We start from the raw sequence: 144,179 nt of genomic DNA, 5'->3' as shown, positions 1-144,179 counted from the left end.
CAGCAGTCCCCACAGTAGATTTGCCCACTCCAAATTGATTCCCAACTGACCGGTAGCAGTCAGGCATTGCAAGCTTCCACAGGGTTATCGCCACTCACTTCTCAACTGTCAGGGCAGCTCTCATCTTGGTATTCCTGCGCTTCAGGGAGGGGGAAAGCAACTTACAGAGTTCCAGGAAAGTGGCCTTATGCATGCGAAAGTTTCGCAGCCACTGGGAATCATCCCATACCTGCAAGACTATGCGATCCCAGCAGTCTGTGCTTGTTTGCTGGGCCCAGAATTGGTGTTCCACTGTATCAACCAGCCCCACTTCTGCCATGATGTCCCAATTGCCACAGCCCGTGCTTTCAGGAATGTGTGTGTCCATGTCCTCATCACAATTGTCCTCGAGCTGCCGTCTCTTAGCCAGGTTCTGCACATACTCCAGTATAATGTGCGAGGTGTTTACAATGCTCGCAACAGCAGCGGTGAGCTGAGCAGGCTCCATGCTTGCCGTGCTATGGCGTCTGCACAGGTAACCCAGGAAAAAAGACGCGAAATGATTGTCTGCAGTTGCTTTCACGGAGGGAGTGGAGACTGACGACATGTACCCAAAACCACCCGCGACAATGTTTTTGCCCCATCAGGCATTGGGATCTTAACCCAATGGGCAGCGGAGACTGCAGGAACTGTGGGATAGCTTCCCACAGTGCACCGCTCCTTGAGTCGGTACTAGCCACGGTAGTGAGGATGTACTCCACCAACTTAATGCGCTTAGTGGGGACACACACAATCAACTGTGTAAAATCGATTTCTAAAAATCAACTTCTATAAAATTGACCTAATTTCGTAGTGTAGACATACCCTCAGGTTGACACCCTAGCCCCACTGTAGTTAATGGCAAAACTCCCATTTAACTTCTATGGAGCCAGGTTTTGCTCCTAGAACTCACAGGGTGTATCTACGTCATCATTTTAGCATTTTCCAGGAAAATACAGATCAGCATTTTAGTCTTCCATCCCATTTAAGACTGGAACAAGGTATTGAAACTTCTGTAAGAATCCAGCTACACAGTTAACTGCTGAGGTGTTTGCAAGGAGCTCAAACGGTTTCTATCAGACCACCCTCACCAGAGCTGTGTGCTGGTGACCTTTCCACAGAGTTCTGGATTTTAACGAGACAATAGTGGAAATATAGCCCTAGTGTTCTAACCAGTTCTGTGTGAAAGCCATATTACTCTTCATGCACGTTGTTGTATTTACACTACCAGGATACGTTATTTCTGAGCACTGCAATTGCACTATCACTGCAGTAGCAGCTCCATGCAATGACTTTAGGAAGGAAAATGAGAAGATGAAAAGCAGAAAGAGTGAGAGGAACATACAAAAAGAAAGAAGAAATGAACCAAATAAACTTAAAAAAAAAAATCTATGTTTCCATCCTGAAATTAAAACCAGACTAGCAACTGAGAAAAAAGGAAAACAATCTTGTTTCTAAAAAACAGTAATTCTTAAAAGGCTACCCGGGAGTGCCAGAAAATCTTGTTCTCCTGAGCTCTTGTTAACACCACACAGTGCTCTGGTGAAATTAAAACCTTCCGACATAAAAGTGCTTTGGTAAAGAACAAACCAGCTGAGAAGCCTCTGAGCTTCTTGTTTTACGAGTCAAATGGTTTTGTTGTTATTTTATAAAGCATTTATGGACATTTTCACACTGCTCCATTTGCTGAACATTCAAACGGCTCTTTTTTTTAATGATAGTGCTGCATGTAGCCATGATAATGAGGTTGTTTCAGTTTAAAGGTTTTAATTAAAGATTAAAACATCTGTGGATGGTTCACATGTTCTCACAGATTATTCATTCCTACAGCCTTTACTCAGGTGAGCAGCTCCATTGGCTTCACTAGGACCACTCAGATGAATAAGGATTGAAGATGCAAGTCCATACTCTGTACCTTGTGAGTGCTGTTTAGTATACCAATCATAATTAGCTCACTGTTACCTTGTGTTCCCCCATCTGTTTGCTGTATCCATTTGTCTCTTGCCTTGTATGTAGATTCTAAACTCATTGAGACAAAGACTATCTTTTGGTAATGTATGTGTACAGTCGTAGGGATGATGCCTTCAGTACAAGGGTGGTGCTCCAGTGGTATAATGCCATTGTAGAGACTAATAGGCCATTCTGGCCCAATCCCCTGCAAACACAATAGGGAAAAATAAGGCGAGGACAGAGGACAGGAGACGTTGCTGGGATGCCTCTATTTGCACATTATCCGAGGCTGCATTTTTGGCCCCCTCTGGCTATTGTATTTGGGTAAGTTAGAGCAGCCCTCTGCCTTCAACCTCCTTTAACTCTGTGCAGGCAGATCAGACCTGTGAAGAACTGCACCAGAATCGGGCAATTGTAACAATGAGCTATAAGCAACTTTTGCACATCCACTCCTGATGTTGCATGCTGTGCAGTTTCTTTACACCACTGGATTTAGCCCAATATCTCTTGTCATAAAATAATAATACTTCGCACTAAAATAGTGCCTTTCTTCCGATGATCTCAACACCCCTTACAAAGGCAGCACCCCCATTTTACAGGAAAGGGGGGGCTAAGGAACAGAGAGATTGAGTGATTTGCTTAATGTCACATGGTCACTGGCAGAGTGAGGAATAAATCCCATGTCTCCTAACTCACTGTTTCTTGCCTCAACCACTAGATTATTTCCCTCATTAGACATATGGGAATCAAGTCTACTCTTGCATTGGTTTTGTAAAACTGGGGCTCTATTTACTTCTCTGGAGTTTCTTCACATTTACACTGGATTCTGAAAATAGAATCAGACCTTTAATACTCATGTAATTGAGAGCACACTTGGACACACACTGTATTAGAGTGTCCTCATATGGCAAGGAAAAGATAAATTGAAAATCAATCCTCCCCTCCGTCCACAAGCATCAGTTTGAGGGAGGTTCAGAGTAAATTCCTTCAGTCCCTAGACCTTTCTGTGTCTCCTTCACTGCCTGTTCTGCACAGATTATTGCAACTCAAAGGTGGTCCCTGAGACAGAGGGGCCTGACCCACGGAAGTCTGCTGCAGGGGTCAGGGAGCTGGGTTCCCTGGGTCTAGACTGTACAGTGGCTGAAGAGCTACTTTGTATCACCTCTACATTGGCACTCCCCTGCGTGGGAGTAAGAGGCCTGTACTCCCCCCTTGGGATTTAACCATTGAACAGCCCAGTGAAGAGCAAAATAAATAAATACATGTCAGCGTTTTTTTTTAAATTCTTTCAGTTTTAAAATTAGTAACACGTGGAGGAAATTTGTTTCTTAAAAATATATATAGCTTGTAACCTGACAGAGTCCCTTGAAAGAGGAACAAACACATGGGTTTTAGAAGAGAGCTGGGCCAGAGAAAAATGCTCCAGCTCGGAGTCTAGTCCCTCGTTCTTTGTGCACTCAAATTCCCCACTGGTACATCCATGACAGCTGAAACCATCTACTCAATGTGCAGCGACAGTCAAAAAAGCTAACAAAATGTTAGGAACCATTAGAAAAGGGATAGATAATATGACAGGAAATATCATAATACCACTACATACATCCATTGTACGCCCACACCTTGAATACTGTGTGTAGATGTGGTCACCCCATCTCAAAAAAATATACATTAGAATTGGAAAATGTACAGAAAAGGGCAACAAAAATTATTAGTGATGTGGAACAGCTTCCGTATCAGAAGAGATTAAAAAGACTGGGACTTTTCCAGCTTGGAAAAGAGACGACTAAGGAGGGATATGATACAGGTCTATAAAATCATGACTGGTGTGGAGAAAGTGAATAAGGAAGTGTTATTTACCCCTTCACATAACACAAGAACCAGGGGTCACCCAAGGAAATTAATAGGCAGCAGGTTTAAAACAAACAAAAGGAAATACTTCACACAATGCACGGTCAACCTGTGGAACTTGTTGCCAGGGGATGTTGTGAAGGCCAAAACTATAACAGGGTTCAAAAAAGAATTAGATGAGTTCATGAAGGCTAGATTCATCAATGGCTATTAGCCAACATTATAAGGGATGCAACCCCATGCTCTGGGAGTCCCTAGCCCCTGGTTGCCAGAAGCTGGGAGTAGACAACAGGGGATGGATCACTCTATGATTTCCTGTTCTGTTCATTCCCTCTGAAGCACCTGGCATTGGCCACTGTCAGAAGACAGGATACTGGGCTAGATGGACCATTGGTCAGATGTTTTTATGTTCAGAAGACTTTGCAGAGTGCATGGAATGGCTGCATCAGACCATTGGTTTAGTGCATTTAACAACTATGCAATAATTAGCACTGCCATGCAGTAGTAGATTTTAATCTCGTGTGTATCATAAAATACATAAACCAGTGAGGCAAAATAATTTAAGTCAGTGAGGAAAAAAATACATTTTAACTTCTTCTCTGGTGTTTTCCCCACAGGGTATGGAGGGAAGACAGGGTTGGCCTCACAAAACCTGAAAGAATCTTCCATAACTCAATTTAAAATATTATAATTGTAATTTTTATGAATGCATTCCTTAAGGACTATATTGTGCAAGATACTTAACAGAAGAACAATTTTGAAAATTAAAAATATATACCATTATCTGCTTTGATGTCCATTTTCTAATCATAATGAGTCACTCCAGATGGTGCTCCTCTATAGTGCAGAATAATGAACTTCACGGTGGCACTGACTCTGAGATTATAGGATTTTGCTATGCACCCGAGGCATGCATTAATCAGCAGTGCTGTGCCGTATGTTATATCTTACTCTTTAATTAACAAATTCAGTGAGGGGAAATAGCATTCATCAGCTGATATTGTGATGAAGTAACTATACACTTTTTTTAAAATTTGAAAGTTAATGATTATAGTTACATACCATGGCCCTGATCCCGCAAGTACTTAAGCTCATGGTTAACTTTACACAGGTGAGTAGTTCCATTGGTGCCAATGGGACAGCTCGCCTGCATAAAGTGAAGCACATGCTTCAGAGTCACAGGATTGTGGCCCAAAGGCTCAATCTATCCAGTTCCCATGAAGCCAAAGGCAAAACTCCCATTGGTTTCAAAGAGAGCAGAATCAGACACCAAGGTAAGGATAGGTAATACTAATTAGGTCATACAGAAAATACAGAACGAAAGCTGAGTGAAGGAAATAAACTAAGTTTTAGTGGATGACAGAGCAAACATTCAAATATATATATCTCGTAAAGTTTGGTAAGCCCAAATTATACCTACCAAAGTTTCTGGACCTTATCACCCCCTCTCATGGGAAAAACAAAACCTCATAGGAAAGGGCCAGGAAAATTCAGTGAGATTCCTCTTGTGCAGTTTTCCCCCAGATTGTTCAATGGGGGGCAGGGATGAGATTTCCTGCTTCCTCCCCCAGAATGGGAACACGCGAGGGGTTCAGAATTCATGGATCCATAGAGATCTGGACGAATCTTGGTGAGAGCTGCATTCCCACTGGTTCTATTGCAGCTGTATAGCTAGGGAATCTTCACTAACCTACTGTCCCAGAAACCCTCTGACAGAGGTGCCTCTAGCAAAGGGGCAGCTCCATGGAAAGAGTAACACAGCCTCTGGCCATATTAACTGTTCTGCAGATTCCCTGCATGGTTGCTGAAAGGAAATGAATATGCTTCTTAGTACATCAATTCCAGTCCATTCTGGATAGTTCCAGTAGGCTGGAGAGAGCTGTCCTTTCCTATCGTGGGGAAAGAAAGGACAGTGCCATGAGGTGACTGATCCAGTTCCTTTTTCCCATGTGGATAGAGAGATCCACACTTGGAGGGTCCTCTTTTTGCATGTCAGGGGAACGATCAGGCCCTCATGTACTCCTTACATGGTTTTTTTCCCCCCAAACAAATTATTCATTGCTATCACTAGCCTCTCTGAGTAACCCTGCATCATACCAGTGAGTTCACACAATGGACGTTGATGAAAGCAATAAAGAAAAGAAAATTCAGTTTCATATTTCCAAGGACTTACAGCAGTGAGTAAAAACAAACAAACAAATAGAAAACTTGGCACTCGTTCAAACACTTCAGTGTAAAAACCACAGGGCATAGCTCAAGGAGCGCAGTTTGAATTAATAATCAAATAAACATTTTCTTCTTAACACAGTTGCCCCACAACTGAGACCCACAAGGGGCTCCCTATCCACAGGTTGGATACCTGTGCTCTGCTGGGAGCTGGTCATGCACTGGTTTTCACGTCTAGTTTGTAGACTCACTATTTTAAAACAAGCAGCAATGTATATGTACAAGTGACTCTGTAGAAAACTGGGTATGCCTCAGCAAGGCTATGAGAACTGGATATTCAGCAGTGAGTCTATGGAGAAGTCATGGATAAGTATAAGCAAGTGTGTACATAGAAGAACTGGATATGTGTAAGCAAGTGTGTGGGAGAACTGGGCATGCATCAGTGAATCTGTGAAGGAGCAAATCTATGGAGGGATAGGCATCAAAAAATACATGTGCGGGAGAATGAATAAGCTTCCATCTAGCTAATGTCTTTTTGCATTGTGCCCATCACCACTATGTCTCAATACCTGTGAGAGAGAAATGAAGGGTGTGTACGTCAATGTAGACAAGAACAGATACTTTAAGCAGTAGCATGCATATATGGGGAGAAAGGAATATACATCATCATGTATGTATGCACATCAGTGAGTAGATGTGGAGAACTGGATGCATAAGAGTGAGGGTGCATGGGAGACATTAAATTGCATTAGTGAGCATGTTTGGGAGAACTGGACATGGATCAGGTTGTGTGCGGAGGAGAGCTTGAACCTGTGACATCATATGTTGCACCATTGTATCCTTTATGGAATACACCTGCTTAATAGAGAACTCTTCTTTTTATATACCGTTCCCTTTCTTGGCAGCTGCAGCACCAAATAACTCTCCCACTGATTTCCCTCTTGCATGTGCCTAGTTAACAAGATAAGTCTAGGCTCCATTTGCAGCAGCTTGGGGAAGGAAAGGATGAGTGAAGCCTGACAAAGAGCAATGCTGGTGGGGTAAAGTAATTCTCCAAGCAATGGACTATTAGCCATTAAGAGGCAGGTTCTCTGCTGCATTTAGAATCAGTTAGGGCAGTATTTTAGCACCTGGCCTGGCTTACAGTTCAGCATCCATTTTAATTTCTATAAAGGTTGCCCTCTTTGGGCCCAATTCTGACATGAGGCGAGTACCTCTTGAAAAGTTCTAAGCACCCTCAGTCATTGCCTACTGAAGTCAAAGGGAGTTGAGGTCATTCTTCACCTTGTGAGGAACCTTTATGTAAATTATAGTCCAATCTTCTGATTAACCAGCTCACCATGAAACAAAAGCCACATTTGTTGGCATTGGCATTTTGGAGGCAGACATTTTTTGTTGTAGAGCTTCATCCAGCCTTCTCAGACCCACCATACATTGTTCCATTTCTTTGAAAACCAGCTCCCATGTTGGTACACACACACACTCTAACTGGAATTACAAGAGACATGGTAGAATACATACCACTTCTCAATGGGCAAAAGTGAACTGGTAATCAGGAGTCTGGGTGATTTTCAGCAAAGGTTTTGCAATGAGAGGCTAAGGGAAATCTGAGCCCTCTCCTGGTGAATTACTCTGGAGGTCTGTAGTTGTTTGGGAGCTTCAGGAATTTATTTTTCCAGTTTAAAAATGTTGGTTTTTAAATTTCTGAGTGGGTGCAATGAAGAAACAGGAAAGAATGTAAATAAGCGCTCAAGTAAAAGAAATAGGAGTGTCAGGGAAAGGAATTAGGTTGAAGAACGGCATACAAAAGGACAAAAGATACCTTGTGATTCTAGAGAGAGATGGGTTTCAGGGCCAGGAACTCTTGAGTTCTAATCTCTGCTCTGACCTTGACTTTGCCAAATCACTAATTAATCTGGCTGCCTCAACTTCCCCATCTACAAGAGAGATGATAATACTTACTATTTCACAGTAGCCTTGTGATGATTAAATAGTTAAAGTACTCTGAAGATGAAAAGTGCAAAGTAGCATTATTATGGTGACATCCCAATCCTCTTGAGGTTTATAATGTCACCAGAGGCCACTATGAGGTATATATTTATTCCTCAGCCACAGTTGCTTATCATTTGTTATCTACAATTTGCATATAAATCTATATGTACGTGACTTAACTTTTTTTTCTAAAACTGGTTGATTGAAGCTAAAACTGAAATTGATTTGCCCAGTTTGTGGGTTGTTACTCTGGGGAATCATTGCACATGATCCTCAGCCTGAGTCTGTGCATCAGTTAATCATTATTGGTCCTTATGGAATTAAAGTAAGAGTGAACTCGGCTAAAGTGCTTGTTTTGTGGATTAGGTAACTTGAAGAATCTTTGTTTTTTAAATCCCTTTTAATAATATGGCAAGACTCGTGATTTGGCACTCTGTATATTTTTTTTAAAAGGGCTAATTTAAACACAATACATATTTTATAATTTTGTTGAATACTCACATGAATTTTAATAGAAAAGATTTCAGATTAAATGGAATATGAAAACGAATAAAAAAAAGAAATTAAGTAATGTGTTTTTCATTTCTTGCCTGTTGATGGTGCCTAGCTAGTGCACTGGTGGGAGAGTATTAGCAATAGATTAGGGGCCTCATTCTGCATGAATAATACAATACTTCAGGCCTTATTCTGGTACCCTTACTCATGCTGAGGAGTACATTACTCCATGAGTAGTCTTCTTGATTTCAATTAATTCATTCTCATTTCTCACAATTCCTTCTATTTCTATTCTTTTCTTTTCAGGACAATTGTGGTGGGATTTTTACTTTTTAAATTCAATTAATAGATTTGGATGCAGTTTCCATTGTGAAATGGGATTTGAAGATCTCACTCCGTATGTCTATTCAATTTTATGTCAATGTTCAAAATAGTTGACCATAACCATGTCTTGGATAAAGCCATAGGGATGCATTCACTGTCGGCATACCACATTGTATTTTCACTGAATTTAACAGAGCTGCATCCACCTGTACTAGCAATGAATAGTGTGAAGTCTGTAAATTACAGACCTTGTGAACAGCAAGCTGATTGGGCCAAAATCATCCTCGCTCTAAATTCACAGATATAGACTAGGACTCAGTTTTTGTTATCTGTTTATGTTCAAGCTCAGTTCTGTCACCATCACTCATGTTGAGCAGTATCTTATTACATGGGGAGTCCTAATGAATATGGACTAGATTCAGTGCGAGTGTAAGTAGCTGTAGCTCCATTAAATTCAATGCAATTACACTGGGCTACACCAGGATTTAACATAAAAACACAAGAACAGCCACACTGGGTCAGACCAAAGGTCCATCTTGCCCAGTATCCTGTCTTCCGACAGTTGCCAATGCCAGGTGCCCCAGAGGGAATGAACAGAACAGGTAACTATCAAGTGATCCATGCCCTGTCGTCCATTCCCACCATCCCTGCCCATCCTGGCTAATAAGCCATTGATGGATGACCTATCCTCCATGGATTTATCTAGTTCTTTTTTGAACCCTGTTATAGTCTTGGCCTTCACAACATCCTCTGGCAAAGAGTTCCACAGGTTGACTGTGTGCTGTGTGAAGAAATACTTCCTTTTGTTTGTCTTAAACCTGTTGCCTATTCATTTCATTTAGTGACACCTAGTTCTTGTGTTATAAGAAGGAGTAAATAACACTTCCTTATTTGCTTTCTCCATACCAGTCATGAATTTATCAATCATATCCCCCCTTAATTGAATATTTCCCTATGGCTTTATCCAAGATGAGATTAAAGTCCACAATAGTGGATGGTGAAGAAGAATTGAATGGGTGTGAATGGTCTTGGAGAGTGAGCAGTAAGAATAGGAAAGGGGATCCTGATATATATGACTGAATTAATTTATCATTTCAGATTCACACTACAAAGCTTGCAGAACTAAAGATTTTGAGGATTAAGTGTTAGATTTTATAAGAAGGATGGTTCTGTTAACACGGAGCTGTAGTGAGAGATGGGCTTAAGGCTTTGCCGATGCTTTCATGGTGTGGAAATCGTCCGTTTTTGTATAGAATTTAGCCATCCTAGGTGGGGATAAGATACATAGTTATTGAGGACCTACATACTCCGTGGCTGATTTGACCTACATTCTGTGGCAACGTTTCTATGGCATATAGGCTCAGAGCCTCAAAAGGAGTTAGGATTTAAATAGGAGATAGACACCCAAATGCCTTTAAGGATCTAGGCCTCCAGGCCAACCAAACAGAAATTCTACAGCAGTTCCAAGCAAATTAAAAAATGGAGGTTTCTATTCAATTAAGTGTGAAAATACTAATAGTATCAATGCAGTAATTCTTTGTGTTATTTAATTTGATAGCGAATTCAGTTTATTTTACATCACCACTATATCTTCAGTTTTCAGGATGGTGAAGAATTTTGTGTTGAAAGCTCCTGACTGAACTGCAGAAATTATGAAGTGAGAAGGTGGAAGTTTTGCCAGCTGGGTTAGGGCCGGCTGGGGTGTTGGGAAGATGTGGGAAGCAGTTTGGGATTGTGTGGGAAGCACATCAGCTGGATATTTCTACTGAAAGGTTCAGCAGTGAAATAAGTAGTAATTCTGACATCTAAGCTGTCATCATTAAGCTTCAGAGTTAATGCTACATTGATATGAACAGGAGGGACTGCCACTTCTTACAGCTACTGTTTCAGAGTGTCCACAGACTTAGCCAGACACCACTGAAGTGGTTTACATGATTTCTTGTGGGTTTTTTTAATTAAAGCTTGCATTCTAGAGCAGAATTGCAGAACGCATGGCCTTAGGCCATAATATTTTCTTATTAGAATAAACAGGAAAGAAGAATAACGGTTAAATATGGCAGTATAAGAAAACTTGTGCAGGCTTTGGGATAACATGCCGGAAAAGCATATTTCTATAGCTAGATCAGCCAAGACAAGGTATTGACATTAAAGTTCTAATTGAAGAACTGAACTGGTGCCAAGCAGTAAAAAATGACAGGACAATTTATAAACCTGGTTAAAGGGCTTCCATTGATTGCACTATCCAGAATGGATAAATGAAACTTGAGCACCGTCTAATAGGATCAAGTGGCCACGACGCTGGAGTTTATTGGAAAACTAAATCAATGTTTACAGCAGACCGTTAAAGTCTAATATTTAAATAATAGGCTTTATTTTTAAAGCACATTCATTTTATGATTGTTTCATTCTCAGCGTACTGAGGACACATGTACTCATCCTCAGTGTTCTGCAGTCAGCTCCTGAAGATGAATCTACTCCTCGGTAAATGAGCAGCAAGCGGTCTGAGAGCCTCAAGACAGCTGCCTGTATGCCAGAGCCCTGCCTCCCAGCATGGAGCTGCTGAGGGCTCCATGTTAGCTGCTGTCCTCTGTAATGCATTGTGCACAAGTCAGCATCACCAAAAGGAAGAAATGGAGGTGACAGTAGATTCAGCAGGCAAATTTCTTTACCAGACATACTTGACTAAACCGGCAAACAGCTGCCAAATTTTGTCAAGCATCCTCATTAACCAGGTTACACATAAGAACTGGGCAAAGCTTCCATTATCCTAGTTAGAGTGACTCAGGGAGGAAGGATGGTTTTGTGAGTATGGCACAAGATTAGGCATCATGAAATCTGTGTTCTGTTCCTAGCTGTGAACTTGAACAAGTCTTCTGTCCTCTTTGTGCCAGTTGCCTCATCGAATAAATGGGGATATCTACTTACTTCACCAGGATATTGTGGGGACTAATACATTAGTGTGTGTAAAACCCTTTGTGTGGGAGATGCTATAGAAGTGTACAATATTAATAGAGTTGGAAGTTGTTTTCACTGAGTGGTGGCAGAGTTTCAGATTGTTACAGGTCTAGTTGCAGGGGAGGAATGAACATTCCTTCTCTTTCCTGCGTGGCATCTGTCAGAACTTGTAATTGTCACTTTGCGGCCTCGAAACAAATCATTTGAATCATTCTTAACAGATGCTACCTCTCTGTAATTCCACAACCTTGTTGGCATCCATGTACACGTGTGCTGCATAGAGGGGGAGGAGAGAGCTCAGTGAGCTAAAATAATCTTCCACTCATACTTGACAAAAGGGGGTTAAATCAGATCAGTAGCTCATCCTGGCTTCCCAAAGGCATATGGCTACCCACTTCAGTCCTGCTGCTGGAGGGAAGAGATTGGATGAAGAGTTACTGAGTCTACTGTGGGAGCCTGAAGTCCTGAATGGTCTTTCTTTTGATTAAGGCCAGTCCTGGCAGCAGGAGCAGCAGAGAGAAAGAGGGTCATTGAGCTAAACTGGGGTGAAATCATGACCAGTCTGAAAAACAAGAAAGCAATATCGAATGGGATCCTGAAATAAATATGGAGCCAGTGGAGTAGGATGATGGAGGTGATCTGATAATATTTTAATGTAATTTCCTTGTGGGAATGATGCTTACACATCAGAAAATTGTTGGGGTAAACGGTGAGAAGGGGCAATACTCTTTCACAGTATTTGTAAGCAACAGCAATGGTACTGATAATAGGGTCTGTTACTGCTATGCACTGTACAGGGCTGCTAAGACCATTTGGTGCAGCTTATGAAGTTTGTACCTAGTGGAGGATGAGGTCCTGTGCATTTACAAGTCTGAGATGTCCACTAGAGTTAATGAGAACTACACATGAAAATTCCTTGGAGATGAGGGGAATTAATAGATTCTCCAATGTACACAAGGGACACTAAAATGCCCATCTTGCCACTGTCCCTCTTAGTGCAGTAAGGTGGAATAACACAGTAATAGAATAATTACCATAATATTCTCTAACAATGGAAGTCTTGTTGATGGCTGAATATATTTAAATTAAGGAATTCAGTTTCTCAAAACACAAAGAAAGGGCAGTATTGTGAACTGCCGGTGCCCATAACTTAATAGGTAATTGTAGCTATGCATGAGCCATGTTCACGCCTGATTAAACTGATTTATCCAGTAATAGCAGGCTTACTGCAATATCTATATGATGCTATTTCCAAACAATAGAAAGTGTAAGGGCTGGCTAGCCAGTGAAACTACCTCCCTGTGTGCAAATAAATTATTCTAGTCTCTATTATAAAACAAAAAGCATTGTGTCCTGGCAGACTTGCAACAAAGAAATCATTATCTGTCTGGCCTATGCACTGGAGAACAATCATCTGTATTTACAAAATTAAAAATCTAATTAAAACATTATTATGGGTTCACAAAACAAAGTGTCAGTCCTTCTACTGCCATGATTTAGCGCTGTACCTCAGGGCCCAATCCTGTACCCACTAAATCAATAGTCCACACTTTCCCCTGTGTTAAGGTTGCTTTGCACAGCTCCACTGGCCAGGGGAATATCACCCAGTGTAGTGAGTGATATGAAGCCTTTGTAATAGTTCTTGCATCACCCTCTTCCCATGTAAGAGGCATGGCTGGGGGAGAGGGAACATACTTGGGACTCCTCTCAATCACAATGGTCCTCAGTTGCCTTGTTGGTGCTATTGGCAGTTAGGGTATTTTAAAGCAGCCTTCAGCCCAGTGCACAGTGGTCCCAGGTTTTGGGGGCTCATAAAAATGGTTTAAAGCCAACTGTGCACTCTTCTCCGGAGTTGCACTGAGCACCCCTTGGCCACAGCTGAAAATCTGAGCCATTGCATCTTCAGTAGGAGCAGGGTCTAGCCCTTATTTATGTAATGACAGAACAAGATGCTTAATGTTTTCAAGATATATTAGCCATCTTGCAGATAGATTGTGCCTTGAGGTGAGAAAAAAATGCTTTTGGGGTGGGCTGAGCTCTGTTTCATCGACTATTAGGGGGCATGTCTACTGTTTTCACTTCCATTTGCTCTTTGCCTTTTATTTTGTCCCTTCAGGTTCAATCATAGAATCATAGAATGTCAGGGTTGGAAGGGACCTCAGGGGGTCATCTAGTCCAATTCCCTGCTCAAAGCAGGACCAACCCCAACTAAATCATCCCAGCCAGGGCTTTGTCAAGCTGGGCCTTAAAAACCTCGAAGGAAGGAGATTCCACCACCTCCCTAGGTAACCCATTCCACTGCTTCACCACCCTCCTAGTGAAAAAGTTTTTCCTTTCCTTTCCTCTGTACCTGTTGAGAAAAGATGGGCCAAGTTGCCAATGATATTATTGAGCGTACAGGAAGTCAATGAAGCACAACAGGAATTTTGTGTGCTAGCCTATTGTGGTGGGTTGTACTCACCTCTTGAGCACCCCTGGCCCTTGACTCATGGTGCTGCCATTCTCTTCAGTTAGCGGCAGTCCCTGAGGGCTGTCATCTGGCCTTCTGCGACTTGGCCCTCCAGCCGGGTCATACAGTCCAAACCCCTTCCGGGGGAAAACAAACTAAAAAAATAGAAACAGGTTCTTGCCCTTCAGGGCCAATTATAAACAAAATAGTTTCTTATCCTTTCTGGATTAACTTCTCTCTCTAGGACTGAATGAGCAGGGTTCTTTCTTAGTCCCTGCCACTGATTGGGGCCAATAATATGCTTGGCCCCTCCTCACGCCTGTGGCTCCAGTTAGGAACTGACTTGCTGCAACCAGGCAGCTGCTTCCATTTCAGCATACTGGGCCTTGAGTCACTATTGCTGGTCTGCAGCCCTTCTGGCTGCTAAAAGACCAGATCTCAAAGGTTTCCAAAATGGTTTCCATTTTCTTTACAGACAACTGTTTCCTGAGGCAGGGTGCAGCAGGGCATCCAATAGGGGGTCACAAAGGTCTGGTACAACCCATTACACCTACAAAAATTGGCTTACACTCGAGAGAAAATGTGTTTGTTGACTGGACCTTTACCCACACATGAATTTGCTATTATTGGCATTCTGTGCTTCAGGGTTTCATCCTATGAGGGGCTGAGTTCTTTTCTTGCTGATTGCAATGAGATTTGAGAATAATCAGCACTTGGCAGGAAGAGATCACCTGGAAGATTTGGGCCTTTCGTAAGGCTCAGGACAGAAGTACTTCAGGCTGGGATTGAGCTGTATGGGGAAACTTGCATAAAGCTTTCCCTAGTGATACTAGTTTCTCACTTTCACAAGTATTAAAAGTCACCTCCCTAACAGAAAAAGTCAACAATACTGCTAAATTCAAGTAATAAGCGGTAGGTTGTATTACCATTTCCACAGAATCCCTCCATGCTAGGAATCCCATTCCCCTTTAAGGGGGATTCCTGAGATAGTGGAAAGTAGGAAAGCCTGTCAATACTTTTCCACTGGAGCTGTAGTGATAGGGTAGTGGGAGAAAGTGAAGGAATACTAGGCCTACATAAGGATGGCCCTGATCTATGTCAGATCCACCCATATCCATAGTGATCTCAGGGGATTTCAGATTCTGGGGCCTGCTCATACCATTGAATGGGCAGGGAACCCCCACCCCATAATGGAATAGTTTGATGGGAACTCATGAGAGGAATTTCATGGAGTCTTCTTCCTCCTCCTCATCAACTGCATTTTTTCCCCATGGGGGTAGTGATCTACCTTGAGTTTTTCCTCAGTCCTCACTAAGGCATTAATTCCATTAGGACTCTGCCTGGTAAGAAGCTCAAGATTTGACCTGCGAATATAGTTGTGTATTGCTGATTGTAGTTGTGTGTATGCATATTCAGTAATTTTCGCTTTTTTGATAATTAAATATCCATCTCCAATTTGATATATTTGACATATTATATAAGGTTTTTGTATATTATTTGTATTGTCACATGATGTGATGGGGTGTATCTACCCCGAACTGGCCCCACAGGGGTTAACGGTGCATTACAGGTGGAGGAAGCCATGCCCATCCATCCTTGCTGGGCATGCTCAGCCTGGAGACAAGTATAAAGGGAAGCAGCCCAGCTCAGTTGGGGTGGACTGATGAGGAGAGTGGATGTGTATTGTGAGCTCCCTCCACAGAGCTGCGGGAGCCCCAGTTCAGAGGCCAGTCACGCTGAACCCCACATGAACACCGGCCGTTGGAGACCTGGGAAGGGACTAAGCCACAGTGGACTTCGTCACCAGAGGACCCGAGAGACCCCATGGACTGCTGTACTGGGAGACTGGGTAGGAAGTAGCCCAGGGAAAGGGGAAATAGATACTAGTCCGGTTGTAGGACCAGGAGACTCATCAGCACGTTTCGGTGGGATCCCTGCTGACCCAGTGGTGGGACCCCCCTGCCACTGTTAAGGCCCTGGGCTAGGGCCTGGTGGAGTGGGTGGGCCTGGGTCCCCCTTCTCCTGCTGCCAGCTCCACACCAGCATGGCAGCTTCTCCCTACCTTAGGCCTAGAGGCGTGCGGTTTTTTACCATTCACCCAAGTCAGAACGCTAGACTATTGAGACTGTGAGTTTGCTGCTCCGCCCTATTTGCGGGCCTGAGCAACCCAGATTGTTTGCTGCTTCTCTGCCCTGTTTGAAGGCTGGAGCACCACAGACTGTTGATTTATTGCTCTACTCTGCTTGAGGGCCTGAGATCCTGAGTGGCAGCCCAATCTACCCTGACTGCTAGGTCACACTGCTCTGGGAGCAAGGGTAGCCCAAAGGATTCTGACTGCTAGGCCTCGCTCTCCTGTTTTGTGGGTTAGCCATCAGAGAGACTGTAGCAATTGGGGTGTAAGCTCCCTGCTGACTGTATGTGACTGGACATCCCTTGACAGAGTTATCTACCCTGCCACAAATGGATCAAAATTTGATTAATCCAATCCTTACAAATATCAAAAGTTTACAGCCTTCATTTTCTATATGACATGATTCTGTCATGAAATTGGAAGATAAGGCATTTTTAGGATGACTTGGGTTCCACAAATTTTTCAGAAGCTAGGTGGAAGTCCTGTGATGAGACTTTAGCATCTTTTGAACTGCTTCAATAGACGACCCCAGGGAAAAAAAATCTGAGAGAAATATATGTATCTGAGAAATTCAGTGTCACAAACTAACATGTCTGACCACTAAAGAAAAAGCCAAAACCAACCAACCAATAAAAGCCCACTAGTTTTGTAATATACAGCTACATTGTGTCAGGAAAAAAATTTATAACAACCATAATTTATAATTACTTGCTCAGATACCAGCCCTGGATTTAACCCTAAGGCCAAAATCATAGCAGGGTGTTGGGGGTTAGAGTCAAGCATGATGATTAGGATTTTCTTTTTGTAATAGAAAATTTCAGAAAAAAAATACCATGAGCCATGTTAAATATTAATAAAATTCCACATCAAAAAAATTGTCTCATCTGTGTTGCTCACACCAAATTTTCTATCCCACCTGTGGCATGTACTTCTTCCTGATCCTCCATTCCTCCTGATCAGGTCCTTATGCACTGACCCGGCTGTGAGGAGAGGCAGAGGCAAACCAAGACAAAAGGAATCATTTTAAATTTTTTAAATTTTATAAGGAAAAACCTCAATTGGACCAGGTGCATAAATATTATAATAGTTACCAAGTAAGGAAAAACCTCAATTGGACCAGGTGCATAAATACTATAATACGTTACCAAGTGCTTATTACTTATAATAATAAACTATAGGTTACCAATACATTAACCTTTACAAACTTGTACACGCTACTCTTCCTCACTCTGTGCAGTTAATACCAAATGCATTGTTATAAACAAGAACAAAAGAGATTACTCAACAATATACTGTGTCACTTCAGAGAAGAATCAACATTTCCTTTCCTTGGCTGTAAGTCCTGCTCCATTCTTGGTGTCCTGTTCTTTGCTTCTCTTTGGTTTGAGGTGCTCCTTAGCTTCCATGTTCCTGTGGCTGTACGTCTTTGCATCGAGTTTATCCCCAAGTGGGGTTTCTTCACCTAGTGGGCCCTCACTTGTCTATTAGATACCTTTGAATTGTATTCCTTCAATAGATGTTCAAACAGTCATTCTCTCGGTCCATGTACTTTAGGTCCTTTGTGGGGGGGTATCTTGTTACTGTTTTCAGGACCTGTTTTCATCTAACACAGCTTTTTGATCAATTGCCTTTCTCACTGATTATATTTCCTTTTATTTTTTCCCCTTGATACTCTCTCTCCGGCACATCTGTACATTTTATTTCTCATTACTACTTCTCTTCTTTAATAGTGCCTGCTCACATAACCAGGCCTGTTTTTTTTCTACTTCTGACCTGAAACCTTTCTTATTTTCCTTCTTTTCTCCTCCTCACTTCCCAGTCCCCTACTTTCATTCTCCTGTTCTTCTTTTATTTTAATCCCTCACCTCTTACCCCAGCTTTGGTTCATCCATTAGCTCAACATCCAGCCTCTTCTCCTTCCCTCCTTCTTCTCTCACAGCTTTCTCCAACTGCCCCCTTCGGGCAGATTCTATGCCTCCCTTCCCAGCTCAAGCTGCCCTTTTACTGGCTGCATCTCTCCCCTGGGCATCATTCTATGCCACTGCACCACGTACCACAGCCAGGGTTACTGAACTTATTCATCCCTCCTTTCCAACTGAGGAGCAAGGAGACCAGAATAGTGGTGATTCTTCACCCCATTCCTTGCAGGACGCATCCAGGGCTACTGACAGTTCTTCACTGTATTCTATCATCTCCCCATATTACTGGTAGTGCAGTGGCTGTGTGAACAGACATGGTTAGGCATTGTATGTACAACCACAATTAAAACACATTCAGCCTTAGACATTAGATTCTGTTTAATCAATGGGCCGAAATGTTGACTACTAGAGTACTACTATGTTGTTCTAGGGTAAAATTTTTAACTGTGTCAAAGTGACTTGGGGGCCTCAGTCTCATTTTCAGAAGTGACTTAGACACTTAGGCCTGGTCTACACTACAAGTTTATGTCAGATTTAGCAGCATTAAATTGAATTAACTCTGCACCCGTCCACACAACGAAGCCATTTTTTTTACATACATGGCGATTAAAACCGATTTCTGTACTCCTTCCCAACAAGGGGATTAGCGCTGAAATCAATATTGCCTTTTCGAATTAGGGTTTGTGTGGACGCAATTCAAAGGTATTGGCCTCTAGGAGCTATCCCACAGTGCACCATTGTGACCGCTCTGGACAGCACTCTGAACTCGGATGCACTGGCCAGGTTTACAGGAAAAACCCCGGGAACTTTTGAATCTCATTTCCTGTTTGGCCAGGTGAGCTCATCAGCACAGGTGCCCATGCAGTCCCAGAATCGAAAAAGAGCTCCAGCATGGACCGAACGGGAGGTACTGGATCTGATCGCTGTATGGGGAGAGGAATCCGTGCTATCAGAACTACATTCCAAAAGATAAAATGCCAAAACATTTCAAAAATTCTCCGAGGCCATGAGGGACAGAGGCTGCAGCCGGGATGCAACACAGTGCTGCGTGAAACTTAAGGAGCTCAGACAAGCGTACCAGAAAACCAAAGAATCAAAAGGATGCTCCGGGACAGAGCCCCAGACATGCTGCTTCGACGCTGAGCTGCATGCAATTCTAAGGGGGGCCACCACTACCCCACCCCTGTCCGTGGACTCCGATGATGGGGTACTCTCCGCCATGACTGAGGATTTTGCGGAAGGGGAAGATGATGATGAGGAGGATGAGCTTGAGGAGAGCACACTGCACACCGTTCTCCCCGACAGCCAGGATCTTTTTATCTCCCTGACTGAAATACCCTCCCAACCCAACGAAGCCGGAGAAAGGACCTCTGGTGAGTGTACCTTTTTAAATATAATACATGTTATAAAAGCAAGTTTTTTTAAATGATTAAGTAGCGCTGAGGACTTGGGATGCATTCGTGGCCAGTGCAGCTACTGGAAAAGTCTGTTAACGTGTCTGGGGATGGAGTGGAAATCCTCCAGGGACATCTCCATGAAGCTCTCCTGGAGGTACTCTAAAAGCCTCTGCAGAAGGTTTCTGGGGAGAGCAGCCTTATTCCGTCCTCCAAGGTAGGACACTTTACCACGCCATGCTAGTAGCAAGTAATCTGGTATCATTGCATGACAAAGCCTGGCAGCGTATGGTACTGGTGTTTGCTGGCATTCAAGCAACATCCGTTCTTTATCTCTCTGTGTTATCCTCAGGAGAGTGATATCGTTCATGGCAACCTGGTTGAAATAGGGGAATTTAATTTAAATTAAGGGGATATGCAGAGGTGGCCGTTCCTACTGGGTTGTTTGCCTGTGGCTGAAAAGAAATCCTCCCCGCAGGAGGCGGGGTCGGGCCATTGGCGCTGAGCTGTTCGCGTTTGGCTAGCAGGGATCTTCCCTGATACCAGCCACACAGTGGGGTGAGGGGTAAAGCGATCATCCCAGAGAATTGGATGGGGGTGGGGGAGTTAGTTTGGTTTCTGCTGCTGCTCATTAACAGGAAAAACTGCAGCACGAAATGGCCAACTCAAAGTGCTTTGCTTGGTATGGGAGAGGAAGGCGCTGCTCTTATGAAGGTTGCAGAAGCTGAAAGACTATGGCTTACCATGGCTGCCTGCAAGCCAAATTCTGTAGCCCAGCACTGTGTGTGTGATCTCTAACACCAAAGCCGCAGGCACTCAAAATAAGATGCAAAATGCGACCTTGTACCAAAATCACATGTGATATGTAATGTGAATAGTGTTATTCACCGTGAAAGAGTATAGCCATTGTTCTGTAAAATGTATCTTTTTAAATACTTCACTCCCTTTTTTTCCTCCAGCAGCTGCAAATGTTTCAAGCCTCCCTCCTCGGTCCCAAAGGCTATCTCAAATAAGGCGGTGAAAAAAACGCACGCGCAATGAAATGTTCTCTGAGCTCATGCAGTCGTCCAGCACTGACAGAGCTCAGCAGAACGTGTGGAGGGACACAATAGCAGAGTACAGGAAAGTGGACGATGAACGTGAGGAGAGGTGGCGGCAAGAAGATCAGAGGAGGCATGATGCAACGCTGGGGCTACTGTGGGATCAAATGGACATGCTCTGGCGTCTGGTGGAGGTTCATGAACAGCAGCAGGATCACAGACTGCCACTGCAGCCCCCGTTTAACTGCTCTCCCTCCTCCCCAAGTTCCATGGTCTCCTCACCCAGATGCCCAAGAATGCGGGTGGGGGGGCCTCTGGGCACCCAACCACTCCACCCCACCCCAGGGGACAGCCCAAGCAACTGAAGGCTGGCATTCCACAAGTTTTGAAGTGGCCTTTTCCTTCCCTCCTACCCTCCTCCCACACCCCATCCAGGCTACCTTGTGAGTTATTTCCCTATTTTTATAATCAATTAATAAAGAATACATGTTTTTTAAATGATAGTGACTTTATTTCCTTTGCAAGCAATCTGTGATCGAAGGGGGGAGGGTGGGTGGCTTACAGGGAATTTAGAGGCAACCAAGGGGGTGGGTTTTCATCAAGGAGAAACGAAGAGAAGTACCCTGGCCAGTCATGAAACTGGTTTTCAAAGCTTCTCTGATGTGCAGCGCTTCCTGCTGTGCTCTTCTAACTGCCCTGGTGTCTGGCTGCGCGAATTCAGCGGCCAGGTGATTTGCCTCAACCTCCCACCCTGCCATAAACGTCTCCCCTTTACTCTCAGATTGTGGAGCACACAGCAAGCAGCAATAACAATGGGAATATTGGTTTTGCTGAGGTCTGAGCAAGTCAGTAAACTGCACCAGCGACCCTTTAAACATCCAAATGCACACTGTACCACCATTCTGCACTTGCTCAGCCTATAGTTGAAAAGTTCCTTACTACTGTCCAGGGTGCCTGTATACGGCTTCATGAGCCAGGGCATTAAGGGGTAGGCTGGGTCCCCAAGGATAACTATAGGCATTTCAACATCCCCAACAGTTATTTTATGGTCTGGGAAGTAAATCCCTTCCTGCAGACGTTTAAACAGACCAGAGTTCCTGAAGACGCGAGCGTCATGAACCTTTCCCGGCCATCCCACGTTGATGTTGATGAAACGTCCCTTGTGATCCACCAGTGCTTGCAGCACCATAGGGATAGCTACCCACAGTGCACCGCTCGGAATGTCGACGCTTGCCACGGTACTGTGGATGCACACCGCCGAATTAATGTGCTTAGTGTGGACACATGCACTCAACTTTATACAATCTGTTCCCCAAAATCGACTTCTGTAAAATCGGAGTACTTTCGTAGTGTAGACATGGCCTTAGAGATTTAACTTCCATTGACTTTCAGTGAGACTTTGGCTCCTAAGTGCTTATGTCACTTCTGAAAATGGGATTTAGGCTCCAAAATTAAGTAGGTGGTCTTTTAAAATTTTACCTATCATCTCTTTTTCAAAACACCCATGGGATCTTTAACTTCCACTGGGGTAACCACTTGATAAGACATATGGGGCACTTGGTTTAACATCTCAACTGAATGAGAACCCTCTAACAGTGAAGTTCTCCTTTAAATATTAGATGGGAAATGGGTTTCCCATCATGTGAGAATGTTTTGAGGTTTCAAAAAAAATTCCTTTCCTGAATCAGAACAAAAAAGTCAAAAACTTTTCACAAACCAATAATCTGGAAAACCATTCAGATCAGTCAATTGAAACATTTCATTTTGATCATTTCAAAACATTTAATTTAAATTTCAGCCTTTTTTTAAAAAATTACCCTTTTTAGTATAAATTAACTAAAATTTTTAAATACAAGTAGCTTCAAATGAAAAACGACACTTTTCATTTAGAAACTGTCAAAATGGGACATATTGATTTTTTTTTAAAATCAGGATTGTCACTGAAACTGACCCTTTCCTGTGAATAGTTTCGGTTGCAACAAATTAGCATTTTTGGACAGAAAAAATGACTTCACTGGAAAATTCCTGACCAACTCTATTTAATACTGCACTAAAGTATGCTTTCCAACCAGACATGTATTAAATGACTAGGGTATGGTATGATCTCTTCTACAATTCATATTCTAAGGTCATATTTCAAGAGGCCCATGCTTTAGCAGAGGGTGTATCATCTGGGACTTAGTGCTTATAGAGGCGTTTGGATATTTTAGCTTGCCAAGGTGAAACCATGCTATGGCAGGTCAGCTATTGCTCAAAGGTATAAATCTATCAGTTCCCTCATCCCTGAGTGACTCATGAAAGCATGGTAGCACACTGTACCCTGATCAAATTAAGCTAGTGTTTTGAAAACAATACAGCTTTGAAACCAAAGTTTTGACTGATCTTGTGAAAAAAAAATCCAATTGTTTTCTTAATTTTTCAATTATTATTGTTTAAAGGGGCATTGTCAACAGATTTAGGCTCAAAATTTGACCTGCCTTCCCAAAATGGAAAATACTCAGGCTTCTCAATATCTCTGCTGTTTAAAATCTCTCATTCCATCATTGAGAAATACGCAAATAAAATGAACTAACTTTTGGGAAAACTGCTTAAGCATGTTTTGTGCTCCCTCTGCTGGCTCAATAGAAGCTGTTACCTGATAACCATTGATGCTGTGTCTGATTGAATATACTTCAGCACACAGATATGTTTTTAGATGTTTTGACATAGTGCTGTGGTGCACATCATATCCCCCAAACTAAACAATGTTGTCATGGATCAATTCTTTGGTGAATAACCACCAAGAGGAACATAGGTGCAGCAGAAAACAGCATTGTTGATCCAATGGCTAGCTTTCCGCAGAGTCAGTAATGAACCCCAGCAAAGCAACAGGAAGTTCTCTACTACTGGTGATGTCTTTCAGATGAGAAATAAAACCGAAGCCCTGACTACAAGTTGCCATTTCAAATCCCATGGGATTTTTTATACAAGGAGACAATTCTGGCAGCCCCAAGCATTCAAAAATCATGAGCCAGGGCCTCCCAAAATCAAAATATTAGCTTAAAAATTATGCAGTTAAAAAAACTGTAGAGTTTTTTATTTGCAGCATGAATTTTGAGACTTTAGGGTTTACCTGAATCAACTTTCGATGACTATGACTAAAACCCTTTTAAAATATTAAATCTGAGATTCTCATATAAACGCATGAATCTGGGAGCTAGGGATTTAAGAAAAGCATCAAATATTGTGAGACTCATGATAAAATTGAGAGAGCTAGCAACACTGAGAAGGGGAGCGAAATGTGATGCCAATGGCAAATTCTAAGTTGGATGCCAAAGATTAATTTTGCCTGCCTAGATTTTTCATAACATTTAAATTGCTTATTAGTTTCTTCTTCACTTCCTGACCTAAACTAGTGCTGTTTTGCATTATTACACAGAGACAAGAGGCGGATGAAATGATTGATGAATAGATTTGAAGACAAGAGGAGATCGTTATGATCATCTAATCCTATTATCTGCCTAACTGAGGCCATATATTTCCACCAAGTGGCTTCTGCATCAAGCCCATAATTCCTGGTTGAGCCTATCTTTTAGAACAACATCCACTCTTCATTTAAAGATCGTGAATACACCACACCACAGTGTTGCTATCTCACTCTCACAGGTGCTGTCAGGTTTGTGAGAAGCTGAATTACAGGTGTTCATGGTGAGCCTTCTTATCCCCTGTCCAGGTCCCAATACCTATCACAGTTTTTGTGCTCACCAGAACATAAAGACTGTGCATGCTACCAACACTAGCCATTGCAAAGTGGGTGTGGAGGAAGTGAGGTCATATCCTTGACCTCTTTCCATGCCCAACAGCAAAGCAGGCTAACCACGGAGGGGAGCGCATGTTGTGTTCAGCCGTCAGGTGAAATTGTAAATTATATAATTATTTCTTAAGCAAAAACTGGTAAGTAAAGGAATTTTTACTACAAGGCTTCTGAGAAGCCAATGCCAAAAAATGGCATGTTAAAAAAAAATGAAAAGCTATATAAAGAGAGAAGCATTTGACTGTGGGGTTTTTTTGTGTTGTTTTTTTTTTTTTTTTTTTTGAAAAGTGCAATGCTCTCTCAAAGACCTCTTTATCTGAATACTTTGCACTGTCTGTTGCCATTTAACATGCAGAGAATGTGTACTTTTCCAAATGAATATTGAAATTCCACGTTACTCTCAGCTGTATTTCAAAATGTGGCAGTTATTGAACACCCCACGATTGGTATGAGTTAGCTGAGCGATTATGATCCAACTCTGTGTATTAAATTATAGATACATTGCATGGTGCTAGTCAAGTTATTTTTATTAAGTAACATTTCAGTAAAAATTGGTAACCAGGCACACTAAGTAGGTTGTATAGGCCTGAAAGCATGATTCCCATAATTCCGCACCAATGACTTGTTTTATGCTTGTAATCAGAAAACAAAGCTTTCTATATTGAAAAATATCTGATACATCTTTAATCACATCTTGGATACAATGAAGACATTGTGCACTATAACCTCCTACTGAAGTAACTGAAGTTCAGTGCTAACTTCATAGTACACCCAAATTTTCTAGAGTATGAAATTGCTCCTAGGGTTCCTTAGCACACATAAGAAAATTGCAAAGAATACTCTCTCATCCCTTGAACAAGTGTTTCTTCACTGAATAAAATCTCTAGCATTTTTTAAAGCCACATAGTATTCAATATCTTAATTTAAGGTGACCCCTTAACAATGAACTATGGCAGGGGTCAGCAACCTTTGGCATGCCGCCCATCAGGGTAATCTGCTGGCAGGCTGCGAGACATTTTGTTTACGTTGACCATCCGCAGGCATGGCCCCCAACAGCTCTCAGTGGCTGTGGTTCGCCGTTCCCGGCCAATGGGAGCTGAGGGAAGTGGTGCAGGCCGCAGGAACTTGCTGGCCGATGCTTCCCGCAACTCCCATTGGCGAGGAATGGCAAACCACAGCCACTGGGACCTGCGGGGGGCCATGCCTGCGGACGTCAATGTAAACAAAATGTCTCGCGACCCGCCAGCGGATTACCCTGATGGGCTGCATGCTGAAGGTTGCCGACCCCTGAACTATGGTCTTGGCTTATGGGGCCCACCTGACTTTTTTTAACTCTTTCTTTTAAAATGGTGTTCTTTTCTTAATTGCTTAATTGTCAGCTCATAAGTCTCCAGAGAACATGGCTTACTTGGTAATTTCCCTCTTTAAACAAAACAAAACATTGATTCTTTTGTTGAGTAGAATTTCTAATAGGAGGAAATTCTAATAGGAGGAATGTCTCTTTCCATCTAAGCAGCAAATGTAATATGTCTAGCAAATGCATTAGACACAGCAAATGTTTAGCAAAGCATTAGACACAGCAACTGTAAAATTCATGAGAGAGAGAATGAGAACAAACCACATATGATAGATGTTGGTCTTGACGTTTAATGCACTCCTGGAAGGAGTTCAGATACAATGGTGATGAGCATGGTATAAAAACTCACAAAGTAGAATATTAGCGTGGGTGAAAATTATCTGAAGGGCTGTGAATGAAACATACTGTAAAGGGGATGTGTCAAGACAGGGGGAGGTGCTAGGTATGGAGTCACAAGGAATGATAAGTGGCTCAGCCTTAGTTAACATTGTCATTAGTATTTTGGAAGAAAGGCTAAACCACATGTTTATTCCAGTCACCATTATAGTAGGAAGCGAGCCAAATACCAATGGAGACAGAGAATAATACAGAGGGCCCTATGGTCAAATGTCAGAACGATTATGCTGCCTAACTAGTCAGGCTGTTATCTGGGGATCTCCACAGTGACTGGGTGTGGGGGAAGGAATCCTCCCTCCCAAGCCCCAGAGCTCGCCTCTGTGTTTTGTGTGCTTCCCTTTCTAGGAGAGAATGGCTGGCAGAGACACATACATCCCACATGTGCTTTTCAAATCCTGACTCCCATTCTGCACTGGCTACGGAGGAATGGGCAGAATTTGGCACCCACAGTGGTTAGAAATGTCTAACAGAAATGACAGGATTAGCCTGGATCTGAAAAATGGAAGCTAGCATACTTGGGGAATAATATGAAATAGATATTTGATGAAAGGGAGACACTGGGACAGCAGTAGTACCAAGATAGCCCTTGGAATGTAAGTGAATAGTAAGGTAAGTAGGGGCTTGACATCTGATACAGAGGCAACAATACCCAATAGGTTAACTTGTGCCTCGTTAGCCACTGCTCAAGGTAGGGGTTTATGGAGGTCACTGCTCCAGTGGGATCTCTTGAGGCATTGTGCCTTACTCAGGCTGAATATCAGAGAACATTTCCTAACAAAGAACTCTATAATCTGTGTAATAATCTCCCAAATTAATGGCGGAAGTGCTAGCAGCTGGGACATTTGAAGAACTGGACAAAGCACGGGAGAATATTATTATTAAATATATGCATTGCATTAGCACCTACAGGCCCCAGTCAGGAATCACAGCCCCTTTGGGGTAGGGACTCTTCATGAATTAAAAGGGTGGTCTCTGCCCCAAAGGGTAAGTAAAATGTAGGAAATAATCCTGCATTACCAAGGTCCTTATCCAAATGCCACTGAAATCTTTCTATTAACTTCAATGTGCTTTTGGGTTGGACTCTCAGGGCAAAATTTGGTTCCACTGAAATCAAGGAAAGTTCTGTCATTGACTTTGATGGGGTAAGGATTTCACTCATATCCTGTTAGGTATTTTCCATCTTTATGTTATTCTATAAAGATAAAATCCATCCCTGAGCAGAGAGCCAGCACAAAGCCTACCCACCACTTAAGCATCACTGTAGCCTTCAAACTAGAGTGTAAGCAGGACACAAGTGGTGCATGGGCCTTTTCTGGCCTTCTGACAAGTGGTGAATTTCACTTTGGCTGTGCCAGAGCGAATAAGTGGGGCATCTGTAGCATGATTTTCAAGCAAACAAAAATGGACCAAACTTTATCCACTCAATCCACAAATATATTTATTGTAGTGGCTTCTCTTTCACTAGATATACATTGTTAAAGATGTAGTATCCCTTTCTCTCCATGACGTTCATAAAGCTGATTATAAAGTAGTAGATTCTTCCAGTAAAAAAGAAGAAGAAAACCCCCACGACTGTGAAAGACACATATTTCCGTGGTCTATTTTCTGTTCTTTATTAACTCAGCATTGTCTCCTACAAATACAATTTGTCAGTCACTGGAAGATTTGAAATGTAGATTTAAGTTACACATAGTTATAAAAAGCATAGAACAGCATGCACTGTACCACTGTTTAGACCAGAAAACATTGTGTTGTCCCATAGCCAAGAGTGCTATACGAGCAAAGCGCCACCACTTCTCCTTTAGGAACTTCAGTCTCTGAAGCTGCAGTTGCTTCCACTTCTTTTCCTTCTTTAACTTTCAACACCCTGCAGGTATTCCCCCTGGTATTTCTCACGAGTCTGGAACAAGTACCGGGGAACCCCAGGGTAATTCAGTTCAGATCCACCACAAGGTGCAAAACCTTAGATTCATACTGGCTCTTGAAAAATGGGTTCCCTCCTGCCCCTCTCTGAATATTTATGTACAATATACAACGGGATACTTTGTCTTTGATTTAGACATCTCTCTTGTCTCATGCTTTGCTTAAACAATACCTTGAAAAATATTTTACAGAGGAAGCAGGTTTTCATCCAGATGTCATTCATTATATTGCTATATTTTATACCCTATTAATAAGTATATACAAATTTTCTTAATTGCCTTTTGCAGATGCATGGCAGCATATAATGTAACAGTTTTAAAGTATCCCTTTTTTAGTTTTTTTTTTTTTTTTTTTAATTCTTGGCTCATATCAGTCTTTTTAATAAACTATGATTGCCTGGAGAATATAGGAACTATTTGGAATGTTGTTTAAGGTTTAACAATAACTGATAGCATTGTCCATTTGTGGTTTGAATGGCTTGAGCATCTGTCATGGGGATCTGGTTGAGATAGCAGCATCATAAATCTAAAACAATCAGGTAAGGCCATTAGTGTACAGTGCTGATGGGTACTGGGTTCTGTTGTTTATCTTGGGCTTTTCTTTTCTTCGGCTGCATTTTGTTTTTGTTTTCCCGCTGTTCTCGGTTTTGTCTTCGGGATTCTCGGCCTTTGTTTTCCTGCCTTGTCTCCCTACTTTCTTCTTTGTTTGGCCTTTTCCCTTTCTCATCTCTATTTTTTTTCCCTGAAATAAAAATACATGGCACATTATAAGCAATACTCAGACCGTCCCAGTCTTTGAATCTCGTCTGTTTGCCAACAGCCTGAAAAATCGCCCTTTGATTACAAGCTCATGATGCTGAGGGTTAAAACCAAACATTAACCCAGTTGTCTGGAGAGCAATCATAGGTATCCATCTGTGAATCAGGTCATCAGGTAAAGTCCTGACCTAGGGCGAGTTTCTCTACCCCCTGAGTTGAGCAAAGTGGCTGGAGTCTGGCCATAACCAGACAGTTGAAAATTCCTCTTGTGTGGGGGAAGTTCTTAGCTGGTACAAAGCCGGCATCGTTGGTTTCTATGCCAACTGCCCCACCAACAGAGGTCATTGTGAGCATGGCAGAGTGACCTGCACTCCCTCAATTCTCATTTGGTGTATGCTCCAGCTGACGCAAGTTAAAGCACTCCCTAGGATGCTATAACTTATACCTGAGCCAGGAATCTGAGCAAATGTGGCTAGTAAATCATGGAGCTGTAACTGGCTCCCTGCTTACTCCCCATCTCTGTCCCAGAGCTCTGCTCAGCACAGGAGAATATCTGGGATCCACAGTCTTAAAATTGTCCCTCTCCTGCAGAGGATTTCCTTCCCTGCAGGGAGAACTCCCTTGAATAATATTGACTCCAGCACTGGTATGTGACCATAATAAGAGAAAATATTAACGTCTTAAGTGCTGAACCTTTTACCCATTGATACAAACCTGATGAATTCAATCACTTTACTTTATTTTCTTAAATATCTCTGAGGGTAGAATTCTGAGGCTTTTGCTACCATCAAGGCTCTCTTGAGTAAAGTTTCTGTTCCCTTAAAGAATATTTAAAGATTGCTATTTCTGTGGATTATACATGCAATACATTTATTCTTCTATTTCTTAGGTTTACGTTAGAAACTGCTCCACATATGAAATACTGACAGTTAAACTTGGCTTTACAAACAAACTTAAAGCTTAGTGGGTTTTTTGTATGTGAGAATTGGTCCATATACTGAACCCAATCAGTGAAATTTACCCATATGCAGAAGAATCCCAGGTATGCTTCAAAACAGTATTTTAACTGAGGTGTAAATAGCATATGGGCCTTGTGCTAGCTCCCTACGCAAGGGATAATTTCACTGTTTGTGCAGTATTGAGAAACACCTAGTTAACTGTTTTATGGCACCATGGCAAATATTGTATGCTGAAAACAACAATCACTGCTTATTACAGCAAAAAAATACTTTAGTCCAGGTCTCATAATTGTATATCATCAGAAATACCCTGGGTTTCCTGACATATGTATCTGGAAACAGAGTCAACCAAACCTGGTTCCTAGGTAGTAGATCTCTGTGTTGTCTGCAATGGAGAGGGTGACCAATATAGGAAACCAAGTCCAGCCCAGACATGAAAATAATGGTGAGAGTCTCTGGTAACTTGTGGGGGATTGAAAGCCAGTTCAGGATGGAGGAAGGGAATAGTTTCAGTCTAAGGAAAGATGAGAGAACAAGATTGGGGTGTCAGACTAAGGGAGGAGAAGACAGAACAGCATGAAGGGTTTCTTGGAGATTGGGGAGAGAGGCAAGGAGTAAGGCTAGAGAATGAAGGGGTGGGGGTATATTGTAGCCCATGCTTGATGCATAGACTTTTAGTCAGATGTATTTTTAGTAAAAGTCATGGAGAGGTCACAGGCAATAAACAAAAAATCATGGCCCGTGACCTGTCCATGACCTTTACTATAAATACAATGACTAAATCTTATCTGGGTGGCCCTGGGACACCACTGCTCGGGGGGCCCCCAGTGGGGTGCTGCTCTAGAAGTCCTCTGGGGTGTCACTGCTATGGGGAGGCCTGGGGCCAGCACCCACCAGCCACTGCCGAGGTGGGCCGCACTGGCCACTGCTCGGGCAGTCCCCAGGGCCAGCTGCCTGGGGCCACCCAAGTAGCGGCTGGTGCAGCTGGCCATGGGCTGCTCCAGCAGCGGCTGCTGCAGCTGGCTGCGGGGCTGCTACAGAAGTCATGGAGGTCGCAGAAAGTCACACAGCCTTATGCATAGTTTCCTGGCTTGTTTCCCAACCAGTCCATTCGTGACCAGTTCTAGCTGATAATAGATTCAGATGAAAGTTAGGGTATTTACACTTCCTAAGTTAAATATGGATGAATAACTGAGTCTCTCTTCTGTTACTTCAGAAACTTGAAATACTGCTTTGCTTTTAATCCAAAATTACTCCAATGATTATAGATGGCTAGACAAAACTAATAGACAACCCTATTAGCAGCAGGTGCTCCCTGAATGGCAGATCAGCACACAGTGTGAAGGGCAGCAGAAATGAAATGACGACTTGTGGAATGTGCGCCCAGTTCTCAGAGAGAGAAGTCTGAAAGTGTTGGGTTACGTACCATTTCCATGTTGAGTTCCTTTTTGGAGGTGAACATGCATCAAGCCCAGTTCTAATATTATATATCTATATATCAGTGATCATTTTGAATTCAGTTCTAAACCTCTGTGAAAACTATTGACCCCAAATGAAATATTATTTTAATGGAAATCAACCAGACGTTCAATATTTGACATTGTTCACTTGGTGATGGTCCAATATTGTACAATGGTCCAAGGGTGATGGTCCAATATTGTGACCTCCTAACCGCAATGCTTTGGACACATTGGAAAGGCACTCCCTCCCCTCCTCTTCGGTCACTGATTGATTTGGAATTTTTTTAGCTGCTCATGGCAACTCACTGATCTAGCCCTGGGACTTTTTTTTTTTTTTTTTAAAAAAAGCAAACTGATGTAATTATTACTTAAGACAGGCAGAGATATTTTTGGAAAGAACTTGAAACTCAGTAATATTCCTGTTACCCAAAGAATGAGGATTTGGTCTGAGAAGTGCTCTAAAGTAACAGCATGAGTTTACTGTGCAACATATTGGTCTTGCAGAACACTGAATTAAACAAAAATCGAGGGGGGAAGGGGTTTGGCTGGCCCTGTAGGATGCACAAGAGGAGTAAGGGGCACATGGAGTGTCTTCCCTCTTGTGCTGCTGCGGAAGGGCTGGGCATAGTCCCAGTGGAGAGTTCTTGACTAGCTACCCTATGGGCTGGTCTACACTAGACCGTTAGCTTGACCCAGCTGTGTTGCTCAGGAGTGTTAAAAAAGATCACATGCCTGGGAACTGTAGTTAAACTGCCCTAAGCCCTAGTGTAGACAGTGCTAGGTTAATGGAAGAATTCTTCCCTTGACCTAGCTATCTCCTCTCAAGGAGATGGATTTACTACAGCAGCTGTAGCGTTTCTAATGGAGACAGCACCTAAAGCTGGCTGGAGGTGGAGGGGAGTCTACTGGAAGGGTGGTGGAGCTGCTGCGTCAGCATGGACTCTGCAGGAGCACTATGACAAAAATCAGGCGGAGCCAGTCAGCTACACCTGGAGGGTCCTTCTGCAGCTCAGCCACTCTGCTCACCCCTCCGGAGAGGGGAATCGCTTAAAAGCTACAGTCCCACCGTGATGAGTTACACCAAAGCCAGTGTTGGCAGTGACTGAGAACAAACTGCACTGATGCCCCTTAGCACACTGCTGGGCCCAGCCAACCTGCACTTGGTGTAGGACCCAAGGTGAGGGAGAAGGTGGATCTAAGATAACTTCCTGCTCCCCAGTTATTGGCCTGACTAGGAGCTACAGCGATTCCCAGCATAATATAAGAGTTGATCTAAATTAAGCTGGCTAGAGCAGTCCTTTAGGGACTAAGCCATCATTCCTGGGCAGAGAAATTTCAATGGAAACATAATACATCAGAATTCACAGTTCCATCAAAATCATAACACTTTGTGAAACGGAGTCAATTTCATTGGAATGTCATTTCAGAAGAAAATTTGAAAAAAAAGTTCCACCAATATTGGCATATTTGGAATAAACTGTTTTGATTTTTGCTTTAAAATGACTTTCTTTTGAATGTTTTTGTTTATTTTGCATTATAGTATATATTTTAAAATACAAAATCAAAAGTCAAAATCAAAACGAAATGATTTTGTCAAAACAAAAAACACTGAAATCAACCGAAACCAATTTTTTGGGGGGGAATTTTCATTGGTGGCGATTTTGAAGTTTTCAGGTTTCACTCCGATTCAGAACAGAGGCAAATTTGGAAATCCTTCACGAAATGGAATTTCCATCCTCCGCACAGCAAGAGATTTCTGGACTAGGACCCTTAAAACTTGTTTTGCATTGCAAATGGCTTCCTCTGCATAGTTCTGCACGTGAAGCTTTTAACACAGCCTACCACCAATGGCCACATATTGCCACCTTTTGCGAAGGAGCCTCTGCTCTAGAATGTTGCATTCTGCTGCTCTGGAAAAACAATTCAACCAAAAAGAGTAATCTTTGCAGTTTTTGTAAAGCAGGCACTAATCTGTCATCATGCAGTGCTGGTTCATTAGCTCCTTTAACTACTCTTTTTATAAACATGTATATAATGGTGTTACTTTGTTTCCATCCTCTCTGGGGTATAGATTCTTGTGGCAATTGAAGGTTAGGGGGAGAAGGGGAAAGTTACTCCTCCCTTAGTTTCCCACTAGGAACTGGGAGGAGTTTGAGTTGAATTCTACAGTGAATGCCTCTTGCTGCTTGTTGCCCTTCTCTTCACTTCCCTAACCCTTTCCCTCCCCCCTCCCCAACCCCCTCCCCCCCACTTAGTCACATGGGCAGCAGCTGGGATTGATATTTGGAGACTTATTTAGTAAAATACAAGTTGATGCCTTTTGCTGCATTCTCACACTGACAAGGAACAAGAACAATAGCTTCTCTGTTCTGTCTGAACATCCTGTGACACTTTTGGTGAAAACAAGACTTTTATGCCAGAGAAAAAAAAATTCCTCCCCAGATATTATGTAGTGTACTATGCACTGTTCTCCAGCCCAGAAATGGTGGCATTGCATTAAAGCTTTGTGTGTATAGCTGCAAAGTGCTTAAGGGATTCTATGAAATGAAAGGTGCTATATGAAATATACTGTCTTTATAGATGGCATGCACAGCTTTCTGTATTATTGCTCTAAATATGGCACCTATTTGCATCTAAAGAAAAACAGAAGGCAAGGAAAAAAGAAAAGTTAATGTTGAATAATGATGTAAATTAAAATGAATAATAAAACCCATAAGAAAATGTTCAATTTCTGGGATGCAGATTATTTCATTGTACAGAAACTCCCATGATGCATTAAGAAAGAGTGGCCTAGAGGATAGGACATTACACTAGTAATCAGTAGAATTCAGTTCTTTTCCTGGCTCTCACCTAAACTTACTGTGGGGCTCTAGATGAATCATTTAACCTTTTTTTTGTGCCTTTCTTTTCCTTTTTCTAAGATGGGGATAATAATGCTTTGTAAAGCACTTTAGATCCAGGGGTAAGTAGTATTATACGTATACTAAATAATATTATCTCTTTAAGAAATTACACTGGTTCTTGCAAGGAGATGGTGTAACATCTGACAGATTGACGGCTCCAGTAAGCCGAAATTTCCTGATGAATGGCATGCCTGTATCTGTCTATTAGCTCATTTTGCATGCGTAACTTAAATAGAAACTCTCCCTTTGAAAAAGTTTTCACAGCTCTTTCAAAATTACATATACATGTTTGCATTTATATACAAATTGTGGAAGGAAGATAGAGTGAAATAAAAGGAGCATCCACCCTAAACTGCTAGGGCTCAAATGTGTGTGTGTGTGTGTGTGTGAGAATAATAATTTGCTGTTCCATAGAGAACTGCTTTGATTAATCAAGTAGTTGTATTACATTTTCTTTGGTGAACTACAAGTAAAATTCCACTGGGGGGCACTTTTGAGCTTTCCTCGGTCATTCTTTTGGCTGCCCAAAGGAAGAGTTTTTATGTTGTAAAAAGAGGAATTTACATTGTAAAAAGGAGAATAACCCTGTTCCTCCTAGAGGGGGGTCCCTCCAGGCCAGGGTTGAAACAAGTAGGCATGGTAGTATAGAGGAAGCTTCTTTGCCTAAACTATACCTGCTCTTGGATTAAATTGAGGACTTTAGTTTCAAATGCTTCCAATCCAGAACCCTTCCCCAGCATTATATTCACTATTCTATTTCCTTTTCTATTTAGTACTGTATGTATATTGGGACAGTTTTATAACTCCAGTAAGAGGATCTGAGCGGTGGTGTATTGTGCTGGGACATACTGATATCACCACTTCCCAGCTAGTTGCAGCATTCTGCTGTAGCAAGTCGGCCTGAACACAACATAGCTTGGTATGTCTTATTGGTTAATAAATCCATGTGATGAAAACAAGGAGAATAAATCATTGTAATTAGAGCTGGTTGAAAATTTTCTAAAAACAACATTTTTCCACCTGAAAATGCCAGTTCATCAACATCTACAAAAGTTCTGCAGAGTAGCTATTCTGGACTAAAAGGAGTTTTAGTCCAGAATAGTTTATTCCAGAATAGCTGCTCTGATCCATTTCCCCATGTAGACTATTATTACTACTAATAAATGACTTTGTATAGTGAAGTAAGTCAGTCTGCAAATAAGCTACCAATTTGAGAAGTACTTCAGATTGAATTCTGATGGTGAAATTGAGCGTACACTATGTATCTGCTTACACAACAGATCTTACTGTTTGAAGGCACTGTGTTTTTGTAAATCTAATTTGTGATCCATGTTTTAAGAAATCCCTAAACATATATTTATATAATCCACATCTGAAAACATCTTTAATTATGTAGCCCATAATAGATTGTTCCAGAGAAGTGTTTACATTATTCCATCCACTGTTGTGCTTTCAGGTGGTAAATATTTTCATTTCCTGAGGGGGAAGTGAGTGGGACTGGTATTTTAAATACCATTTAACAAAATGCCCCACACCAAAAACATCAAGCCTGACACAAGCAAACTAAGCAATTCAGGTTCCAAAGATGGAAACTTGACTATCCTCTATTCCTGTCCTGTTGTACTCACCTGTAATTACGACAGGCGACTCAGAGCACTTGCCTGTTTACGTATTCCTAAAGTATGGGCTGAAATACCTAAACACAACAGGAAGCATTAGGGATAGAATTTCATCCTTTGAACTGCCTTGCTGTGGTGGTTGCGTCACAGATCTAGGTGTCCACCATCAGGGTTATTCCTCTGTAAGGGTATTGAAACTCCAGAGGCTGCACCCCCAGCTGGAGGACCTGGACCTATGAATTTCAACTGAGTTTTCATGGAATTCTTCTATGTTAGGGATAAAGTTCTCTCTCTCAATGAAGAGGCTTGGATACTATCCTCTAAGCCTGCCGATTCCCTGCAACCTGTTTAAACCTGGGGGGGATTCATCACAGGTAAGGACATCTGAGCACAGACATTACTTTTGCACTGCTGCCCCATTTCCTCCTCCCCAGCTCCCTGTAGGACTTGGTCTGTAGAGTTCCTGCGAGAACTGCTGCTAGGAGCTCCTTGACTGTGGCTGCCCCTGAAGACCTCCTCAAGGGGTATTCCATGTCACAGAGGGGGAATTCATGCAAAATACAGCAAAGCACTGTTCAATAGATAACTGAAGCACATGGGTAACTTTAAGCAAGCGAATAAATAACCTCATTTACTTCAGTGGGACTGCTCGTGGGCGTAAAGTTACACACATATCTAGGTAATTGGTTGGATCAGAGGTAGAACTGTTTCAAGGTGCTGTTGCTTGATATCTCCAAAGTTACCGGATAGTATGAGTGCAGGATTTAATTTTGTGTAACATTTGCCAATTAATCATCCGATAGCACAAACCATTCTTTTATGCTTGTCCATGAGCACAGTTGTTAAACTTGTAACTCTGTCTTAACTTATGTAGAATCCTTCTACCTTCATAGAAGGAGTTAAAAAATTAATCATGGGAAAACATCATAAGGATAGGCGAAAGAATGTGTGCTGTGAATTCAATCAGGAATTCCTAGGGGAGAAAGTTGAGACTGGAAGAGCCAACCTCTCAAAAATCTTTGCTGCCAATTATTGCTTGTTCCTGGGTCAGTTTCCAGTCACCTACAGTCCATTAATGCAATATTATGTAAATTCCTAGGTCCCGTCTCATTTCCAAGAAGCATGACCCATTTTCTGTAACAGTGAAACTATAAATTATACGCCCATTGAAATTCACAAATGTCTGCCAAAAAAACAATATTAAGGACTCCTGTCCCAATGATCCTATGCAATCCAAAAGAGATAATCCTTTCATTCACAAACCATTAACAAATGACTCATCTATTCAGCGCCTTCAAAGTTTAAACAGCTCAACTTTCTCTTCAGTGATCATTTTATTCCAAGTTATGGGTTATTCCTTATCAAATAATGGGACTGTTAATTCACCACATTCATAACTATTGATTATTGCAGGTTCTTCCCAGATTGCCTACACAGAAGTTTCTTGTTCATTGTTGGATTGATGTGATTTGTGACAGAGCTGTATGCTCTCAATAAGGCCTTTACATAAAAACCAAATAAGTCTACTTATTAATATAATCCAACAAAAAAAGTTATAAACAATTCAATTGCTCTTGAGATAGTTAGCATAATATACTCATACAAGATTAATGAGAAAGCAAAGATAGAAACAACAGTCAGTGGAGCACCTCTAAAGGCCATGAATCAGTTGACATCATTTCAGGAGCCCAATGTATCCCCAATTTAGGGAACTAAATCAGATGTTTTATACCCCCTCCTTTATGTAATTATTCAGATACATAACCATATGAGCCCCTGTTCCGTGACCATTTTTGTCAGGTTTGTACCTGCCCATTATCCATAACTGACATTCCAGATATCCATAATCATGCTTCCAATCACTAATCTAAGCGTTTGCATCCATCACCTTCTTAATACATCCTGTATGACAACAAGGTCTAACTGCCTAGTTACAATATTGCAAAAGCTCCTGCCCCCAACTGTCCCCCTATTTCAAGATAACCTTTTGCAAGCTTGTGATGTACCTGTGCAGTCACTTGCTTGTTACACAGAATGAGAAGGCACACTTCATATACTAGGGATAAGCTCTTGGGCCTTGCTTGGTTCACTTAAAATAAATCCTTAGCATGAGCATATCACACTAGGCCTCAGACTAATAAAACAGGCCTTTGTCATAGCAATGCCTAATAACACAATTAGTTGTGTTTGCCTGCTTGCCCCCAGCTAGGGTGACCAGATAGCCAGTGTGAAAAATTGGCATACTTTTTTTCGGGGGGGGAGGGCATAGTTGCGTATATAAAACAAAGCCCCTAATATCGAGACAGTCCCTATAATATTGGGACATCTGGCCACCCTACCCTCAGCATGTTTCAAGCAATTCAAACCTATTGATATTATGTCCCTATAGTGTGACATTACCAAAGGTGTGACAGGGTCAACCTAACCACTAGAAATGTTGATGGGCAGAGAACACATGAATGTCACAGTTTACGAATTACCCACATAGTAAATGGTTCAGCATGTTGTGTGTTTCTCACGCTTATTTAAATCGCTCTTAAAGCCGCACTTATTGCCGAAGTGGCTCTTGGGCAAAAATTTTAAAGTGCCTAATTGACATAGGAGCCTAAGCCATGCTGACTTTCAATGAGACTTAGGCTCCTAAGTTACTTAAGCAATTGTGAAAGTGGGACTTAGGCTCCTAAGTCACTTATGTGCCTTTGAATATTTTGCCCCTTGTCTTCTTGTCTAGCTTTTGGGCTAAATCATCCCTTCGACTTCATGGCCATGCAGGAATGTTGGAGGGAATAAGGACATTGGAACTGAGCAGGCAGGAATCATCAGACACTGCACACCAACTACTCACTACCCCAAGCAGGTGGGTAGGAAGGGGAGGAGAGTGGGAGGGAACCTTGGCTTAGCTGAGCCATTGGCTGGCGTGTCAATTTGCTGCGGCCATAAGCAAGCAGAAAGTTACTATAGTGCTCGAGTGACCGGGATGCAGGGAGGCAATTGTGTTTTTCTCAGGCATAATTCCTTCCCTGTGCTGCTTGTGGGCTGGCGCAGCTATATACCCTCTTTATAGACAGGGCTCACTGCAAAGTCACAATCTAATCCTAAAATCATACGCTCTTTGGAGTAGACTGTCTGGATATTTCTGTCTTGTGAAGTCGCACACACACACTGTCAGAATTTTAAAAATACTAAATAGTACCTTCTTGTCAAGTACTCAATTAGTGGTGGCAGATTTCTATGTCTATTTGTGTTTTCCTCTAGCTACATTTTATTGCCATATGTTGATCTGCACACTAGAGCATTCGGGGGCCTATATTATTTTGCATGTGTATGCTGAGACAAGTGAATGTCTTAGCCCCCCTTTTCTGGCTCATGACTTAATGGTATGACGACAATAGCAATTTTATATTTACATAAAAGGTGGCATAAATTAGACATAAAGTCATTTAGGGTGGATCCACTGCATAGCCGTTTTTAAGCCTAATGGAATTATATGAAAACACGACTTTTTTTTAAAAATGGAGATATGTGTTATTGACACAAAAGCCCACACCCTACTGTGGTTTCAAAGTATTAGCAGGAATCTGTAATAGCTTATTCTATTGTTTCAGGCAAGAATAATCCAAGCCTCCCATTAGCCTTGCTTGAGGTCATGGATATTGCCCTTTCCAGAGACTTAGTTCAGCGGGTGCAGGCATTTGAGCAAACCAGAAATGAAAATGTGATGCTGCATTATGTCAGAACTGCATGTTTAGTCTGCCTTTCTAGAAATAATCAGGAAAAGTTATACGTGATAAGAGACAGATGCTACTGCCTCGGCAGATATTTGAACTCTTTCTAGTACAATACTAAAAAGGAGAAACAACCAAAGAAACTTTTGTTCATTTAGATTTATCAAATTTGTAATCAAATAATTAAGTGAGGGATGAAAGGTGGCAGCTCTTTAAAAGAAACTTTTGACTTAAAATAATTGCAATAAACCAGTACGTAAATTCTTGGAATACCCATACAGCCAAAAATTTCCAATGAATTTGTAAACATGGAGTGCTGTAGCATCAACTGTATGCTATTTCCCTAATTGACTATGGGCCTGGCATGGGTATGTGTCAAGTACCGTTAGTTGGTGGAGGACCTGATCTTGAAGGCAGACCGCTAATGCAGACCCTTAAGCTTGTTCCAGTCCCAGAGAAGTCATCAGATCCTGTTGCATGAGTGGGGGCTTAATTTAGGAATTGATGGTATATATGCTTGCGATGGCTAAACTTTGATAGAATTTGTATCTCAGATCCTCAGGTGTGCCAGAGTTGGTGCAAAGGCAGGAGGGGGAGGGAGGGTGAAGGTGGCTTTCCACCAGCTTTCTGCTCCTAGTGCAAACTCAGAGCAGCTTAAAGTCTGTTCTACATTGTACCTGTTTGTAATGGCCCTTTGAGGCTTCTACAAAGTGGGGCGGAAGGACACTCCAGAATGAAAAACACTCCAGCCACCCCTCTTTCTGTTCCCAACATGCCCCTTACACCAAAGGGACTGGGAATGCATAGTGTGGAGCTGGCTACACTGGCTTTATGACACTTGGAGACTTTGGGCTCATCTACACAGGGAAATAGCCTCAGCATAACTACATTGCTTGGAGTATGAAAAATCCACACCCCAAGCAATATAGTTAAGCCGACCTAACCCTGGTGTAGACAGCACTAGGTCAACAGAAGAATTCTTCTGTCAACTAGGTACCGCCTCCTGGGGAGGTGGATTACGTACACTGATGGGAGAACGCCTCGTGTCGGCAGAGGTAGCGTCTACACTGAAGTGCTACAACGGCACAACTTCTGCCACAGCAGCGTTTCAAGTGTTCACAAGCCCTTTGTGCCATTTTCCTTATCCAAAGGGGAACCTCTGTTGCTCACGTTAGAGTGCCACAGAGCAGATTGATCAGGATAAGTCTTTGGCTGTCTCATTGTGGGTCAGTCGTTTGGTCTTCTAAGCTAATTTGTTTCCTCTCTCACATCAAATGTAGCACATGCTGATAGGTGGCTGGCTGACTTCCAGTATACCAATACAATCTGACTGATTTATCACTAGTCACCCAGTCTTCAATGCCTAATAGATTCTGGGAAAACCGTCCTCTGATGGACACCTTCATTAAAATATCAGTTCAGGACTCACCTGGGTTTTGTTAAATAGTAGACTATTTAAACCCACAAGGAGCCAAATGCTGCCCTCTGTTATACTTGTGCAAACCCAATGAAGTCACTGGTGTAAACACATGAGGAATTTTCCCGGTGGCTCTTTTCAGAAATGGGTTGAAGTGGGACAGTTTCTCTCTCTCCCTCCTCCACCAAAATGAGTAAAATATTAGACTTGGCTGGAAACAGGCATTTCTGTTCTGAGGGAGATTCTGAAATAAAACAAAAGCATTCCAAAATGGAATGAAAGTTGAAATTTCCCCTGGAACAGGAATTCTGAGATTTCATTTAAAAAGTCAAAGCAGCATTTCTACATTTTCAAAAATATTTATGAGGCTCTCTGAGCTGTCTGGAGCCCCAGCAACCCACCAAGCAGTGAGCTGAGCAGCACAGGGAACCTGGGAGCCAGGGAGCCAGAGCTCCCAGACTGCTGAGCAGCCAGGAGCCTGGAATTGCTGGATCCTTGACAGTCCACCTGGCAGGCTGGGACTTTGGGAGTCCTAGCTGATGAGGAGCTGTGACTGGGGTTCCAGACTCTTGGCTCCCCGTCCGCTCACCAGGCCAGCTGCCGAGGAACCAGGAGAGCTGGCAGGAAACCAGGTAGGCTTCTGATGGAAACTTACCTGGCAAGAAGGTTTAGAAATTTGCCTGGATTCTGCTGGAATTTAATCAAAATCAACACATTCCTGTGGAATGTTTCGATTTTGATTAATCGGCATTTTCCAGTGGAAAACTGCACCCTGGGGAAATTTCTAACCAGCTCTATAAAATAGAGAGACTAACATTTTAACAGTAAGGGTCATACACCATATTTTTTTTCTTGTCTTTGGGCAGATTTTCTGCCTTCCCTGAAACCTGGATTGACTTTTCTGAAGCCAGGGGTTTTTGTCTATGCCCTCAAAAAGGTGATATTTCTTATGTAATAAGTAGCTTTTGTCTTTCTTTTCTGAAGTCTCTAGATCGCTAGTTTTCTCTTTTCTCTTCCTCTCCTTTTTAGCTCTGGCCTCGTCTTCTTGCCGCACTCTACTCTACTTCCCCTTTCTGCTACTACCTCTCCTTTCATACTATCCTCTTTTACACATTTACTCCTCTTTTCTTCTCCCAAATGTTACTTCCTGCATTCAATATTAGTAGAAGTTCTAGGGTCAAAATTCTTCATAGACTTATGGGGTAAAATTTTCAAAAACACCTAAAAGACTTACAAGCCTAAGTGTTAGAGTCATTTTATCCACCCCCTTCTAATGGAACAGTATGCCATGCTATCCTGACGGATATTATTCATGAAACTTTGGATCTGGATTTTTTGCACTCGGATGGAAGTCTGCAACCTCAAATGAACCGAAGATACTAAGTGAATTTCCTAAATGTAGGTTTATCCAGGATTTTTCAAGTTTATTCCAAGCAGTGGGTCTAAAGCTGTTTGTAATAACAGCATTTGTACACTGAAATTAACAGCAAGCTTTTATGAACAGACCATAGTGGAATATAAAGAATGAATACTTTCATTAATCCAAATAACAACATAAAAATCCAGTCCAGTTTATTTAATATTGTCCTGGACATTTAACACCATGTCCCTAGACCTGTTCTGAGCAGACTGAGCTGAAACACGTCTGGTGGCCTATCATCACTAGCACTGCCACCAGTAGATGGTAGAATGGTGGATGGTAGTGCAAAGGTAGGAGATTCCCTCCAAAGTCTAGTATAGGTCAGGCCTAAGGGTTTGTCCACTACCTAGCAGTAGGGCACCGTGATTCTGAGTGAGGCTTCAGGGTATTAGTGCAATACAAATTAGTGCAATACAAATAGAGCTGGCTGTATTTCAAGGAATCCCTGTTGAGGTTACAGGGACAAACCATCCCGATGAGTCGAAAGAATAGTAAATATGGCAGGCGACCAGCTTGGCTTAATGGTGAAATCCTAGCGGATCTTAAACATAAAAAAGAAGCTTACAAGAAGTGGAAGGTTGGACATATGACCAGGGAAGAGTATAAAAATATTGCTCGGGCATGTAGGAAAGATATCAGGAGGGCCAAATCGCACCTGGAGCTGCAGCTAGCAAGAGATGTCAAGAGTAACAAGAAGGGTTTCTTCAGGTATGTTGGCAACAAGAAGAAAGCCAAGGAAAGTGTGGGCCCCTTACTGAATGAGGGAGGCAACCTAGTGACAGAGGATGTGGAAAAAGCTAATGTACTCAATGCTTTTTTTGCCTCTGTTTTCACTAACAAGGTCAGCTCCCAGACTGCTGCGCTGGGCATCACAAAATGGGGAAGAGATGGCCAGCCCTCTGTAGAGATAGAGGTGGTTAGGGACTACTTAGAAAAGCTGGACGTGCACAAGTCCATGGGGCCGGATGAATTGCATCCGAGAGTGCTGAAGGAATTGGCGGCTGTGATTGCAGAGCCCTTGGCCATTATCTTTGAAAACTCGTGGCGAACGGGGGAAGTCCCGGATGACTGGAAAAAGGCTAATGTAGTGCCCATCTTTAAAAAAGGGAAGAAGGAGGATCCTGGGAACTACAGGCCAGTCAGCCTCACCTCAGTCCCTGGAAAAATCATGGAGCAGGTCCTCAAAGAATCAATCCTGAAGCACTTAGAGGAGAGGAAAGTGATCAGGAACAGTCAGCATGGATTCACCAAGGGAAGGTCATGCCTGACTAATCTAATCGCCTTTTATGATGAGATTACTGGTTCTGTGGATGAAGGGAAAGCAGTGGATGTATTGTTTCTTGACTTTAGCAAAGCTTTTGACACGGTCTCCCACAGCATTCTTGTCAGCAAGTTAAGGAAGTATGGGCTGGATGAATGCACTATAAGGTGGGTAGAAAGCTGGCTAGATTGTCGGGCTCAACGGGTAGTGATCAATGGCTCCATGTCTAGTTGGCAGCCGGTGTCAAGTGGAGTGCCCCAGGGGTCGGTCCTGGGGCCGGTTTTGTTCAATATCTTCATAAATGATCTGGAGGATGGTGTGGATTGCACTCTCAGCAAATTTGCGGATGATACTAAACTGGGAGGAGTGGTAGATACGCTGGAGGGGAGGGATAGGATACAGAAGGACCTAGACAAATTGGAGGATTGGGCCAAAAGAAATCTGATGAGGTTCAATAAGGATAAGTGCAGGGTCCTGCACTTAGGACGGAAGAACCCAATGCACCGCTACAGACTAGGGACCGAATGGCTAGGCAGCAGTTCTGCGGAAAAGGACCTAGGGGTGACAGTGGACGAGAAGCTGGATATGAGTCAGCAGTGTGCCCTTGTTGCCAAGAAGGCCAACGGCATTTTGGGATGTATAAGTAGGGGCATAGCGAGCAGATCGAGGGACGTGATCGTTCCCCTCTATTCGACACTGGTGAGGCCTCATCTGGAGTACTGTGTCCAGTTTTGGGCCCCACACTACAAGAAGGATGTGGATAAATTGGAGAGAGTCCAGCGAAGGGCAACAAAAATGATTAGGGGTCTAGAGCACATGACTTATGAGGAGAGGCTGAGGGAGCTGGGATTGTTTAGTCTGCAGAAGAGAAGAATGAGGGGGGATTTGATAGCTGCTTTCAACTACCTGAAAGGGGGTTCCAAAGAGGATGGCTCTAGACTGTTCTCAATGGTAGCAGATGACAGAACGAGGAGTAATGGTCTCAAGTTGCAATGGGGGAGGTTTAGATTGGATATTAGGAAAAACTTTTTCACTAAGAGGGTGGTGAAACACTGGAATGCGTTACCTAGGGAGGTGGTAGAATCTCCTTCCTTACAGGTTTTTAAGGTCAGGCTTGACAAAGCCCTGGCTGGGATGATTTAACTGGGACTTGGTCCTGCTTTGAGCAGGGGGTTGGACTAGATGACCTTCTGGGGTCCCTTCCAACCCTGATATTCTATGATTCTATGATTCTAAGTATTGTTATTATTTTATGTCCTTATCCTTAGAAGCACAACAAAGGAGTATACAGGGCAAGAAATGGGAGAATGTTCACAGCAACATAAGAATGGCCATACTGGATCAGACCCTGGTACAGCTTGCCCATTAAATGGCTCATACCGGAGCTTCAGGGAGAGTGTACAGAACAGGGTAGTTGGAGTGATCCACCCATCTTCCACTTCTGACTTCTGGTAGTCAGGGGTATAGGGTTGCCCTGAGCATGAGATTGCATCCCTGACTATTAGCCAAGATGGATCTATCCTCCATGAATTTATCCAGTCCTTTTTTGAACCCAGTAATATTTTTGGTCACCACAACATCCCATGGCAATCAGTTCCACAAATTAGTTGTGCGTTGTATGCGTTCCCTTTTATTGTATTAAGCCTGCTACCTATTAATTTCATTGGGTCACCCATGTTTTAGTACTGCTGAATACAGGAGTTGAATTCTTCTTGCAGCTCATGTACACCAATACAAAAACTGTTACCTGAACCAGTTTAAAACCAAGCCAAGCTAACTCAATTTTAAGCAAAGTTTGCTCACTGTCCATCTATAAACAAAAGCATTTTCAATCCAGGTTTGAAACTGCTATGTGTAGCCCATAGGGCTATCTTGGCTTTATTATATTCACTGTTTTACATTATATTCAGCGGTAATGCAAGGAACCTACAGGCCTGTATCCTGTAAGACATTAGTTTCAGCAAGTTAGCGTAAGGTAGAGGCCTATGAACTTTGAACAGATAAATGGCCCAATGGGAAACCCCAAGTACCGGGAAGCTAAAAACAGAGCGTTTAAGGGGAATTTCTGACCACAAGAAAAACCAACCACAAGAGTGTCCAAGAGTCCAGCCATAAAAATGTCATAACAATAATTTGACGTACAAAACAGCTACATCTGCAGATATCTAACCACAAGAGGGCATGGCAACGAATTGACATATATGATAATAAGTTGAAATCATTGATATACTAAACTATAGGAGAAGGACACTGCAACATTAATAAGGTGAAGATATACAAATAGGGAAAAGGAAAAATACCCCTACTGAATATGCATCGAACATAGTGATGTCAATGTATCACATATAAAAGCTGCATTCCAGCCTAGGGGAAGTAGGAGAAGGAGATGTAGTCCTTGGGAGGTGCCAGAATGATAGCCACTGGTGATGAGGGGGAAGGTGATGGTGATGAGGAAGATGATGGCTAGCATATCAAGTTGTTCTGCAAGGAATGGTGTAGGTATATGGATGTGCAGACGTACATTCTGTAGTATCTCTATCTACCTAACTGAGCTGAGGTATTTGTGACTGTGCTAAATGTATTAATAAACTATTTGTAAATATAGAAGAGTTCCTATAGTGTGAGTGTTGCTACTGTGCACATCGGGGTTCCCAACTATATAATAATTTGAATAATAGTGGGCCTGATCTTTGGACAAGAACCTGTCAACCCTGGGGATTCTTAAGTAATCAATATAATATATATGTAATCTATAGACTTTGTTTCCCATCCCACTATTAAATGGGCCTTAGGCCTAGTAAAAAAGAGAAACCACTGACAATTCCCCCACATCTGAGTGTATTAGCCTGTTACCTGGTATCTTTGTTGCTACGCAGTGTACTGCACTGCCTGATCAGTTCGTGTGGCCTCAAAGTCACAAATACACACCCTGTTGTTACCCTTTCGCCACTTGTGCATTTAGTCTTTCCTTACAAAGCTTACAGCAAAAGGAGGTGTCCCCACAGCCTTCACTCCTCAGCCCAAGCTCACCCTCTGAGCTTCTCCCCTGCTTCCTGTTCCTCCCACTTATATCCTCCCAGTACTGAGCTAATTGCCCCAATAGCTCAGCAATCATCACCCGAGGGTCAGTAATCCCCAACAGCAATTGATTAATTGGCTTCAATAAAGCCTGCATTCTTCCCAATGCTACAGGAATCTCAGCTACTGCTCAGGAACTCAGAGTGCTACTAATAGTGCCCTGTCGCACACCTCCTCCTCCCCTTATTGCACCTGTGGTTTTTTCTTGCCTCTGAAAGAGGTCTTCTTTGCTGTCAGTACCCTGCCCTCGTTACAGAGTTGGGATTCTACTGGGGGTTCTTGTGCCTTTTGGGGCTGGCATTCCATGGACCATTGGTGAGGACTCCCGGATTCCACCCAAAAAAGGTACACCTAGAAGGTGGAGGTTTCTCCACATCTCCATCTCGGCCCATTGGTCATCACACCAATCATATTCCACAGGTCTTTCCTCCGGCTTATCTCTACCCTTGTGAATTGTCCCTCTAGAGCCACTGTTTAGGGATTCCTCTCTTTCCCTGACTTATCTTGGCCCTGGTTCAGGACTGTTGGGGTAGGTTCACTCACCAAGGCTTCTTTGTCAGGACCCCTCTCTCATTCTGGCTTGTTTTTGATCCTATGCCTTGTCCAAGGCTTGTTCTTCCTGGGAGTCGACCAAGCTGCTGCCTCCCTTTGCCTCTAGGTGTTCCTGATCTAGCATTCCCTGCCTCACCACCTCCTCCTTGCATTTTTCTCCTCCCCACAAGTCCTCCAATGTGTCGCATCTTTCTGGGCTTGTTACCATATATTTAGGTTATCACACACTGGACCTGGAGGACTACCTGGAGGGTCTACACTCATGAGTTTTTTATGTAGACCCATTGGTTGGGGTCCTTCCCCCATCAGCTCTCCTTTTCCCATAAGGAGGGGGTCCAGTCAGTTCCTAGAATTACTGAGGAAGGCAGCAACTTTACTATGCCTACACTCTGCTATTTAAATGTTCCTCCTACTTCCAAGAGGATGACAGCCAGGGGGCATAAATGCCCTTTTCCCCTGTATACGATAAATCATTATCATTGCTCCCTCCTGTTGCCGCTGAAGCTTAACCAGGAGGCTCCATACAAGGAAACACAGTTCCACTGAATTCACAATGTCCCTTGATGTTCTTCAGCTGACTTTTGACAGGAATTGTCCTAATCCCAGGTCCCCTCTTTTATACCTGTCCACCCACAGAACTCTGCAAACCCTCAGGCCATGCAGGGCAGTATCTCTTTATGTGCCCTTTGTCCCCACACTGGTAGTAAGCTACTGCATGGGCAATTGCGGTACCCTTGTTCATAGGTGTCGACTCCACGGGTGCTCTGGGGGTGGAGCACCCACAGGGAAAAATTAGTGGGTGTTCTGCACCAACTGGCAGCCAAGCTCCCATCCTCGCCTTTCCCCTTTTTCCCCCAGAGTGCGCTGTGTCCCCGCTCCTGCGCCTACCTCCCAGCGTTTCCTGACTGCTGCCGCCAAACAGCTGTTTGCATGCTCCGGGACAGGGGGACCGGGAACGTGGTGCGCTAGGGGAGGAGGCGGGGAAGAGGCGGGGCTGGGGCAGAGACTTTGGGGAAGGGGTTGGAACGGGGGCAGGGAAGGGGTGGGAAGAGGTGGGCCAGAGGCGGGGCCTCATGGAAGGGGTGGAGCCGGGGGGCAGGGGCAGAAGAGGAGGTCGAGCGCCCACGGAAAAGAGGGGAAGTCGGTGCCTATGCCCTTGTTCATCCTATGAATCCCCTTCCCAGGCTTCATTGCATGAGGTTCTTCAACCTTATTTCCACCCTGTCCTTGAGCGTAGAGGTACGGAGCTCTTTCTATGGAAAATCTGCCTCCACATATTCCTCTGTTAATTTTATTGCTGCCTCTAATGGTTCTGACAGATGTCTCCAGACCCAGAGCCATGTAGTCTCAGGGAGGCTCTCTGTAAACTCCAGAGTCCATTAAGGCTTCAGTGTCCTGGCTATCTGGCTGTAACCATAGAGTGTCCCAGTCCGACGATTTCTGTGCAAAGACCCAGGGATGTGTCCTGCAGTTCCTTCTTGCCACCCTGAATTTTTGGTGGTATTTCTCTGGTGACAGGCCCACCCTATGTAAAATAGCAGCCTTCAATTTATCATAATCTTTGGCATGGTGCTTACTCAAGGCCACATAGGACCCCTGAGCCTCGCTGGCCAGATAAGGGACTAGCCGAAGTTCCCATGCACCTTTGTCCCATCTGGTGGTAATATCCACCAACTCAAAAGTTAGTAAAAAGGCATCAGGGTCATCTTCTGGGGCCATTTTACATAGTCCTAGGTCTACCATTTGATTTCCAGTCCCCAAGCTGTTGCTATACCTGGGCCTATTGCTTGGTGAACTCCTGTAATGTTTGCTGCTGCTCCGCCTGTCAACCCAGAAGTGCTTGCCTCTCTACCTGCTAGGTTTTCTGCATCTCTTTTTGTTGTTCCACTAGCCAGCGCAACATATTGTCCATTGTGCGTAGATCCCCTGCCTTCGCTCAGGTCATCCCTCAAGTGTCCTTCTCTCAGCTGAGAGGGTTAATGCTCCCAGACGAGCCCCTGCATCTCGCAGGATGCCTCTGTCCGCTACCCAGTGTGCTGCACTCAAGTGTCAGTAATCCCCCAACAGAAACTGATTGATTGGCTTCAATTAAGCCTTCACTCTTCCCAGTGCTGCAGCAACCTTAGTGACCAGAGTGCCACGAATAATGCCCTGTCACAAAGCTGCTTTTCCTAGGGGAAGGCACTGTGCCTACATTATTCCCTTATTCACCAGTCTAACTCTTTTAGTCACCAGTGGCTAATAATAATGAATGATAATATTTTCCACAGGTATTTCACCCCGAAGTGTTTTGCAGGCTGTCTGCATACAGCCCTTCCGATATGCAGATACCCTGGAGCAGGAATACGCCAACCATCTAATGCTCAGCACACTTCATGATAGTGTGAGGAATGGGACATTCTGGCCAAGAATTCCATACTCTTCAGCAAGTGCTATTGAAGTCTTTAATGTACAGGCAGAGCAGACAGAGGGTAACATTTTCAAAAGCTGCTAAGTCAGTTGGAAGCCACAATCAATGGGAGTTAGGCACCTAAATACCTTCAAAAATCTGGCCTGAAGTACCTAGCTAACTTTGGAAAATGGGACTTAGGCTCCTAAGACACTTGGTTAGTCTCTAAGGTGCCACTAGTACTCCTTTTCTTTATGCACTTTTGAAATTTTACCTAGGACTTTCATTTCCTAGGTGTCTTTCTAAAGACAACCCCCTCCTTCCCCCCCCCCACCCCACCCCCCCCAGTAAACTGACAGATACTCAGTGAATCTATCCTGAAAGGGTGAAGAGTTCAGTTGAACCTAATGGGATGAGAGTGATTTTCAGGGAGAAAATTTAGGCACCCTGGAGCCCTAATCCTGCAAAGTGATTCGTGCAGGTGGGCCCCTGTACTCATATGAAGGCCCATTTAAGTCAATGGAAAGCCATATAGGCACAGGGAGACTCCACTGACACGGTGCACCTTGCAGGGTTGGGGTCTACCATCTGAGCCAATTTCAGGTTTTGCTAAGTCTTATGTTTGATGGTTTTAGTCTGGTTTAAGACCATTAGAAAGTAACAAAAATATATATTGCATTAGGGAGTATGGCCTTGGCCATGTGTGAACCATGTTAAAATACAGTATCCACGCCACCTCCCTGCCTTGGTTCCCTATCTCTAACACAGAGACAATGATACTTCCCTACCTTTGTAAAGTGCTTTGAGATCTACAGATGACAGGGTGTGATTCAAAGCCCATTGAAGTCAATGAGAAGACTCTGACTGATTTCAATTAATGTTGTATCAGGCCCCACAAGAAGACAAGTATCATTATTAAGTGGAGTAGGGAGCTCATGGTGCTCTTTTCCTGAGGGTCATTGCTTGCTCACACTTGATGGTAGCAGTGGCTGGATCACCAGCACTGGCATATTCCCCATGCACCCACGCACCCACCAAACTGTTGAAGAAATAAAGTCAGTTCCTTTGGGTTTAAACTAAATCCTTCTGGTTTAGCAATCCACATTTCTACTTAAGCAATAAACATCTGCCATTCATTAATATTAATTATAAATGGTCACTAGCGCATGGGATCCAAGTCCAGCAGCTGAGATTTTTCCAAATCTGACCTCATTAGAGTTTGTATAAAAAGTGTTCAGAAGGATCCTTCTAAGCTTGAAGCCAACAATAAGTGCAATTTGCAGTGCACAGCATTTAGATTATGCACTTAGAACAAGAGCAACCCGAAAGGGTGATGGGAAATGGGGGAAGGGAAAGGGAAAGAAAATGAAGCCTGGGAGGGTATTCCTTCAAATGTTTAAACATTTTAGACCTTTATGTAAGCTAATAACAAGGAGAGGCATTGTCCATAATGACACTGTGCCATCCCTTGAACATAACTGTAAATGAAAGGTTGCATGAATTAAAGGTTGTGTAGCTCATGTTTCAGGAATGTAGCTGTGTTTCATGTCTGAAGCCTCTTTTCCTTTTAAACAGAGTTCTTTAGATGACAAATGGGGGGGGTGTGTGTGTGTGAGAATTTCAGAAAGCAAATGGGTAAAAGTAAATACAAGCTTAAGAACAAAGTAGAGACATGAATGTAGCTGTAAATCTTCCTATTGGGGCTACTGTTTGCCATAGATATCGGCTGAAATGTCACTCATGGCTGATTTCACTCTTTACGCAAAAAAACAGTGGGCCAAAAAACCTTCTATAGTTAATAATTAAAATCCACAGAGAGGGGGAATTAAAATCATGTACTGTATGCTTCACTTGTAGACAACTGGCTCATTATTTTGCTGTCATTCTCTATTGCAAGGAACTAATGGTATGATTATTAACACTGATTTTTTGGAATATGTTATGAATCATGATTTCTGCAGTCACTGAATTTTTAATCAATAATTAGTTCTTAGGATTGTTTTTTACTAAGTTCCCGCTAGTGCAAAAAGTTATGTTAACGAACTAAAAAAAAAAAATACTGAGAAATAAACATTATTTGTTGCAATTAATTCAAAAAGTAATTACATTCTCCATGGCCGTGACATATATCAATATGCAAACACAGTGGACCAGATCCTCAACTACTGTAAACTGACAATGGAGCTACACCAATTTATCTCACCAACCTCATTGAAACTCTTTGTGAAATACTGGCACACAGCGAAGTCCTGCGTGCATCCTACCACAGCGATCCTAGGCTTCTGAAGAGCTATAGAAAACTGAGCCAGACATGATAACTTGCTTCTCCATTTACATGGACAAAGTGAAATGAGGGGGTGGGATACAAGGAGCTGATTATATGTCCCTGATTCAAGGTGGTCTGGCCCAAATGGGCAGTGGATCAGGCTCTACATTTAGTATTTGTGGCTCAAGCATGCCCTTCCGGAGAAGTCCTATAGAATTTAATAGGGATGAAAACAATGGAGTTCTATGGAAATGTAATAGGGCGCTGTAGAAATTATTATAATTTCTTATAGTATTTCATAGGAATGTGTGTATGTATAAACACACATCTATTTATTTATTTATCTATACTGATATTGACATATATTATAATCAATCTATAGCATCTAGTATGCCCCTACTGTTGTATATAATTCCATAGGTTGGCTTAACAAATCTGTAGAAAGGTTTTTCACTCTCTATTAAATTCTAAGGAACTGTAAGGGTTTAATACAAAATTCCTGATTGTCAGATGAGCTGTGCTAAACTTCTCTCTCTCTCTCTCTCACACACACACACACACACAAGCCAAATTTAAACAGCTACTCAGCTGTGACTTTCAGTAGGTTAAATACCAAGGTATGTAGTGGATTCTTCATTGTTTGGAATCTTTAAATCAAGACTGGATGTCTTTCTAAAAGGTATGCTCAGACTCAGCCACAAGTTGTTTGGCAAGCTTCAGGAATCACTGCATGACATCGATAGCCTATGTTACGAAGCAAGACAGACTAAACAACCATAATGTTTCCTTCTGGCCATAAGACCTATGAATCTATAGTAATATTTTTTGATGTTAACACCTAATGGGGAGCATGCTAAAGCTCCTCTTAGAGCTTTGTAATAAAAAACTATAGCTGAAGGTATTTTCTTTTTAAGATCTGTGGGGAAGGTTCTTGGAAGCCAGAGGCGGGGTGCTGGCCTGTGCAAAGCAGGTGGAAGTTCTGGTGATGGAGCTGGGGTGGTTCATTGAGAAGATACAAAACCAGAGCTGCAGAGAGCTGAGTAGGAGGAACTGCCTGGGTGGGAATCAATAGACAATGATTCAGCAGGATGAATAGGAACAGCAGCTGGAAAGTCTTTCTTTGTTTTCATTTTATAATAAAGGAATTTTGAAAATAACCCCGTAGAGCCTCATCCAAATCCCACTGACTTTTGTCAGCTTTGGATCAGGCCAATCACAAATATGGCAAATTATACAACAGTGAGTGAGTACTATAGCTTTCCGTGATTTACACTGCCATAACAGCATTGCTATACATGGAAGTATTCCATGGACCAGGATTTAACTCTGATTAAACAGTGTTGTATGCGTCACCATTAAACTTGAAAACATCCACTGTCTCTTTTACTCTGTGGCCAACATTTTCCAAATGTTTTGCATTCTTTGACCCCATTTGTTAGATGTACTAGTGAATTTCTTTTCTCTCTCTCATGCTTCTTTCCAAGACCCAAAGATCAAAATGGGGAAGGGCCCAGGTTCGTGCTAGTTAACCCTTCCTGCCAGCTTAGCCAGTTCCAGTCCCCTTCATCACCACTATATGGCAGTACTACCCAGGCAAGATTGACCGGTCTGCAGCACTCTGCTAGAGAGTGGAGAGCGAGTAAATTGGCAAGTTGCCCCTTTCTATTTTTGTGGCAGGGAGGAGGAGTTCAGAAGTGCTGATGATTATGGGCTGGCAGACAAGGTGAAGGCAGAGGGGTAGGGGCTTGTGGTACAGCAGGTTATTGTATTTTTCACCTTCTGTTTTCTCTTGCAGATATGAGGCATCTAGGATAAAGTCCTCCGGGAACATAAGGGGGCACAATAAAGGTTCATTAATGGTAAGAAAAACAGTTTAATTAGTTCATTTATTTGACTTAGCGATGTGGGGAGGGTGGCTAGAGCGCAGTCAGCATTTCAACATGCAAACACTAACAGCTTTCTCTGAATTGTTCCCTTCACAGGAGCAGCCGACCACACACTTCATGTTTTTAAGTTTAAAAATGGTTTATGTCCTCGTTAACCAAATATCAAGGTTGTTTACTTGCAGTGAGTCCAGCACAATTTAGAGCATGTTCCAGAAGAGCTAAGGGCAGCCGAGTGACCCCGGCAACTGCTCTCTGTCCTGCCAGAACAAGGAAGAAAGGAAGAAGGCAAAGGAGAGGAGTTGGAAGAGGAAGATGTGAGTGTCTCCAAGAGGCACAGAGGCAGCAGCCAGCCAAGCAGTCTGATAGTCTAAGGCCCTTTTGAAAATCCCAGTGTTGTATAGTCACCCTTTGGCCACAGACATTTTCAGCTTGCCTAGGTGCATAGCACATGTCATCTTGTGCATACAGAATAGCTCAGCTGCCCGTGCAAAGGGTCTTTGATAGTGTGGGCCTTTGAGTGTAACATAATTGCCAACCCTGGCCTGTCTCCCCTTTCCTCTTGGAGTTATTAGGCATAATGCGGAATTAATGCTCACATAAGTAAAGAAGAGATAGCATAAAGGTCTAGTTGTTATGAGAAATAGTTTTACTCTTTATTGGGCTCTTAGAGTCAGATTTTTAGGCACATAAAGATGCAGATAGCACCTAGTTGCAATTCTGAAAATCCTACTACGCATCTATCTGCATCTTTGGGTGCCTAAATTCCTTTAAAAACCTGGGGATGAATGAGGAAAAGGCACTGCAATCCATAAAGCTTGAGTTTGGCACCTAGGACCCATATACAATGTATGTGGGGAGATAGGTGCCTTAGACTGTGATTCTCAGACACCAGCATGTTAGGCAAGAAACTGCCTAGGCTAGCCAATGGGAGATACCAACAAGCAGGCTGTATGCTAAGACCCTCCCCTCTCTTGGAGATGGACAACTAACCTCAGACTGCAGCCTATCTCTGCATAGCAATTCACAGGTTCATGGTGGTAGGCACCTTATAACTTTTAGAGCAGTTGCATAGGATGTTGGGCACCCAGGCTCAGTTACCACTCATACAGGGGGGGAGAAAGAGCATGCACCTGCAAGGTAAGAGACTCCTGTTCAAATCCTAACTACTGAGCTATGGGATATTCTGCTACAGGGCTTCCTTAATCTCTCTTGCTAAAGCTATTCTACTGTCGCTAAATAATAAAACAAAACAATTAGAGCAGAGGGCCTGGACCCAGGGTCTCCAACTCCTTGGTGGGGCCCTTCCCACCAGGCTACCAAGTCATTCTCTCTTTTTCTTGCTCTCTTTCTCTGTCCCAATGATTATTTAGGTATTTAAGCCACAGTGGAACAGCTTCAACAGGACAGACTGAGGCAGCCCCACATCAGAAAATCCCATAGGTCAGTGACAGGAGACCTGGGTTCAAATCCTTTCTCCCTCTCTGCCTAACGGTGGAATTGAACCTGGATTTCCTACTTCCCAGGCAACTCCTGTAACCAGTGAGCTAAAATTTATAAGGCATGCTGTTGCTCCTCCTCCTCCAGCTGAGTTCTGAATGGAACCTGATCCTATAGACAGCTGCTGGGTTGGGCCATGTATGTGTCTTAAATGTCCGAGTGCCCGTCTTCCTGAATTGCTCTTGGCCTTAGGTGGGACATAGGTGTCCAAATGCTTTGGGTATGTCTACACTGCAATAAAAGACCCCTAAATGGCCCATGTCGGCTGATTTTGGCTTGCGGGGACCAGGATGCAGGGCTATAAAATTGCATATAGACGTTCAGGCTAGGGTGACCCCCCGATCCTGAAATGAGTGGGACAGTCCCGAAATGCAGAGTTCAAGTCCTGGTCTAGGCTGAATGAGTCCGGGACAGCATTTGTCCCTGATTCCCTGCAGCACCACGCTGCACCTGTCTGCACACTCAAGGGTGGTGCCAGCCTCTTCCCGGTGGAAGGGGCTGGTTGAGGTGGGCCTTAGCCCCTTTGCCATGCGGCCCTGACCCTTCTCTTTCCCTGAGGCCCAGTCCCTGCCCTTGGTCTTCCTCCAAGTCCCCAGCCCCTGCTCCTCCTTCTCCCCCGAGGCCCCACGCCCTGCTCTTCCTCTTCCCCCTGTGGCCAGGCCACAAGCTGCAGCCGGGCAGTAGTAGGAGCTCCCAGGGAGCCTCGACCACTGTGGGGAGCCCTGGACACTCCACCTGCCCTGGGTGGTGCACCACAAGGGGCGGGAACATGGGTCAGGGGCTGCTCTTGAGCACCCTGGCCCCCATCCAGGGCAGGTGAAGGTTCCAGGGCTTCCCACAGCAGCCCAGGCTCCCTGGTCAGCTCTTACCACAGCCCAGCTCTGGCTTCTGGCCTGGCTAGAGGATGGGTCCTCAGGGGGAAGAGATGGAGCAGGGGGTGAGGCCTCAGGAAAAGAGGAGGGGCAAGGGTGGGGCTCCTGCATGTGTCCTGCTTTTGCCTTTTGAAAAGGTGGTCACCTTCAGATTTTGGCTGAAGCCCAAGCTCTGGGACCTCATGAATGGGGAAGGTCTTGGGCCAGCCATGGGTGTTTTATGGCAGTGCAAACACCCTTAGAGTGAAGCAGCAGTGTGCACACCCAGAGGCAGAGGGAACCTTTACCCTGAAAATTTAGACCGTTTGGGCACCTACCAGGGTTAGGCAAGAGTTTTGTGCATCTAAGTGGAACCAAAACAGGGACTTAAACCCGTAAATTAGGATTTAGGCGCCTAACTCCTTTTCAGCATTCAACCCCGGCTTTAAGGGTCAGATTCCATACTACACCTTTCAGGTTTTGGCAGGTCACAGGTGGTTTTATGCTAGCTTTGCCTCTTTGAGATTCTGGGCTGGTCCAGGGGCCAGTGCAGCTCCGGTTGTAAGCGCCAGCCACTGCTCTAACTTACACCAGCTTCACTCAGCCATCTGTAGGCTGCTCTGCAGTCTTGAATAGCCAGAACACACGGTACTCAGGCCAATCCTTCCCTGCCTAACTTTGTATGCGCCTGGGGCTGTGAGTGGGGATGACCTAATGCAGTCTACACTAGCTCTCTGCTTGAGGAAACGGCAGGAGGCCATTTAAACTGGTTTTGCAATCCCTGAGCAGCTGTAAAAGGGACACAGAACTGGACCCTTAGTCTCAGCAATGCTACTAATGAAGGATAGAAATGTGTTAAAGTTAAAGAGTCAAAACCCCAGCCAGGAAAGGAAACAAAGGGCTCTCTTGGCAGAAACAAACAGAAAATAAACAATCAAACTCTTCACAAGACAGATTCCTCAATTATAGTAGCTTGGACACACAAGAGGCCAAAGCTATGACCCAGTGGCATATACACAACGTAAACACAAGGATGCAGTAATTAGCTTCATGTTAATTTTGAAGCTTCAGAAGCCTGGTGACTAATCATGCAGCAAGGTCATTAACCATAGCCATACTGGTTTCTTTCACACAGAATGCACTCCTTTACTGTTGCATTAGAGAAATGTATTACTGTGATGTCTCAGCTTTGAGCATTTTGGTCCTTGTTTTAAATGTCACTAGCCTATATATGTCTGGGGGACAGTGGAAGGGTTTAACAGTATCTGGGATTGGACTATCACACCTTCCCATGTACCTCTGGGTAAAACTTTGTAAGTAAAAAAGTAACCTTGCTGAGCAGTCAGTACCAAAAATGGCCAGAGTTCCTGGACTGTTCTTTTTTTAGATTAGGAGCAGTTATTAAAACATAGTACATTTGAGAATTATGGGCCTGACCCAGAATCCACTGACATCAATGAAAAGCCTCCCATTGACTTTAATAGACTTTGGATCAAGCCTGTCATTTTTAATGTGTGGAATAGACAGGGATAGCCAACCTATTTACTTTCCCATTCCTCATGGGTAAGACTACGTTTTAGTCAGGGGTATTTTTAGTAAAAGTCATGGGCAATAAACAAAAATTCATGGCCCATGAGCTGTCCATGACTTATACTAAAAATGCCTGTGATTAAATCATGGGGGAGCGGGGTCGCTGGAGGGACATAGGGGGCTGCTGCTGGGGGGGGTGCCTGGGGCCAACAGCACCAGCTGTTGGGGACCGCGGACCATGGCTGCTCCAACCGGCTGCCCGGGGACCACTGCCAGGGCCGCCAGAGCAGTGGCTAGTGTGGCTGTTCTGGGGGCCACCTGAGCAGCTGGCCCTAAAGCCAGATGCTTGGGAGGTCCTGGAATCAGCCACACTGGCCTCTGCAGAAGTCACAGAGGTCACAGAAAATCACGGAATCTGTGAGACTTCCACAACCTCCGTGACAGACACGGAGCCCTACTCATGGGTTGCTTCCACTTTGGACTAAGCAGGTGTTCCTCCACTGCAGGATGTCCATTACAATAACAAATACAATAGCACTAATACATAATAGTCATGCCTGACTAATCTAATTGCCTTCTATGACGAGATAACTGGCTCTGTGGATGAGGGAAAAGCGGTGGACGTGTTGTTCCTTGACTTTAGCAAAGCTTTTGACACGGTCTCTCACAGTATTCTTGCCAGCAAGTTAAAGAAGTATGGGCTGGATGAATGGACTATAAGGTGGATAGAAAGTTGGCTAGATCGTTGGGCTCAGCAGGTAGTGATCAATGGCTCCATGTCTAGTTGGCAGCCGGTATCAAGTGGAGTGCCCCAAGGGTTGGTCCTCGGGCCGGTTTTGTTCAATATCTTCATAAATGATCTGGAGGATGGTGTGGATTGCACCCTCAGCAAGTTTGCAGATGACACTAAACTGGGAGGAGAGGTAGATATGTTGGAGGGTAGGGATAGGATACAGAGGGTGCTAGACAAATTAGAGGATTGGGCCAAAAGAAATCTGATGAGGTTCAACAAGGACAAGTGCCAAGTCCTGCACTTAGGAAAGAAGAATCCCATGCACCGCTACAGACTAGGGACCGAATGGCTCGGCAGCAGTTCTGCAGAAAAGGACCTGGGGTTACAGTGGATGAGAAGCTGGACATGAGTCAACAGTGTGCCGTTGTTGCCAAGAAGGCCAATGGCATTTTGGGATGTATAAGTAGGGGCATTGCCAGCAGATCGAGGGACATGATCGTTCCCCTCTATTCGACATTGGTGAGGCCTCATCTGGAGTACTGTGTCCAGTGTAGTTTCCCACACTACAAGAAGGATGTGGAAAAATTGGAAAACGTCCAGCGGAGGGCAACAAAAATGATTAGGGGACTGGAACACATGACTTATGAGGAGAGGCTGAGGGAACTGGGATTGTTTAGTCTGCGGAAGAGAAGAATGAGGGGGGATTTGATAGTTGCTTTCAACTACCTGAAAGGGAGTTCCAAAGAGGATGGAACTAGACTGTTCTCAGTGGTAGCAGATGACAGAACAAGGAGTAATGGTCTCAAGTTGCAGTGGGGGAGATTTAGGTTGGATATTAGGAAAAACTTTTTTATTAGGAGGGTGGTGAAACACTGGAATGCGTTACCTAGGGAGGTGGTGGAATCTCCTTCCTTAGAAGTTTTTAAGGTCAGGCTTGACAAAGCCCTGGCTGGGATGATTTAGTTGGGGATTGGTCCTGCTTTGAGCAGGGGGTTGGACTAGATGATCTCCTGAGGTCCCTTCCAACCCTGATATTCTATGATAATACTGTTTTGTCAAGACTTAAGGAGAACATAATCTACTATTTCATTCCCTCTCCTGTCAATTTTCATTGGGCTGCCTGTGCCTCTCCTGAAAGAGGCTACAGTATTGCCAGGGAGGCCAGCCTCACACTTTAGGCAACACTGTCCTAGATACTAGCAGTAGGGTTCATTACTAGCCAGGTGCTCTTGCTAACCCTACAGAAACACCCAGGCAGAAATTCCAATATACCCATTTTATAGATTTAACTTCTCAAACAGCAAACCTCCCCTTAAAACATATTTGCATGTTTCTTTATTTTGCATTAATAAGAAAGAAGATTATGTGCAATCAGTGCAATCTGGGATATTCTGTTGACATTAAGGTCCAAAATTTCAACATCCTGTTCCACAAGTGAGGCCCTCACAATGCATGCTCAATCATTATGCAGGCCCAACATTGCATTTGTACGTGCAAACTGACACTGATGGGATCAAATGACTGTGGGGGACTCCTGTTGACCTCAGTGGATTTTGCATCAAGCCCCTCAACAGTGCTCCCTTTGGTTACTAAACAATAAGAGTGAATTCCTGGCCCCAATGATGTCAGAGAATTTGCTATTAACTCCAAGAGAGCTATATTTTCAATACACAATATAATTATTTTTTATTTCCTGTTTTGTTTATCTTTTGTTACAAACTTCATGTGATTTTTCTGTCAGTTCTGTTTGGAACAGTTTAATTGAATGCTAATGAAAGCCAGGCTTATAAACAAAAGAAAGTGATCAGAGATCAGCTACACAACTTTTTCTTCGAGAGAAATACTAAATGAGCAGCTTACTTTACTTAGCAGCCCTTTGTGTTCCACTGATGTGTGTGACTCTGTGGCGTGTGAGTGAGTGTAAGGAAGGGGAATTTATCACTTAATATTTTAAGCCTGCTGGTATTATGTTACATTGTCTTCAGCTAAAGTAACAGCTACTCTAACCTTGATGAATGGCTTTGGGAATTTTAGCTGAGTAGTGTTTTTGGAAATCTAATGAAAGCCTGATAGGACTCCAACTATATCTATGAGAGCCAACTGCATATTTATCAGATCCGGTCTGGAAATATGTTGGACACACACACACACACACTAATTAGGGATGAATGAACTAGTTTAATGAAACAACAGAACTGTCCTGAATCTTGGCCTTCCTGGCTATTCAAACCCAACTTGAACCTTTAGCTTCAGATATATGAAATGGAGAATAGGAACATTTTTCATCTATCTAGCTCCATCAACTTATTTCAATATAATCCCTTCTTCATTAAAATTGCTCCTGTCCAAATCCTTCTCTTTCCCCCCTTATTCCTTTGTCTCTTGCATTCTTCACCTAGAGATCACTCCCTGCCCAAAGAGATTGCTTCCTCCCCACTTCTAGGGTGCATTGAAGAACAACAAAGCACACAGTTGGTTTTCCTTAGCAAAGTACTAACTATCAAACCCCCTGGGCTAACCTGCTTCCAGGGAGCGCTCTCTCTTCTGCCTGTTCAAAAGCAATTCTCAGCACAGTCGTACCATGCTTCCAGGCTGCCCTGAGTTGACGATCACTAAACTCCAGTTAAAAATAATTGATCCCATCTGCTGTTGTCTATTAGTTTATATTTAATTGTAAGCATGTTGGAGCAAGGACTGTCCTTTTTTTCCTCCTGTGTTTTTACAGAAGCGAGCACAAAGGATTCCTGGTCCATGACTGGGGCTCCTAGCCACTACAGTAATACAAATAAATAATAATAATTAATACATTAATTAATGTTCCACAACAAATACCTGTATTTGATACATTTAGCCTGCATATTTTTTGGATAATAAACACTGTTTCCCATGATATATTCTTTATTCATAATTATTTGTGACTTTTAATATTTTAATCTTGGCAGATTGATGATGAAATGTTCTTTGATAGCATTCAATAGTAGTGAGGCCAAGTGTATTGTTTAGTTGTGACTGGTCAGATAAGTCACATGGTATAGTTTTTCCACATTTGGATGAGCAGTTCTGGCAGAAAAACTCATGAATGAAAACTTAAAATTCATTTTCCACAAATATTTGTGAATGCAACTTTGACGTTTGGTTTCCCGCCAATAAAAGCCAATCTCATGTACCTTTGCAGAACCACAAAAAAGGTCACGAGTATGGCCAAAAGTTCATTTATGAAAAAAATGTAAGGAAATCTTTCTGGATAATATGCAGTATTTGCTCAATTCTACCCATGGTGCTTTTTCCAGTGTGTCCCATAATGCATTTTGCACCTCTGGAAATCACAGCAGTACTTGGTATCATCATCTGTCTCATGGCAGTGATCATAGCAAACTAGTGCACCAATTGACTCTCATGCAGTGGGATTTTCATTGAAAAGTCAAAATCAAAGATGGATCTCAACATTGGCAGGGAAAAGAAGCATCTCATTAAACTGGAGGGTGCTTGTGTCTTGGAGAATGGATTATAAGACAGAAAACACAGATGAGGGAGAGAAAGGAAAGGGATCAGTTGGGAAGCAGGACCAGTTGCTGGGCAAAGGATCAAGTATATTGCAGACTGGATGAATTTGGGCATCATAGCTTGGAATGGGTAAAAAAATACCAAAAAAAACCCTCAGAAGTTTTGGGTGAGGATGGAAGTGTTAGAGTGTCCTACTTGGGACACGAGACCATAGAAATTGCTATGTTGGATGAGGCCAGTGGTCCATCTTGGCTAATGTGGGCAGCGGTAGCCTATAAATCGAGACTGGGATAACTATTTACAGTTTGATTCACCTAATTATCCCAGTTTGCTTACATCCCGCCTCAGAACCTAGCACCTTCTCCAATGAAGACCTCTCATTCTACTTCAATGAGAAGAAAACAGAAGCAGAATTCAACCCATCTTGACAGACCAAAGAACACAACAGCCAAATGAAAGAAAAGAATCTTTCCATGCGCTTTATCTGAATCTGCCTACTCACCAAAGGCAAATGCCTATGAAAGATACCAGCAATTTAGCTGACTAACACCCTGTCTCTAATCTCACCTTCCTGAGCCAAGTCACAGAGACAATTGTGGCAAACAAACTCATCATCACTTGTCCTTTGCCAATGCTCTAAATCCCTAACAGTCAGGATACAGACTTAGATTCAGCACGGAAACAGCACTTGCTGAACTAGCTAATGATCTGCTTATGACCATGGAGGAATGACTAACATCAGTGCTGATACTACTAGATCTGTCAGTGGCCTTTAACATAATAGATGTAACAACATATGCATTGCAAAATAGCTTTCTGTGTTACTTAAGTGTGGTTTTCATTTTTTTCTTAACAGTCAACCCAGTTTTGCTTTTTTTCCCTTTGCTTTTCTAGAACTTTCTTTCCCCCTGCTTCCTACTGTGTAGCTTGCTGAATGAATTTAGCCTGTGGAGCTCTCGTATATTTGAGGTGTCACTCAAGAAGGAACAAAACTTTCTTTTTGTGGAAGAGGGGGAGGTCAGAGTGAGGAGGCAGACGTGGCCTGGAGATTAAGGTGAAAAGCTTCATTTCCCTTTTTCCAGTAGAAAAGTAAGTATAGACTTTTAGCCTTAAGTCTCAGTTTCCTGGCTTGTGTCACCATAATCCCGTCCTTAATGTTATTTTAACCTAGTTGGCTTTTTCTGTGAATTTCCGTGGTTTTATTAAAGATTTTCTTTTTAAAAAATCCATCTCCTTTATGGAGGTGTACGAAAGCGGACAGGACAGAGAATCATGGCTACTGTTACGGGGGTATGCTGTAGCTGTGGATTTAAAAACTTTCAAAAGAGCAAAGGGCTCCATTTTGCCTTCAGACATACACACACACACAAATCCCACTGGGAAAGATGTTGTTGTAATTTATACTTCATCCAACCACACACTGGTTTCAAAGTGTTGAGCATAAAACAGGGCATACTATACTGGGTGTATACTATACCATACTGGGTGTAAAACAGGTCCATTACTGGTTCAAAAGAAACAACCTTATGCACTTTGCAAAAATAGATTTATTACCTTAAAGGACTTTTTGTGGCATACAATATTTTGCAAATATGGTTTGGCACAAGTCCCATAACGCACAAAGTAAGAATTGACAGTAAAATACGTGAGGAGTTTCGTTTAAAGTACTAACTACACATGAACAGCAGACATTTTTCAAAGTGAAATGTCTTGACCAATATGAAGATGCTGCCAAAATACCATATGCATGCACAACATCATCATCATCACCCAAGAAAAATGTTATTTACAATCCCAGCATTAATGTTCAGTCCTGTGTTGTTTGCTCAGGTTTTGGCAGCAAAAAACAAAACAATATCCCTGCCCCTCCTCGCAAACCCCCCCCCCTCCAAAATCAAAAAACTGGTTATTGACCCTTAGTTACTGAGGGTTGGCTAGATTGTCTCTCGAGCTGTGCAACTGCGTAGCAGCATTCAGAGGAAGTAAGAACCTATTTGTATCTGAATCCAAGTCAACTGCATGCTGCAGAACAGCTGTGGAGTGGGGGCGGGTCCAAGGGCTGAGCACCTCTCTTGGAGTTAGCGTCTGCACTGTTGCAAGAGAAGCAGGATCATCCCATCCGAGCCAGCGGGGCTGCATGTAGAATTCACACCGGGCTTTCAGATGTGCCTGCCGGTTGGCAGGGGCGGCTTTGCTCTGGCTTCTCCTGTGCTTTCTTCTGCTGCTGATTTTCACGGTTCCAGGCAGTCCAAGAGTCATGGCCGGGGCCACTGGCCCCACTAATCAACTTCACACCGCGGAACAGCTGTGATGTGGGGGCAGGTCCTGGGGCTGAGTGATCAGCAGGGCCGGCAGCCCCGGCCATGACTCGTGGACCGCCTGGAGCCGTGAAACAGAGGAAAGCACGGGAGGAGCCGGCCAGCACGTCCGAAAACACAGTGTGAATTCTGCATGCAGCCCTGCTGTTTCAGGCGGGCCGATCCTGCTCCTCTCGCAGCAGTGCAGATGCTAGCTCCAAGAGGCGCTCAGCCCCAGGACCCACCCCCACTCCACAGCTGTTCTGTGACGTGCAGTTGACTCGTGGATCCCCTGGAGTGCCCGCGCGGACCTGTTTGCGAATTGCTGGTATATAGAAATAAATGGGTGCTCTGCTCTTTCTGTTCGCTATCACCAGAGAAGATGGGTAGGGTGTGGATGGGGAGCCTTGGCTCCACCACCTTCAGTACGCTACCCAGCAAAGCTAAGCTAGTATGGGGTGGAGGAAAGTACAATTTGCTGCTCCCATAGGCCAGCCCTGATCACTACCTCCCACAGCAAGGAGGACGCAGGAAGGGAATTGTAGCTCCCTGAGTCATCATTCCTTCTCTGTGATGCTCCTGCGTGGGGCAGGAACACCCCATCCTTTATTGTTGCCCGTGGCCTTATGAAACAATCCAGCCCTAAGAATATTAATAGTAGCAAAAAGTTTGTCCATTTCTGTGCGTAACTTGCAGCAAACCATTGGTAACTGATAACCTACACAGGATTCTGGGAATCTCTGAAGCCTAGAATGTCTGCAGAGTTAATGTGAAGTGATGAAAGCAGCTAAAAGAATGGCTGAGAGCTCTTTGTTCAGAATATCACCAGGTTGATTCGTCACCGGATTTCAGAGTCTGTTACCATCCAGTTTTAAAGCTCTCAGCCATTTTGATTTTACGAATTACACCTGAGAGGTGTACAGCTACAGTAAGCATGTGTATGTCATACCAAGAGTCCTAGGGCGTTGTCATAGCAGAGGTAATTCAGCCAATCACTACCCTTACTCTACAGCTAATTTGCATGCAACAAGTTCATTGGTTATATGCGGGAAACTGCCCAGTTGGTGGAGTACCCATGTGACCAACTGGCACCTGCGCAACTCACTGCAAATCTCCCAGCACACGCGCACGCATGCACGCACACACACACACACAGGCTCCTCAGACACAAATCAACCACATAACCAGCGCACACAATCACCCCAAATATCACTCTGAAGCTTATGTCTGTTGAGTTAGTGTGAAGCGATGGAAACAGCTACAAGCCTGGTGAGGGCTCTTCTTGTTCAGAAGATCACCAGGTTCAATCTTCCATGGGCTTTGCAGTCTGTTAATGTCCAATTTTTCATTTTGCAGCCATTTGGGGCTTTTTTTACACACATGACTACAAATTATACCTGCAGGACAGCACAGGCTTTCATCTACTAGTTAAATACTAATTTGGACCCAAAGCATGGCCCATCTTGTGTGTCCAGGCAGAGAGTGAGGGGTGTAAGGCCCTTTCTTACTCCCAGTGCTCTACCCATACCATGAGTAACAGTGCAGAAGGGGGGAACAGCCTCTGTGGGGCTGTGACCTTTTCTTCGCATGTGGTTGAGGAGTGGGCAGGAAGAAGCAGGAACTGGGACGAGCCGGTGGGTTCCATCCCCTCCCGTGTGACAGCCAGAGTAGCTGTGGGAAGAATGCTGTGCCAGGTATATGGGTTGGTGCAGTGCACTTTCCCACCAAATTCCCAGCTTAGAGTATGGGGCTAACATTTTTGGCCTCAGCTTATTTAGCTGTATGGTTTCCTCTAACTACACACCCAGGTCTTGCACTAAACGCCAATGGCTGTTCTGCCTGCAGAACCCACTGAGAGGAGATACTTCTAGAGTTTGATCAGGCAGATTTTGTAAGGGGTCGGTGCAGTTTTTACTCTGTGCAAGGACATGATTCCACATCTGCTCACTCAGGCCAAACACACACTAATGCCAGTGGGCGTTTTGGTGGCTTAAGAAATGCAGGCCCAGGAGTTCAGAGGTGAATTATTAAACAAACCCAATGTCAATCTCATATGATGATGATAACATGGTACCTTTTCCTTCCTTCTGACATCTCTTTCTTTGTACAATACATTTTCTGTTTTCACTTGTAGCTGGGCACGGATTGCCCTGTGCTGAAGGATGCTGTACAATTTCTCTGACTCTTGTTTCATTTCCTCTCTTGAAGCCACATGTTTTTCCTTTCTTTGTGCAGGAGCTCCATGGACTCCACTCACTAGCTTCACAATGCACTGTAACAAACATATGACATGCTGAGCCGGACTGGAAGCTTTAGGAGCACACAATGCATACAAGATATTCGTTTTATTATGCACCAACCAAAATGTAAGAAAAATGAATTCATCTTTAAACTGAAAAGCAGGCTGGCCTTGAGTAAATAAATCTTCTTTCTAAGGCCAGTCTCAGATCAGAAATGGGCCAAATAGTGCTCTCAATTTCACCTGTCCAAATTGGGAGTAACTCTGTTTACCTAAATGGAGTTACTCTGGAACTACAGAGGTATAACTAAGAGGAGAATTTGGCCTGTCCAGGATGTACTCAACTGTAAAATAATGCTAATCAATTATGTACAAGTAGAATTATTTCACACTAGCTGCATTGATTTTGCCAGTTACACTCCAGAATTATAGCCCCCCCCCCAAAAAAAAATTAAAAAAAATTGGTTTTGGCAAAAATGAGACATTGGGCCTGATTCTGATCACACACTGCTTTTTACAGAAGCATAATTCCACAGACTTCAGTGGAATCAAACTTGATTCACACCTGGGTGAGAGGAGAATCAGGCCCATGCTGTTCACTGTCTTGGTATTGAACAACTTTGTCAAGAGCCATGAAAGGGATGCTATTTGTAACACACACCAGGTAAAGATGGGCAAAACTGGGGGAGATGTTGGGTTTGGAGAACTTTTTGGTAGGGTTTTGCTTCTGCAAAGCCCAAACCAGGGAGATCTGGATCCAGCTCCCTTATTCTTTAGCAAAGAGTGTGCCTTCCTAGACTTGCACATCACCTAGCGCATTTTGTGCGCTTTGGTAATGCTTATGTAGATAATTCTCAATGTTTAGGAGTGTGCTTTTGAATAATTGTCCTAGTTCAGCCCATCTCCTAATTTTTCTTCTGCAGATTAAGTGTAGTATACATTTAATACCACAGACATCCTCTATCTAGAGGAATACACCCTGCAACAATAGGAGGAGGATGGATTTAACGGCCTAATAGGTTTTTTCCATCTCTGCAATTTATTTCCAAATTTTACAAACCCTGGAAGACAGCTGATCTCAAGCAATCTCCACTTAATTGTTATGTGGCTCATTTTGCGTTTCATATTACATGTGAGGCTCTCCTGTTAATATAATAGGTCTTCACATGCACAGCAAAGGTCTGTTTTTTCTCTGCAGCTTTTAATGACTTTTCCTAGTAAAGACTGACTCATTGTTAAAGCAGCTAGGTCCTAGGCAGCTTGAAACACACACTAAAGAAGCAGAAATGATTCTTCAGGTTTCTTGGATGGGATGAAAGTCCTTGCTTGGAAATCCCACTATCAAAACCGTCACCCCCACCTGAGGTAAATATATATTTGGGAAGAGAGCTGCAAAACTATTGTACATTGTTTTTCTTCCTTTCAAACCTGCTCAAGCTTTGCTTCCCTCTCAAAATATGCACACAACTTCCACTGGTTCCATGAGATTGACATCCACGTTCATGGGGGTGAGCAGACTTCCACCAGTGCCAGGCGGTAGCACAGCGCTCTGTGGCTGCACAACATGAGGCAGTACAAGAAGCAGAAGGACTGTTCCCCTCTATGCGCTTTCCAAGTGACAGGATCAGTGTTGCCTATTCCCATGATTTTATCTTGATTTGCAACAATATTTGAAGTTTTAATTAAAGCCCCAGCTCCTGGAGTCACATGATTACATCAGAATCTCAGCTTCCATTAGTTTTTAAGTGAGTTTCTACTTCTCATGGCTTTGGACAAAAGCTTTAAAAATGTGACCTGAAGGCACCTTAAAGCCTCAGAAACCAGAAGACAAATAAAAAAACCCCTGTATCTGTATAAAATCTCATGATCGGGGGGGGGGTGTGTGTGTGAAAGGGGGCTGACTCGTGATTTTTTAACATTTGAGGTTGGCAATACTGCAAGACACCTGCCCTCCAACCCCAAGCGCCAGTTAGTGGAGCTGGCCCGGTGTGCAAGAGGAAGCATGCTGCATTTCCTGTAGGGGTATAGTACAACCGATATTCACCTGCGTGCTGGAGAGTTTAGGGAGGAATCCCTGAGGTAGAATTCCTGAGGTGTTCCATATCGTCCCAAACATTGGCCTATGCTTAACTGGCACAAGAGACCCCCTAATAATTGGAAGTTGCTCATCAGAGGGCAATGGATTGTTCTGAAGGGGCCAGGGGCAGATTCAGGAAACGTCTTGAAGATATAGCACTGGAGAACACTTCTTGTGACTGAACCTTTCTTAAAAATAATTCAGATGCAGTGCTGGGTTTCCTGTTCCTAACTCTGAACCTATTCCTGCAAGTCCTCCCCTTGCGCGGACTCCCTGTGTGGTCAATAGGAGTTCCACACTTGCAGGACTTGCAGGGTTGGGCCTTAGGCTAGAGACTCTACTTACCAATACTGGTGCACTCCATCGTGTGATTGTTGGGTTCCAGCCCCTCAGGGCAGTTTTCAAGGCACTTTCCGTTGTGTAAGTAAAACCCACTTTTACACTTTGTGCAGAAATTTTTGGTGAAGCAGGTATCACAGTCAGCTTTACATTCTGTAATACAAAACAGGAAGAGTTATAACCTGTGTCACTTTCACTCACCCCAGTTAGACACAAAGTCCCTGATTTGCACGTATGCCGAAGTTTAAGTTTACGCTTTATGCCACTCTGGCAATGTACAAGGGTCTTCCAGTGAGAATACATTTTATTCATATCCATGTGAAGTCCCCATTACACTGTGGGAAATGAGAATGAGAATTCGGCCAACAATGCTGCATTCAAAACTGTGTTGCACTTTGGGTAGTCATTGAGAACTGTGCAAAGTTGGTGCACAATGCCATCAGATCAGAACTGTAACATGACATCCACATTGCACTTCCATCGCACAGGGGTAAACGACTAGCTAAAATGCAAGGCAGTGGAGAATCAGGTCCATCAAGTATATCTCCATTCATTCAGGAAGAGTTAAAAACATATTTCAGAATTCTTTATCTTTTCATATTGATTGATTTCTGCTCCATTACTTTTTGTTGCAGTCCCACAGCATTTTCCATAATTACTATGTTTATATCATTCATACAGGATAGAAGCTAGCTACCAGACATGGATTTTTAACAATATGATAAAACTTGTATATGTATATATACACACACACACGCTATTGTGCAAGTGATATACAAAGGACATGGTTACATTTACTCTAGATTTAGAGTAGCAGCCGTGTTAGTCTGTATCTGCAAAAAGAACAGGAGTACTTGTGGCACCTTAGAGACTAACAAATTTAATAGAGCATAAGCTTTCGTGGGCTACAGCTCACTTCATCGGATGCATAGAATGGAACATATAGTAAGAAGATTTTGTATATATATTACACACACACAGAAAGAGAGAGAGAGAGAAGGTGGAAGTTGCCATACAAACTGTAAGAGATTAATTAAGATGAGCTATTATCAGCAGGAATAAAAAAGACAAACCCTTTTGTAGTGATAATCAAGATGGCCCATTTAGACAGTTGACAAGAAGGTGTGAGGATACTTAACACAGGGAAATAGATTCAGTATGTGTAATGACCCAGCCACTCCCCGTCTCTATTCAAACCCAAGTTAATGGTATCTTGTTTGCTGAGCTTGAATTAATATGCAGTTTCTCGTTGGAGTCTGTTTTTGAAGCTTTTCTGTTGCAAAATTGCCACCATTAAATCTTTTACTGAGTGGCCAGAGAGGTTGAAGTGTTCTCCTACTGGATTTTGAATGTTATGATTCCTGATGTCAGATTTTGTCCATTTATTCTTTTGCGTAGAGACTGTACGGTTTGGCCAATGTACATGGCAGAGGGGCATTGCTGACACATGATGGCATATATCCCATTGGTAGATGTGCAGGTGAACGAGCCCCTGATGGTGTGGCTAATGTGATTAGGTCCTATGATGGTGTCACTTGAATAGATATGTGGTCAGGGTTGGCATCGGGCTTTGTTGCAAGGATAGGTTCCTGGGTTAGTGTTTTTGGTGTGTGGCTGCTGGTGAGTATTTGCTTCAGGTTGGGGGGCTGTCTGTAAGCAAGGACTGGTCTGTCTCCCAAGATCTGTGAGAGTGAGAGATCATTTTTCAGGATAGGTTGTAAATCTTTGATGATGCGCTGGAGAGGTTTTAGTTGGGGGCTGAAGGTAACAGCAAGTGCGTTCTGTTATTTTCTTTGTTGGGCCTGTCCTGTAGTAGGCGACTTCTGGGTACTCTTCTGGCTCTGCCAATCTGTTTTTTCACTTCAGCAGGTGGGTATTGTAGTTTAAGAATGTTTGATAGAGATCTTGTAGGTGTTCATCTCTGTCTGAGGGATTGGAGCAAATGCGGTTGTATCTTAGAGCTTGGCTGTACACAATGGATCGTGTGGTGTGTCCTGGATGTATGTATCTATCTATATGTTCCATTCTATGCAGCCGATGAAGTGAGCTGTAGCCCACGAAAGCTTATGCTCTAATAAATTTGTTAGTCTCTGAGGTTCCACAAGTACTCCTGTTCTATTTACTCTAGAGATACTGTTAGAGAAAAGTGCACAATCATTTGAAGTTATTTAGTGGCTCGGAGGTTATATGAATATAGGATTATGCTCCAGCATCCATTCGTCAAGAAGTAAGGAGAATTACTTAGCTATAATTCCTGTTGTTTTATTTAGTCACCTAGGTGGCTAGTAAATAAAGAAAAGGAGGACTTGTGGCACCTTAGAGACTAACAAATGTATTTGAGCATAAGCTTTCGTGAGCTACAGCTCGCTTCATCAGATGCATTCAGTGGAAAATACAGTGGGGAGATTTATATACACAGAGAACATGAAACAATGGGTGTTACCATACACACTGTAAGGAGAGTGATCAGGTAAGGTGAGCTATTACCAGCAGGAGAGCGGGGGGGGGGAAGGGGAGGAAACCTTTTGAGTGATAATCAAGGTGGGCCATTTCCAGCAGTTGACAAGAACGTCTGAGGAACAGCGAGGGGGAGGAATAAATATGGGGAAATAGTTTTACTTTGTGTAATGACCCATCCACTCCCAGTCTTTATTCAAGCCTAAGTTAATTGTATCCAGTTTGCAAATTAATTCCAATTCAGCAGTCTCTCGTTGGAGTCTGTTTTTGAAGTTTTTTGTTGAAGAATTTCCACTTTTAGGTCTGTAATCGAGTGACCAGAGAGACTGAAGTGTTCTTTGACTGGTTTTTGAATGTTATAATTCTTGACGTCTGATTTGTGTCCATTTATTCTTTTACGTAGAGACTGTCCATGGCAGAATGTACATGGCAGAGGGGCATTGCTGGCACATGATGGCATATATCACATTGGTAGATGTGCAAGTGAACGAGCCTCTTATAGTGTGGCTGATGTGATTAGGCCCTATGATGGCGTCCCCTGAATAGATATGTGGACACAGTTGGCAATGGGCTTTGTTGCAAGGATAGGTTCCTGGGTGAGTGGTTCTGTTGTGTGGTTGCTGGTGAGTATTTGCTTCAGGTTGGGGGGCTGTCTGTAAGCAAGGACTGGCCTGTCTCCCAAGATCTGTGAGAGTGATGGGTCGTCCTTCAGGAAAGGTTGTAGATCCTTGATGATGCATTGGAGAGGTTTTAGTTGGGGGCTGAAGGTGATGGCTAGTGGCATTCTGTTATTTTCTTTGTTGGGCCTGTCCTGTAGTAGGTAACTTCTGGGTACTCTTCTGGCTCTGTCAATCTGGTTCTTCACTTCAGCAGGTGGGTACTGTAGTTGTAAGAACGCTTGATAGAGATCTTGTAGGTTTTGTCTCTGTCTGAGGGGTTGGAGCAGATGCGGTTGTATTGTAGAGCTTGGCTGTAGACAATGGATCATGTGGTGTGGTCTGGATGAAAGCTGGAGGCATGTAGGTAGGCATAGCGGTCAGTAGGTTTCCGGTATAGGGTGGTGTTTATGTGACTACGGTGCTAATAAGCGATGGTGTCCAGGAAGTGGAGCTCTTGTGTGGACTGGTCCAGGCTGAGGTTGATGGTGGGATGGAAATTGTTGAAATCATGGTGGAATTCCTCAAGGGCTTCTTTTCCATGGTTCCAGATGATGAAGACGTCATCAGTGTAGCGCAAGTAGAGTAGGGGCATTAGGGGACAAGAGCTGAGGAAGCGTTGTTCTAAGTCAGCCATAAAAATGTTGGCATACTGTGGGGCCATGCGGGTACCCATAGCAGTGCCGCTGATTTGAAGGTATACGTTGTCCCCAAATGTGAAATAGTTATGGATGAGGACAAAGTCACAAAGTTCAGCCACCAGGTTTGCCGTGACATTATCGGGGATACTGTTCCTGACGGCTTGTAGTCCATCTTTGTGTGGAATGTTGGTGTAGATGGCTTCTACATCCATAGTGGCTAGGATGGTGTTTTCAGGAAGATCACCGATGGATTGTAGTTTCCTCAAGAAGTCAGTGGTGTCTCGAAGATAGCTAGGAGTGCTGGTAGCATAGGGCCTGAGGAGGGAGTCTCCATAGCCAGACAATCCTGCTGTCAGGGTACCAATGCCTGAGATGATGGGGCGCCCAGGATTTCCAGGTTTATGGATCTTGGGCAGCAGATAGAATACCCCGGACGGGGTTCCAGGGGTGTGTCTGTGCAGATTTGTTCTTGTGCTTTTTCAGGGAGTTTCTTGAGCAAATGCTGTAGTTTCTTTTGGTAACCCTCAGTGGGATCAGAGGGTAATGGCTTGTAGAAAGTGGTGTTGGAGAGCTGCCAAGCAGCCTCTTGTTCATATTCCGACTTATTCATGACGACGACAGCACCTCCTTTGTCAGTCTTTTTGATTATGATGTCAGAGTTGTTTCTGAGGCTGTGGATGGCATTGTGTTCTGCACGGCTGAGCTTATGGGGCAAGTGATGCTGCTTTTCCACAATTTCAGCCCATGCACGTCGGCGGAAGCACTCTATGTAGAAGTCCAGTCTGTTGTTTCGACCTTCAGGAGGAGTCCACCCAGAATCCTTCTTTTTGTAGACTTGGTAGGAAGCTCTCTGTGGGTTAGTATGTTGTTCAGAGGTGTGTTGGAAATATTTCTTGAGTCGGAGATGTCAAAAATAGGATTCTAGGTCACCACAGAACTGTATCATGTTCGTGGGGGTGGAGGGGCAGAAGGAGAGGCCCCAAGATAGGACAGATTCTTCTGCTGGGCTAAGAGTATAGTTGGACAGATTAACAAAATTGCTGGGTGGATTAAGGGAACCACTGTTGTGGCCCCTTGTGGCATGTAGTCGTTTAGTTGGTCAAAAAAGGGTTTTTCTCCGGGTTTTTGTTTCAAATTTCAAAATGTCAAATTTTGTCAAAATTCAAAAAGTATTGATGGGTAGGAGGAAGGAAGAGATGTAAGTTAGGCATCTAACGCCACTGAAAGTAAATGACAGTTCAGCATCTCCCCACAGATGGGCAGTTGACCAGACTATAGTAACACGCTCAAATCGCAAACACACCATTGTGGTTATGCTGTGCATAGTGTATAGTTACAGAGAGGTCATACAAAGGAGCTCTGGCAACCTCACTGTGGAGCAGTATTCCTCAGTATCCATCTCTATCTCAGAGGGGAACAGAGGGCAGGCTGGGGGACTGAAAAGAGCATTGCCAATGAGTTTATAAACAGCATGGACCTTGAGGTCACAGGTTCCACTCTGTGCAGTTGCGGTGGCCCATGTCTGCTGCTACAGCCATTGAGCTGTAGCTGTGGCACTGGTGGACTATACTGGTATCCTCTGAATGAGGATGCAGGAGAGGAGTCCATCCCCATGACCCTGGATAGGTCATCCATACACAAATTTTTTACTTAAGCTTTGCCCAGGTAATGTGAATTTCAGTCTAAACTTCCACTCAGGTGAATATTAATTGTACCAGAATAAAAAGGCTGAACAAACTAAAGAATCTAATATTTAACTTCCTTGATTCATAGGGATACACAATATGAGGTTTAGTCTCATATCAGAAATAGAAAATATACAGGTACAGCGTTGCTTTCCCCAGCACTTACTTGTACACTTATTTATTTCTGGATACCGCGTTCCAAAGTATCCACTTGGACATGAAGAAAGACATACTCCGATCTGTTTCATGCCAATCCTCTCCAGAACAAAAAAGAGTCTGGGTTTGCATGACAAGCATCCATTGTAGTCGGAACATGTGGCACACCCTCCTTGACAACCCTGGCTCACATTGGGATGCACTGAAAAGACAAGTTATTTTAAAAAGGAGAAAAGAGATTAGACAAGCCAGTGGCATGATGATGCCTCTGTACTCTGAGTGCTGTGTTAAAATCTTATGTGAAAGTCTTCAAGGGCTGGTTCATTTTTGCTTCCGTCTCTTACAACCTGACGTTTTGTTTCAATTATATTCTTAGTTGCCTTCATACACATTAAAATGGGAAGCTCAGATGATATGTTCCTACCTTGCAAGAATAACTAACAGTAAATTACATCTGAAATTGATTGTGGTACATTAGCACCTTGGGGAATAATCAGGATTTTCCCTCAGTAGCAATGGCTTTACTGACAGTGCTTGTGTAGGCCTTGTACGTAGGACAACAGAGCAAAAATAAACAGATTGTGCATTAATTTACCTGTGCTTTTTATTTCATAGTTAGATGATAAAAAATACCCTACCCTAGTCTGTAATTTCCTTTATTGTTTAAGAATCTTTTTGAATAGAATTCTGCTGTGCGGGAATGTGGCGGTTTTAGATCTGATGCAAAATTGCCTTGATAAGAAGATACAAAGAACCATCCTGCTCACTTTCATTTTTTCCCTGGAATGTTCACTCTGGCATGTTTAATCTCTAGCAATTACAACCCGATGTTCGGACTTAACTGTGACATTTAGACTACCCTCATCCCAGCATGGAACAGAGGTAGGAGTTATACTCCACTTTCAATTGTATCCTTCTATTTCTTCAGAGAGAAAAAACTGTATTGTCTCTTACTATAGAGACATACACTGGTTTACTCTGCTTAAAAATAGTTGGTTCTTGCGGTACTTACATGCACCAGTTGTTTTTAAAGTAGATAATAGGAAGGTATTGTAACATACCTTTTCAGTACTAGAGACGTCAGCGAAATATTTCTCAGTGTGATATAGGGTAACAGTGGGGGGGTGGGGGGAGGACACGGCACTGTGCATCCTTCAGCAATTTAGAACAAGGGTCGACAACATTCAGCACGTGGCCCATCAGTGTAATCCACTGGCGGGCCGCGAGACAATTTGTTTCCATTGACTGTCCACAGGCATGGCCGCCTGCAGCTCTCAGTGACTGCGGTTTGCCATTCCCGGAGCTGTGGGAAGTGGTGCGGGCTGCAGGGATGTGCTGGCTGCCACTTCCCACAGCTCGCGCTGGCCGGGAACGACAAACCGCGGCCAGTGGGAGCTGTGAGCGGCCATACCTGCGGACGCTCAGATAAACAAAAGTGTCTCACAGTCCGCCAGGGGCTTACCCTGAACAAGCCATGAACCAAGTTTGGGAACCACTGATCTAGACCTTTAACCTTATATAAGGAGTTGACCCAGGAACAAACTCTTTAATTTCTCAATATATACAATTTTGATTGGAAAAGATGTTGAAAAGAACACACAAGAGAAGCTGGGAGAGGGATTTAAACCAAGAAATTGATCTGCATGAGTGGGTGTCTATAATGGAAAGGAGATATACATATTCTATTTGTGTTGCTCATATAGAAAATTTGTATAAATTACTGTAGAGCTGACATCTGACTCCAGTTAAGACCTGTCATATTTTTGCTACTAGGGAGGTGCTCTGTTGGAAGGGTTGTGAGGAAAGGGGAACACACTTGCACATGTGGTGATTCTGTCCAGGACTTAGACAGTTTTGGGACAAAATTATTAAAGCCTCATCTTATGAAAAAAGATGAGATCCCCTGATCAGCTGACTTAATGCTCCAGTAAAAGATCTACCTTTTAAACAGAACGACAAATTTCTTTATTTGTTATTGTTAGGAGCTAGACTTTGTAATGCACGTTATTGGAAAAATGTGACTCCTCTTCCTGTGGAGCTGTGGTAGGGTAAAATATGGACTGTCCTTGTGATGGAAAAGCTTTCACGCCAAGTATGTACACAAGAGAAGTGCCAAAAAGAGGCTCAGTATTTAGAAATTTGGTCACCCTGTTTAGCGTACTCAGAGGAGGAGGGCTCCCCAGCCCACAAGCCAGAATCTTTATCTGGGTTCTTTGAATATTAACTGATCCTAAATGAGTAACAAGTTATGTTGGATGTTAACATTTTATTGTAACTTTGCCTTAATAAAAAGTTAAAAAAAAAAACAAAACTAAAAGGATACTCCAGAATGTGGTAAAACTTGGGCCTGGTCTACACTGGGGGAGGGGAGCAAGAGGGGTATCGATCTAAGTTACTCAACTTCAGCTATGTGAATAACGTAGCTGAAGTTGACGTACTTAGATCTACTTACCGCAGTGAAGACACCGGGGTAAGTCGATGCTGACGCTCTCCCGTCGACTCCGCCTGCACTTCTCGTCCTGGTGGAGTACCAGTGTTGATGGGAGAGCACTCAGTGGTTGATTTATTGCGTCTAGACTAGACGTGATAAATTGACCCCCGCTGGATCGATCACTGCCCGTCGATCCAGCGGGCAATGTAGACATGCCTTGGTCTCCTCTCCATTCACCTTACCCCCCTGCGTGTGCTACCCTGGTCAGTGGTCTATGTGCGAAGGAGAGCGCAGCCCCTGCTGGACTGGTACGTCCCCTCCAGCACACTGGGGTGGCAAGTGAGTAGACAGGAAGTTGGCAGAGCTTAGGCTCTGATACACCCCTTTTCCTCAAAAGCACTGACCAACATAGCTGAGCTGGCATGGGAGCGGGGAAATAATCAACACTCGGTATAAAATTGGCAGATTACTTTTCCCCTGGAGCAACAGGATAACTAGGGACTAGACCCCTTAGTCACAGTCTAGTTCCTGGTCTGCTCCTGGGACTGTGAAACTAAGCGCTGCCCCTTACTCTGCCTCTGTGGTAAAGCCGCAGTTGAATGCTTAGGGAGACCTCACACCATCACTCTTACTGGTAGCTTTGCTCCTCTTGTCCAGACAGGGTAACTGCAACACAGCAGAGTGACTTGCCACAGGAAAGCTGGGAAACAGAATCCTAATGTGGGACAACCTGATCACAATGCCATTGACACAAACATTGTTTCAAATCTCTGTCTGTAGTTAAGTCAGCTGTAAAAATGAGGAAATAATGCATACCCGCCTTGGAAAGTGCTTTGAGATCTACAGGTGAAAAAGTGCTAGGTAAGTGCAAAGCATTCTTAGAAGCCACAATGTTCAGCTATGGTGACTAAGGCACAGAGAGGTCCAATGTCTTGGCTGAGAGGTGCTGTGGCCTAGTTGGTTAGGGACTAGCTGCAGAGCTAAGAGATTTGGGTTTTAGACTTGTAGACCAGTCCAAGAAATGTTCTTTTGTGAAACCACATGGCATCTGGTGCAATCTAATTCATTCCAAAGGCAAAACAGAAAGGGGGTGGGGGGAAAGAAAACCCATACTCCTCAGAGTTATCTTTATGAGCCAGAATAAAAGTAATGCAGGGCAGAGAGAGGTGCATCCACTAGAGGCAGGAGCATGCTCTCATCTCCCCTTCAGTCTGAACATAGGTTAGTTTGACCATTTACTAAAATCCTGCACCCTCAACGAAGGAACATGGGATGAAATATCCACCGTAGGTGAAGAGGCAGAGATTCAAATTCTGCCTCAAGCCCACCCACTTGTGTACTGAGGCAGAATCTGACCCTCTGTTTTTTAACTGCTTGTAAACTATTCAGCTTCTCTTCTTAGTTTAGAGCCTTTTTGCCTTTGAGGGCTCTTTTAGTGCAAGATGTTTGTTCAGATGATTATTCTGAGTATCATTAGCAAATAAAATCACTAAGATTTCCCTTTTTCATAGTATTTTCCAAAGCTGTACTCTGGAAACAGTGAGTTGAAATAATAGAGAGTTAAGGACAAGAAATTTAATCCTAATTTTAAATGATAAGTGGACATTTCAATATGCAGCAACTAAAACTTGAAAAACAAAAAAGATTTTTAAACTAGACAGATAACATTTGCAAACAAATTTTTACATCTTGCCCATAATTTGATTTGCCATTTGATTTTATAGATATATGGAATCTAGCAACCTCCACCCCCACCCCCTGATTAGATAGATAGAATTTGGGTGGGAGTATGGCCTAGTGATTGGAACAAAAGGCCAGAAGTTAGAATTTCTGTATTCTTTTCCTGTTCTCTGAGTTGATTTGGACTGTAGCCTGGGACAAATCAGTTAGTCTCTCTGCCCTTCCGTTTACTGAGCCTATCATCTTCAACTCCAAGATGTAAACGTAGAGACCAGCTCCTAAAATGGACATGCTGTAGAAGTGAGTCCCAATCCCCACTAAGGAGAATGGTTACTCATGGCTTCCTGGACCAATAATCTCTCATGTGAGGCAAATGTTAAATTTTATCAGTCACAAGTGATCCATAATGGACCAGATCCTGCATGAAGTCATAAAGCTAGAAGATTCTGTAAGATGGAATCCTCCATGTAGCTCTTCTCTAGAGAAGAGAATGAGCTCCATATAAACCAAACCTCAAACTTGACCACATCTGTGGAAACCCTAGTAACTCTTACTTGGAAAGGAGATGTAGTCACAAAAATAAAATAGTTCTGTTTGGAGATCCCCTTGTTCAAGATAAACTCTCTCCTTCCTCTCCACAATCCACAAGCAATTGAAGATTTCCTCCTAAAGAGGATGGGATAGGAGGGGTCTGTTCCTCAGAGTCAAAGGACTTGCTTGACTTTAGTCTTACTTCAGATCATTGCTGCCTTCCATGGTGCAAAGCATAGGGTGTACAGTCTCAAGACTACTAAAATAGTTTCACAAAGAGATCCCAAAAGGATGGGGGAAAATCTCCTCAGATACCTGTCTGGCTTGACAGAACATTTCCTCCCAAGAGGCATTCTGCATCTGAAGGCAAAGAAACCAACTGCTTTTGCACATCAAGCGTCAGCTGGTCCAAAGAGCAACAGAAACGTAAGTATGGGATTGCACCACAGCCTCGAAAAGTATCCATGACCATTTTATAGCGGTATCAACCAACAAGCAGGCCTTCATCACACATGGCCAAGAATTCACTGGGGAATGCCTCAGCATTATTAAATGCATCTGGCACAATGAGCCTGATCATTAGATATGCTGGCTGCCAGAAACATTCCCCCTCAATTTGGTTAGAAACAGGATCAACAGACTGTAAAACCTCAACAGGGGGGTGAAGAGAGTTTAATTCTATTGACTAGCATCTTCAGCACAGGAGAAATAATCCTCGAATCAGCCACAGGAACCACAAACGGCTCTCATTCCAGGGAGTTTTGTAAATAAACTGAAAAATGCTCTGCATGGAGATGGAATGAAAGTTGTTGAAGTTGTTGTTTTCCCATACACACTGCAAATCTCCATCAAAATTCAGGGATCTGGGAAATTCAGGCAGTGCAGGGGCTGAAGTAGATTGACAAGGTAAAGCTACATTACTAGATTAAGTAAAAGATTGTTCTGACAACCCAGGTCAAAAACCATCTTCCCTACATAAAGCAGTAATATTAGAAGAGTCCTTCAAATCACCCACAGATCTCACTGTCATAGGTAGCTGTATTTGTTTCCAAATCCCTATCTGACCCCTATCCCTCAAGAGAAGAGGGCCCATAAATCTTTCCTGAGCGTAACAGACTGCAGCTGGTCTATTACCTCCCCTTATTTCTAGATGGTCTATAATATAAAAGGCAGTGTGGAATGTATAAGCTATTATAATAAGGAAGACCCAGCAATTACATGACCAATGTCACCACCAGCCAAAATCCAGTCAGTTCATATCTCTCATCTACTAGTAGGGAAAGTGTTCATGCTAAGCAAGGTAAAAAAGAGGAAGGGAAAAATTTATGCAATGTATTTGTAGCCATGTTGGTCCTAGGACACTAGAGAAACATGGTGGATAAGATAATATCTTTTATTGGACCAACTTTTGTTGATGAGATACAAGCTTCCAAGCTTACACAGAGCCCTTCATCAGATCAGGGAAAAATGTAAGTCTTAATAGGCATCAAAATGACCGCCTTCGTATTCTGAGGGTGTCCCTTTAATGGCCTAATCCTGCAAGATGAAGATCCCTTTTTGGCCTTATGTAAGGGGACTGTTGCCCCCTTACTAACATTCAGTGGGGATGTTTTGGTTGGCTAGCTCCCAGTACTGAAAGGGGAAGGGTCTATGGGAAACCAGGACCCTGAGACTGCTGGTCCAGAAACAATGGGGAGAGGCCAATGCTCCAGGTCAGCCTGAATGACAGGGCGGGCAGGCTAATCAGGGAGTCAGGAGGCCAGGGAGGTCCCGTCCTCTGTGTGAGCTGGATTTGCCTGGGTCAGACAGAGTGGGGCCGAGCTAAGGAGAAAGCAGGGGCCCAAGCTAAGCTGGGGAGCAGAGCTGGGCCAGATCCAGAGGGACCAGAAAAGCAGCCTAGAGAGAGCAGACCCTGTCCTGGGAGCAGAGCTGCAGCCCCAAAGCCAGAGGCACAGCCCAGAGAGAGCAGACTTGCCCTGGGAGCAGAGCTGCAGCAACTAGAGCCAGAAAAGCAGCCAGAAAAGCAGCCCACGAAACAGGTCAGTGCTGGGAGCAGAGTCACAGAAGCAGCCTGAAGAGCAGACCTGTCCTGGGAGCAGAGCTGCAGCAACCAGAGCTAGAGGGGCCAGAAAAGCAGCCCAGGAAGCAGGTCAGTGCTGGGAGCACAGTCACAGAAGCAGCCTGCAGAGCAGCCCTGTCCTGGGAGCAGAGTTGCAGCAACCAGAGGCAGAGGGGCCAAAGAAGCAGCCCAGGGAGCTGGAGGCAGAGCAGCAGCAGCACTGAGACCGAGTGGTGGAGCTGGGGCTGAAGCAGTCCGGAGCTGGGTGTGGTGAGCAGCTGGGGAGAGCGAGGGGGACCCTGGGCAGCAGGCCCAGCACAGGGAGATGCCTCAGCCAAGAGGCTCTGCAGGCCAGGCTTGGATCGTAACCCCGACAGGGCGGGGGCGACACTGGGAAGAAGGGTCCTACCACTTAGAGCCTGAGAGCGTGTGGCCACCACCAGAGCAAGTGTTCAACCCACAGCATCCCTGCAGCACCGCCAGGGCCTGAGATGGCGGCCTGGGACTTACAAGGAACAGACTGTGAACTGCCCGGATATTCCAGAGACACTGTTTGTGATGTTCCCTGCCACAGAGCGGGTTGATGTGTTTCCTTTAACCTTTCCCATTTTTCCCTTATTCTTTTTAAAATTAATTGTTGATTAAATAACTTGTATTTGCTTTAACTTGTATGTAATGGTCAGTGGGTCAGAGAACTGCCTAGTGCAGAGAGAGTACCCCAGAGTGGGGACATCCTAGCCCCTGTCCTCGCTGACCACAGCAGAGTTGGGGGTCAAGCCCCCCAGGAATCCTGGGCCCAGCCTTGTTGGGGTTACGAGGACTCTGCCAGACAGGAGAGTGGAAAGGGAGTCCTCAAGGGCAGGGAGGCCACTGGGTAAAGGAAGTGGGAGCGAGGATTCAGATCCTTTCGCTAGCCCAATTCACCGGGGTAGTGCAGAAGCCAGGAAAGTTCCCCGCTTACACTAGGCCTGCAGCCTTGGGGATTTCCAGGCTGGAGCTCCCCAACTCCTCTGGCCTTCCCCCAGCCCTGCTCAACTCCAGGTACCTTCTCAAGCTCCCCAGCAGCCAGGCCCATCTCCCTCCACAGCTAGAGGAGACTGTCTGTTCCTGCCCCACTGCCCTCTTGTAAGGGCCAGCTGAGTCCTGGGGCATGGCCACAGCTGAGCCTGCTTCCCCCAATCAGCCTGGGAACTGCTTGCTCCCAGCCACAGCCCTCTCCTGGGCTGTTTTAAGCCCTTCAAGGCAGGAGCGGGTGACCACTCTGCTACACACCCTTACACAGTTCAAAGGTGCACATATAAAACTCAAAATGGACCACAGAATGCCATTTGGAGATGTGTCCCCCATCAATCCTCCTTCTGTCCCGGACAAAAGAGAAGGTTTATTTACCTCAACTATGCCTAAACATACTGTATATATACTCAAGACTGAATGTTTTTCTAAAAGATACGTGCTATTTCAAACAGGAATTCATACAGGGAAATCCTATGGCCTGTGTTATACAGGAGCTGATCACAATAGTTCCTTCTGGCCTTAGAACCTCTGAATCATAAATACACTTTTGGATTCTCTATGTGCCACTAACATTATGCCTGGTATTAAAGACTGCAATTCTGGGAAAGTACCTTTAAGTCAGTGGGGTTGCACAGGTAGAAATGAAAGCAGAGCCTGGCCCCGGAGCTCTGTTTCCTTGGCTGTGACTTTACCCCACTAGAGACTTTTATTGTTGAGTATTGCAGAGATGCTCATTTACTTGCAAGCTGTACAAGGATCACTCGGCTCAGCCTGTCAACATTACACAACTGTAGTAGCATTTGAAAGTTTCCCACATGGTCTTTTGAGACCAGAGCTTTTCTCTCTCCGTTTGTTTCACAAACCACAGAAAGAACAGCAGGAAATAACAGCTTTTACTTGACATGCTGGGGAATAGTGAGAAGGATATAAACAGCAAGAACCCATAGCCCCATATAAAAATTATGATTTTCTACTGCCTCATTTGCAATGTTAAAAAAATTAATGAGTCATGTAGTCAGCCAGCCCACTGTTTTGGCTTTACTCAACAGATGTGTTTTCTATCAATCACCTCTTCCCAATCCTGTGTGTAAATTCTGATCGGTAACCTGGATCAAATGTTTAAAGTGAATGGAATAGTGTTTTCTTGTGCAATAATATCCTTACAGGAGTAACATCCTTATAGGATATAGGTAAAAACATCTGTATACTTTCCATACATTATATAATTGTATAATATATAATAACTATCAGGAGTATGGCTCAGTTAGTGACACTCTCATCTTTGAAGAAGAAGATTATGGTTATGGGTTAAATTCATATCTCACTCTCACCAATGTAAATCAAAATAAATCTATTGTTTCTTCAATAGGGTTATCCTGGATTTACCACAGTATATAGTAAATCAGAATCTATCCCATGAATACATCAACCTTTGAATTTCTATGCCATGGGTGAGGGGTGGCCAAATTTACTAGCCCTCCGAGCCACATATGACAATCGTCAGAAGTTCAAGAGCTGGAGCACATCTACCGGGGCTCGGGGTGTCAGCCCTGCGGGAGGCGCCCGATAGCCCATGGAGCTTCAGCCATGCTCCTCCTGAAGCCACAAGCCCTGAGTCCCCCCTCCCCACAGGGCTGAAGCCCCAAGCCCCCCATTCCCACTGGGCAGAAACCCCTACCCCACCACGCTGCTGCAAGGGTTATTCTTCAGAAAAGGACTTGGGGATTACAGTGAACGAGAAGCTGGATATGAGTCAGCACTGTGCCCTTGTTGCCAAGAAGGCCAACGGCATATTGGGCTGTATTAGTAGGAGCATTGCCAGCAGATCGAGGGAAGTGATTATTCTCCTCTATTCGGCACTGGTGAGGCCACACCTGGAGTATTGTGTCCAGTTTTGGGCCCCCCCACTACAGAAGTGATGTGGACAAATTGGAGGGAGTCTAGCAGAGGGCAACAAAAATGATCAGGGGGCTGCGGCACATGACTTATGAGGAGAGGCTGAGGGAACTGGGGTTATTTAGTCTGCAGAAGAGATGCGTGAGGGGGGATTTGATAGCAGCCTTCAGCTACCTGAAGGGGGATTCCAAAGTGGATGGAGCTAGGCTGTTCTCAGTGGTGGCAGATGACAGAACAAGAAGCAGTGGTCTCCAGTTGCAATGGGGGAGGTCTAGGTTGGTTATTTGGAAACACTATTTCACTAGGAGGGTGGTACAGCACTGGAATAGGTTACTTATGGAAGTGGTGGAACCTCCATCCTTAGAGGTTTTTAAGGCCTGACAAAACCCTGGCTGGGATGATTTAGTTGGTGTTGGTCCTTCTTTGAGCAGGGGATTGGACTAGATGACCTCCTGAGGTCTCTTCCAGCCCTAATATTCTATGATTCTAAAGCAGAGGTCCCAAGCTCCCTCCGCCTCCCCCACATTTTGGTAGATGAAGAAAGGGTGGGTGCATGGAGGTAACAGTAAAAGAGCCGCATGTAGCTCACGAGCCACAGTTTGGCCACTCCTGTTCTATGCAGTGATGATTGTGTAATTCTAAGGGATAGTGTATTGTTAGATGTACGGTTAAACTGAGTTACTTTCTGTCTTAGGGGCAATTAACATCTCATCAAACTTTTCTGAAGCACAGGGGGAACATTCTAAATGTTGAGTCAACATTCCATCTTCCAGTGAATAAGTTCTAGTGACAAAGATTCCTCATTTCAACTACAGTACAACCTTGATTTTACAAACACCAATCTTACAAACAACCAGTTATAAAAATCAAGTGTTTCGGGGCTGGGGGAAAAAATCACATAACAAAAGTGATGCTGATGAAGAACAAGTTGAAATCCCTTCACAGTCTAATGTTTTCATTGCACTTCACATTGCTGTGCAGTAGTTTGTAAGACAAGAAAGCAGCGCCGCACCAAATTGCAGTTCATGCACTTTATCAACTGTAAATTGGAGATGTTCAATTTTATAAACTTTATGATAATATGAACACTTCAATCCCCAATTCGTAAAAGAGGGGTTCTACTGTATTGTTGAACATAAGCAGTTTAATGACTGCTTCACTTTTTACATGATCACATCTCTACCCGTCACTACACATACAGTATCTCATATTGGCTCCTCACATTCCACATTTAGATTGAGCTCCAGACCCTCACCTTCAAGGGTCTGAGCAAATCTATTCCAGCATACAACTCTGATTTCATCTCTTCATACTCTGTCATTTGCTCTGCCTCCTCGTCTGAAATACTTACTCTCTTTGTATCAAAGACTGGATGTTCTTCCAAAAGAAATATTCTCTAGTTCAGACAGGAATTAATTTAGGGGAATCCTATGGCCAGTATTATACAGGAGGTCAGACTAGATTATCGTCATGGTTCCCTTCTGGCCTTAGAATCTATGAATCTCATATTCTCTTCTCTGGGACTTCTATGTTGCCCCTTACAGTACTGTATAAGCAAAATTTTCTTGCTTCCTGTTCTGGCAGGAACCCACCCTTTCCTCATTCAGATTACTCCTCAACATACATTTTTCCACGAAGCCAATCACAGCATTTGTCCCCCATCCAGCGGTGTGGGATTAGTTATTTTTAAAACCACACACACACAGCCCACTGAAGCTCTATGTAATGTACCTGCCTTCTGGTCTTGCGCTTGATTGTTGTTCATTATGAGCTTGACCCAATGCTCATGGCAGCTGACTGCAAGACTCCCATTAACTTCAATGGGGCCAGAATTTCACCCCTTTTTTTAAATCAGCCATTTTAAAGTAGCCAGTAGTTTCCAATATAATTGTTTGACTTTGAATACCAACTCCATTAGCTAATCAATTTTGCTAGGTTTTAGTTATATGATGAATATGATTTAAATAATTTTTTTACTCATCTTAAATGTACTCAGTTCTGTTTTTCCAAATGTCTTGATCTTTTCATGAAGCAAATATGTTTGGCATTCACTTTGGGACTAGTTCCATCACTCTTTATGCACTATCTCTTGCCTTTGAGGTACGTGCCCTTCCCTCTCTCTCTCCCACTCACACATATACCTCTCTACATGAGAGAAATTTAGTATGTGAAGTACCATTTATTTCCCCTAAAATGATTGTAACACATCTATCACTGCACAAAACCATGCCAGATGGTTTACAATCACGCTAAAACACACTACTTGGAATACGTTTATTTTCAACAGAGCTGAATTCAGGGGGCGCTAGTTCCAATTCTATAGCTAAAGCTGAGTTCCGTTTTGCACTGAAAGCAAGGATTCAAATTCTTTGTTTTGTATGAAAAATACGGCATGTCATGTCCTCCCCAGACTTACAGCATTTACTCTTTGAGCCCAGAATCATCGCTCTGAGAATTTATAAGCAATTCTGTTTATTTTGTTTATTAATGAAAATGAATTAAAATGGGCTCTTAAGAAATTCAGCAGCTGTGTCCTTTTCTTTGTCCTGAATGATCTTAATGATAGAATGATGATGACATCAATTTTTCCATGTAGTTAACATTAACTGAAATATTATTCACAGGCTATATTTGAAGAAATTAAGTTGCAATTAAACTAAATGAGTAATGACTATTGTATCTAATTATTCTGATTATTGAAACAACAGAGTCAAGTAAACAGCTCAGACAACTCTTAAGTGGGGCCATTATAACACCAGAGGTTGCTAATTAAACCACCACTCTTCCTTTAAAACTAATTTGCATGCAACAATTCTGTTGGTTGGAGTGAGTCCGTGATATGAGGGGGACTGGGCACAAGTATCAAAAGTTCTCATTAGTAGACTACTGAGCCCAACTATTCTTCAAAGGTTTTGTGGCAGCATGCCAGCTTGGGCATTGGTACTTGAAAGACTCCTTGACTTTTGATGCCTCAGTGGCACCACTGCCAGGGGAACTGAAGGATGAGTGCTGGGAAGAATCTTAACGCACACACTCGGACGGCGCTCCTCTCACCCCCTTTCAGCACAGCTCTCTGAACCAACATCAGCTACAAAATAAGGACCAGATTCTCCAGTATACTTCAGCTTTTTTGTGCAACTCTGGCAATATGAAGCAACTGCACATACAATTTAATTGGTTAGTGTGCTTCCAAGGCTTTGCACTACTCTGGTATATTGGTAAGGCTGCCCTTAAGAGGGAAAAGTAGAGCTGTGCAGAGGATGAACATTTCAGTTCACAAAGGATTTCGAGATTTTGAAATCTGGCTTCATTCTGAATTATAACAAACCAAAACTTTCCAAAAAGAAAAGGAGCACTTGTGACACCTTAGAGACTAACCAATTTATTTGAGCATAAGCTTTCGTGAGCTACAGCTCACTTTTTCCAAATTCTCTATGAAGGACTTTTTTTTAAAAAAAGTTTGTTTCAGGTCGATTGAAATATTCTGGTTTTGATTATCTACCTTTTTGAAAAATTGTGTAATAATATATGATGCAAAAGAAAAATGAAACAAAAAGTCTTTTCAAAATAAAAAATCAAAACATTTCATTTTGACATTGTCAGAATTTTTTCTTTCGGTTTTTCTTCCAAAATGAAATTCTGGAAAAATTGACCCAATTCCAACGTATATTCTGACGAAATATGGTTCCATCAAAATTTCTCTGATCAGCTTTAATTAAAATTTTTTACATGATTTAAATTGATAATACATATCTTCAAATCATTAGAAGTATCACAAGCTAGAATTCTCCTTGGGTTCCTCGTTTAGAGTTCATGTATGACATTTTCAGTGATTCTTTTTAAAAAACAAGGAAAGTCAAAGAAAAAAATAATTAAAATGGAGTTAAGATTGTGAGTATTTATTGGTAACTCAGAGGTTTAAAAAAAATTACAAGGATATTGTAATCATACCACAACCAAGCATTACAAACCCAGGAAATTCAGAGTTAAGATTACACTTGAAGACATCAAAATATTTTAAGGTAAGAAATGCACAGTTAAGGCACCCAAATAACCCTAACTTTGCTTTATAGTAACACCATGAGGAGGAAAAATAGGAAAAAAAGCTATTGTGTCTTTAAGAATCAGTTTAAGTTCATCAGACCACAAACACTTAACTACCATGATCATTGTTCTATGCATTAGGCTCACGGTTTCCTAGAGGTGGCTGGATTTTATTTGTCAGATACGCTATTTAATTAATATTGCTGTTATACACCAAATAATATGTGACAAATAATTTTCTTGCCAAATTCAGCCAGCTGGCTAAAAGCTATTCATTTAATACATTATTTGACCAACAATAACAATATTTGTCAAATAATGTATCCAGAATTACACCAGTGTCACTAAGAACCAAGAGTTATAGTCTAACAGTGCTCATTTAGGGAAGTGCACATTTCAGAAACGTCTCTCCCTGCCCAAAATGCGTCAGATGGAATGGTCCATTAGATATTTCATAGCGTGAGATAAGAATTTTTTTCAGTTGATAGAATACTCAGCCAACTTCTAAAATATTCTTGGCACTTCTAAAGTATCCTAACAGGATGCTGTGGAGGAGCATTTTTTCTAATAGCAATGGTATGAGAAAAATTGGCACATTTGTCGTGCTGCAAAATAATTAATTTCAGAGAATGCAGAATGAATGATAGAAGTAGGCCACACAGAGTATTAGAATCACGTTCAATATAATGTAATTAACAATTAAATAGGGCTTTCGTGAAAACTGACCACCCCCCAGATATTATTAGAAAAACATTAAATCACAGCAGCTATTTTTAAAGTGTCCAACACGATGAATGTTTGGCAGCTTTACTGGTGGCCAGTGGCTTGCGGCAGTGCATTGGGCTGCCATGAGCCAGAGTTTGTATTTGAAATGACCGCAACATCTCCACTCTTAACACTGGGCTGCCACAGCCAAGCTGTATTTAGATGACACAGTCAGCACCAAGAACAAGAAAGAGGAAAGAAACAGAGGGGAAGTTGAACTGTGCCCGGCGATGTGGGCATTCCCTTTTGGTTGCTCCTGGAGCAGCCTTGGTGAAAGTGTCTGATGGGCTCATGCGTCTTGCCCTCCTGGGCAGATGAGCGTTCCATATGTGTTTTATAACCAAACTCCAATGGATAAAGCATTCACTGTAAGGAAGATTCTTGCACTTGGCAGGGAAGGAATTAGTGTCAAAATTTTCAAACTTAGGTGCCTAAAATTAGGCAACTAATCCCTTATTTAAACTCTTAAACAAGTAAGGGCTGAATCTTGTGGGAGTTGCAGTTGCTCAGGATCTCTGAAATTCAGGCCATTTAAGGAGTCTAATTATGAGATTAGGTGCCTAACGTTAGGCACCCAATTTTGAAAATTTTGGCCTTATCTTCTCAGTGCTTCAGTTTTTTCATCTTCAAAATAAGAATAACACCTGTCTGATACGAATGTTGTGATGCATAATACACTAATAACAGGTTCAATATGGATTTGAGTGCTTCATTTTAGGCTGTCTCATTTGAAAATTTTTACCCACATTTTCAAAAAGTGGCCTCTAATTTGGCAGACGCTATTTTTCACATGCAACTCGTTTCATGTGATCAGTCTCACTGATACAAAGATTTTCACATGTAAATTGGGTACTTTATGCACCCATCTCCCCTGCAGGAACATGCAGACATGTATACAGCAGTTGTGCATACAAAATTTTCATGCACAGAATTGAAGACCGGGTTGAGGCCAATTGAAAATTTAGCTCTTATTCATTTCTAAATTCTGCTTATGAGTGGAAAGTTTAGAACAGTGATTCTCAACCAGGGATGTGTGTACCTTGGGGGTATGCAGAGGTCTTCCAGGGGGTACGTCAACTCCTCTAGATCAGTATTTCTGAACTTTGGGGTTCCGACCCCCAGAGGGGGTCACGGGATGGATTTCGGGGGGTTGCAAATGTGGGGCCAGCATGAGGGGGTGGTAAGCAGGGCAACTGCCTGGGACCCTATGCCATAGGGGACCCCACAAAGCTAAGTTACGTGCTTCAGTCCCAGGTGATGTGACTCGGGCTTCAGGCTCCTGAGTCTGGAAAGACTAAGAACCAGTGGACTAGACTACTGGAAAACAGGCTGTTATGACTGGGCATACAGACAAAGGAATCTGTTCTGCCCTCTGCAAGGGGTGCTGCATTTCCTGTAAATTAAGCAAAAAGGATGGATAAATTACTCCAACAAGGAATGTACTCCTTGGGAATTGTCCCCAGCAAACTAGAACTGTGGTTGGTGAGCCAAGAGCAGCAGGGAAAAAGAAAAATAACAAAAAGGGTCCAAAATTTCAGGGATAGAGGAGGAATTTATAATCAAAAGGCCCCTCTCATTCCCTATGTTGAGTATCAACATTAGCCAGCCCAATATTAATTTATGCTGTAGTTACTGGGTTAAACATTAAAAACTTCCTTATGTCTGCTATCCCTTTTATATTTACAGGAGTTACCCTGGCCCCAATTCATACATGCTTAAATACATCCCTATTTACAGAAAAGTACTTCAGTATATGGTTAACTTCATGCATGTGTTCTAGTCCCTTGACTTCCATGAGACTTAAATATTTGCTCAAAATTAATTACATGCCTAAGTGCTTTCCTGAATAAGGGCCCCGTCCTTAAAACCAACACATTTTCTTAAACTGTAAGACAAACAACCAAACAAAATCCTTACATTGAATTTTCCTGCATATAAATGTAAAAACAATCTCCAAGCCCTTTAACTAGTTCAAAGACCAATTACAATGTATTTTTTAAAAGGACTTTGTGCAGAATGACCATCTTTTCAAAATGCTAAAAGGGGACACGTGCAGGAGCTCTGCCCCCTCCATGGCCTTGTCCCTGCTCCTCTTCTTCCCCCTGAGGCCCTGCCCCCTGTTCAGGACAAAAGCTGGAATCCAGCAGTGGTAAGAGCCACCCATGTGATTCCCATGTGAGAATCTCAGTTTGCTTTCTTTTTTTATAAAAAGAGGTTTCTAGTCTTAATGGTTGCAGAGGGGCAGGGCTTGACTCTTAATTTTTGAAATGCTTTGGTTTGGCAATACTGATGCCTAGGCCTCTTTGCTGAACAGACGATTATTTATATCATAAAAACACCACCAAATTTTTTTCCTACTTGAAACAACTAATTAATTTCACTAAAGAGTTACTGAACAACCTTCAGAGGGGTAAAGAATTGGATTACTCACAATTTTAGCTAGAATCAAACTGGTGACCTAGAACCATCCCTGAACCATCTCTTCTACCATACAACTGGTATTTTACTGTTTATTAATATTTTCAGAGGTAATCATCTTGCTTTTTCCCCATGCTAACAACAAGGTGGCAGAAAATTAACAACACAGATTAAATGAAAGTCAAACAGATTTGAGGCTGAATAATCAGGAAAACATATGTGAAGATATTTTTCATTCTCAGTTGACGAAAAAGAGTATAATAATCAAAATCCATATTGTGACCTGAAGTCTGCTTAAAAACATACAGTATAATATAACCCAATAATACTACTAATAATAATTAATAATCCAGATAAAACGTGCAAATCTCTAGGACCTTTTAACTGAGGTTTTCAAAGCACTTTACAATTATCAATTAAGTTTAGAATTGGGATGCATAATTAATCGTTGTAAAGTGCTTCCTCTCCCAAGTTTGTGTACTGTTAAAGACCTATTGCATTCACCCAAGAGGTAGGTGAAGTATTTCTTATTTCTTGGGTGAATGCATGAGCTCTTTAAAAGTATACTAGGTTGTGAAAGGAAGTAAACTCTGAATGCAGCTGAAACTGCAGGTGGAATTTTAGGGAGAACTAGTGCAACCAGATTGAATTGAACTTTGCACAGACCACTATGGCCAAAACTCCTACTCTTATTTAAAAAGCCATGGGATTGTTAACATCCACAAGTGATCAGGCTTTGATCACGCAGTGATCACTTGCTTTTACAGCTCAGCTGAAAGACAGACCTCCAGCAGGACAATGCCCCATACAGAGACATTACATCAGTACTAAGGCCAGGTGTACACTAAAAACTGAAGTTGACCCACTTACTTTGCTTGGAGTGGGGGGGGCTGTGAAAAATTTCGTGCCCTGAGTGCCGTAGTCAGGTCGACCAACTCCCCTGTGTAGATGCAGCTAAGTTGATAGAAGAATTCTTCCATTGACGTAGCTACCGCCTCTCAGGAAGGGGATTAACTATAGCTATGGGAGAACCCCTCTCATTGCTTTAGTGAATGTCGACAGCGAACTGTTACAGCAGTACTTGCGGCACCCTAGAGACTAACAAATTTCAATATATTTGTTAGTCTCTAAGGTGCCACAAGTTCTCCTTTTCTTTTTGAGAATACAGACTAACACGGCTGCTACTCTGAAACCTGTTACAGCAGTGTTTCTAATTAAAGACTGATCTCAGAAGGGTAAATGCCACCTATTGAATCACCAACATCACTGTTTTCAGCACATTGGCATTCACTGAAGATCTTCCATCTGAGTACCGACATAGTATGGTCCTGCTTAACTTGTGAGAACCTAGCAGCAGGTGGCATAGCCATTAGGATGGTAGAAGTGTGCTGGAAAGTTAGAATAGGCTGCTTTTTTCTACGCTGCCAAAGCAGGGAGCAAGTCTTAGCCATGCACATTCCATTTATATCAGATGTAACTGTTTGGCTGATAGCCCTCACAATACTTTGAAAATGTTGGAATTCGTTTCTTCTACGTGTAAACAACATAGGCCTGATTCTTTTCTAAGTTATACCATATCAGAAACAACTCCATTAAAGTCAATGGAGTTACGCCTGCGTAAAGCTAGCATGAGATTAGGATCTTCATACCCCATGTGTATCAAAAAAGTGGAGCACATTAAAATGTGGACCCAGGTTAATATTCTGTGTTTTCTCCAAAATCAATTCCAGTATGAAATGAACCCTTGCACACATCCTTTCCTTTGCCATTAAACCTATTATACTCTAGGCCGTGTAAAACTCAAGGTCTATAAGTACCTACTCAAGGAGAAAACATAGCTTACTAGAAGGCCATTCAATCGAGCAAAAACACACATAACAAAATCTAATGTTCAGAAGTTGAAGTCAGCAAAGTTCAAAATGTATATAAGATGTAAATTTTGAATAGTGAAGGTTATTAATCATTGAAACAGATTGCCAAGGGAAGTAGTAACTTCTCAACCACTTGGAGTCTCTAACTCAAGACTGGATGACTTTCTAAAAGTATGCTCTAGTTCAACCATAAATTATTGAGCTAGATGCAAGAATCGTTGGGTGAGGTCCTATGGCCTGTGTTATGCAGGAGTTCAGACTAGAAGATCACAGTGATCTCTTAGGGCCTTAAAATCTATGCAATATATAGAACAACTGTGAGCTCTTTGACGCTATGCAGAATAATTTAGAGACATTGAAAGCAATGGTGTTATTTCTGTTTTCAGTAACATAATCCTTACGGTCCCTTTAGACATAGTCAGATGTTGTTCCCCAACATAATTCATTTGGCTGGAGCTACTATACACTGATGAGTCAATGGATGGCATTAGCACTTTTCATGGGAGAGCATCAGCAGTATTATGGTCTCGTCGCTAACAGTGAGCTTTTTGATGCTCATCAGTCTGACTCTGAGGACCAATAGAAAAGAGAAAGAAATAATTTTGGATAAAAGCAAATACATTTGTGTAGAACAAGGGTGGGGGGGTCTCAAAAATCAGGTTAGAAACCACCCTTTTGATTTCACATAATTTTTCTCTTGTTGGTCTAACCAACTGCTCTGAAGCAATTCAACAGACTTTCCTTCCTGTTGCATGAAATTATTGGCACAACAAAAGAAAAATGAAAACTACATATTTTTTCCAGATACAGACCATCTGTCCATACAGTTGTTCAGTATCACACATCTGCTATGCAGTTTGCTCCTTTTTCACACCATGTAAGTTTGCTGCATTAATTAATGAGTGCCTTATTTAAGGGAATGTAAAGCTGCTTTGTATAGGTGGAATGGAAACAGTGAAAGTCCTCCTGTCCTTTCAAAAGGCAGAAGGAAAAACTTTTTCAAGTTAAGAGCCTAAAAGCCATAGCATCCATCTTTCACATATAGCTCTTCTTCACATGTCTGTTGTTCCTTTTCACCTTGGCACTAGAAATCTTTTTCTTTTAAGTAGTGTCTGCATAAGGAAAAGGTTTAGTGAGTTTGATGCACAGCTGACTTGTCCAAACAAGAAATCAGCATATCCCTTCAGTAGATCTAACTTCAATTTTCTGGACTTTCTTTCCATAGAGTTTTTGCATCTCTTTCAGGCGATTGCTAGTGTAATGGAAATGCAAGTCTGGATTCTTTGCTACCCTATACCTTGTGTAGTCATTGACACCTGTGCAAAATGCTACCATTCTGAACTGGGAGTGTTTTACACCCACTTTGCATGCACCTTATGTAGGTGTAAATAAAAGCACAAGATAAAAGGCAGAGGTAGAGAAAATCACTGAAAAAAATCCCTTTAGTTTTCACTGCAGAATCATGACGGGGGGGGGGGGGGGGGGGGGGAGGGGTACTGGTCCACTAGGTGATCTCTGCTAAGATGTGGTCCTCATGATTAGAAGGTTTAAGATCTAAAGGAATGAGTGCAGACCTCCCAACAGTCCCGTATTTCATGGGACTATCCTGCTTTGACCCCCAAGCCTCCCGTCTCTGTTGCAGCAGAACATTTCTCGCATTGAGGGCTGCCTGGGGGGTAGGAGGGAGAGGCAGTTTGCCCCAGGCCCCCTCATTTGAGAGGCCCCCAAATCAGTTGTGGGTGCAGTGCCACTCAAGTGTGGCTCATCTGTCCCTCTGTTTCCATTTACAGAGGGACAGATGGGCCAGACTTGAGTGGCAAGCATCCAGGAACTAGGTGCTCTAGAATTCCAAACCGCTCTTTCCTCTTCCTTACTTTGGGACCTTAAGCAAGTTGCTTAGGCCCATACTTTCAACTTTAGGCCCCTAGATCCATATTTAGGGCCAAATTAGTCAATAGTGTAAACTGGAACAATTCCATTGAAGTCAATGGAGTTGCACCAAATTACAGCAGTAGTGAATTTGTTCCTAAGGGCACGTCTTCACTGGTAACGTTAAAGCCCTGCCGCAGCACGAGTGCCGGTGCACTGTCTACACTGGCACTTTACAGCGCTGAAACTTGCAGTGCTCAGGGGGGTGTTTTTTCACACCCCTGAGCGAGAAAGGTGCAGAGCTGTAAAATGCCCTTAGTTACATCAATAAGCCATTGATTCTCAGAGGCGCTGAGCACTGCAGCTCTTCTTGACTTCAGCAAGGGTTGTAAGTACTCAGCATCTCTGAAAATTAGGCCACTCTCATTTGTAAACGTTGGTCTTAGACGTTAACCTCCCTGCCTCAGTTTCCCCATCTGTCAAACGGCAATAATATCTTCTTACCAATCTGCCATGAGGGTAATTAGAGAAATAATTAATTGATATTTGGATAGGATATTTTGAAAATATGAAATTCTACGTATGTACCAATTATTATTATAAGTTATTATTATAAATTATAAAACTACCAGTAACACTAAGGATGTTTGTGTTACCAAATTCAACCTTAAATAATACATTAATTTGACTATGCTACAAAAAATAATATATTAAAAAAAATACATCTCTCCAGAATGACGTAGTCTTTGCCTAACTTGCTGCTGAAAGATCACCTTAGTTTGATAGATTCCAAGGCCAGAAGGGACCATTCTGGTCATACAATCTGACCTCCTAGAAAACACAGACCATAGAACGTCCCCAGATAATTCCTAGAGCAGATCTTTTAGAAAAACATCCAATCTTGATTTTAAAATAGTCACTGAGGGAGAATCCACCATGACCCCTCATAAGTTGTTCCAACGGATAATTACTCTTACTGTTAAAAACATACACCTTATTTCCATTGGATCACTAGTTCAGACAGGAAACTATTTCCATTGACAGCAATTCAAAATTTTGGTTAAAAATTGCACCAACATTTTTAATGTTGACATTTTATGACTAGCTATATGTGACCCCAATTCCCCTTTTGCACTTTTCAACCCAATCCCCGCCAATGTATCTATTCCCCAGATTGAGAACCCATCCTCACCCAATCCCCGCCAATGTATCTATTCCCCAGATTGAGAACCCATCCTCTTCCCATGTAACTTCTTCACACTCAGAACCACGCCCTGGGCTCTGTACCCTTCCTGCCTGATAATCACAGACCCCAAATACACCACCCACCCACATACAGGCCACCTGGCTTAGAAAACCTATCTCCAAGCTCAAAACCCTTCCCCTCAAAACTCTTCCCCTCATTCCAACACCCCCACCAGGCTCAGAAATTTCCCTTACTTGTTGCTGGGTATGATAATACAGGAGCAGGGGCAGCAGGAAACATCTCAGACAACCCTCTGCTCTCCCTGTGTGGAGCTAGTCCTACAGAAACCCTTGCCACTCTAGACCTCTTCCCTCTGCCACCTAAAGTCTGGGAACCAGAAGGCCCACCAGAGGTAGCTCCAATCCCACCAGGCATTTCCTCAGTGTCAGCAGGTGGTATTGCACCCTGCAATACCTCAGCCACACTACATAGTTGTGACATCAGCCCTGATTCAGCAAAATACTTACAGCATATGCCTAACTTTAAACATGTGAATGGTTCCAATGAAGTCAAAGAGATTACTCACATGCTTAAAGTCAAGCACATGCTTAAGCAACTTGCTGCAGGTCCTTCACTGGCGGGGGGTTTTGCCCCATTAGCCCCATTTACTCAGTGCCCAGCATAGACAAAACTGAAGTAACCGTTGTATTCCTCTTCACCCCCACTGCCTGACACCCTCCTGACAACCTTCTTCTGTCAGAGAGGAGGGCAAGGGACTTCTTTTGAAAGCCCACCTTTAAGTTTTGACCTGCTGAGGATGGTTCAGAACATTTCCTTAAGAGAGGGAGGAGTCCCATGAAAAGAGAGAGCAGCCTGCCTCTTGACACCTCCATACTATGATGATAGGAGCACTAGAAATAACTTACATAGATTATTTCTGAGTACCTGACCTTGAAAGGCAGATAGCCTAGGTCAGCTACAGGCCTTCCAACCTTGGAAACGTGAGACACTGTACATAGCACTGCCACCTTCTGCAAGCTTTACTATACACATCTCCTCTGAATGGAGCACTACCAAGAAAATTATGACCCAATAGTGAATGACAGTGTCACACAGTGCAAGGAACTGAGAAAGGGGAGGTTCCCAATGAAAACTAAAACCACCGAGTGAGGAGTACAATACTGTAAACCTGGGGCCCAATCCTACCGTCCTTCTTTATTCAGTGTTTTACTTAGTCTTTACTCAGGCAAACTCTCATTGATTTCAAGCTGAGGTAAGAAACTGAGTAAAGACCACAGAATCAGGATCAAAACCTTTCACTATTTGAGATAACTAAATTCTGCAATGATATAGAAATATAATATGCATGATGTTCATCCTCTTCACAGAGTCCTGGGTATATTTTCAGCTACTAAATTCCCCAGTGTAATGGGCCTATGGATCTTCACAAATGCCATATCACTCACAAATCAGTCTCTCCTCTCACCTCCAAATTGGCTCCAGTGTGGTGAAGACCCTGTAAATGTTACCACTACAGAGCCTTACTTGCGTCCTGAGGCCACTTATGCCATTAACCACTTCACCATCTATAATATCGGAGCACACCGTAAACACTTCAAACACTGTTCAAACAGGAAAGCATGGAATATGATACAAGTAGTGAGTTCCACCAGATTAGTGATCCTAAGGCACAGACCTTGCTGACAGAGTAATTATTTTATGTTTTAATGTGTGACATTAAGATATGGTATTTTTGTTCATGCAAAAACTTTTTTTGCCCTTTATTTTTCACAGATACTGACCATATAAAGAAAAAATCCAACCCGGGACTGTGAGACCTTTGTACAAGAATATATTTTCAGCTTGATATATATCATTTTAAAATGTACTGGTTGGTGTACTTCCTTAGCATGATCTGCCAGTTACTATCTAGGAAGATCTCCAAACATTGTGTACACACATTACAGAATGCTGTCTCTGCACTGATTATTTATAACGATAACACAGTGAAGCTCAAATTACACTTCATTCTGGCTCCTGCCTTCTATCTTGTCTTTTTCTATGTGGAGTGTTGAGGTACACCACATATAAGTTTGTACAGTGCCTACGGCTACAAACATTAATAAGAGCTATCACTTAGGAACAGTTACTTACACTTTGTTTAATCTCTAATGGAAAGGATTCTTCTAAATATTTACAGCAGAACAGTTGTCAGAATGAGTGCTGGAAATCACTGGCATTTTCCCAGAGGGGAAAAAAAAGGAAGGGAAAAAATACGGCTTTGTTGCTACACTCTTATGTTGATCTTAATATTTCAGGGTCTGCCTTCTGTAACACGGTGGGATTGCATAACAAAAAGGTACTTCTAGAATAAGAGTCATTCACGTACAGTGGTTGAGAACCACTTTTGTATTTTACCCTTGTAAAAACTTCGCTCTCACTGCTAATCTTAAGGGAAGTGATTGTTTGTTTTGCAGACCCTGAAGTAAATAAACTGTATGTAAGGAAGGCAGCTGCTGCAAGAGATGGGAGAACGCCAAACAATTGTGGATGTTTACTTAAGGCCCAGGCCTGCAAGGTGCTGAGTGCCCTGAATTTACCATTGACTTCACTGAACTCTCCCGAGGTGCTTGCTACTTTGCAGGATTGGCCCCTTGGGTCTTAGGCCTCGATCCTGCACACAGTTATGCACATGATTCACTTTATTCCCAGGAACAATCTCAGAGAGTCCTTGGGACTACTCACATGGCTAAAGATACACACTAAGCCCACTAAAGTCAAAACAAAGACGTCAGTGGATTTTGGATCAGTCCCTTGCAAAAGTGTTTGCAGGGTCAGGGCCTTGCTTGGGTAAAATTTTCATTAATTTCAAACTGGGAATTTTGCTTGAATAAGGATCTGGGGATTTGTCCTGTTAACTCAAAGCAGAGGAGAGCCCTGCTCTAATATCTATTATTTGTAGGATTTGCCCTTGTTATAAGACGTGCGTGCCAACGGGGGGGCGTGGGGGTTGTATGCATGCGTGTGCATGTGTGAGAGAGAGAAATCTCACTGCCCGAAACGGTGCTGCCAAGATAAACGTTGGAGCATTTTATAAATTAACTCTGTTCTGCATGTTTATTTTCCTTTCGGAGGTTCTAAAAGGAGACTGTTGAACTCGTCTTATTAGTAGCAGCACATTTTTTAGAGGGAAAAAAAGTGAGTGCTCTGTGCTGGAAAGTATTTGCTAGTTTCAGCTGAAAGTATTCTTCCTTTCTGACCTGGCATATTAGATAGGGTTTATATTTCTGACCTGACATTCGACAGTTGAGATTTATTCTTCTATATTAACTTTACTGTGCTTGCAGGCTATTCATTTATATCATGGGGAATATATTTACGGAAGAAGCAAAGAAAGTGCACTAAAGGTAGTAAAATATGTATAGGAGATTCCCATGAACTGGTGAAAACGGTGGTTCACCTGGCAGCTGGCTCCCTTCTTCTTCTTCTTCTTCCTCTTCTTCTTTGTTATTTCAATTTTAGAATTTGAAACTTTGAAGTCTGTTTCAATGGTGAATAACTTAAAAGCATCCAGACAACTCTATTATATCTGTATGTATGCTGGGATGGCATGAATGCTCTCAGGGTTCTGCGGCAATGACCCAGGCATAAGGAATATTGGAGCTGGTTCTGCTCTCACTCTGGCCAGTGTAAATCAGGCGTAACTCCACTGAAGCCATAAAGACTGGTGTAAGTGAGAGAAGAATCAGAATTACAGTTTTTTATATCCAAAGACAATTTGTTAATGTCTAGCTTACTTTAAAAGGAGAACCACAGACACTCATGGAAACCTGGATGCACATGGACAGAAAGTTGGAAAGTTGAAGGCCTTCCCCAGCTCCCACTGTAGCCAGCAACAAAATGCCAATAGGAACAAAAATAGTCCCTATAATTGTTTGAAGCCAAAGGACCAGATGGCTCAGTGAATAGGTAATAGGAGCTGATGACTTTTACCAATAAATCGCCAGTTGAAATCCAGCCCTGGTTGGTTTTGACTTCAGAGTTCTGTCATCTGATATTTGTTTAGATGTGTCCACCCTATAAAAACTGCTCTGAGAACTGGCAACCCTGCTGGCTGCCTCAGCAAGAGGCCAAGGACTGAATGGGTTGGAGTCTCAACTACCCCCTCATCAGTACAGGCTACCTAGAAGAAAGTGGAGAAACACTGACAGTATATACTGAATACAGTACTTGCTTCCTGCTGAGAACGAGAGGAATTTCATTTCAGTGGCTTCAAAACTAACACACTTCTCCAGTAAATTCACATGCACGGAACATGTTATATTTTAATGCTCCATAGCAGGCCAAGAAAGGGAGGTGGCTTTTTCCTTTAATGGACGCTATTCAGTTGCAGTTATGATAGAGAATAGAGATGTGCACAAAGTGTGGAAAAAAGATGGCTAGCTACACTGAAGTCAGCAGTCTGGGCACTGAGGTGTTCTGTGGTACTGGCTGGGGATGGTGCGGGAATTTGGAGTGGTTATGGAGTGGGCACGCCTCGAGACAATTTTCACAGCTCTGAGTTACAGTATTAACCAACGGACTTTCTACCCTGCTCCTGGAGAGCAACAGAGACAGTGGTCTCCGGCTCAGTGGTCCCTGCTGGGCTCAGTGATATGGCGGTCCATGATGGGGCAATACCTCAGAGGGAAGGACACTCATGGATATTAGTTAACAGAAAAGAATCATCAGTGAACTCAGGATCACCTGTTCTGGGAGGAGGGCGGTACTGGGTATTTAAGAAAGCATGGTGGTTTGATAGGGAATTTTTAAAATAATTTAAAATGTTTAAAGAAATAGACACTCTCAAGCTGAGCATATTATTATTTAGCCTAAGTATCAGTGTAATTGCTGCTCCCATCCTCTCTTCCTCCCTCCCTCCCCACTTCTCCTGTTTGGTACATGTACCTTGTCCTTTAGTCAGCCTCAGCCCTCAAACATGCACGTGGGCAACCTTACACACTTGGCTGCTGGTAGATCCCAGGACAGGAGGTCAAAAGATTTTTCTTGCTCTGGGAACATCAGCACTCTCTGAAACAGTCACCAAATTCAACACATGTAAATTACTGGGGGCAGGGGAAAGCCTGGATGCTAATTAGGACTGGGAAGGTGGCAAAGTGAGAAAATGTGAGACATCAGAGAGTCTGCTGTAGTCATCAACACTGTGCTGTGTGGGCAAGGTGAGAAATTATAGCAGGAGGAAAGCAACACAAGTGTTGCTCCCACCCTATTTAATGACAATTTGCAGAAGTCTTATTTACAAATGACTGTTGTGGGTGGATACTCTCCCTCCCTTTACTAGCACCTTTCTCAAAGGAAATACAGACTGCATACATTGCTGCTCTTCCCGCCACTGAGTGTGAACAAAAATCCCCCAGCAATAATCATGCTTTTTAATTTATGAGGGTTCATGTCACTGGTAATGTCTGAACACTAGGGCGGGACACTGATCTCATGCAGGTTTTTTTACTGGTATAGCTCCATGGATTTCAATGGAGCTACTTGCTTCTGGACTCAAGTGTATCTGAGAGCAGCATCAGGCTCTTCAGCTTTGTGAAGTAATTCACCCTAATCCAGTCCCTATGAAAGTCAATGGTCAACAGTGAACTCTAATGAAAGACCACATTTTAATCAGGCACATGTCCAGAATGGTCTTGCTATGTTAATGAAGATTATTTAGTGAAAAATGGGGTTCTTTTTCTGATTTGCAATTAGAATGTTGGAATACGCATTTTAAGAGTCCTATTCTCCCTCAGGAATACACCATAATTACTGTTAACGTCAGTGAACATGCTGCATGGGTATCATTGGGGGAAATGCAGCCTCTACCTCCTTAGCATCACTGATAACCACATTTCCCCACTCCTTAGACCATCCAAAGGCAGGTAACGTTACCTTACTCCCTGTCAATCTGACCACATCATCAGCACTGTGGCAAACATCTTATGGTAGGCTCAACGTTTTCAACAGTGAAAGCCAGTGCATGCTGAATGAGGCAGGGCTCCAGACAATGTGCCCTCAAAATCTCAGATTAATCTACTTAATTTGGGCTCTGTTGTGGCTTATCTTGAGGCTGGAGTGAGTGGCCCTGCTCCAGTGGGAGCCAGGGTAAGAACTGTGCTTCAGGAAGAGATGTGTGGTCTCTGCACCACATCTTGACAGAGTATGGTATATAGCTCTCTCTGTGGCTAGCCAACACTGCTGACACAAATGGGAACAGGACTATCTTTTCCCTGCCACACTGTACCCACTTGTGCAGGCCTTGAACTCTAGATACTTTTGTGGTCATCTGTGTAACCAATCCTTGCCTAGGGAGGAGATACAGGAGAATCCTTGAGACCTCCTTCCAACCCTTTCTACACTTCCTACCACAATCTGGCCCTTGAAGAGATCACACAACTGTGATATGCTCAAATATAATTTGGGTCTCTGTTGCACTATTGGCTGAGATCCCAGCTCATCCATTCTGTTATGGGACAATGTATGTTGTTCTGAGATATTCAATACTTAAGAAAAAAAAAATTAAAGGGACACTTCTCTATGATAAACTGAAATGAAGGGGTCAAATACTCTCAAATCCCATTAATTTCACTGGGAAATGAGGTCACTTAGCAGTGTTGGACCCTTAGTCTTTTCCCTAAGTGAATAGTGTAATTGAAAGAAGCGTGTGATTCCTACAGAGAGAGCAGCATTACATAGTGCGTTGAATGTATGATTACAGTTGGGTGAATGATTCAGAGCGGACAATTTATCCTGTGACATTTTCTGTTCATGAACAGTTGAGGAATAGTTAGCAATTTGCTTATATTTATTCTTTAGTCAAAATTGTTTGTCACTTTCTTTAGCAAATCATTTGTGGCCAGCAAATCCTTCATGAATGGTTTGCTGCGAATATTTAAAAACAGCATCATATTGGTTAATTACTTACACCATGTGGTATTGTTTTAGTTCCCTCGATGGATGACTTAAATAACATATCTAACCAGGGCCTCAGGTCTCACACACACTTGGCCGTAACACAGCATGAACTACAAATTTTACAACATAGAATTCTATATTCACTTCTGACTATATTGGAGCAGCTGAGCTTAAAATTCACTTTTCACAAGTATTAACACTAGCAAAGCTAGCTTGCGAGAGCATTCATGGAACATGAACACAAAGCCGGCACGACTAAAGACAAAGCCAATTCATTTCAAATTGCAAACAAATGTTTGCAGAAACAGTCTTTGTTTCCCTTCCCGTCCTTTGTCAGTCTTGTTTGTTTAGATTTTAAGTTCTTCAGGGTGGGGACTGTCTCTTATGTGGGTGTACTGCATTTAGCACAAAGAGGGATGGTCTCAGTTGTGGCCTCTCGATGCTACTCTGATATTAATATTTATTGCAATAGTCACGCTGATCTAGTAATGCTGCTGTTTAGCAAATGCATATACAAATATTTCCCTCCAACTCTCATGTTAAATAAATATCCTGTGGCCTCCTTTAGTTCTATATTGAGGATGTAGAATAATATCCTATTCAGCAATGTAATATGAAAAAAAAAAAAAAGTAAACCTCCTTTCTTCAATAGCCTAGAAAAAGTTTAGGAACAACTTGCCAGTACTGATCTTTGTAACCTCAGTGAACAAGCAATGCAATAATGCAGTCAAGTGTGTGTGGGAGGCACGCTGTGCAGACACTGGCTGATTTTCCTCCCTCTGTTTGAACTGGTATGAATCAAAAATGTTGTTATTAGAGTAAACTATCATCAATCTGGTTGGGATTACTGGGTGTGCCAATAACACACATAAACTTTATAAACATATTAATGTGTCATGTTTTACCAGCTTTGTTTTGTGTTGATATTTTATGTGAGCGTCAAGGGGCATACTACAGGTATTGCTATACCAGCTGGTTACTCCTACATCTCTGGTTTGCATTTTCATCCAGTTACAGCTATACACTTAAAACAGGGCCTGATCTTGCAGGGTTGTCTGAGATTACACTGTCGTAAAAATGTTTCAGTCCTACCTATATTGCAGCTTCATCACTGCTACCGCCAGGAGAGCTGCACCACTCATGAATCATGATAATGAAGCTTGCAGGGCCTTGTGTGGGTGACAGAGGGGCAAATGAAAGAAAGAGTTTTAGAGTATGTCTGCACTGCAACTGTGGCTGGCCTGTGTCTGCTAACTAAAGGGCTATTTAATTGCAGTGTAGATGTTTCAGAGTAACAGCCATGTTAGTCTGTGTTCGCAAAAAGAAAAGGAGGACTTGTGGCACCTTAGAGACTAACCAATTTATTTGAGCATAAGCTTTCGTGAGCTACAGCTCACTTCATCCGATGCATCCGATGAAGTGAGCTGTAGCTCACGAAAGCTTATGCTCAAATAAATTGGTTAGTCTCTAAGGTGCCACAAGTACTCCTTTTCTTTTAGTGTAGATGTTCCGGCACAGGCTGCAGCCCAAGCTCTGGGATACTCCTACCTCGCAGGATCCCAGAGGCCAGACTCCAGCACAAGCCCAAATAACTACAACAGAATTAAACAGCCCCTTAGCCTGAGCCACGTGAGCTAGAGTCAACTGGCATGGGCCAGCTGCAGGTTTTTAATTGCAGTGTAGACATATCTTATGTCTTGACAAAGGATTTGTGCTATTCCCAAAGTTCCTACCTTGTGTTTGTCACATCCTCATCCAGCTTTTTCCTGTCCTCAGCAGCTGCCTTAGTGGAAGATTACTACAGCTTTCTTTAGTCACTAGTGCCCACTCCCTAGAGAGATCTATTCTCTAGGTGTTTCTAACCTGGCATATGCTGGGAAGCCATGGAAATCACATATGTCTGTATTCATGAGATTTCCAGCCCAACTGGTAGACCAAAGGGATTCACCCATCACTATTCTAGACCAAACCTATAAGCTATTTTATTTTACAGCGCCCAAGAATCTTCTGTGCATGCATAGAATATGTCAAGAGTCAGGGCCCCTGTCTAAGAGATCTTTCAAGTCTAAATATAAATCATGACAATGGGTGAGGGGGACAAACAATAGGGTGAGGCTGAGTGGGAGGAGGGTGAAGTTTATAGCTATATGTTAACACTATTTAGTTTAGACACATCTTTCAGGGTTTTATTTTAATTTTCTAAATGTAAATATATATTTTTTTCAGTTGTCACCAACCATTATTTTGTTCAGTGAGTCTGTAACATACCAAGTAACAATGCTACTATGGAGACCAGGATGGGTTCAGTCAACCCAAGTCAATAGGAAAATTCTGATTAACTTCATTGGTGCTGCAGTCTCAGTCTCCTTGGTAGTGATATTGTTCTGCATGACTGGAGGGGCTTAAATGATGATGCTCCTTAGTTTGATGTGTGTTATTTTTAATCACAAAAAGTAGTAATGAAATGCACCAGATAAAAAATATATATATTAACCAGTTTGTCGTACGATACAATTAAGTTTCTCTCTCTGTCTGTCTCTCTCTCTCTCTGTCTCTCTTTATTATTATTATTATTTTTTAACAACAGCACTATGTATGACTCTGATTATTATTGGCTACAAAAATGTTGTTGTTAAGGCAATCTTAAATAAATCCTGTTGGAATGTTCTACTTTGACAAAAAGTGTCTAATAATTAATTATTTCCAATGCCCAGTATGAAAAGTTTTCCCATTGCCAAAAGTCCAACTTTTTAAATTATCTACAAAGCATTACTTTAGCATTTCTTGGAAAACTGGACTGTTTTTGCATGGTGGAATTTCTTCAGAATAATTTTTTCTGAGGCATTCCTTGTGGTAACAGCAAGCCGACAGACTTTAATATAACTGTGTATGGTTTCAGCTGCCTCCTGTTATCTGATAAGAGCATTTTGTTATGAATAATTTGGGTACAAAGATGGCAAAACGATGCTGTCTTGCTCTGATTCCAAAATTACAAATAAGAGAAATTTTTCTTTTATCAGTTATTTGATATCTTTAACCAGACTATTGCATTTTATAATTTATTTCAAGGCCAAGATAAGGCAATTTACTTAAAATATTGGCCAGGGGAAAAAGTTCTTATGAGATCCCTGGATATTAGCAGATGAGATTTCCCAGTGGCCTTTGGTCCTTACATGATAAAAACTAAAATTTGGACACCCCAATAATCTCAGTGAATAGTTGGGTGATAGTTATGGTGAAATGAGAAAGTGCTTGTATTATTCACAAAGAAAAGGATCCAAACAGGCTAAGCAATGAATAATGAATAAGCCAGATCTTGAAGTCCTTACTTTCATTTCATTAGGCAAAACTTCCATTGCCTTCCGTGAGAATTTTGCCAGAGTAAGAAGTCAGTCAGTAAAAACTGACTGAGGACTTCAGGATTTGTCACACTAATATCAGTTCTTAAAGGGACACATTCATCACTGAGCTAAATCAATTGGCATCAGTGGAAATTTCAGTGGACGAGTTGGTACAATGGGCTAAAGTGGTAAAATCGTTATTCTTTTTTATATATGTGAGAAAGTTCAGCTTACCAGATGTACTACAAGCCTAGATACAAAAAGGACAGAGCCTTGTGTCCTCCTACATGGGTAACTCCCACACAGGGGTTGGGAAACTCTGCAAGTACTCAAATACAGGATTTCTCCTAAACCCAAAATCCTTTCTTGAGGTCCTGAAGACTAAGGTCTCAGTCCTGCTCCACTGAAGTCAATTCAAGTTTTTCCATTGCCTTCAATGGAAGCAGGTTTAAACTCTAAAACCATTGTAAAAAGAATATTTAATACATTTCAGATGAAAGATGGAGGCTTTTTAAAAATCTTGTTACACAATCTTGTTTCGGGGCATCAAGAACTTCTAAGTATACAAATATTTTTTCAGTTCAATTGTAATTTTAACTGTAGCAAGTGGTTGCCTCAGTAGCTTAAATTTCAAACTACACACAATTATGTTGACACTATGACTGCTTCATACTGATCCTCTATTCTCGGGATAGATTTGGGGATTTAAAAAGCTGCAGTATTATAATGCATATAATTTCATGATGTGTAACTATATTAAAAACTAACCAATTTATTTGAGCATAAGCTTTCGTGAGCTACAGCTCACTAGCTCACGAAAGCTTATGCTCAAATAAATTGGTTAGTCTCTAAGGTGCCACAAGTCCTCCTTTTCTTTTTGCGAATACAGACTAACACGGCTGTTACTGTGAAACCTATATTAAAAACGTATTTATATATGTGTGTGTATATATATATATATAAAAAACAGGAAATTAACCAAGCCAAAGAAATCATGCTTAGAATGTCGGAGGAGAAATACTTCCATTGACTTCAGCAATATATTCTATTGTTTTAAATGCTGCTGTTGCTGAAAATGGCGGTGATTCATGAGAGTATGATGAAACATTGCTATGGGTCTTTCACAGAGGGTTGGCTTTTGCTTCTAATGAACACAATGGGAATTTTGTTGTCTGCCTCAAGAGGAATAGGATCTGACCCCCCAAAATGTGGAATATACTTTCACCAGAAAAAAAAAGATAGACTTGTCATCAGCAAATCATTTACTCTGCCAATACAACGGTACAATCCTCAGAGAGAAAACATCATCGGGCGAGCACACAAAGTATACTTTGAAAGAAAATGCACAATGGATCATTTAATCCTCCCAAGGACAGATTCAGCTTGCCTGATGGCTGTTTGCTCGTCAGATGGCTGTTTAGAAATGTTGGTGTAACAATCTTTATTTTCTTTCTTTAATAAGCATAAAGCATCTAGGATGACAGCACCTGTGGCATAGTGAACCTGTGGCATATTACAGCTGTGAAGGCCATGTCAAATTTCCATATCAACTTCAATACGTTCTGGCTTTTTTTTAAAAAAAAATATGTATTTCAGTATTTGGTGGGTGGAAATATCTAGTCAAATAAATTAATCTTCCAATGTGTAATTGCACATTTTAAAAAAATTACACCGTGCTTTGTAGAAGCTGTGTCTTTTCTTGTCAAAAACATAAAAAATGTACATTTTACTTCCACATGAATGGTGTCCTCCAGCGAGGGAGTTAAAAATGCAGCTACACAACAAAATGCTGGAGTGTTTTAAACAGCAATTCCTTTATGTGTCACCATTTTGTTATTGGTGTAGAAATGCAGCCACGCTCTGCTCCTACCAGCTCTAACTGCATGTGCTTTTCACCATTAATTTCAGTGGGGCTACTCATGTACTTAAAGTTAAGCATTTGCATAAGTGTTTGCAGGACTGAGGCCTTGTCGTAAATATAAAAGGAAGGGCAACAACCTTTATGTATGCAGTAATATAAAATCCCTCTTGGCCAGAGGTACAGGATCCCCTTGCCTGTATGGGGTTAATCAGTTCAATTAACCTAGTTGGCACCTGACCAGAAGGACCAATGGGGAAAGAAGATACTTTCAAATCGGGGTCCGGGGGGGAGGGCTTTGTTTTTGCGCTCTATGTGTGTTCTCTCGGGAGACAAAGAGAGACACCAAGCAAGTAATCCATCTCCTACTGAATGATACATCTAAATTTACAGGAATAGTGAGTAATAGCAAGGAAATGTGTTAGATTATCTTTTGTTTTAGCTTGTGAATTTTCCCTATGCTTAAAGGGAGGTTTATCCCTGTTTTCTGTAACTTTAAAGTTTTGCCTAGAGGGGAATCCTCTGTGTTTTGAATCTGATTACCCTGTAAAATTCCCTTCCATCCTGATTTTACAGAGGTGATTCTTTTACTTTTTTTTCTTTATAATAAAGTACTGTTTTTTGTTTAAGAATCTGATTGGTTTTAGTGTCCTAAAAACCCAGGGATTTGGTCTGTGCTCACCTGTACCAATTGGTGAGGATATTATTCTCAAGCATCCCCAGGAAAGGGAGTGAAGAGGCTTGGGGGGAATATTTTGGGGAACAGGAACTCCAAGTGGTTCTTTTCCTTGAATCTTTGTCTAACTCACTTGGTGGTGGCAGCGAATACTGTCCAAGGACAAGAAGGGATCTGTGCCTTGAGGAAGTTTTAACCTAAACTAGTAGAAATAAGCTTATGGTGTCTTTCATGTGGGTCCCCACATCTGTACCCCAGAGTTCAGAGTGGGGAGGGAACCCTGACAGGCCTCAATTAACAATGGTTACTATGGTCCGCTGAAGGGAGATCTACAATTGTACATGATCACTAGCTGTTGTGAACATGCAGTCACACCAGGGAAGAAACAAAGGAAGCAGGAGGGATGTCCCACTAATCCACACCTGCATGTCAGTTGTGCATCACAACAATATCATTAGCTGCCTCTTATACACAGAACAAATATCCCTGGTCCCATATGTAGGGTCTGTGGAACAATCATTGAATTTATAACTCACTTTGCCTAATCCTATTCCTTTTTGTGCAATTCTGTATCTACTGCCATGTTTATAATATTACTCTATTATCTACGTCAGTCTACGCTCTGATCAAGTTAATCTCTCATGCAGAGCCTGAATAAACAACTTAATTTGTTAACCGTTAGTGTTCTTATCAGAATAAAAACAACTGATCCCTTTGCTAACTGTGTCTTTGTGTTTGAACTGTTATCCCATTGTGTCACTTATGTCTGAATTAGGACCCGGACCCTTGTCCACACTCCGTTGTTGACTCCAGTGGGAGTTTTGTCTTTCTAAGTCCTGCAGGACAGGGCATTTAACTTGATCATGAAATAGACTGAACACTCTCAGTGTCCATTAACTTCAGTGGGAGTTTTACTTGTGCAGAGAATGCAGGATCAAGCTTTTGTGTTGGTAAAAACACTTTACAGAACGTTGTATTACTACATAAAATAAGTTAGAGTTTCAGGACCAGATCTTCTTGCTGTTTATAAAGCAGCATAGCTCGGTTGTGACCAATGGCGCTCTACCAATTTATACCAGCCGAGGAGCTGGCCCAATGTATTTTGAATCATCTGTTTTTTAAAAAGGGCAAATCGAAAATGTAATTCATAAAGTGGTTTGGATATTTAATAAAAGGAGGAAATACAGGCATACTGATTGATTGACTGATTGCTAGTTTGTAAGTATTCTGTCCTTTGTTAAAAAAAAAAAACAAAAACTGAATTTTGAAAGTGCTTTCCTAATAACAGGTTTAAAGATCAGGCTTCCCTGAAGTGTAAAGCAGATGACAAGTCAAGAGCAAATCTTATGTGGACTAAACAGATTGGTTTTTCAGTTGTTTTCCTTATCCACACTTAATCATTTTCAAGTTCAAAGATTCACTAGTGTCAAACCATAGGTCTTAAGGCTAGTGACTATTGTGATCATCCTGTCTGACCTCCTGCATAATACACACAGTATACATTCACCCAGTAGCTCCTCCCTTATACCCAATACCTGGTAGTGGAACTAAACCAGATTTTTCAGAGAGATGCCCAATCTTGATTTAGAGACTTCAAGGGAATGACAATCCCTTAGGTAAGCTCTTTCAATGGGTAATTACCTTCACTATCAAAAATGTATGCGTTTTTTCTGCTATGAATTTTTCTAGCTTCAGCTTCCACTAAGTTGATCTTGTTATGCTATGTTAAAGAGCTCTCTAGCATGTCTCTAGTTTAACTATGGCATTTTAGACCTATGAAAAATTACAAAAATTAATCCATTCTTTAAAAAAATCATTTGTGTTGTACAGTCAGTTAAACATCTGAACCAGCATTTTCAAACCTGGCTACCTAGTTAGGCAGCTAAATCTATCATAAACGCCTAATAAAAATGGCCTGATTTTCAGCAGTGTTGAGCTCCCACAAATCCCATTGGAGCTACAGGTGCTTTATAAAGAAGCCCACTCCTATTTAGGTGCCTAAACAGAGATTTAGTAGTCTATTTTAGGCGCTCGATTTTGAAAATTATGGCTCTGGCTCTTGGTGAATATCGGGCCCTTTCTGAAACACAAAGACCCAATGAGCTCGGCCGCCTTTGATGTAAATCCCTTGCCTAATTTGCTTTCCCTGATTAGTTTGTCCAAAGGATAAGAAATGAATCTCCACCATGTGGTGTAAACAGCTGTTCTGCGTCACCTGATCGCTTTACTCGCCTTTATTCTTTCCAGATACAAGCGCTTAGGGACCCATCCTGCCCCCATTGCAATCAGTAGCAACAATTCATGGGAGCAGGACCGGGCCCTTGAGCTGATCAGACTGGGGCCGCTCTGTGGACACTACCGCCTCCCTGTTCGGTAGCTCTCGAGCCAGCAGCCTGCGGGGCGATAGCCGAGATCTGGCCTCACGCCCCGTGCGCAAATCTGCACCTGCAGAGGGTCTGTCTCTGCAGAGGACACAAGGGGTCGCACCTCCCCCGGCATTGCAGCTCAGCACAAGCGCCTGAAAACGCAGGCAAGGTGCAGAGAGAGGGAGAAAGGCAAAGATACTCGGGACTGGCCCGGTGGCTACTGCCCCCACCTTCAACCTTCTCCCCCCCCTCCCCCCCTCTCCGCAAAGGAGACAGAAACTATGAGCCTGGATCCTCCGTTCTGTGGGACCGCCCCCTAAGCACCCCCACTCATCATAAAGCGAGTGCGTGCAAAGAGCACAGACTGTGGTCCCCGCTGCTCATCAGTAGACCCCACCCCCGCCAGGCCAGGCCGCCCCCCCCCGGGAGAGTTTAAAGACTCAGAGACAGTCTGAGAGGCTCCCCCTGCACACAGCCTCCCACCCACTTGACAGCTGCTGGCACAGAGCGGGTGGCCACAGGAGGCTCAAATGCACGGAGCCTAGGAGACGGTGCTAAGGACCAAGCGTGTTAGGTGCTTATGATAGGCCAGACCCTGAGGGCTTCCCCGAGTTACTCCTTATTTCCGTGGGAGTTTGTCAGGGTGAGATCCCAGGGTGTGAGCCGGTCGGGGTAGTTTGAGCTGGGTGTTCTTCCCCCCCAGCCTAACTGATCGCTCCTTCCACCTTCTTGCCCGGCGGGGCAGAGGGAGGCTGCTTCGGGCTTGAAGCCGGTTGCTTTGTGGAGGGCAGCCTCTCCTTTTGGGACCGTGCCCGCTAGGCGCTCCGGGAGTGGCCGGGGAGTTATCAGAACACGAGCCGTTCCCTCGCCAAGGGTAATAAATCGGGCGCCCCGGTGTGTTTTACTTTGCCCGCCCTGCTCCCTGCCTGGGCGGACTCGGGGACTGGGCAGACTTCAGCCCCCGGGGCTGTCACTCTAGAGCTACGTTTTCAAGGGCACTTTAGGTGAATCAAAGCTTGCATTCAAGAGGCCAGTGATACAATGGAAGCTTTCAAGGAACAGTTCTGCCCAGGTGGAGAGGGGAAAGCGGAGCAAAAGCTAGGAAATAACCCCGTGTACTGGTTGATGAAATACAGGCGGCCGTTGTGTTCGGACACTTCCCCCTCATATCAGGAGCTGTCGGGAGAGACAGAAATAAACAGCCCCTTTCAAGCAGCCTGGTTAGAAAGTGCCAAAGGAAGCCGGGTTCGCTCTAGATCAGGGGGCCTGGGCAGAAATGAGCCAGAAGAATGGGGCTTACTCCACCGCGAGCATCCAGACTTTTCCAGAGTTGTCAGTCACACCCTCTTCTCCATCTCACGGGAGTTTATTCGGAGGGGAATCCGACACTTGATCCAAAGCCCACAGAAGTCAGTGGAAAGGCTCCCATGGATTCTGGATCAGATCCTAACGCCCCTACGGACTAGACTGGGAGAAGTCTGGCGGAGAAGACTATCCCAGAAAACTATAAAACTAAGGGCTTCCTCCCCACCACTGCCCAAGATTTGGGCAGGCCCCTCTTTGCAAGCTGTGTTCTCAGGGGTTTTTTGGTTGGTTGTTTTTTTCTGCCTTGAGTCTGGATTCTGACCCCGAAGGCTCCTTACTGGCCAAACCAAATGAAAAGAACAGTTAACCTGGACGGGAAAACAATGCGGCGCCCAAAATCGGTCTGTGTTTGAGCCCAGCATTGCAAACCCATCCTCTCTCAGCGGAGTACGCACCTACGCTCTTCAGCTGCGTTTCTTACCTGTAGATCTCCCCCACCCCACCCCACCCCAAGGCCATGTGGCTCCTGTTTGATTTGTTATGGATTGGGATAAGAAGGCACAAATTAACTTTCTTCGTTCCATGAGGTTTTCACAATAGCGAGCTTAACTCTAGAACCAGGGGGTCTCCTCAGTACTCTAGGAAAAAATCGTGGTGCAAAAAACCCTAGGGTCTTTCTCGGCAGGACTCGCAAGAACTCAGGTGAAAAATCTTGATGACTAAGGACAAGTAATGCTATCAAAGTCGCCGGTGAGCAAACTGCATCTCAGCAGCCCAGCACCAGTGACTCACCGTTGATGTTAAAGATGCGTGAGAAAGCAACATGGTTAGTCCATATCGGGAAAGAAAAATATCCTTTTCCTCATCCCTGAATGATGACAGAGGGTGGGGTAATGCGATCGCTCCAGAAAGTTATCTGCAATTTAATTCTGAGCTAATCTGATCCACTTGTAATAAGGGGGGATATACGGGGATTTTTTTCCCTTTAGAAAGAATACAGTCCAAAGCGTTACATCGCCTCCCAGACCAGCCTGAATGAATAATAATAATAATTAATAGTAATTAATAATAATGATGATTATGAACTACAGGCAAAGACTACATTCTCAGTAAATCTGAGTGTTGAAATACCTGAGGGTTAGTTTAATTCCTACTCCTGGCTATATCTTTTGCCAGGGCAGCAGGATCTGGGGAGACAGGAGGCTACGGAACAGGTGAATAGCCGAGGAAGGGACTAGAAGTTAGCAGGTATAAATCTCTGCGCACTTACTTCTTCCCTGTCGCCGTACCCTGGAGGCGTGCTGGGTTCCAATGTATTCCATAAAGTTCAAAATGATAAAAAACCAAGAAATCAGTCGCAATTGCATAGTAACCCCGGGATAGTTCGCCTTCTCTTCTTTTTTGGGGGGTGGGGAATAACACCGCAGTAGAGATACCTGCACTGATGTCTCCCACTGAGATCCAGGTCCTTCCTCCTCTATTGCACTTTCAAATTGTCCGAACAATTGTCTTCTGCAAATTTCAGAGGGATGTCACAGAGGAGAAGGAGCCCTGAAGCAGCGGCGAGGGTCCATGCTGTTGCAAAGGCAGGCAGCATGTTGCAGGGTTCTAGGGAGTGCGGCGTTGAAGTGGGATAAGGGGAGGGGGGACTCAAACTCTGCTACAGCGAGGGATTGCTTAGCTCACATTCAGTACCTCGGCTACAGACTCCATGGGCAGGTGGGGTGGGGACCCCCCGTTTCTCCTGGGTGCCACTGAACCCCCCACGCCTCATGCAGGAGGTGCTGGTTGAGTCTGCTGAAGTTCTCCCGGGGAGAGTGGCACAGGCTGCTGGGGTTCTGTGCAGAACTGACCCAGAGCACCCCGCAACTGTCGGGGAGCGGGAGTGAATAAGCCACGCAGCTCGCAGGATGGAGTCAAGGATTCCCCTATGGTTCTCACAGAGGAGTCTGCACCAGAAGCATCTTCCAGGGGAAGGAGAGGGCGAGCGCACCAGAGAATTGAAGCAGCAGCAGGCTGGGATGCGAGGATGAGGAGCGCTCCGGGACTGCCCAGAGCACAGTGGGGTTGAAGGATCTAGACAACCTGGGTCGTTTCAGCGGCTCTGGGTTCAAAAGGCAGCAGCTGCAGCTCGCCTCAGCAATTCCTCCCTCTGCTGCACCGTGAAGGGAACTCGCCCTGCTTGCAGCCTCCTTCCTGGCAGCACTGGTGGGCTGGCTGACTGCAATCTCTCTGCCTCCCTCTCTCGCCCCCCCTTCCGCGGTGGGATTTTTCAAGCCCACATGGAGTGTGCAGAGCGGACTCCAATAGGCCGTGGGGCAGTCCTAGAGCGGAGCCTCCAATCGCCGCCTGGCTGCTCTGCCTGAGATTAGAGAGGGAGGGAGAGATGCGCGCGGGTGTGTGTGTGCGCCCAGCACCCTCTCGTTGGAAATGCCATTGTGTCTTGCCTCCTTCCCCAGAGCGACCAGCCCGCACCACAGCCTGCCTCAGAAGATGCCCCAAAACGAAGATAACTGGGGCGGGGGAAGGGGGCACTAGAGATGCCACTTTTCTCTCTCTGGAAGTACTGAGCGTCTTGCTTTGTCAGTTCCAGGAGGATACTGGCATAGTGACAAAGCAGAGCACCCCATTGGCAGGATTTCAGTAGCAGAGAAATGTCCTTCAAGATTTAAGTGTTATTTTCTGCCTCTTCCCATCCGGCTGAGCTTACATTGGATTAGACTCCTCTCCTCCTCCCCGCCCCCCCCCCCGGGCCCTTTAAAGAAGGGGCTTGATTCACACAGTTTTCTCCGCCTCAAAAACAGAGGTCTTTTAGGATTAGGAAAGGTAACTGTTTGGGGTTTGGTTTTGTTGTTGTTTTGTTTTTTGGAGGAACAGGTTTTTGAGCTCTCGCCCCTTTAAAAGCCTTTCTTATTATTGATGTCGAGGTTTAGTCCAATAAACAATCATCATTAGGAGAGGCAGAGGCGTCCCTTTCCACAAACCTTCAAAGTTAAAAATCCCATGTGCCCATTTAGCTGATTGGTATAACATGGCACTCAACGCCTGACCCCAGTGGGAACGCGCTGGGAATGACTGCTAGCTTGGGGGGAAACAGACCACGTGGAATTTGTATGGTCTGGTGCAAGCGTTTTCAATGGGAGAACATGCTACTCTCTGTTTATTTCTTGCATACATATTACCATTTCCCACTAAACATGCATGTTTGTATCCCGTTTGCCTTTCAGTCAGATGTGTTGGGACTTTTACTAGATGGCTAAAAGTCCAAACATAATCAAGATTATACATATCTTTTAACCCCCCCCCCCCTTTTATTATTTAGCAGAATAATATCTACTTTCTACTGCAGAGAATTTTTTTTTTTTTTTTTTTTTGCTGTGAGATCTGGGCTGTGGGAAAGGCTGCAACCTACAGCTCCCTTGCTCGCTTTGCATATTATCTATTTGTAGGTCTCTGAAAAGGAGAGCCAGTTGCAACAACTTGATTAAATCAGGGATCTTCATAAAAGTCCCATTTTTAACTGTTTTTCTCCGTCTGCCTTTGCCCCGCTCACAGAGTTGTTAAATATCTGTACCATAAAATGTGGGGGATTTCAAGGTCTGTGGGAGGCTCCCTTTGAAAAGGCCTCCAGGGAAAGTCTTTCTAATCCAGGATACTTGAGCCGGATAGGATGAGATTGCCAGGGAGACATAAAATAAAATAAAATAAAATAAAATAAAAAGCCATTCAGTGGACAGCCTCAGGGATACATACATACGCTCACATGAAGAAAGGGGCCTTCGCTTTTTGATCGGTTGTGGTTGGTTTGTTTGTGATACAAGCTTTCGTGTGCGTGTAAATGTCAGGAGGAGCCAGACGCGTGGGTTATAGGTGAACACGCCTGGGAAGAACTGGGGGGATACGCGTCCGAGCCAACCTGCAGCAAGAGGAACAGCTCAGCTCCAGAAGCGTTAGTGCCACCGGGCAGAGAAAGCATGTCAAAAAATAAACCATCCTCGAGGAAACATAAGGAAAACATTAAATAAACAGGGAGTACGTTCCCGCTCTCCTCTGACAATCGGAGCAACCTCTTTCCCCAGAGCTCGTCTGCCTCAAGCCGGTTCCCTCCTCATCTGCCCCTGTTATACGATGGAAGAAGCATTACACACAATATTTACCCTCCCCCTTTACTTCCCAGATACTGTACGTGTCACGCCAAAGCATCCCAGAATCGTACCCAGCAGACCGCACTCTGTCGGTGCAAACACACGCAGAGCAAGGCACCATATCCCCATGGGCAGTCGTAGGGCCAAAGAGAGGGAGGTTCAGTGGTTACTTTGGGGGAGAACGAGCGATCAGAGGTAAAATAAGAGCCGCAGGGAGCAAGATTTGACGATTTGCCCTGGAAAGAGGGGCTCAGAGTCACAGACCAGAGAGAAAAGCTGGATCTTAACTTGACAAGAACTTGGGATTTGCAAAGACCGCCCAGAGTCCACGAGACAGGGAAGCTGAACTAGCGGGCAGTGTGTAGAGCCAGGTTACCGCTCCCAACCAGCTCCTCTGACAGGCTGTTTTTACCAGTCGCTGCAGTTATGTGCTAAAATGAGAAGATTTATATTGCTCGTGTCAGGCTGTCGCGTGTGGAAGGAGTTTGTGCCAGAGGGAAAGTCTGGCACGAGATTTTACCTTAATGTCCCTCATCATGATGAGCTATCAATGGCAAAGTTCACGCTGACATCCGTTATAACACAACTCCAACATGCACGGCCCGCGTGCACTGCACTATACAGCCGCACAGGGTGCCTACAGGAGTCAGAGCCGGGGAAGTCTGCTATTGCCAGGGCCCTGTGAAATGAAGAGCCAGAAGAATACACAGCAAAGAGAGTTGGATGTAATATTTCTTTGCAACTGAAACCAACGGACACAGTTCCTGGGGAGGGGGGGTGTATGTGTACATTTTACTTTATTAAAGAAAAAAATGACTGGGGCCCCCTGTTGCTTCAGGAAAGTGAAAGATTTCTAAGCTTGCTGTGTTATTGGTCTATCATTAAAACCAGCAGCAGTGGATTCCAACATCAGTTGTGCATTGCAGTTTTTTTTTAATGAAAATAAATCTTGTAATCAAAAGAGGAATATCATCCTGGTTTCCAAATTGCAAATATTACTGTACATTTATTTAAGAATTTTCTATTGATATAAAACGAATATAAATTTTAGACTTAAAACAGTTAACTGCTCCATTTTATGCAATATTGCCATGCTTAGATTTTCAAATTATCTTGGAATAAAAAGGAACCAGTATCAAGAATTTCAGATTACATCCCAAATAAGAATTTAAAATCATGATATTCTTTTTAAAATCCTTTACTAGTTGATATTTTGCGTTTTAAAATATTTTGGTAAAAAACTACCCACTTGAACAAGGGTTGCTCAGTTCGGACCCTCTGTCATTCGTTGCTACACTGGGAAATAGACAGTTTGCCTAAAAGAGAACAAAAGGATCATCAACTTGCCTTTTCTTTTAGAAGAAGAGAGCACAAGAAATGAAGGAGTTAGGGTTATTTTGATGCTTAGTCTCAAGGGGAACAAAACCTACTGTATGAACTATAATTTTCTTTTTCAGGTGTGCTCACTGTGCTAAGACTGTGCAACCCACACTCACATTGGTGAGAACTTACTCCCAGAAGTACCCCATTTACTTTAGTGACTAATGCTCAACCTTGTGTAAGTTCCCAGTCACAATCCAGCACATCTACTATGACTATTTATTAAGCACTGACAATAAGCTTGGTGACACAAGACCCAGACTAACAACAGTCCTTGTCCCAGAGTTTTTACAAGCTAAACAAGACAGACACAGAGCAGACAGAACATGCTCCTGGGAAGCACACAAAAGGGAATAACTAGGATTTTGTGCGTGTGCTTCCTAAAATAACCCATTTGTTCCTGAGTCATGTTCAATTTAGGAATTTAATCTTCTGTAACACTGCAAGAATTCTCAATAGCTGTTAATATCACAAATAGGGAATTATGATCTCATAGTTTAAATAAACTGGAAGAAATGAGTGATGAGAAATGATTTACTTGCAGTAAGTTTGGGCTACAATAGTTTGTTTGCTGCACTTCTTTTTTAAAATAAACTGGTTCCTAAAACTCCAGTCCTGCAGTCTTTGAGAAGCAACTTATACTTTAGACATTTTAACAGATGTAATGACAGGGTATTAGTAAAAATGTACAATAGGGAACAATCCTACATTGGCAGGAGACAGACTAGATGACCTAATTGGTTTTTCCCATCTCTAATGTCTGCAATTCCGTCACTGTAATAAAAGCCCATTGAAGCCAAAGGCAGTTTTGCCTGTGTAAAATCTGGAGCCCTGGGCCCTAAATTAGCAAATTAGATCAGTGTCCCTCACTTTGGGCCCAATCCAAAGCCCACTAAAGTTAGTGCAAGTCTTTCCATCAGTTTCAGTGGGTTTGGGGTCAGGCTGTCTAGATGCTATTGGAAATGAGCTGACTTTCTGTTTTATGGTATGTAAGAATAAAAGAGTATTTGTGGGGAAATGTGGGCAGATTCTGTAGTAGGAATGCTTAGTAAGCAGCCCAGTTAAGAAAGTTCAAGCAGGTGAGCCCTCATAATCAATACCTAAATAAAACTGAGGGCTTGTCTGCATGGAAAAGGTTTACTAGTTATATCTGTATAATTATCCTGATTAAACCATTGCTAAATCATTGTTTCCTTGCATTCCCCCATCTGTCTGTATCTCATCTGTCTTGTCTTATGCTTAGATTCAAACTCTTTTGGGGCAAGGACTTTTTTTTTTGTTCTGTGTTTGTACAGCGCCTAGCACAACGGGGTCCTGGTCCATGACTGGGGCCCCCAGTTGCTACAGTAACACAAATAATAAATAATAAATAAATGATGTAATGATACAACTATAATTCCCTACGTGGACACTTATTCCAGAACAAGAGTCAGTTTTTTTGTGAGGGTGCGGCTTTTCTTAAATCCCTTGCAAAGCTATATAAGGTAGACCAAATAAAAGGCTTTCTTATACCAGAATAGTGGGACCATGCAGGGAGACACACCAGTATACTTTGGCTGCATTAAATTCACACCTTGGTATATACCAGTATAACTTTCCCATGTTGGAAAGCCCCCAAGACAGTGGGAGTTTTGAAGGAGTAAGACTGCTGGATATGGGTAACATAGAGCAAAGGTTTTCATGGGGACCACAGGCTCTGACTCTGTTTGCTTATTTATTTGCTTTTCTATAGCACTCATAGTATTTGAGTGCCCTGTAGACAAAATGCTTTTGCATTTAGCAGAAAGTTGGCATCTCTGTTTTTTGGCTCATCTAACTGTATGGGTCACACTTGGAATTAAGTGTCCCTAAATTCACTCAACTGCACACAGAGGGCAAGACTGTGGCTTTTCAGCAATGTCCCATGCTAGCGCAGCTGTGCTGCAGTGGGAGCCCTCAGCAAGAATTCTGGCTGAGTCAGCCAGAATTCCTGCTGGGTTTCTTGTAAGCACATACTGCAAAGGCAACTCCACCACTCTTTAAACAAGTGTAGCACACATTCCCACCCTCTGCTTGGCAAGCTGTGCTCGCTGATGCATGGGTGTTGATGCCATAATCCTACCATCACCCCATTCTTTTCTATCCTTTTCACCTACTGCCAACAGCAGAATGTAAGAGTGGCTCCTTTCCATAGACACACTGGCTGGTCACTACTTAAAGGGACACTGGAAGGTCTCTGCCACAATCTGGCCCTTAATTAGGATTTTGTAAAATAGTGTTGATTGCTAAATGAAGATGACTATTAAAATGTCATGAGGGGTGATGCTTTGTTAAATTTAGGTAAGTCATTGAATCATAGAATATCAGGGTTGGAAGGGACCTCAGGAGGTCCAACCCCCTGCTCAAAGCAGGACCAACACCAACTAAATCATCCCAGCCAGGGCTTTGTCAAGCTGGGTCTTAAAAACCTCTAAGGATGGAGATTCCACCACCTCCCTAGGTAACCCATTCCAGTGCTTCACCACCCTCCTAGTGAAATAGTGTTTCCAAATATCCAACCTAGACCTCCCCCACTGCAACTTGAGACCATTGCTTCTTGTTCTGTCATCTGCCACCACTGAGAACAGCCTAGCTCCATCCTCTTTGGAAACCCCCTTCAGGTAGTTGAAGGCTGCTATCAAATCGCCCCTCATGCATCTCTTCTGCAGACTAAATAACCCAGTTCCCTCAGCCTCTCCTCATAAGTGTGTGCCGCAGCCCCCTGATCATTTTTGTTGCCCTCTGCTGGACTCTCTCCAATTTGTCCACATCCCTTCTGTAGTGGGGGGGCCCAAAACTGGACACAAGACACCAGGTGTGGCCTCACCAGTGTTGACTAGAGGGGAATAATTACTTCCCTCGATCTTCTGGCAATGCTCCTACTAATGCAGCCCAATATGCCGTTGGCCTCCTTGGCAACAAGGGCACAATGCTCACTCATATCCAGCTTCTCATCCACTGTAATCCCCACATCCTTTTCTGCAGAACTGCTGCTTAGCCAGTCAGTCCCCAGCCGGTAGCGGTGCATGGCATTCTTCCTTCCTCAGTGCAGGACTCTGCACTTGTCCTTGTTGAACCTCACCAGATTTGTTTTGGCCCAATCCTCCAATTTGTCTAGGTCACTCTGGACCCTATCCCTACCCTCCAGGATATCTACCTCTCCCCTCACCTTAGTGTCATCTGCAAACTTGCTGAGGGTGCAATTCATCCCATCATCCAGATCATTAATAAAGATGTTGAACAAAACCAGCCCCAGGACCGACCTCTGGGGCATTCCGCTTGATACCAGATGCCAACTAGACATCAAGCCATTGATCACTATCCTTTGAGTCATTAGTGATTATGCAATGGATATGGCATACCTCAGTGAATACCTTTGATAATCAATTAACACTTATTTTACTAAACTGGCCCTTTTCTTTATTTTAACGGTGTAAATTGAAGGTCCTGAAAGATTCTGGAATAACAGATCTGAAGAGTAGGTCAGATGTTTAGTCCTGATCCAGCAAAGTCCTTAGGTTTTATTGAAGAAAGCACCCAGTGCTTAAGTCCATCCTTATCCTGGATAGCACTTAAGCACATTGAGGTCAATGGGATTTAAGTATGTGCTTTGTGCTGTCGTGGAGCAGGATGCTTTCCTGAATCAGGGCCTTAAACATGTTATAAATTTCACTGCATGTGTACACTATGGGTGCTACCGTGGCACAGCTGCAGTGCTGTAGCTACTAGGCCGCTGTGGTGTAGATGCCTCTTACATCAACACAAGTGGTTTTTCCATTGATGTAGTTAATCCACTTCCCCAAGCAGCAGTAGCTAGGTTAATAGAAGAATTCTTCCATTGACTTGGCCGCATCTACAACACGGGCTAGGCTGGCTTAACAACAGTGCTCAGGAGTGTATATTTTTCACATCCCTCAGGGACACAGCTAGGTCGATCTAAATTTTAAGTGTAGACGAGAGCGCAGCATGTCCTATTGAAGTTTTATGACACTACTCCCACCCATGCTTCTTATTTATGACTTGGAGGGAACACCTCTAAGGTGGAGAGGAGTTACTCATATTCCACATTCATTCAGTCCTTGGCCTTTCCTCTCAGTCTGCCAATGGTGATGAAGCATTTTGTGAGTTGGATACCTACTGACTGGGGCTGGATTGACATCAGTAAACTAATTTCACAAATGCCACAACACAGACATCAGACAGTTACAACGTTTAGTTACTACCAACCTAACATACTCATGGAGCAAAACAACATAGGTACAAAATACTACTACTAAGACATAGAGGTGAAGGGCCTCTCAGTTTCTTAGGTCATAATATTCCCCCAAACTGCCTTTTAAAACTGAAATTAAGTCTCCAGCTATTTAATCTGTAAATAATTAACTAAATGGGAGGGTTTCAATGGTCACAGATTCATGACAAGGCAACTAGAGTGTGTTTTATAATGGAACTGTAGGATAGTCATCGAGAAATTGTATCCTTATGATACAACATTATTCATAATGTCTGGAATCAAGATATTAAATCTTGCTTTCTCCTCATGCTCTTGGCAAGCTATTTAACCCAAGTGAAATATACTAAATTGCTATATAGTGTAGATGTATGCACGTTCACAGGAACTAGAGGTCCACTTTGGAATATGGAGTCACACAGGGTGTATGGCAGTTAACAGTCTCCTTTCACATTTTAACACAGGACTGTGATTTCTTAACAAGGGCACTAGAGTTGCAAAACAGCATGACTTTGTTGTAGTTAGTAATTAATGAGGTGCTAAAAGTGCCTAAACAGAGGATCGCAGACAAAGAATGCATGACTCAAGAGGATAAGAAGCCCCCATCCTTTCAAACAACAGTGTCATTTAAATAAACAAAAAGGCAAGTAACTCCAGTCTGTGGGATAGGAAGGGTGCATTAGCAGACATCACAGGGACCCATCCACTGCAATAGCATTCAGATTAGTTGTCACATTTTGCAATTTGTGGGAAACAAGAGTTGTGTTTTCTCAATAAACCTGCAAAAGATATAATCTGCTCTAAATCTCCAACTGACGTCAGAGCTGTTTAAGTGTGAAACATTTGTTTTATTCATGATTAAAAAAATAAATAATCTCACACACTATTATCATCTGCGTGCATTTCTGCAGTGGTACTGTGGGATGCTAGCCAGTCAGGTTAATAATTAAATAACAGGTTTCAATTTTATTTATTTAAATTAAATAACAGTGATCAATCTGAAGGGCTGCTACCCATCAGGTAGAGATAGGCTAGATCAGAGGTTCTCAAACTGTGGTCCGTGGACCACAAGTGGTCCACGAGCTCCATTCAGGTGGTCCACAGATAGTTCTCTCTAAGGTGTGCACCTCAGCAGCTGCACGCAAGAATGAAGGGCCACCCACCTAATTAGTGGAGCTGCACAGGCATGGCTCCACTAATTAGGTGCCTGGACCCTGGAGAAGGTGAGGTGAGGTGGCCTTGGGGGGAATAGAGGGTAGGTGGGAGCAGGCAGTGGAGTGAGAAGAGGGGGTGGAGGGAATTTGGGATCTGCAGGGCTGCGGTGGCCGGAGAAAGAGGAGACTTTCCTTAGCACCAGGGCTGAGGCTGCTGGGGGGGAGACAGCCCTCCTTCCCAGCCTCAGCTCTGTGGCTGCTGTGGTGGGGGAGAGACCCTGCTCCTTCCCAGCCCCAGTTTGGTGGCAGGGGAGAGAGGGCACATCCATTGCATTAGAAAGGTCAGACTACTGATATTAAAATGTGAGTTGTGTGCTTTTATTTGTAGAACAAAAAAAGTTTATTATTAATTTTTTTTATATAGTGCTTTTATCCAAAACGCTTTACAATAGTTAGCTAACGGTACAAACATTTGGAAAGATCATTAAGTGGTCCACTGAAAAAAAAAGTTTGAGAACCACTGGGCTAGATGAATTAAACACTTAAGGCACATCTGAGAGGCACTTGATTGCTCAGATAATAGTATTTTAATGCTATTATGAAACAAGTAAGCAATTATTTATTTTTTTATGTATTGATTAGGTTTAAATGCTTGCTTTATATTTCTATTGAATTGGTGTTACATTTTAACAAGCATGACAGTTCTGTGTCAGCATACACCAAGATGTGTTTTTTTTTAACAAAATCAGTTTATTTCAAGTATTATATGAAATTAATTACAGTTTATAAAGGGCTTCTCTCATAGAGCTTACCTTCTATTCAACAAAACATTCATACATAGATTTCATGAAACACGGCAAACCCTCCAAAATCACCCACTGAAATATTTCATAAGAAACTATAACATGAAAAGGGAACAAAGGAGCACTTAAATACTTGGTTAAGGAATTTTTTTGTAATGTAGGGGGGTATGCAATATGTCATGTTGACATTTTGGCTACTGAGGCATAATGGTCCAAATTTACTCCTGGAGTGACTACAGTGAAATCAATGCAGTTGCAGCAGGAATTAATCTATCTACACATCCCTGTAAGTAATCATTTGTCTGGCAGTCTAGAAAATGCAGTGTTTCCTTAAAAGGAGCCTTAGTGCTCAAAGACTGGGTATTAACCAATCTCAAGGAAGTAGTAGCTGAGGATCCACCCTATGATGGGAAGTAATCAGTGACTCATGCACCAATTGTGGTTATGTTCCATCATTCAAATCCTATTTCTTATTTCAGCACCCAGACAGCTATAGCATGTTTGCATTTTTTTCTCAGGGGACCTTCCCAACTGCATTTCAAAGTGACCTGCAAAAGGGTAGGGGTGTGAATAGGCTGTTCCCTCTTTAGCTTCTGTATGAAGTTTGACAAGAGTGTGGCGTGGTATTCTGCTTGTTTTTACATTATAAATTAAGATATAATCTGCCTTGAAAGACACTACACCTTGTTTACCCTAGTCTTTTTTTGCTACCCAGAAAAACAAAAAGAGGAATTCTACAGAAAACTCAACTTGCTAAACACCACTTCCCAGCATCAATGGCTTTTTCTACACTAGCCTTTTTCTGATACATGTGCTACCATTGCTCATATCCATGGCAGCTCCACCCATGGTACCAACAGTAGGAGCATTAAAAAGACAACATGCCCCTGGCTGATGGGCATCTTTATCACTATGTCATGTCAAGATGTCCTGAATATGTTTAGATGATATGGTCGTTGAAATGTGAGAGGCTACCTGGAACATCTTAGTATTTAAATGAAGAGCTAGTGGCCTTTTTGGTGGTTTAACAAGTTGGGCACCATTGCCTGACAATTGACAAGTCAGGCACCATGAATGGAAACCACTTAGGAGCCAATTCTACAAGGGCACTCTCATTTAAGTCAGGAAGGGTTTTGCACATAAAGGAATGATAAGAATAGGTCCTTTATATTCTAATGTAGTCATTATCAGCCAAATGCTACTCCCCTTTCTCATGGATGCAGCCCATTGACTTCAGTAGGACCAGATACATGATTAAGACAAGCAAGCTTAGGCCTACCTGGCTGGTAAATATGGGTACATATACCATTCCTGCTGTTCCACATTTTTATTCAAAATGAACATTTTTTTATTTTTCATTTTTTGCTCCAGTGTTGTTGTTTGCTCTGAGTCCTGCAGGAGGCTGAATTTGAATGGCGCTGAGAGGAACTTTCTGTGTAAGAGAATCTATTCGTCATAGAAAGATTGCATTTAGAAAGAACTGCATTTTTGTGGACTAATGTGTGAGGGTTTCTGTAATAGAAAAAAGAAAAGGAGTACTTGTGGCACCTTAGAGACTAACCAATTTATCTGAGCATAAGCTTTTGTGAGCTACAGCTCACTTCATCAGATGCATTCATCGATGAAATGAGCTGTAGCTCACGAAAGCTTATGCTCAAATAAATTGGTTAGTTGCTAAGGTGCCACAAGTACTCCTGTTCTTTTTGCGAATACAGACTAACACGGCTGCTACTCTGAAACCTGTAATAGAAAAGAAATCTCTGTTATCAAGTCTTTTCCTTAAAAATACTCTAGAGGGAGTCAAATCTAAGAAAGCTTATTTATCTTTAATACATTTCAACCATTGTTTCTTCTTTGGAAACATTCTAGTTGCTTCCTGTTTATCTATTTTAGGCATGCCTATTAATATAGAGCTTTTGTTTGTATATATTTGTACATTTTCAGATCAGATATGTGCTAATGGCACTTAGAAAGCATTATTTAACGTGATATCCTTTGAAACCAGCAAGCATCAGTTTTAGCTTTTAACTAAACAGAACCCTGGCAACTAAAAAAGAAACGAAAGTAAAGTTAAAGTTTTATAAACTAAACTGACAGAGAAAGAGCTTGTTTCTGAGTCAGGTCATTTCCGTGAGAGCTTTGTATGCCTCTAGTATCCGAGAAGCATTGAGCTAGACTTTTCAGGTGCTTTTGAGGAGACTTTGATTAAGTTTTACAGAGCCTAAAAATAATAAAAGTAAAAACAATATTTCCCCCTGATTTATGTACATCTAATCCTGAGGTAAAACAGTCAGTGTATTGTCCCCTGAGGACACTGAGGCTATGTCTTACACTACAGACTGCACCACTACAGCTGTGCCACTGTAAAGTCTCCTGTATAGCTGCTCTTTGCCCGCAGGAGAGAGCTCTTCTGCTGGAATAATGAAATCAACTCCAATGAGCGGCGCTAGCTACGTTAGCAGGAGAGCCTCTCTTGCCGACATAGTGATGTCCACATGAGCACTTTTGTCAGTGAAATTTATGTCGGTCGGGGAGGGAGGGTTCTCACCCCGACCGACAAAAAGTTTTACTTACAAAAGTGGAAGTGTAGACAAAGCCTAAATTAATCTCTGGCATCACTTAACCATGTAGGGCCATGTTAAGATTTACTCAAGCTATTACATGCCAAATCATTTTTAATACTAATTTACCATTGGATAGAAACTGGCAACATTATCATGTCAGGTTTGGATGAAGTGAGCTGTAGCTCACGAAAGCTCATGCTCAAATAAATTGGTTAGTCTCTAAGGTGCCACAAGTCCTCCTTTTATTATCATGTCAGTAAACACACTTGCCTCTTGAACAGAAGCTATGGATTCAAGTCCTGGTTTAGAACATGGCGTGGTAACTAATGCCGATCATACTAGAGTGGTTCGGCACCATTAGATGTTCCTGCTTCTGGATGAGACATTGATCACCTGATGGTGTTTTTAAGACCCTCGCCCATGCTGGAGTTGGTAAAGAGCTGCACCATCTTAGATGGAGCTTTAGGAGGGAATGTGTCTCAGAGAGGGCAGAGCCATGGCTCCTTGTTCTCTCCTCACTTTGCACACCCACACCATCTGGCGCTAGACTAGAATCTTTTCTGCTTCTATTTAGTAGCTGTGCAGGTGGAAGTTAAAGATCTCTTTGCACTTCAACAACAGTAGGAAATAACCATCTCTAACAATAACTATGGGCCCAATTTCTCATCCAGCAGAAAAGCTCATTAGGAGGGAACTAAAGGCAGGCAATGCTCATAGGTTCCCCTTATGGAGATTTCTCCCCAGTCATTGAGGGAATAAGGCTTGCCACCCTGTGGAACAGGTGATATGATCAACCCACAGAAATGCCATAGATTCCCTGATCTCCATGGTTCTAACAGAGCTCCAAGCACAGGGCTTCTACAGCTGGTGGATACGTGTGGATTCCTCCCAGGAAGGATCTTCGCCACAGAGGGAGAGCCAGAGAACAATAATACAGCCCTAGTCCGTGTTACATTTTTTTCTCTGATCTCTTCAGAGCAGCAGGGGAATAATGAATGTCCCTCACAGCCTCATTTTCAGCCTGCCCCATTGCTAGATGCACGGCTCCTCTGACCTGTACAAAACACTCTGTGGGGCCTAAGGTGGGCGAGGGGGAGGCCACATAAGTGTCTGAGCCCTCGTTCTATGTAGGTGACAGATATCTCTACGGGGAGGAAGCACTCCTTGCATGGATTTCAGGGACATGATCAGGCCTCATGTTTGCACCACAATCACTGCACTAGCATCTACCTATTTTTTTTGTAAAGCAAAATATGATGAGTATGAAATGTTATATAAAAAACCCAAATCCTCAAAAATTATCTTATTAAGACTATTATACAAGTGCCATTGAGAAGAGACTAGTGAATCTAAAGTAGATGCACTAAAGCAGTGGTTCTCAAACTTTAGCAACCTGAGGACCCCCATTTTGATTTTAAAAAATTTCACAGACCCCCAATTCTCATGCTCAACCCCAAACCCCACCCACACTCCACCCCTTCCCCCGAGGCCCCGCCCCACCTCTTCCCACCCCCGCCCCTCCTCTTCTCCTCCTTTTTCCGCCCCCTCCCCTAAGTGCGCCCCATCCCCACTCCTGCCCCTCCCTCTCAGCGCTTCCTGCACGCTGCTGAACAGCTGTTCCCCAGCATGCAGGAGGCGCTGGGAGGGAGGGGGAGGAGTTGAGGGAGGGAGGCTGAGGAGTTGATCAGTGAGGCCCATACACCCCCTGGAGTAGGACCCCAGTTTGAGAAATGCTGCACTAAAGTATAAGGAATATAAAAGCTATTAAAATAATTAAATGAGACATTTATATCCCAGTGATTATGGGCTGGACATTTTTATTACTAGTGGTGTATATTGGGTAAGGAGGTCACCAAACTGTTTGCACTTTTGGAGAAATTAATCCTAATGTGATTCTGGAAACAGAGTCTATTTATGCTGGCCATTGTAATCAGATTTGGTCTAGCCTTTGGATAAGGGTGGTGGGAATGGGAGAGGATCAGCTCTTGTCCCCCCACCTCTTATACCTAGAGATTTAGAAGACTAGTCACAGTCCTGAGTGAACTTGGCTTCTTAACTCCTTCTAGTCACAATACTGAGTTTCACTGAGGAACAAGACAGGCCTTATGACTGCTGGAAAGACCATATGTGTGTCTTGCAAAATAATCAGCATTGAGAGTGGTGGAGAGCAGGTTTGGGCTAATATGAAGCATTTCCCTAAATCCAACAGCAAATGTGATCAGCAAGTGTTTTTTTAAAGACCTTTTTTATTAAAAATGATAAATTAGGTTTCTGAAAGTCCAAGAACAACTAGTGCTTTGAAGTCTGTGCGTGTTATCATGTGTAAATTATGGACTGCATGTGCCCTCTTCTACAGCCAAGAAACGGCATCTTTAGAACACTGTGACAAGGCACTTTATTTTATTTAGATGGTTGGCTGCTCCCCTAAATGTAACTACCCTCTGAGAACTCAGGTCATAACACTTAGCAAGTTTCATCTTTGAACAACTTTTACAAATATTAACTAATTACTTCTCACAGAACCCCACGCAAACATTATCTCTATTTAGGCCTTGTCTACATTACAGAGTTTTGTTGACAAAAGTTATGTCGACATGCAAAAAACGCTATAATAAAAATTGGTATTGTATGTTCACACTCACTCCCTCTGGCCGCAGAGCGCATCCACAGTTGGGGCACTATCATCGACAGTGTGGGCAATGCACTGTGGGTACCTATCCCACAATCCAGCTGGACACCTTCTGCTGCTAGGTCTTGTGGGAAGGCAGAGCAGATCACGGTGCATCTTGGGACATGGCTCAATGTCCCATGATGCATTGTTTTCTGTCCCAGCATTCCATGGGCGTCTGAATTTCTTTCATGGCATTTTTCAATGGCCCTTTTTTGTTGTTCACCCCGCCATCTCTGTGTGAAGGGATGGATCCTACACTGCTCTCCTATGCTCTGATAACTGTCATGAAGACATTGCGGATGGCAGTGCAGTTAATCACAAGTTCCTAACTGAAGAAGACTCCCAGTCACCTGACATGCTGTGTACTATGGATAGAAGCAACTTTAGATTGCTTCTGGCATTCATGGAACAGCTGCAGACGGTGGACCATCGCTTAAGGGCTCCGGAAACAAGCACTGAACGGTGGGATTGTATCATCATGCAGGTCTGGGATGACAAACAGTGGCTACAGAACTTTTGGATGCAGAAAGCCTGTGCGCAGAGCTCACCCCAGCACTGTGGCATGAGGACACTAGAATGGGAGCTACCCTATCAGTGGAGAAGAGCTTGGCGATCATTGTGTGGAAGCTGGAGACTCCAGACTGCTACCGGTTGGTCACAAATCAATTTGGAGTTGGGAAGTCAACCGTTGGGGCTACGTTAATGCAAGTGTCCAGGGCAATTAATCGCATCCTGCTATGAAGGACCTTGGCTCTGGGAAATGTGCATGAAATAGTGGACGGCTTTGCAAAAATGGGTTTCCCTAATTGTGGAGGGGCAATAGATGGCACACATGTTCCAATTTTGGCACCAGACCACCTTGCGATGGAGTACATCAATAGGAAGGGGTGCTTGTGGATCACCCTGGGCATTTCACTGACATCAACATGGGGTGGACTGGGAAAGTGCATGACGCATGCACCTTCAGGAACACTGGCCTGTATAGAAAGCTATAAGCAGACCAGACCAGAAGATTATGGTGGGGGATGTTGAAATCCCCATAGTGATCCTGGGAGACTCGGTGTACCCCTTACAGCCATGGCTCATGAAACCTTGCATGGGAAACAGGGCCGTCCCAACAAATTATGGTGCCTTACTCAGCCCGAACACCTGCTTTCCACATCCCCCTACCTCCCGCCACAGGGGGTCTGGGCTGCTTGCTAAAGGGTTACAGAGGCAGGAGCTGTGGGGGGGCCGCTTTGGGGGCCACCACGTGGGGCCCAGGGGATTAGTGGGGGGCTTGGGACTGGCATGTTGCTTGGGTAGGGGGGGTTGGGGAAAGGAGCCCCCCAGCCCGCTCCACTTCCCCCGCCCCGGTCCCAGCCATGTCACTTCGGGGAGGGGGAAGGACCACCCTCAGCACTCACCTGCAGCGGGAAGCGGAATGACGTGACTGGGAGCTGGTCAAGTGTAGCAGGCTGGGGCCGGATTGCTTCGTTTCCCACTGCTGCGGGTGAGTGCGGGGTCGGGCCTGACCCCTGCTGCCGGCGCAGGCCCCCTGCTAATTCTCCGGGCTGCGTCCATCGCTGTGGGAAGAGGTGGAATGGGGGCGGGCCGGGGGCCGGCGCTGGAGGGAACACTAAGAGGTGGGGCAGAGGGAGTTGTCCCGGGCCCCACACCCCACTGGGACAGCCCTGCCCCGGTGGTTGGCTGGGGGATAGGGCTGGCCACTGGAACTGGTGCTGCCGCGTAGGCAGCATGCAGCTGCCTAGGGCACCATGAAATTTGGTGCTCCAAATTTCATGATGCCCTACGCAGCTGCGTATTCTATGTACGCCTCAGGACAGCCCTGATGGGAAACCTGGACAGCAGTAAGAAGCAGTTCAACAACAGGCAGAATAGGTGCTGGATGGCAGTGGAATGTGCATCTGGCAAATTAAAGCCGTGCTGGCAATGCCTTTATGGCAGGTTAGACCTTAATAAGGATAATATTCCCATGGTCATAGCTGCGTTTTGTACGTTGCGTAATCTTTGTGAAGCTAAGGGTGAAAGGTTTGCTCAGGGGTGGAGTGTTGAGGCAACCGCTTGGCCGCTGATTTTGAGCAGCCAGATACCAGGGCTATCAGAGGGGCTCAGAGGGGGAAATTCGAGTCAGGGAAGCTTTGAGGCAACACTTTGAAAATGAGGACCAGTAATGTATATCTCTGTGACTGGTGCTGCAGTGTTACTTTACATGTACTTTTCCTAGAAAGCAATGGTGAAATTTGGGGCCTTATATTCCAGTAAGCAAATGACTAAATGGCCTGTGTATGTATTGGTGGTGCCTGCTGTCTCAATTTGTAGGAAACAAATAAAGATGAGCTACTGTTCAAAAACTTTGCTTTTATTGCACAAGACACCACACACACACACACACACACACACAAAAAGACGCTTTGTGGGAAAGGAGGTACCAGGGAAGGGCAGGCTTTCAGAGCGGTGTGTAGGTCCAGCTATCATGATGAAAGTTGTCTGAGGAGGTGGAGTGAAGGGGAAACCGAGAAGTCTCAGAAAGCGGAAAGGACGGGTGGAGTTTGGGGGGACATGGAAAAGAGTTCTGAATATGCTGCGGGGGAGGGCAGGCACGGATCTGCTCCATCTGCTGCGTTATTAAAGACTTCAGCAGCTGCGTTTGCTCCTCCGTTACTTTAACCATCCACTCAGTAGCATCTTTAACAAACTCCTGATTTTTTTTTTCTGTCCTGTCTTTCGGCTTCCCTCCACTCCTTGCGTTCCCTTTTCTCTGCATTGGAGGAGTGCAGTAGCTCCCGGAACATATCCTCTTTGCTCCATCTTGGGCGCTTTCTTATCTGGCGGAGACACTCGGCTGGTGTGTGCGGGGGTGTTCCTGAAGGCCACATCTGCCGAAGCACAAGGAACAAGGCAGAGAAGCATGGTTGTTAAATTCACGAACAGCACTGAAACATTTCAATAAAATACACCTCTGGTAACTTAACAATCACTTTCTCACTGACCCTTGGCAAGCACACACCTCGGCAAACACCCAAAGCATGGTGAGTGTTGGCGGGGCACTCCACATGGGGAAAAAAGCACTCACAAGGGTTGCGTTGCAGCCAACTGGGGAAAATATTCTAAAATTCTCCCACACTCTTCCTCAGGCGGGGATCATTGTAGCAGATATCTCACTTCTGAGCGTAAGCAGGGAAGCAAGGGCACATCTGCTACATGCTTGTGGCTTCTGCCCTGGTCCCTATGCGGCTCACCTGTGTGCCGCTTTGGTCCCTGCACAAGTGATTGCCGAATGGCGCAGGAAAGTTTCCTACAATGGGAGAAGGAACAAAGCAGCTCTGCCAAGGAAGAGGATTGCTGAGTACCTCCAGGAAACTTTCTTGGAGATCTCTCTGGAGGATTCCCGTAAAATCTCAGCATGCATCAACACCCTGTTCCGCCGTACTGATTAGCTCTACAGGGGAATGTCCAGCACAGAAACACAGCCAGCCTTCTACATTTCTATACCCTGAACCCACCTTCGCACTACACAAACCACAGCCACTTACCAGGCATCTCCTCTCCTGCTTCTTGCTCACTGGAGAGCAACTGTTGAGACTGGGTAGACACCTCTGGAGTGGTGAACAGTTTCTGGCTGCCTGCCCTAACAGGCAACCTCGTCGGGAGCGCCACATTGTTGTCTAACTCCACCTCTTCATCAATGACTTCATCCTCTGGGTTAGGTCCTCTTTCCGCCACCTCCAGGCCCACCGAAGTATCCACGGGGCTCTTGGCGGTGGAGGTGTGGTCACCACCAAGGATAGCGTCCAGCTCCTCGTAGAACCAGGTCTTTGGTGCAGCACCGGAGCTCCTTTATCTTCGCTCTGCACTGCAGCGTGTCCCGATCACAGCTCTTTTCGCACAAACAAACCTCGAGAAATCTGCCCGTAGGAATCAAAATTCCTTTGGTTCAAGCACAGCTGGGACTGCACAGCCTTCTCTCCCCAGATGCCAAGCAGCTCCAGCAGCTCTGCTGTGGTCCAAGCAGGAGAGTGTTTGCTGCTATAAGTCGCCAAGGTCACCTGGGAAGATGCGATGAGACCTCTCCATGCCGAGCCAACAGGAAATGGAATTTCAAAGTTTTCCGGGGCTTCTAAGGGGGAGGAGCGGATGGTTGTTTACCTGGCTGCAGCGCAGTGGAGTTCAAAGTCGTGACCAGAGTGGTCAGGATGGACATTGTGGGACACCTCTGAGAGGCCAATTAAAGTGATAAAAGCAAGCGTGGTGTCCAGGGTGGTGGGTATCACAGGCTGGGAGAGGCATGGCCCTGCCCACGCTCTGCCCCCAGATTCCCCCTCCTGCTTCCTGCTCCACATGGCTCCAGTCTTCCTGTGGGGTGGCCCCGGCTTGGGCCGCACCACCTACCCTCCCAGTGCTCCGGGGCTGGGGGCTCTAGCCTGGGGCAGGGACTGGCAGCTGTGATGGGGGGAGCTCTGGGCTCTGATGGGGGGCACGGAAGGGGTGGGGCTGGAGGTGTCTACACTGGCACTTTGTTGACAAAAATTTTGTACAAAAAGCCTTATGTGTCTCCTCGGGGTGGCTTTGTCACCAAAACAGGGAATTTTTAACACCAAAAGTTGCATCGCAGTGTGTACACATTCATTGTTTTGTCAACAAAAGATGCTTTTGTTGACAAAACTCTGTAGTGTAGAGAAGGCCTTAGTTTACAGAAGGGGAAGCTGAGGCAGAGGCTTTGTCCAAACTGGCATTTTTCCTAAAAATTTCCCACTACCACTGCTGCAGCTCTACTGGTGGTAGAGTTAGTGTAGATGGGCCACCGGCAGCCACCAATATTGACTTTAACTATCATGATCTGCTCCGAGCCACAATTAGATGACACAGTGGTTAAAATACTCCTAGTAAATCTACATTAGTGCTACCATTATTACTAGCACCAGTGGAGCTGCACCAGTGAAAATTTTCTTTGGAACAATGCTAATATAAACACAGCAAAAGAAGTTAAATGACTTGTCCAAAGCCACAGAGCAAGTTGGTAGAAGACTTGTGTTTAAAACATATGAGCTCTTAACTCCCAATTCTGAGGATTGATTTACACTCCAAAGTTAGGTTGACATAAGTCAACATGCATCAACCTATTTATGCTCGTGTCTACACTCAAAATTGTCTCCCGCTGAGATAAGCCCCCATTCTGGCAACACAGTAAATCACCTCCCCGAATGGCATTGAGCCATGGTCTTACTAGTCACTGGAAATACTTAGACTTCCACTACAAAATGTCATACAAGTAACACTTCACCTGTCATTACTAGGTGATTTATATTCTAGTTATCTCCTCTTTCAATTCTTATATTGCAGCAAACTCTACATCATGTGTACAGTTGCTGAAAAATAGTCAATCCTTATGAACAAAATAGAAACACAAAGACAATGAACTAAACTAGCCTATTGCCAAGAAACTCAAAAGAGGAATGAGTGTGTCCAACCTGAGTTATCTTACCAGAGCTACTCCAGTTGAAGCTGTTGAGAGTTTTACAGTTGACTTTAATGGGAGGAGGCTCTAAATTACTGTGGGCCTGATTCTGCCACACTGACTCATGTTGAGTACCATTTACATCAATAACAGTGCTATTGAAGTAAATGAGCCAAACTCAGTGGGCCGCCTTGTATGAGAAAGGGGTTGCAGAATTGGGCCCTAAGAATGTTAGGTACTAATATAACAAGAGGGGTAGATTAAAAGAAGAAGACTAGAACAGTAACCCTACAATACAACTCAAAAAAGGGATGTAGAAAGCAAGAGGAACTGTGTAGTGAAGCACACTTTAAAAGTGCTCAAGACTGTATAAGTAGAATCCTGCTGAGGTGAGCATCGTGGGTTAATGTACTGACCTCTAACCCCTGGAAACTAGTTTAAATGTTGCCTTAGGGTAATAAAGGGAAATTGAGTTTGATGGTGTCAAATTAGTCCCTAGTGGACTTTTTTCCGCATCACAAATCCATCACAAATTTTGCACGATTTATGATGATTGGCAGAATCTGTTCAGGAGAAGTTCAGGGTGGGGTGTTGGGAGCTAGAAATGAGGAGCACTGACAGAGCTGTTTGGAAATGGCCTTAATATTATCAGTCCTTCATTGCCAGAACAAAGCACCAAATTCAACCCTGCTCAGCAAAAAATATAAAGCAAACAAAAGGAGAACCCATCATCCTCATGACAAAAATTAAGTTCTTATGCACCTCTATCCAGAGAGCCTGGTCAGAGTCTGATCTGACTTAATGCGGATTTATACCAGTGTAACTTCATTCATATCAGTTGAGTTACTCTGGATTTACAGCAGTGTAAATCAGAGCAGAATCTGGTACCTTGTATTTATTGCAGATGTTTTTAAAATAAAAAGATGATATTTTACAAGAAGAAAAATTGTAATAAATGAAACTGGTGAAATCAAGTTATTTCATTTGAACACCATTACGTGTGAAATTTATATTTAAGATGACTATTCCAAAGCCTTTATATTTGAGAGTGAGTTAAGGGAAACATTTGCTGTGCATCACATTTTTTAATACAGGGTTGGGTGTTTTTAGAAAAATGGAAAGAAAGTTTTAAAAGACTTAGAAGGAAAATTTCAAGGATAATAAAACAAATAGAACAAGGATGTAGAAAAAAACAGCATGGATTTGAATCTGGATCCAGATTCAGACTTGCTCAGATTTGAAGGAGCTTCAGATCCTTGGTTTTGGCTTGGAAACATCTGTAACTATGAGAGAGCCTCCTGGTATGAAAGGTCATCTTTTGGAAAAAAAAATACATAAGGGCATGGAATGAAAAATGTGAAATAAGATAAAGAAAAGGCAATAAAAATATTAAGATACCAAATTCTGTGATTGTTGTACTTGAGCAAAACTCCCATTGATGTCAATGGGCATTTTGCTTGAGTAACAACTGTAGAATTTGGGCCAAAGTCATTTTGTTCTACAATGTAGTTTAAAAATAAACACCTCTGCTTTGTATAAGGAGAGACAGCCCTGGGGTTAGTCCAGTTTGATCCTAGCCCAGTTATACCTTTGAGTAATAGCCCAGTTTAACTTTTATAAGATAGTGTTATTCCTTATTGTTTTTGAAGGCATCTTAACAGCTCTTTGTGTTATTATAGTGTGTTCAGCTGACATGTCTTCACTTCGAGTAGAAGGAATTGTCAGACCACAAACTTCCAGATTTATTGACATTTTTCATATCCTGTTGAAAATTCTGAATAATGCTGCTGATCTGAACATAAACATGTGTGATGTGTTTGAATCGAAAGCTTAAATAGTTTGCAAAGATTAGCTGGAGTAACTGGCGATGATTTGTGTAGACAATGTGACAATTGCTTTAAGCAACTTGCAGAAACTCTCTGTGCACATTTTTTCTGAATATAATCTCTTGACAAAACACACTTTATTTAGACACTTGGAGCTAAATACTGTCCTTGGTTGTGCGTATAAGTCTCCCACCAAAGCTCTCTCTTTGTTGTCCAAAGAGCTAGGAGATATTGTGCCTACTTTAGGCACAGTGCTTCCTTGTGTTTCTACAGGGGTCAGGCACTTCTGCTCTGCCCCAATCACTCGGTTGTAATCATATGCTGCAAACAGGCCCTCAGTATCATTCTAGTTTTTATACATTTACTTATTGCAATAAAACTTGTTCTATGTCACTTTCCTTAATACCAATCTTTGTTTAGATAGCAGCCAGCACAAAAATCTCAAATGAAAATACCTCAGAACTGTGAGAGAGCTTGAACCCAGAGCTAGGAATCTAGCTGTGAACTTTGTGATTGGGGCCTATCTTTATTCCTGTTATACATTGAAAATTCAGTGTAAACATAGCAGACTGGTTTTCATTCCCTAGCATTTGTCCCCCCTCCTGCCAACATTATTGCTCTTCAACAAGATGGTAGTTATCAAACAGCGCTTTTATGGAGAGCAGTGTGGTCTAGACTAGAGGTTAGAACTCTGGACTGGCAGTCAGGAGACCTCAGGTCCACATCTGGGTCAGCCACAGACCTGCTGTGACTTGGGTAAGTCACCTTCCCACTCTGTGCCTCCATTTCCCCTCCTACCCTGCATTGGATTTGCCTATTTAGATTATGGTCACTTTGTGGCAGGGACTGGCTCTAGCTATGTGTTTGCACAGTTCCCAGGGCAGTGGCTAGTTGGGCCCAGGGCAGTGGGGAGGGGACCTCTATGGGCTACTGCAATACAGATAAATAACAATAACAAGAGCTTCAGAAATGACGATATAAGTAAAACAAATCTACATTTTCAAATCCAGGTTTGGCTAGATTCACAAAGGTGACGTAGGTGCCTGACTGCTACTTAAGGGACAAAGTCCAACAATTAGGCACCACTGGTATTTACAAAACCCCCACTCAACTGCTGCCTAGCCCTGGAGGTGCCCAAAGTCCATAGGCACCAAAGTTTCCACCAATAATGTCCCCATTTCAGCAGCTGGGCACATGCTCAGCTATCTCAGAGTCATGACACCACTGAGCAGCTGTGCCCCTCATTCATTCCTAATCCCAGTGGGGTTCACAAATTGGGCATTCCCCCACCACGATCTCACCTGCAAGGCATGAGCCAGGTGACGTACTCAGAGAATGCCTAACCCTTCACATAAAACAGGGTGGCTATCCCATCCCCCTTTTACCCAATAGCACAGCTGGGACAGTATTTACCTAGGATGTGGGAGACCAGGGCCCAGTCCCTCCTCCGCATGACGGGGAGTAGGGCTTTGAACCCAGCTCTTCCTGATGGGTGCTCTAACCACTAAGTTACATAGTCATTACCGTTCACTTGCCAGCCCAATGAATATTTAAGTATTTATATACAGTTGCCCTTGTGAATCGAGCCCCCTTGTGTTTCATACATGGCAAGGCATGCTTTTCACCAGGGGGACTTTTAGAATATTGAACAAAATGGACAAGGTTGCAAAATGACAGGTTTCAGAGTAATAGCCGTGTTAGTCTGTATTCGCAAAAAGAAAAGGAGTACTGGTGGCACCTTAGAGACTAACCAATTTATTTGAGCATGAGCTTTCGTGAGCTACAGCTCACTTCATCGGATGCTGTAGCTCACGAAAGCTCATGCTCAAATAAATTGGTTAGTCTCTAAGGTGCCACCAGTACTCCTTTTCTTTTTAAGGTTGCAAAACAGGTTTTCGTTTTTACAGCTCTGGTCTCATTCCTAACAGGTTCCTTTGAATAGCTGCTTTCCTTACAAATGTTATATGGAGTATTTGTTCAGCAAACTCCATTGTTTTGAAGATTTTCATCCAGCTCGCCAATATGAACAGGTGCTACTCATTTAAAAAATTAATCCATCTTCTGTAGATGCAGGCAGTGATGATAATGAGCTATTTAGTAGATCAAGCTTAAAATCAGGTGGCTTTTCTATGCTGTTTCAAAGGCAACAGCTGTAAAGATGAACTACAAAGTTAAGTTGAAAATGACATTAAGCACCAAAATATATCTTGAAAACCCTGCTAACTACGCTGTGGGAGAAACTTGGAACTGAAATAAGTTTAGGCTGCTTTTTAAAAAAATTCAAATTTCCTTCTAAAACTCTTCTCACACTTCCTGGTTTGGAAAAAGATATCCCAGAATGCTAGAGTTGCAAACTTTCTGTGTGCAGAAAACTGAACACCCTTGCCCTGCCCCCTGCTCTGCTCTTTCCCCAAGGCCTCGCCCCTTCCCCACGCCCTGCCCCTGCTCACACCATCCCCCCTCTCTCCGTTGCTTGCTCTCCCTCACCCACACTCCCTCAACTCACCGGGCTGGGGCAGGGGGTTGGGGTGTGGGAGAGGGGTGAGGGCTCCAGCTGGGGGTGCGGGCTCTAGGTGGGGCCTGGGATAAGGGGTTTGTGGTGCAGGAGGGGGCTCCGAGCAGGGGTGGGGCTGAGGGCAGGCAGGGAGTTTGCCATAGGCCCGCTGCAACACCAACTGGGAGCCACTTGAGGTAAGCACCACCTGGCTGGAGCCTGCACCTAAACCCCCTCGTGTACCTCAACCCCCAGCTCCAGTTAGAATCCCCTCCCACACCCTAACTCCCTCCCAGAGCCTGTACTGCGCACACCCAGCCCTGAGCCCCCTCCCGCACCCTAACTCCCTTCCAGAGCCCACACCCCAACCCCCTGCCCCAGCCCTGAGCCCACTCCCAGAGCCCGCACCCCAACCCCTTACCCCAGCCCTGAGCCCCCTCCTGCACCCAAACCCCTCATCCCTGGCCCCACCCCAGAGTCCACACTCCCCGGAGTGCGCACCCCCCTCCTGCACCCAAACCCCTCATCCCTGGCCCCACCCCAGAGCCCGCACTCCCAGCCGGAGCCCGCACCCCACTCCTGCATCCCAACCCCTTGCCCCAGCCCTGAGCCCGCTACTGCACTCCAAACCCCTTGGCCCCAGCCCGGAGCCCCCTCCTGCACCCCAAACCCCTCATCCCCAGCCCAGTGAAAGTGAGTGAGGATGAGGGAGAGCAAGCAATGGAGGGAGGGGAAATGAAGTGAGTGGGGGTGGGGCCTCAGAGAAGGGTGGGGCTGTGGCGGGGCCTCAAGGAAGGGGCGGGGCAGGGCAAAGGTGTTCGGTTTTGTGCAATTAGAAAGTTGGCAACCCTGCAATGGTCCTACATGAGACTTGACTTAAATGGGGTGCTATATGGGGAAAAGGGTGTGCTTTCACAGTTCTCAGTACAGGATTGGGCATATGTATATATTTATAACAGACATAATCACTGCATAAATCACACAGTGTTGGGCAGCTAGGACTACAACTTTTGTCCTTCAGTGCCACAAACACAGTCCTCTGCTACTGACAGCTAAAGAAGTGCTCTTTTAGCTGGCTGCAGGAGGGCTTTTTTGAGGGTGGGGGAGGGGGACAGCCACTAACAGCATAAACTAGATTTTGAAATTGTTTTCTGTTTTAGTATTCTAATGCAGAAATACCACCATAGGTCAGGCAATGATTTTTAGAAGTATCATTTTTACCTTGAGAATGATTGACTCTTAAATTTAGAAATCATGTATGTAATCACTAGTGCAAGTAATTTCAAGGTGTTCGGCTTAGTTTAAGAAAAATACTGTATTTCTTTTGTCCTGCCCTTAAAATGTACAATGTGCTGCTGTCCAATATATTTTAGAAGAGGAAATGTCTCTATCATTGAGTCCAAGAAAAAGCAAACGGCACAGTGCCTAAGTGTACTGGTTAAAAAAACTAAATGTCATCAAGAATGACCGTCAGAAAGAACAATTTGTTTCCTAAGAACATATGGAATCCACTGACTTCAGGAAATATTTGAAGAGTGCACACATATTTCTTCAAGATTTTTAAAATCCCAGGGGGAGAGGAGGAATAAAAACATGACCGAGAGTAATTTAATATGGCAGGTACAGCACTCTTCTTTTTCTACACTGAAAACCTGATATTTGATATTTCTAGACTATTTTATATATAAAAGTTGCTAACATCGCCTTGTTCCAGCTTTCTTATTAATTTCTTTTTCCTTTTTTATTTTTGGTAATGGCAGCTATATTACTCAGACTGTGGCAGGCACCATTATATTAAAGCATTGTATATATGTTTAGTCTCATTAGAATAATGCTTATGACATGTTTTGTTGAGAATGCAGAGGGCTTGAATTCCCCACTGCGGGTGCTGCAGATTGCAGCCCCTTAATCAGTGAGGGGCTGATTTCAACAGAAGATTCACCCCCAAGGGAGGCAGACAGCATTTGCCCTGTTCCCTTTCCCCCATGGGGGTCTGTCAAGGCAAGGCAGCTGTAACATGCAATTATGGAAAACTGTTGGTGGAAGGTAGCTGGCACGTGTATTGAGGCAGACCTTATCCTAAGTGTCTTGGTCAATGCAGTCAGTACAGCACCAGTGTTTCTCCCCTCTCTCCAAAGGCAAGAGGAAGGGAACTGCAGGTGGGGAACTCCTCGCTTGCCAGGGAAGAGTGCTACTGTACAATTCTTCTTCCTCCCTTCTCCACAAAGGGAAAAGGAGCTGGGCAGCAAGGATCTGCTCTTCCTCTCCTTAGAGGAGAATCAGGAACATCCCTCCTTTCCCTTTCTCATGGAGAGGAGCGGGGCACTCAGTCTGTGAACTTACACCTCTGGAGTCTAGCAGAGTGAGCTGAGTAAACGAAGAGAAGTATTAATACTCCGTTCATTCTGACTTCATAGATCAAACAGGACACCATGGGTTGATATGCCTGCTTGGAAACAACTCTGCTGCTAGGGGAGCAAGTCCATTTGAGGGACTAGCCCATTGGGACTGGCCTCATCTGGGCCTGAGGATTGTCTCCAGAGTGTATACATACACGGAAATCTAAGGACAGGGAGCACAATTGGTTCAGCTGCTGTGTTCTCGCATCAGGAAAGCCCTAGTAGAATAGCAGCATGGCCCAGTATCTAGGTCCTATATTAGGGCTCAGGATACCTAGATTCTAATCTGAGCTCTGTCACTGACTCGCTGTGCGACCTTGGGCAAATCGCCTCCCATTCTTTGTCTGCCTTCGCTTTTTAGATGGCAATTACTTTGGTGGGGGGAGAGGGCAAAGACGTCTTGTAGTATGTATTTGTACAGGGTCTAGCACAATGGGATCCTGATCTTGGTTGGGGCCTTTAGTCACTTCCATAATATATGTAGCACAATTGCACTAAGTACAAGTCTGTCTATTCTTGAATACAACTATGCTGCTTGCTCCAGTCACTGAAAACTGTTGGAGAAGAAACTCATCTGATATTAGTTTTAAACTTGTCCTTTACCAACTTCAGAGCTTGACCTCTTGTTTTGAGCTTGACCTTTTGTAATTTGAACAGGTCTTTCCCAAGGTCCTGGAATAACACTTTTAAACACACCCTGCAATCAAGTGTCCCTCCCCCAACCCTCTTTTCCAAAGCTGAACATAATCAGCTTATTCTTGTAAAACAGACTTTCTAAGCACCAGAGAAGCCCTGCAGCCCTCTTGGAATGATATTCCCAATATGATTTTATGAGTGTTTTATATAAGAAACTAACTCTATACTGGGTAATTTGTCTATGTTAGTTGCTGTCACTGCTACTAGCATGGCCCTCCATGCAGACACAGGTAGACAGCCTATGATAGCAGCAAAGTTCATTCTGCCAGCATTTAGGATTTTAAGAAGAGGGTGAGTTTTACACCCATCTAACTATAGCATCCTCCTAAAATCAAGTGCAGCAATCTAGTTTTGCCTTTTTAACAAAGGGCAGCCTGCACAGATGCTGGACAACGTTAACTTCCTTTCTAGTATTTTGCAGCTGAAACGTTGCAATACTGGAAAGTTTTCAAGAGACAAGTTTGATGAGTGGCCATTTGATGCCACTAAATGCTGCTTTTATTACCCAGTTTCAATTTCTTAGATTTTTCACAACAGAAATACCCACATGCCCCCAGGTTCAAGTATACATGAATCATGTCACCACCTACTGGAGAAGGAAATCTCCAGGAACACAGTCAACTTTAATGTTACTATTTTTTCTTCTGTGCTTGTGCTTTGATCACTGGGTTTCCCAGAGAGAAGCAGCAAGCAGGAGAGGCTCTCAGGGAATGTCACAAGTACATTTCCTCTACTTGCAAGCCTGTAGAGCTGCCAAAACCACCTAAAAAGACCAGTTTCCTGACATAATGGTGCTGAACATTCCACTGGGCCCATGGGACCATCTATATGCTTCTAATGGGTGCCCTGGGAAGCATGACCTAGAGCTATTTAAGTCGATGTTTTCTGTTAAAACCACAGAGATCTGGACAGGGGCTGTCTCTTACCAGAGAGACCAGACCTGGCAAGAGTTTTCAGCAAATCCTCTGGTGGTTCCAGAGGCCCGTTAAACAATCAGTGTAGCCAACTCTCATGAATAACACAGTTCTGGCGCCTGTTGCAGGCAGTCTTGCAAGGATGTGAAAAGCTCTGGCCATCACACACTTTCGTGGAAGAAAAGGCAAGAAAGAGACTCCCAGACCAAAGCCCTGTAGCTTAGCAGACCACATGAAGTAAACTAGAAACACAGCCATCATGAGTTTTAGTCCAGCTCTTACATTGACGCTTGTTCTGTTTCTGTGCCCTTCACCACCCTTTTTATAAACCAAAGTCTCATAAATGGGGGGAATGAGGGATGATATCATTTGTCAGTTTCACAGAGAACTTACACCAGGTCACTCCAGGCAGAGCTAGAAACAGAACCCAGGTTTCTGCTAAAACAAAGACCATGGGCTCTGAAGTCCCTCCAACCAATGGGTATTTTTTCTCCTAGGAGGGGCGAGATGAGATGGAAAAGATTCCATAGGGTCACACAGCACTAACTGCTTGCTGCCCCTTAGTGAGATCCACCACTCCGATCCACAGAAGTTCGATCTGGCAGTGAGAGGCAAGGACTCCTTGCTCAAAGATTAAGGACTGGCTTGAGTTCTA

The 144,179-nt window shown here is 43.4% G+C and overlaps 1 protein-coding gene across 2 annotated transcripts; it reads right to left on the bottom strand.

Annotated features, from left to right (window-relative positions):
- Positions 1–27,714: 27,714 nt before the first annotated feature.
- RSPO3 (R-spondin 3) lies at positions 27,715–115,020 on the bottom strand. Of its 2 annotated transcripts, none has more exons than XM_007064397.3 (5): positions 114,042–115,020; positions 74,515–74,706; positions 68,916–69,062; positions 66,329–66,526; positions 27,715–28,891 (listed from the first exon to the last, which is right to left on the bottom strand). In XM_007064397.3, exons 1-5 carry the CDS (start codon positions 114,136–114,138, stop codon positions 28,698–28,700), a joined length of 828 nt encoding a protein of 275 aa, XP_007064459.1. In that variant the 5' UTR covers positions 114,139–115,020; the 3' UTR covers positions 27,715–28,697. The 2 variants fall into 2 exon arrangements, with proteins under 2 accessions (XP_007064459.1, XP_043398807.1); XM_043542872.1 differs by lacking the exon at positions 114,042–115,020 and adding an exon at positions 76,957–77,176.
- Positions 115,021–144,179: the final 29,159 nt, after the last annotated feature.

Source organism: Chelonia mydas, chromosome 3, assembly GCF_015237465.2.
Source record: "Chelonia mydas isolate rCheMyd1 chromosome 3, rCheMyd1.pri.v2, whole genome shotgun sequence".
Taxonomy (NCBI): Eukaryota; Metazoa; Chordata; order Testudines; family Cheloniidae; genus Chelonia; species Chelonia mydas.
Note: the sequence above shows the minus strand (reverse complement) of the source record. Positions and strands in the feature narration are given on the sequence as shown.

What these genes read in the sequence shown, in the direction of transcription:
- RSPO3 (XM_043542872.1), bottom strand. Translation starts at nt 77,149, where the DNA reads ATGTCTACATTGCCCGCTGGATCGACGGGCAGTGATCGATCCAGCGGG. An exon ending in AGAAATAAATAAGTGTACAA is followed by an intron (nt 69,063 to 74,514) that starts GTAAGTGCTGGG and finishes TTTGTATTACAG; the next exon opens with AATGTAAAGCTGACTGTGAT. An exon ending in ATGTCAGAAGGAAGGAAAAG is followed by an intron (nt 28,892 to 66,328) that starts GTACCATGTTAT and finishes TTTTTATTTCAG; the next exon opens with GGAAAAAAAATAGAGATGAG.